The sequence below is a fragment of the Malus sylvestris genome, chromosome 9 (genome assembly GCF_916048215.2).
Source record: "Malus sylvestris chromosome 9, drMalSylv7.2, whole genome shotgun sequence".
NCBI lineage: Eukaryota > Viridiplantae > Streptophyta > Magnoliopsida > Rosales > Rosaceae > Malus > Malus sylvestris.
The window spans coordinates 40139-182424 of NC_062268.1; the positions used below are offsets into that span (position 1 = coordinate 40139).

General features: G+C 39.5%; 9 protein-coding genes and 2 long non-coding RNA genes across 33 annotated transcripts; 3 read left to right on the top strand and 8 right to left on the bottom strand.

Moving 5' to 3' along the window:
• Positions 1–5661: 5661 nt before the first annotated feature.
• Positions 5662–30784, bottom strand: LOC126582801 (uncharacterized). Of its 2 annotated transcripts, none has more exons than XM_050247000.1 (24): positions 29862–30784; positions 29612–29673; positions 28821–28955; positions 28417–28683; positions 28214–28300; positions 26209–26334; positions 26058–26135; positions 24778–24888; positions 24631–24692; positions 15674–15718; positions 14652–14725; positions 14327–14394; positions 13650–13718; positions 13460–13560; positions 13294–13375; positions 13132–13210; positions 12960–13047; positions 12717–12870; positions 11410–11598; positions 11265–11324; positions 10196–10503; positions 9742–9844; positions 9075–9157; positions 5662–5838 (listed from the first exon to the last, which is right to left on the bottom strand). In XM_050247000.1, exons 1-23 carry the CDS (start codon positions 30379–30381, stop codon positions 9104–9106), a joined length of 2922 nt encoding a protein of 973 aa, XP_050102957.1. In that variant the 5' UTR covers positions 30382–30784; the 3' UTR covers positions 5662–5838; positions 9075–9103. The 2 variants fall into 2 exon arrangements, with proteins under 2 accessions (XP_050102957.1, XP_050102958.1); XM_050247001.1 differs by having other exon boundaries at positions 26070–26135; positions 29862–30782.
• Positions 30785–31773: 989 nt separating this feature from the next.
• LOC126582804 (uncharacterized) lies at positions 31774–34738 on the top strand. 3 transcript variants are annotated; one of them, XR_007609597.1, is made up of 5 exons: positions 31774–32053; positions 32523–32964; positions 33047–33152; positions 33741–33804; positions 34571–34738. It is a non-coding gene; the product is annotated as an uncharacterized LOC126582804 (long non-coding RNA). The 3 variants fall into 3 exon arrangements; XR_007609596.1 differs by lacking the exon at positions 34571–34738 and having other exon boundaries at positions 33741–34558; XR_007609595.1 differs by lacking the exons at positions 32523–32964; positions 33047–33152; positions 33741–33804.
• Positions 34739–35384: 646 nt separating this feature from the next.
• Positions 35385–56210, bottom strand: LOC126582799 (transportin MOS14). Of its 5 annotated transcripts, XR_007609593.1 has the most exons (25): positions 55786–56209; positions 55055–55153; positions 54603–54827; positions 54364–54483; positions 54037–54120; positions 53889–53948; positions 52879–53007; positions 52649–52710; positions 46802–46858; positions 46206–46329; positions 45261–45395; positions 44827–44907; positions 42390–42503; positions 42188–42267; positions 41890–42025; positions 41412–41561; positions 41165–41250; positions 39735–39922; positions 39563–39655; positions 38731–38918; positions 38502–38613; positions 37267–37427; positions 36934–37050; positions 35708–36274; positions 35385–35613 (listed from the first exon to the last, which is right to left on the bottom strand). XR_007609593.1 is itself a non-coding variant. In XM_050246997.1 (24 exons), exons 1-24 carry the CDS (start codon positions 55999–56001, stop codon positions 36047–36049), a joined length of 3045 nt encoding a protein of 1014 aa, XP_050102954.1. In that variant the 5' UTR covers positions 56002–56209; the 3' UTR covers positions 35385–36046. The 5 variants fall into 5 exon arrangements, 3 of the variants coding, with proteins under 3 accessions (XP_050102954.1, XP_050102955.1, XP_050102956.1); XM_050246997.1 differs by having other exon boundaries at positions 35385–36274; XM_050246998.1 differs by having other exon boundaries at positions 35385–36271; positions 55786–56208.
• An 896-nt stretch (positions 56211–57106) lies between these two features.
• LOC126582802 (acetyl-coenzyme A synthetase, chloroplastic/glyoxysomal-like) lies at positions 57107–64665 on the bottom strand. 2 transcript variants are annotated; one of them, XM_050247002.1, is made up of 18 exons: positions 63777–64663; positions 63527–63670; positions 63291–63446; positions 63071–63193; positions 62819–62987; positions 62594–62676; positions 62284–62385; positions 62119–62207; positions 61912–62002; positions 61047–61160; positions 60375–60451; positions 60215–60293; positions 59926–59994; positions 59645–59820; positions 59410–59466; positions 59143–59233; positions 57826–57924; positions 57107–57647 (listed from the first exon to the last, which is right to left on the bottom strand). In XM_050247002.1, the coding sequence occupies exons 1-18, from the start codon at positions 64368–64370 to the stop codon at positions 57462–57464; spliced, it is 2499 nt and encodes an 832-aa protein (XP_050102959.1). In that variant the 5' UTR covers positions 64371–64663; the 3' UTR covers positions 57107–57461. The 2 variants fall into 2 exon arrangements, with proteins under 2 accessions (XP_050102959.1, XP_050102960.1); XM_050247003.1 differs by lacking the exons at positions 57107–57647; positions 57826–57924 and adding an exon at positions 58243–58394 and having other exon boundaries at positions 63777–64665.
• A 17060-nt stretch (positions 64666–81725) lies between these two features.
• Positions 81726–82938, bottom strand: LOC126634133 (heat shock protein 90-2-like). Its single transcript, XM_050304627.1, has one exon. The coding sequence runs from the start codon at positions 82405–82407 to the stop codon at positions 81970–81972; it is 438 nt and encodes a 145-aa protein (XP_050160584.1). The 5' UTR covers positions 82408–82938; the 3' UTR covers positions 81726–81969.
• Positions 82939–88058: 5120 nt separating this feature from the next.
• LOC126634130 (WD repeat-containing protein LWD1) lies at positions 88059–89851 on the top strand. Of its 2 annotated transcripts, none has more exons than XM_050304620.1 (2): positions 88059–88252; positions 88353–89851. In XM_050304620.1, exon 2 carries the CDS (start codon positions 88421–88423, stop codon positions 89483–89485), a length of 1065 nt encoding a protein of 354 aa, XP_050160577.1. In that variant the 5' UTR covers positions 88059–88252; positions 88353–88420; the 3' UTR covers positions 89486–89851. The 2 variants fall into 2 exon arrangements, with proteins under 2 accessions (XP_050160577.1, XP_050160578.1); XM_050304621.1 differs by having other exon boundaries at positions 88059–88247.
• Positions 89852–107467: 17616 nt separating this feature from the next.
• LOC126634134 (uncharacterized) lies at positions 107468–108905 on the bottom strand. The gene is made up of 2 exons (XR_007627211.1): positions 108758–108905; positions 107468–108612 (listed from the first exon to the last, which is right to left on the bottom strand). It is a non-coding gene; the product is annotated as an uncharacterized LOC126634134 (long non-coding RNA).
• A 1257-nt stretch (positions 108906–110162) lies between these two features.
• Positions 110163–113276, top strand: LOC126634129 (glyceraldehyde-3-phosphate dehydrogenase A, chloroplastic). The gene is made up of 5 exons (XM_050304619.1): positions 110163–110418; positions 110734–110850; positions 111642–111946; positions 112068–112312; positions 112467–113276. The coding sequence occupies exons 1-5, from the start codon at positions 110377–110379 to the stop codon at positions 112967–112969; spliced, it is 1212 nt and encodes a 403-aa protein (XP_050160576.1). The 5' UTR covers positions 110163–110376; the 3' UTR covers positions 112970–113276.
• A 582-nt stretch (positions 113277–113858) lies between these two features.
• LOC126634131 (OVARIAN TUMOR DOMAIN-containing deubiquitinating enzyme 12-like) lies at positions 113859–117980 on the bottom strand. 7 transcript variants are annotated; one of them, XR_007627209.1, is made up of 10 exons: positions 117694–117977; positions 116784–116975; positions 116613–116686; positions 116000–116054; positions 115844–115918; positions 115336–115409; positions 115149–115232; positions 114595–114676; positions 114369–114425; positions 113859–114239 (listed from the first exon to the last, which is right to left on the bottom strand). XR_007627209.1 is itself a non-coding variant. In XM_050304623.1 (10 exons), the coding sequence occupies exons 2-10, from the start codon at positions 116946–116948 to the stop codon at positions 114185–114187; spliced, it is 735 nt and encodes a 244-aa protein (XP_050160580.1). In that variant the 5' UTR covers positions 116949–116975; positions 117694–117980; the 3' UTR covers positions 113859–114184. The 7 variants fall into 7 exon arrangements, 5 of the variants coding, with proteins under 5 accessions (XP_050160580.1, XP_050160579.1, XP_050160582.1 ...); XR_007627208.1 differs by having other exon boundaries at positions 114592–114676; positions 117694–117975; XM_050304623.1 differs by having other exon boundaries at positions 113859–114288; positions 115149–115197; positions 117694–117980.
• A 508-nt stretch (positions 117981–118488) lies between these two features.
• Positions 118489–122939, bottom strand: LOC126634127 (probable magnesium transporter NIPA8). Of its 4 annotated transcripts, XM_050304615.1 has the most exons (15): positions 122554–122939; positions 122276–122382; positions 121915–122083; positions 121296–121383; positions 121123–121184; positions 120875–120960; positions 120686–120759; positions 120230–120332; positions 120021–120149; positions 119824–119923; positions 119586–119705; positions 119398–119488; positions 119261–119330; positions 118976–119072; positions 118489–118892 (listed from the first exon to the last, which is right to left on the bottom strand). In XM_050304615.1, the coding sequence occupies exons 3-15, from the start codon at positions 122005–122007 to the stop codon at positions 118671–118673; spliced, it is 1335 nt and encodes a 444-aa protein (XP_050160572.1). In that variant the 5' UTR covers positions 122008–122083; positions 122276–122382; positions 122554–122939; the 3' UTR covers positions 118489–118670. The 4 variants fall into 4 exon arrangements, with proteins under 4 accessions (XP_050160572.1, XP_050160574.1, XP_050160575.1 ...); XM_050304617.1 differs by lacking the exon at positions 122276–122382 and having other exon boundaries at positions 122556–122939; XM_050304618.1 differs by lacking the exon at positions 122276–122382 and having other exon boundaries at positions 121915–122034.
• A 15057-nt stretch (positions 122940–137996) lies between these two features.
• Positions 137997–141765, bottom strand: LOC126582770 (uncharacterized). Of its 5 annotated transcripts, none has more exons than XM_050246960.1 (2): positions 140395–141765; positions 137997–138518 (listed from the first exon to the last, which is right to left on the bottom strand). In XM_050246960.1, exon 1 carries the CDS (start codon positions 141386–141388, stop codon positions 140447–140449), a length of 942 nt encoding a protein of 313 aa, XP_050102917.1. In that variant the 5' UTR covers positions 141389–141765; the 3' UTR covers positions 137997–138518; positions 140395–140446. The 5 variants fall into 5 exon arrangements, with proteins under 5 accessions (XP_050102917.1, XP_050102914.1, XP_050102915.1 ...); XM_050246957.1 differs by lacking the exon at positions 137997–138518 and adding an exon at positions 138558–138960; XM_050246958.1 differs by lacking the exon at positions 137997–138518 and adding an exon at positions 138558–138970.
• Positions 141766–142286: the final 521 nt, after the last annotated feature.

The following is a 142286-nucleotide window of genomic DNA, read 5'->3' on the forward strand; positions in this document are numbered from 1 at the left end:
TCGAAGAGGTACCATTCTCTGCATCTCGAGAGCCAGAACCCCGATAAGATTGCTTGTTCGAAAACCGAAGAAGCACCACTTTCCGAACTTCGAGAGCCAGATTTCCTTGGATAAAACTTGTCTACAATCTTCACACGTAACATCAGCTTTCTAGATACCACAGACCACTTTTTCAAAGTGCTCTGACAAAGTTAAAACACGTGAATCTTACAACTCCCACTACATTGTTATGACCGAAAAGGGTAAAGGAACAGCGTTACCACTCGCTGTTGGGACAATTCATATATATGTCGACCTTCTTCCTCCACAGCCAGGCAGACCTGCAAATAAAAAAAATGCTCAACTTTTCTTCACATCCGAGAAGGCACTCTCAGCAGAGTCTCTCGAAATACTCAGCTTCTTTTCCCCCCGATAATACCTCTGCAAACAAGCCACACCATAGCAAGAGTATCTCATATCATCAGGGTTAAAAGCAAGAGTATCTCATATCATGTTTTTTCCCTGTCTTTTCCTTTGGCCTTGTTCCTACTTACAAGACAAGGAGAAAGAAAGCAATCAGTCAGCACTTGGAATCAAGCTTCCAGTCAGGAACTGACTGCCTGGAACCCCCCTTGCCTGATTACTTACCTGGCATTGCTCTCGAGTACTTATCTTCAACATCTTATGCTTCCAAAGAAGATACCACATTTGCCTGAGGAACATATAGGTCAAGTGAGAAGGATACAAGGAAGCATGTGGAGACAAGCGTAACAGAACACGTGTCGATACATCCATTACTTTGTCAACACCAAAAGTATCCCATATCATCAGGGTCGAACGTACTCTAGATTTGATGGACTTGTTTTGACCCTTAAATTCTTGAGTCGGCCTTATACTCTGTAGGAAACCAGAAAGCCCTCCAGCCCAGTTCAAGAATAAGCATGTGGATAGTTACTTCTTCAAAAGCAAAAGTATCTCATATCATCTCTTCTCCATTTGCTTCTCCTTATCCTTGTTGTTGTTTACGACATAAGGAGAAGGAGAACAATCAACCGGAAGCCAAAGTCGAACCTTCGATCCAGGTTGCTTGCTTGGAAGTCTGATTGCTTACCTTGTCTGTTACCTCCTTCGGCAAATCTCCTAGCTTGGCGACTTGGGAGACTCCTACTATAGGGTTTGTATCACACTTGACCAAGCCCGAAACTACAAGTAAGCTTCAAGTGAAATTGATACATTACCTTGTGCATCTTCATCAGTTAAAGATACCATCCCTGGATGAAGGAAAAGTACTTTCAGAGAAGATGCCATATCTATATATGAGACAGATAAGGCAAGTGAAAATGATACCATACTTCGGTACTTAGAAGTTTCGTGATTACTCAATGGCTTGGATCTTGCAAGTCCCCAACCGAGGAGCTTCCCTCACTCGGGAACTTAGGGGAGCAGTGTTTGTACCATACTTGACCAATCTCGAAACTATTGAGCACCGGTCAACGTTATACTGTCAAGGACCCAGAAGAGTTTCCTTCCAACCAAGAGGCCAATCACAGCGCGACACGTGTCGACATCATAATCTAATAATAGTGCGACACGTGTCAACATCAGAAACCAATCACAACATGACACGTGTCAATGTTAGAATGAAACTAGAAACTCTCTTCTATAAATAAAGATCATTCTCTCACAATATTTCCTAATGTCATTTGTACTAAATCATTCACTTGTAGTCACTAAATGAGAGATTGAACCTATGTACTTGTGTAAACCCTTCACAATTAATGAGAACTCATCTACTCCGTGGACGTAGCCAATTTGGGTGAACCACGTTCATCTTGTGTTTGCTTCCCTATCTCTATCCATTTACATATTTATCCACACTAGTGACCGAGCGAATGTCACAAACTTAACATTTTCTATTGTACCAAAGTTCTCACCGATTTTGTGCATCAACAAGTTCAAATGTCCACGTAGGATTTCACTTAGTCCAACAAGGGTACTTCGCACGTGAAAAAATCAAAGCACAAAGCTCCAAGACTCACAAACTTCCGCCCCTTCACCCGACAATTCATGGCTTCACCACTGGTGCCAAGGTAGGGGATTATAGGGTATAGGGTTTAAGGTTTAGTTTTAACCCAACAAGTCAACCATGGTTTGCCGTACGAACCATAGGTGATGCTGGTGGGGCATTTATCGAGGGTAGGGTTTAGTTTTAATCTCATAGATCGGCCATTATTGCCCGCACGAAGCATTGGTGCCTTAGGTAGGCATATATATGCTGTTGTCAATAAGGGGTAAGGTTTAATTTTAATCTCAATGGTCAACCATGGTTGGCCAGACGAAGCTTTGTTGCAAGAGGTGGACATTTACAAGCCGCTATCAACCATTATAAAATTCACACTAAAGTTATTTTTAACATAGTAACCCATTCTTAGAAACAATTTTCTCTACCGCGCCCTTCCTTGGCATGATGTGCCTTTGACTTATGTTACCTCAATCACTTCGTGGAAAACAACACTTTCAACAATCATTAATTATGTCAATTAGCACTACAATCTACTGGTATTTCTCTTCACTCGTAAGTGAGAGGTCTTGGAATCAATTATTGCCAAAGGCGCTACATTATTGTTAGCCCATTATTAGGCTAAAAAAAAAACCATTAATTATCAGAAATTGTTTTAAACTTTTAAGAAAATGTCTTCTCAGGAAAGAAAATGAAGACTTGTCTTAGTTTCTCCATATGGCTGAGTAAACATCTACAAGCTTTCCAAGTTCCACATCATCAAGGGTAGGCCTGTCATTTTTAACCCAACCCGTTAACCCGACCCGACCCAACCCGTTAAAATTAGTATTTGGGTGGGTGGTTAACGGGTCGGGTGGTTAACGGGTCAACCCGTTAATCACCCGTTAAATAACGGGTCAGTTTGGGTGAACCCGCGAAACCCATTAACCACCCGTTAACACCCGTTAGTAAGGATTTTTGTGTAATTTCAATAGATTTCAAAACCCTCAGGTTCCTACTAGGTCTCTCACTGGTAGCTTGTCGCTGCCTCCCTTGCACGCCGTTCGTTGCTCTCTGAGACTGAGAGTTGCTCGTCGCTACCTCGCTCGCGCGCCGTTCGTTGCTCTCTGAGATTGAGAGATCGCACGCCGTTCGCTGCCTCATCTTCTTCCCTCAAAAATCTTACTGAACTCCATCACTCTCTCTCTGGTAAGCTTCGATTCTGCATATTAGATTCATCTATTTTTTCTCAGATTAGATTCGATTTTAGGTGGACTCTGCAGATTAGATTCGACCCTTTTTCAGGGTTTTTTTTTTGTTGTGTTTTGGATATTGGGTTTTGCTTTTTGTTCATGGGTTTTGTGTAAAATTTGTTCATTTGTATATTCTCCAATTAAAATTTCCATTTTTGGGTAAATTGGAGCTGTTAATTCACCCCCATTAAGTTAAAAGTATTGAGTTTGGTTTGTTTTGGTTGGTTTTTGGATTGGAATTGGGTTGTTGGAACGTCATGCCCTGAGCAGAGATTATTTCCTCATCCAGTTCCCGTGAAAGGCATAAGGTTTAACAATTTAGAACCATTGCTACTAGCAATTTGCTAGATTGAAATGATTACATTCAATTATAATAGCATTAGACTTGAATGTTATATATGAAAGCAGAGGGAAACTACGTGAAAGCAGATTCTGAATCTAATAGCATTATGTTATTAATGAACCACAACAATCTCTGTAATTTTGATTGTGTAACGTCATTACATATGAAAGCAGAGGGAAACTACATTAGACTTGAATGTTCCAATGTAATCCCCTCACAAGTTCGCTAATTCTTGTTAACCCTTTTAGAGTTAAGTTTAGGTGTCTCGTTTCGTTTTTTTGTATGTATACTGTATAATGTGTAGGCATTTGTCAGGCATTTGTACTTGATACGTAGTTGAGCAGTAACGTCATTACATATGAAAGCAGAGGGAAACTACATTAGACTTGAATGTTCCAATGTAATCCCCTCACAAGTTCGCTAATTCTTGTTAACCCTTTTAGAGTTAAGTTTAGGTGTCTCGTTTCGTTTTTTTGTATGTATACTGTATAATGTGTAGGGATCTGTCCATAAGAGCTCTGTTGGTTTCTATAGGTTTCGTTTTTCTTCTGCATTGCGTCTTTGCTTCCTTAAGATTTAGAGTTAGTGTCCGTATAAATAGTCTAACATTGATTTAGAGTTAGTGTCCGTATAAATAGCTTCTTAGGTAATCTTCTTTCATTAAACTCTCTGCTTTTGCTGTTATAGCCTTGTTTGCCTTCTTTCATTAAATTTTGGTTCTAAATTTTGGTTTCAAGATGTTTTTAGTTCTAAATTTTGGGAGATTTTGGTTCAAACATGGTATTGGATTGCAGATATAGCAGTAACTTAGCAAGTATATGGATTATAGAGTGTAGTCCCCAGAAATAAATTACATGCTTCAACCAACGAATCGCAATGTGCAAATGGATTAAAAAACTGAATGTGCATGCATACACAAGACCGATAAGCAGTTTTTTCAGCAACTTTGGTCAAACAATCAAGCGATAGCTAATACTGACAATAACTGAACTACACTCAAGTCTGTGTAAAGCTTGGATACCCTTGAATAAGGCATGAAAGGTAGAATATCCAGCTTCTACTAGCATGAATGCATCCATATCATATCCAATAGTATTACTACACATTGAACATTTTTCCTGCAAGGAAGTTCAGTTGTAAAACAAGTCTATGACTCCAAGGTAGAGACCATTGTATCCTTGTATACTATGTATTTGTAATATCGATGATGTTCGGCTAAGAAAAGAGGTAAGTCTCTGTGTCGCTAGAGACTGTACAGAAATGATAGACGTGTTCCGACGAGCAGTTGGGATGGTTTAGAAGGAACTAAAGACTTAAGGGACAAAGATAGTTTAGACATATGGGTCAAGAGGTTCGAGCTAAAGAGATGGAACTTAGTCCAGTCTGCTTCAAAGTCATCATCTAGGAATTCTAGGGACTTCCCATTTGGTTTACTATTCATACTATTGTTGTGTTCTTTATTATTGCAGGTGGAAGCTAATTAGAATGCTGCTAACTTTGGCTTGGGAGGATCAACCAAGCAATTATATAGGTGATGAGTGAAGTGTAGTTGGAAAATGATTGCCACACGTACATTGTCTGGGTGAGGAAGGGCTACAAGAAGTTGAAGCATGTATCTGTTTTAATAGGGCATTAGACATTACCTATAGTAGAACTTGTACTTGTGCTCTTTTTACTGCACTAAAGAGCGCTGTTTTAAATTAATCGAGCAAAAGCACTTTCCCATTATAATAGCATTCTGTTATAATGGCTACATGAGCAACTTGAGGTGAGGGCATGAGCTTGGTACCACTTAGTCGAGCAAAAGCACTTTTAATTGTAATCTGCCATTTCATGTTGGCTCATGAATTGCATTGCATCCTCTGCCGCATTTTTGCATTGAATGAAATGTGTAAAAAAACCCAAAAAAAAAAAACAGTAACGGGTGAAACGGGTGAAATGGGTGACCCGTTAAGACCCGTTAACTTAACGGGTTGGGTTTGGGTGACCCGTTAGCTTAACGGGTTGGGTTTGGGTGACCCGTTAGCTTAACGGGTCGGGTTAAACCCGACCCAAACCCAATAAACCCGACCCGTTTACAGGCCTAATCAAGGGCCATCCTTAAGAGTGAATTACATTTGTAAAAGTTAGGACATGACCATCATTAAAATGGTAATATTCATTAGCGGGCACAATAGAATACAGTTAGTTGGGACGAGCCTCAATGTCTATGTAATGTAACTCTCAGAGAGACCTAAACGGCATGCAAGTCTTCCCTTCGAAAACTGAAAATTAAAAAAGAACAACAACAACAACAACAACAACAACAAAGCCTTTTCCCACTAAGTGGGGTCGGCTATATGAATCCTAGAACGCCATTGCGCTCAGTTTTGTGTCATGTCCTCCGTTAGATCCAAGTACTCTAAGTCTTTTCTTAGAGTCTCTTCCAAAGTTGTCCTAGGTCTTCCTCTACCCCTTCGGCCCTGAACCTCTGTCCCGTAGTCACATCTTCGAACCGGAGCGTCAGTCGGCCTTCTTTGCACATGTTCAAAATCACCGGAGCCGATTTTCTCTCATATTTCCTACAATTTCGGCTACTCCTACTTTACCTCGGATATCCTCATTCCCAATCTTATCCTTTCTCGTGTGCCCACACATCCCACGAAGCATCCTCATCTCCGCTACACCCATTTTGTGTACGTGTTGATGCTTCACCACCCAACATTCTGTGCCATACAACATCGCTAGCCTTATTGCCGTCCTATAAAATTTTCCCTTGAGCTTCAGTGGCCTAAGACGGTCACACAACACGCCGGATGCACTCTTTCCATCCAGCTCGTATTCTATGGTTGAGATCTCCATCTAATTCTCCGTTCTCTTGCAAGATAGATCCTAGGTAGCGAAAACAATCGCTTTTTGTGATCTTCGCTAGATTGCTCCGGTCATTAGTGTGGATAAGTATATAAATGGATAGAGATAGGAAAGCAAACACAAGATGTACGTGGTTCACCCAGATTGGCTACGTCCACGGAATAGAAGAGTTCTCATTAATTGTGAAGGGTTTACACAAGTACATAGGTTCAAGCTCTCATTTAGTGAGTACAAGTGAATGATTTAGTACAAATGACATTAGGAAATATTGTGGGAGAATGATCTCGTAATCACGAAACTTCTAAGTATCGGAGTGTGGTATAGTCTTGACTTGCCTTATCTGTCTCATAGGTAGATGTGGCATCTTCTCTGGAAGTACTCTTCCTCCATCCAGGGGTGATATCTTTAACTGGTGGAGATGCACAAGGTAATGTATCAATTTCACTTGAAGCTTACTTGTAGTTTCAGGCTTGGTCAAGCGCAATACAAACCATGTAGTAGGAGTCCCCCAAGTCGCCGAGCTAGGGGGTCTGCTGAAAGAGGTGACAGACAAGGTAAGCAATCAGAGCTCCGACTGATTGTTCACCTTCTCCCCATCTTGCAGCAGCATGAAGGATAAAGAGAAGAAAAATGAGAAGAGATGATATGAGATATTTTTGCTTTTGAAGAAGTAACTTTCCACAGGCTTATTCTTGAACTGAGCTGGAGGGTTTTCTGGTTTCCTCCAGAGTATAAGGCCGACTGAAGAATTTGAGGGTCAAAACAAGTCCATCAAATCTAGAGTACGTTCCACCCTGCTGATATGGGATACTTTTGCTTTTGACAGAGTAATGAATGTATCGGCACGTGTGCTGTTACGCTTGTCTCCACATGCTTCCTTGTATCCTTCGCACTTGCCCTATCTGTTCCTCAAGCAGATGCGGAATCTTCCCTGGAAACATAAGATGTTGAAGATGAGTACTCGAGAGCAATGCCAGGTAAGTAATCAGGTAAGGGGTTCCAGGCAGTCAGTTCCTGGCTGGAAGCTTGATTCCAAGTGCTGACTGATTGCTCTCTTTCTCCTTGTCTTGCAGGTAAAAACAAGGCCAAAAGAAAAGACAGGGAAAAAGCATGATATGGGATACTCTTGCTTTTAACCCTGATGATATGAGATATTCTTGCTCTAGTATAGCTTGTTTGCAGAGGTATTATCGGGGGGAAAGAAAGCTGAATATTTCGAAAGGCTTCGTTGGGAGTGCCCTCTCAGATATGATGAAGGGTTGAGCATTTTTGCAGATCTGCCTGTCCGTTGGGGATGGAGGTCGACATATATAGGAGTCTCCCTAACAACAAGTAGTAATGCTATTCCTTTACCCTGCTTGGTCATAGCACGGTAGTGGGAGCTGCCAGTTTCACATGTTTTAACTCTGTCAGAGCACTTTGAAAAAGTGGTATGTGGTATCTGGCTCTCGAGATTCGGAGAACGATGCCTCTTCGATTTTTGAGAAAGCAATCATGCTGGGGGTATGACTCTCGAGATTCGGAGAGCAGTGTCTCTTCGATTTTTGAGAAAGTAATCATGTTGGGAGTCTGGCTCTCGAGATTCGGAGGGCGGTGCCTCTTCGATTTTGGAGCAAGCAATCTTGTTGGGAGTGTTGTCTCGAATGTGAGTAAAGGTTGGGCATGTTTGCTAGTCTACCTTGCCACGAAGCACAAAGGTTGACACACAAGGACTTTCCAATTATCCAGCAATGGTACTGTTCCTTTACCCTCTCTTCGATTTTGAGAAAGTAGTCATGTTGGGAGTCTGGCTCTCGAGATTCGGAGGACGGTGCCTCTTCGATTTTGGAGCAAGCAATCTTATTGGGAGTGTTTTCTCGAATGTGAGTAAAGGTTGGGCATGTTTGCTAGTCTACCTTGCCACGAAGCACAGAGGTTGACACACAGGGACTTTCCAATTATCCAGCAGTGGTACTGTTCCTTTACAGTTGTGGTTAATAATATGGTAGCTAGACCTTCAAAATTTATGTGTCTAAACTTTTGTTAGTGCTGTTTCTTTGCTATTCTTTTACCTTTCTTGGTCAGAGCGATGTAGTGGGAGCTGCAAGCTTCACGTGCTCAACTTTGGCAGAGAACTTTGGCAAAGTTATTTGTGGTACCCATGAGCTATTGTTGCGTGTGGGAAGTGGGTGATTGAACAGTAAGATTCATGTGCTTTCAACTTCACCAGAAGTCTTCGACAGAATGCCCATAATTTCTGCAAAGCTGAGTGTGCGTGTGACAGGTGCTGACAAGGCTAGAAAAGTAGGTGCCTCTTCGATTTCTGAGATCGGCCCTCGTGGTCTCTGAGCAGCCCAGCTTTTGAGAAAGCGAGCGCCTCTTCGATTGATTCGGAGAACGATGCCTCATCGATTTTTGAGAAAGCAATCATGCTGGGGGTCTGGCTCTCGAAAATTAAAAAAGAACAATGAGAAAAAATCAAAGTAATAGCACCTTCAGGAATCACCCATAGAATGACTCTCTTAAAACCATGTTGCATATAAAGGTATTTAGAAATTTATCATAGAATGACTCTCTTAAAACCATGTTGCCATGTTGCATATAAAGGTATTTAAAAATTTATAAAGGATAAACTTTTACACATGAACAAGAAATTGCGGAAATATTGTACCATCATATTGCATACAAAAGTCAAGATCATCACAGCAGCAATTCACGAATGCGAACTGGCCTTTTAACTGCGTTTGTAAAGCCCTGCATACAGGAAAGGAAAAATTGCATTGTTAATATGTTCTATATTTCTCACACAAATTTAAAGTCACTGGTAGAGTAAATGGGGTTGTGAATTCCCCCTGCGTATACATTTTCTACTCTCTGGCAAATAATATTCTACTACTTTAGCACCCAGCGAATTAAGGATGATACCGTCGTGTAGAAAAAATGGTAAACCAGTTATATATCTTTTATTAAATCTGGGAAATAAGACTGGAAGTACATTCAGACTTAGTTTAATGATTGATTAGGTGGGGTAGGACATGCATATATAACTGTGGCAATGCTGCAGGTAATAAAGGTATAAATGGAGGTATCAGCTAGATCAGTTGGTAAACTCCATTCATATCGTACAAAAGACTGGAGAAAGGAGGGATGACAATAACATACATGCGATTGCATGTGGTACCTACACCCCCAGTTGGGATTTTCAGAGTCAGTTTAATGCATCACACGTGTGAAAGACATCAACCACTCAATATGTAGATGTAAGAACTAAGAACTGAATAACATGTAATTTTTGCATCCAAAAAATGAAGAAAAAGAAACGACGGATGATTTCACACCTCGTTATATTTAAAAACTAGTGGCCGTGAATCTCTCTCTGCCGTTGCTTCCTTCTGAACAGCATCATCAGTCTTCTGAGTACCTTTGTTCAGCTTTCTAAATCTGATTTTTAATTGTAAAAGAGAGATCAGAACAAAAAAGGGTCACTGACAGCATATATGACAACCATGCATTATAGCATTCTTAGAGACCATGATCCCTTTTCACCACTGAAGACCAAAATAAAATTTGTTCCATAAACAAGCCTTTGGTTATGAATCTGTGTTGTGACATTTATCACGCAATTTATCACAACTGTGATAGGCAGTCGATTTGTGGAGGGCAGATTTGGGGACTCGATTTGGGGGCATAAAACCACCGTATCAATCAGATCTCACTCAATACCTAAGTTTAGTGATTACTAAAGATATGAGAGAGACAAAGTCAAGTACAGAATGAAAAAATAGTTATTACCTGTCAAAAAAACCAGAAGAACCATTAGAAGACCTCATACTTCCAGGAGAATTTAATTTTGCCCTGGCTGTGGTAATTTTGGAGCTCAAGTTCAATGAAACACTTGAAGTACAGGGATTTGGCTGCCTTCCATTTGACATGTTTTCTGAGTTTCCAGCATTTACAGCACATTCACCTTCACAATAAGCTCTAGCAAATTGTAATCTACTAGTTTCTGCAACAAAAAGACCATGGTTTTCCTTGTTGCATCCAACTGTTGTATGCACAGATCTTCCAGCGCTTGCTTGCAAGATCCTTTGCTTTTCAACCTGACACAAATTGATTTTAAGTTAAAAGAAGGGGTTGGGCCAGGGGGTTGATTGTCTGCAATGAGTGTAGTAACTTTCAAGAAAAAAAATTTGCACACATAAGTACTTTTCTTTTAGATTTAACTATGCATTTTAGGACGACAGATTCCCTTAAATTGTCTGCTTAGGTAATAGGAAAATATGAGATGCATTAATCATAAACCATAGGAGTGTTTAGATAAAGTACAAGAATCCTAATAATAATAAAACAAATAACTTAATATAGGAAACCAGATCACACCCCTTCAATACTTAAGACCCAATATTCTAAATGTTTTAGAATGTCAATACCATACATTTTTGTCCTCCAACTTATAAATACGAGTAGTTCGTGAAAAAAGGAAGTGCATATTTTTTTCAGTGGCTTACTGGTTCGGAATATAAAGATTCTAAACTACGTCATGAACTGAAGGCCCACCTTTAGATGACACTCACAAGACTTATTCGCATCCTTAAAAGATGAATTTCATTTAGATTCAGTAATCCATTAGCTCTAGTTGAACGGAGTTTCTAAGAGAAGTCTGAGAGAGAGAGAGAGAGAGAGAGAGAGGTTTTGGAAATATATGCTAAGGTTTTATAAAACAGCCCCTTCACCTAAACAATGAATTCGCATGATAAGAGACACTAGCTGACTTAGTTCACCCTTTTCTGGCGATTAAGGATTTATAGTTTTACATATAGTCTAATGAGCAGGAAAAACTAATACAAATTGCATCACTCACCTCATGCGTCAACACCTGCTTCATGGTTGAGGCGAGTAGATGATGACCAGATCTATAGCCCTGCTTGATCACAAGAAACAGAAATACGAGGAGAATCATAATATGAAGCAAACTGCATAAAACAACCATAACCAACAACTCAAACCTTGAAGTTAATGAAGTCGTTAATGGGGGGATCGAAAGAGAGTGATGAGGCATCAGCTGCTTCATGTCTGGGATTGCTAGGCAGAAGATCGGCCTTCATGCTTCTATGTGCTATAGAATAGGAGACCATCGTGCTAACTAACTGAGCCAAATCATTCTTCTCCTTTTCTGATAGCAAGTGCAATGCCACCTGAGGAACATACCATACTATTTCATAAACAATCAAATGACTATAGCCACAGCTTGGTAAGCGCATGCAACGAGAGAGAGCAAAAGATAGCAACAAATAGATCTATGACAAAAGAATAATGGGTAGCTTTCTCGTAAGAGAGATGTGTGTTGTTTCTCACAGCTGTGATTCTCAGGAAGGAACAATTACACTTTAAGACAAATACAACTAAATTAGCATTTGAGAGAGAGAGAAAGAGATTAAAAAATGTAGTCTAAGTGAGTTCACATAAATTTCCTTTTCACAGTTCTTTTGCAGCGCAGATTAGCTTAACCCATAAAGGATGTATGCAACGTAGTCTATGTGAGTTCATATAGATTTCCTTTCACAGTTCTTTTGGAGCGCAGATTAATTTAACCCATAAAGAATGTAGTCAGAATATCTGTCTAAAAGTAAGCAAAAATATACAAGAAACAAAACGAAATGGACCAAGTTGAGAAAAATGTAAACAACAGTGTTTTATATGCTCCAAAAATATTCCCTTAAGAGCTAGAAAGGTTATCCAGAGGATTACATGTTACAGGTTAAAATTTCAGGAGAGAATATGACTAATAGATCAGGACAAAAACTGTGTAATTTTATAGTGCCAAGTTCACCAAACTAAGTAAAGCCTTCTTTTAGTCCAGTAAACTATTTTATTTAGGTTCAAAAGTCAAATTATTACCTGTACCTTTATTTTTCCATTACAACGACTAAAGAGTCTATGATATGTGATCGACATTTGCATTGAAATCTTGTAAAGACATGGTATTGGACCCATGCACCTTAAATGTCGATCGCATATCTTAATCATAAATATAACATAAGAAAACAAATAAAAAACTTAAGTATATTCTATTGGAATAAAATGATATCACACATTCTTTTCTTATAAAATAAATGACGAACACAACCAAAATATCTCAAAAGCATTGGCTGTCTGATAATCACTTGAACTAGTAGCATATGTAACTGCCACGTCTCTCACATATGAAACTGAAAATAAAGATCAACACACAAACACAACAAATGAAATATGGAACTGCCACCAAGAACCTCAAAGAAACAAGATAAGACATGGCTAAGATGAACATTATTACCGGCCGTAGAGTTGGGGGTGACAGGATGTGTAACAGTAATGAAATTGAGTCTTCTACTAAGGACTTAATTGACAAATGTCTTGAAATAGATGGGGGAATTGTGTTGTACCAAGACCTCAAAGTTTCCACCTTTTCCATCAACACTGTGCGGTATCTGAATATGTATGGGATTCAAATCAGTAAAAAAAAATTGAAAAATAACTTTCATGACTTACTTCAAGATCTAACAGGTTTGCAGGATACCTATGATATGATTTTGGCCACTCAATGTTAGGTCTCTGCACTTGGGCTACCAAACGATGTATAGTGATTGCAATAGCAGGCTGATAAACTCCATAATAGAAAAAAGAGGAAAGAGTCAAAGAAGAATGTAATTCAAACAAGTCGCTGCAAGTAGATATTCAAATATCCTTACCATAAAGAGGCATGTGTTGTGTACGCATAATATATTTATGCATAAGGTCAGAGGCACCAAGACTGTTTAAGCATTTGACCTTCAGATAAGAGAAAATTGTACAACATCAACTTTGTTTTAGCACATCACAGGTAATCAATATAGTCAAACCAGGCGGCTTACAGTCTTTTGTATCACTGGATCATGATAAGGGAGATGCAAAAAGTTTTCATGAAGACCATCCGCAATCAAATCATAGTCACCGCTGCAAATTTATTGAGTAGGTGAGGTAGACATTAGATATTTTAAACACTTGAACATATAATGTTTGCTGGAATTTACTACCTACCAGTTAGAAACGAGAGAATGCAAAAAGTCAAAATCATTTGACAGAACTCCACAGCTACTAGTGGTTGTTCTTTCCCTCTTCGTTTTTTTCTTTTGGAAGATCTAAAGAGAGTCGCATCTTCAAATATAAGGTTGTGAAAACTATGGATAAAGAATAAGACACACATCATCTAACTTACAGTTACACTTACCTCTTTCCAGACATCAATCACACTTCTTGACATATCCTTTCGACCAACCACTTGAGAACCAATCTCCCACTGGAAAAGTATGAGTACAACGTAATGTTAACCACTCGCTTTTAAAGAAAATACAGTTCTTCAAACAGAAACCAAACTGAGAACTCCACCATAAATAACTATCACCATTCAACAGGAACATAGGTAGTGGGAGGATGAGAAGAACCCCTAAAATATGGTGAGATGGTAGTAAGGGAAGCTCAACGTAATCATAGGAGACATCCATGATTGTGACAAACTTGTTTCATGAAGAGATCCACCTTTTTTACTCCATTTCTCCGAAAAGTTGTTAATGTGCTCAAACCTTAATAAATATTTTTAACTGGTCAATGCTCGGAAACTTCAAACGGAACTGTTTTACTTGTCTAAACAAAACCATCCCAGACAAAGCTAATCTGATATTGTGAAGGCTTTCTTAATTAAGGAATAGTCTGCAAAAGAGAGATAATTAGCCTTGCAGATTTCGGAGGAGCCTCCTGGATGTTCGCATTCGATTATTATGATGACTGAATGGGTCACTCACGGTACTATCTGATTGTCGTGTAGTTCCTCTGGGTTTTTGCTTATTATATAACAAGAAAAAAAAGGGGAAAAAACTCTGCAAAAGAAGGATCACATCAAACTCTTACCGCATTGAGTGTTTCCTTCTTCTTGTTGAGAAACTGAAGAGTGTTCAAGCATGAACGTATATCACATTCTGTAACATAAAGGTTGAAGTGAATGGAAAAGATCAAAGATTGAATAAATGAAGGGGAGTTTGAAATTAGTACAAACTGGTATAAACCAAATTTCAGTCATAACATTAAGGAATGACAAAATTCCATTTTAAACTTAAAAACACAATCGAACTAGTACACAACACATCTAGACTTGGTTATAGAATGGTTTGTACATTATGAATAACCAGATGAATTCAAATAAGGTAATTCTCAATAAAAGGGATGTACGACTCACCTGTATGCTCTGCAAGTGCAGTAAGTGCAATGGAACTTGTTTTCATTCCCTCCTTATTACATATATATTTAAGCCTGTAATGTAACAACAAAATTTGAGGACCGAACTAACATAGGAAAGTAGCCACATATAAAAGCCATTTCCTTTGAATGAGACAATGTACTGCAAGTAACAAATAATTTACCAATCCCAAATATGAGTATGAACATATGTGATGTGATATCTATGTATAGTATGTTAAATTGCTAATAAATAATTTCTAATTTCTATGTAGGTTGTACAGCTCCAACACATAATTACTATTTTATAGTAAACAGACCAATTAGATACCCTAGTTATTTCATTTAAAGAACTTAATTTTCCCTGAACAAATAAAGAATACTGAGAAGTGAGAACAAGATTCATTTCCACATAAAGTGACATGTCACAAAGTAACAAAATATACCAGTATTGGAATTAACTCAAGCATGCACAAGTTACTCATTAATTGCATGGGCTTATAAATCGCAATTTGCACGAAGTCGTTCACTCACCATGTTTCTAACTTTCGATAGTTTACTATGTTGTCATTACACAAATGCATATGCTTCCCCCATGATCCGTACATATAGATGTTTCAAAAAGTGATTTATTCACATTCTACAGATTTGAAGAACTTCCCTTTTCCAACAAATTTGATTGGCAGTTAAAATTTCGTTGTTATAAATTTGGTACCCCGCTGAAGGATAAACTCAATCCTCAATATGAGATTATTGATGAACAGATTTAATGCCACACAACTTTGGTTGGCACTTCCGTGATATGGCAATAGTGGTTTTTCTCCCTGAACGATTATCGTAGAAGTTTCAACTATAAAAGAAATGATGTATAACCTTGTGCAAAAAACATGAGCATATTCAGATTCCAAAACACATCAAATTATGTTAAACCTTATAGAACAATTGATCCAGCAAACAATCTTTCAACAACAATTGATCCAGCAAACAATCTTTAGACATCAATTTATATTTTTTAAACGTTACCTGCTCACCACTCGACTCACTGTTGGTAGTACAAAAACATGAACCCTGTAAAAGAATAAGTAGTGTTATCAAGCAAATAGTTCTCCAACAACTCCTCATAAATGTTTTCTTTTTATAAAATGTTATGGTATGAACTTATGGGACATTATTTAAAACTCTATTTGTTACAATTATCAGTTTATGATAAGCAACAAACTTTCATTGAAGAAAAGAAAAAGAAAATTTGTTCACATTATCATTGAAATGGATAGAAATAAAATGATACAGATTGATAAGAGACACGCTGCTTCATTTTGCGTACTAACCAATGCAAAACTAGGTTTAAAAGAATTCCCAAGATTACTACATTTGCAACTAGTAAAGACTTTGGAATGTATGTTTGTGGCACATTCTACTCCATAAACTTACATGAATCTATACTAAGATGGTGTTATTGTTAGAGCTATCAGCTATGTACATTGCGCTCTTTAGGTCCAGTTAACTTTTTTAAAATTTATATATAGAACCTTTTTTAGGTCCTATTACTTGATTAGGACTATATATTCTTCCTTATTCTAGGTGTAATCCCTTGTGGAGAAAATATCTGATTTCCAGATCTGAGAGAATGATGGAAAATGATGCACCCGTTTAGCTTCCACCTTCAATTATTCATTCTTGATTGAACCACGCGAGCCCTTCCAGTTTCTTGCAACCCAACTACCTCTACTATCATGGATTTGATTTTTCCCCATCTGTTTTGCAGTTTGAGTCTACTGAGTTCTGCGGATTCACTCAATTGCAACCATCTCTTCTGCAAGTAATCTCTACCTTCATTGTTAGTTGTATTAATACTTGGAATGTGGTTACTCAGTATCTTCAGAGGATGGTGTGGACATCACGTTGCTGGACAGTTACTTATCTGATGATGACAAGAAGCGTTTAGAAGACTGATACTCCCCATTGGGTTTGCAAAGAGGATGTCACCAGATACATCAACCAATTCGGAAGCTATTATCGCCAAAGTTTCAGAGAAAGAAGGAAGATGAACTACAGACACTTATCCAGGGATTTTAAAGTTGAGCACAAGGTTTTCATTTTAGAGATTGAAGAGAAATCTTTTGGCGAAAGGATTCGGGTAACAGAGAGAACGAGAACTAGAGGATATCAGATATCTTTTGATCTGGGTTGTGCAGCGTGGATCATTGAGCAGTTAAAGGCGGTCATCGACACAGGTGGTTTGAACTTCTTCAGAAAATACAAAGGTCACAACTATCAGTTTTGGGTTGAAGGATTTCAGAACAAAAATGGGGAGTTCCTTGTCCTTTCCAAAACCGAAAAGGATGGTTTTGTCAGAAATATCTTCGTTCCAAAAGGTTTTAAAGGTATAGGATGGAGAAATCTGGAGGAGCTGATGTACGAAATACTGCAAGGGGGAAAGAAAACGGGGACTACAATGAGGAAGATGAATCGGGGTGGAACTGAGCCTAGAAGGAATATGTCGGGATCCGGTACTCAAGGTTCTTATAGGGATGCAGTCACTGGAGGAAGGCAGACGACAAAGGAGGAATACAATCGGAGAGCCAGAGAGGAACTTTGGAAAGAATTCACTTGGAATCAGAGGAAAAGCTCTAAAGAATCTTACAGTTGGGGAAGTGTTGTAGTCTGTGAGAGAAAGGTGGTGCATCAATCATGGAGGGAGGTGGAGGCATCCCTTCGAAATCTTCTGGGAACGGAAATCAGACTCTCGCCATTTCAATGCAACAAAGCACTGTTTGTTTGCCAGAACGAGGAGGAAGCAAAAAAAATAGCACTACTTGGAGCAATAGGCATGAAGGAGTACCCCGAGGTGAAACTGGCGGGGTGGTGGGAGAGTTTGAACACAAATCAAAGACTGGCGGTCAGTTACGGAGGTTGGGTGGCACTGGAAGGTTTACCACCGCATCTTTGGACCAAAAAATTTTTCCAGGATATTGGCGAGGCTTGTGGCGGTCTGGCGGATATCGATCAAGCAACATCTGGATTCGGATTCTTGCTCGAAGCAAAGATAAAACTCAAAACCAACATAACTGGTTTCATTCCTGAGGTAGTAGAAGTGGCTGACGGAGACTTAGTCTTCAGGGTCAGGATCCGGCAACTTTCTCCAGCGATGAGACCCATGACTCCGGCTGAAGATCGGGGTAGACCGGAAGCTTTAGTTGGGTCTCTGAAAAAGGAACAACAATTACAACGGACTTCTGGAATATTTCATCCGGCGACGGCCGAGCTCGGGGAGGCAACCCACGCGACGGGGAAATGTGCCAGCTTTCGAATCGGCGCCATCGACTGCCCAGTCACTACCGGTGGTGACAGAATGTTTGGTCACGACGGGACTGAGACTGCGGACGCGAGTTACGAGATGCCGGCAAACCAACTCTCTGACATTATTGTCTCTGAAAAAGAGTATGGGACGCCACCTCAAACACAGGGCGGGAATGATGGCGGAAGTTCGAGTACAGAGGGGGCACAGATCTCATCAAGCAGGGAGTACTTTAATGGAACAAGCGTGGAGATATGCACTAGAAATGTTGCATATGTTTCTCTGGGTAAAAGCAAAAGGCTGGAATTAGATGGGAAAGAGAGCGCTGGCTCAAGGACAGAGGGGGCACAGATTTCATCAAGAAGGGAGTTTTTTAATGGAACAAGAGTGAAGATATGCATTACAAATGTTGTAGAGGTTTACGATGGGAGGGGGCCCAATAAAAACAATTTCATTCCAATTAAACTGGATGGAGTGGTGGGCTCTGATACTCAAAGCCCAAATATTGAAGATAACATGGCGGTCACCGGGCTTTTGGGTGCTAAAAATTTATTCTCAACTTTAAACGGTAAATCGATGGGCTGTAAATCTCATTGGGATGGGTCAGGTCGAGGTCCACTTATTCAAACAATTTACGGGATGAGACATCGGTTTCAATCCGAATTGGAATTTTTGTATAAGTCTCAAACGTCGTCGAATCCTTTGGAGGATCTAAGGTTGCTGACTCTAAGGCACCCCGTTGGAGGATATTTGGCTTTGGGCGATACCCAGCAACCACGGGCAACGGAGTATTATACAGCAGGCAGTCCAAGTAGATCTTCGTCGAGCACATGCTCGAGTTTCCTCGGGAGATTTGGTCAACCTGACGGGGGCAGATTGCGGTTAAAGAGTCTGTCACCACAAGATTTTGGCTCTGGTCAGAACCAACTAGAAGAGCCTATTTCGATGAAAGGCTGGCCTGCTAATCTCACATTCACTGATTCAGATAGTGAATTAGAGGAAGTTCTGGTGAGCGAGGCCGATGAGGACCGTGCTGAATCACCGAGCGGGTCGATTGAGAAGAATCCAGCAGATCAATGGTGGAGAAGGATGGAGGCTCTAGGCATGGATTCGGCTCAATTGTTTGGCAGCGACGACGAAGATTTCTCCGCCCAATCTTCTGTTGCTGACGGGGAGACGGAGGCTTACGCACAAGAGGAAAAAGAAACATCTGAAGATTTCGAATTATCCTGTGATGTCCTCCACAACCTATTCAAGGATTTAAATTTGGAAGAAGTGACAACGTTGAAGGAGGCATCTAATCACGAGGAGAAGTCTGTTACTAAGGCAACAGGAAGCAACAAGGAAATACTAAAGTACAGAAGAAGGAAAAAACTGGCAGGCCAATTAGCTAACAGTGAGCCACAACATCTAAATTCCAAATTTCTGTCTAAAATGAAGATTTCCTTGTTTCCGTTGAAGAGGTCTCTGTTAAAAGAAGCGAAGAAAGGGAAAGTCAGAAGAGGCAAGAAAGATGATGGTTTTAAGGGAGACAGTAAACTTCACAGGGGCAATACCAGTTTTAATGAAGATAATTAGCTGGAATGTTAGAGGACTGGGAAGTAGACGGAAGAGGCTAACTTTGAAAAAGCAATTCCAACGGCTACAGCCCGACATCATCATACTACAAGAAACTAAGAAAGCTATGATTGACAGAAGCCTTGTGGCTAGTGTGTGGGGAAGCAGATATAAAGACTGGATTTATGCCCCTGCACAAGGAAGTTCAGGGGGCATAGCTGTAATCTGGAATACAAAACACTTGTCAGTAACCGAATCTTTGATCGGTGTTTTCTCTGCATCAATAAAAATTATGGCTCCCAATGGGATGGAGTGGTGGCTTTCTGGAGTCTATGGTCCATGTAAAAATAGAGACCGAAGGGAGTTTTGGGAAGAATTGGCGGGACTTTATGGCATGTGCGGACCAAGATGGTGTGTAGGAGGAGATTTTAACGTGGTTAGATTCATAAATGAGAAGTCAAACGGAGGGAGGTTGACTAAAAGCATGAGGGATTTTAATGATTTCATTAGAGAGACTGAACTCAAGGATCTGGAGCTGCTCAATGCACAATTTACTTGGTCAAACCTCAGAGAAGAACCTGTGTGTCGGAGATTAGACAGATTCTTATGCTCTACAGGCTGCGAAGATATCTTCCCTGAGGCTAGACAAACGGCCTTGGCTAGGGTCATTTCTGATCATTGCCCAGTCCAGCTAGACACCAACAAAGTGAAATGGGGGCCATGCCCTTTCAGATTTGAAAACATGTGGCTTCAAGATCCAGAATTCAGGAATAAATTCAAGGAATGGTGGCAATCGGAACAAGTGGAGGGGTGGGAGGGTTATAAATTTATGATCAAGTTAAAAGCCATGAAAAGAAAGGTGCAAAGCTGGAGTAAGGAGAGCTTCGGCGAAATTGAAAAAGTCTTGAAAGAAGTGGAAGCAAACATAGAGGAGTTGGACAGGAGAGAGGGGTTGGAAGGCTTAGATTTTGAAGCTAGAAGTAAAAGGGAAGAACTCCAAACCATTGTAGGAGACTTGGCTTTTAAAGAAGAAGTGAAATGGAGGCAGAGAAGCAAAGTGGAATGGGCAAAGGAAGGGGATGGTAATACAAAATTCTTCCATCGAGTTGCAAATGGGAGAAGGAAGAGAAACTATATTGAGAGGTTAGAGTCGGTGGGAGGGGGAATAATAGAGGAAGCTAAAGAGATCGAAGAGCATATTGTCAACTTTTTCAAATCCTTATTCAGCAGTAACGACGAGGCATGTTGGGGATTGGAAGGGATAAATTGGGCTCCAATAAGCGCCCTTCAGGCAGTTTGGCTTGAGAGGCCTTTTGAGGAAATAGAAGTTCAAAGAGCAGTTTTCGATTGTGGAAAGGATAAATCACCAGGTCCAGATGGCTTCTCTATGCAAATGTTTCAACATTGCTGGGAGATTTTGAAGAAGGATATAATGAAGATCATGGAGGAATTCTTTGAGAAAGGGATAATAAATGCAGTGACGAACGAGACTTTTATTTGCCTTATCCCGAAGAAATCAGATTCTTTAAAAGTGACGGACTATAGGCCCATAAGTTTAGTAACTGGATTGTATAAAATTATAGCCAAAACATTGGCTTCAAGATTGAAGGAGGTTTTGGATACCACTGTCTCTCCGAATCAGGGGGCGTTCGTCAAAGATAGACAAATTTTGGATGCTGTCCTCATTGCAAATGAAGTGGTAGAAGAGGTGAGGCAGAAAAAAGAGAAGGGATTGGTGCTTAAGATCGACTTTGAAAAAGCGTATGATCATGTGGAATGGAGATTTCTGGAAGAAGTACTACAAAGAAAAGGTTTTGGCAATAGATGGAGGAAATGGATGCAAGGATGTTTAAGCTCTGCAAATTTCTCCGTTTTGATCAATGGAAGGCCTAGGGGAAAATTTCAAGCTTCAAGAGGTTTGAGACAAGGCGATCCACTGTCACCATTTCTTTTCACCTTAGTAGTCGATGTTCTGAGCAGGTTAATGGAGAAGGCACAAGAAACTGATCTCATCAAAGGCTTGTGTATCGGCCAAGAAAAGGTGGAGATATCTCATCTCCAATTTGCCGACGACACCATTTTCTTCTTGACAGAAGACGAGGAAGTTTGGAACAACCTAATCCAAGTGCTTAATTTATTTTGTTCGGTCTCAGGATTGAAAATCAACAAAGCTAAGTGCTTTTTGGCTGGGATAAATTCAGACAATGAGAAACTAAACAGGCTGGCAGTTTCTTGGGGGTGCGAGGTAGGGTGCTGGCCGATAAAGTATTTGGGGCTTCCCCTCGGAGGAAGGCCAAGAGCAATAAAATTTTGGGATCCAGTGGTAGAAACAATGGAAAGAAGACTTCAAAGTTGGAAGAAGGCTTTCCTATCCAGAGGGGGTAAATTAACTCTAATTCAATCAGTCCTGGGAAGCATGCCGATTTACTATATGTCCTTGTTCAAAATTCCATGCGGGGTAAGAGGACGTATAGAAAGATTAATGAAGGGGTTTCTATGGGAAGGCATGGAGGAAGGTAAGAAAACACACTTGGCCAAGTGGGAGTTAGTCACTAAAAACAAAGAGGAAGGAGGTCTAGGGGTGGGGAACTTGAGGAATCAGAACGAAGCATTATTGGCTAAGTGGTTGTGGAGATTCCCAAGGGAGTCACAGTCTCTGTGGCACAAGGTGATAAAAAGTAAGTATGGGCTACAAGCTAATGGATGGGAAGCACTTCCTCATGGGAGGGTTTCAAGTCGAAGCCCATGGAAAGACATTTCGAGTGGTTCTCAACAGTTTCTTAGATGCTGCACGTTTGAGGTGGGCAACGGTGAGAGGGTGAGGTTTTGGGAGGATGGATGGGTAACAGGGGGACCGTTGAAGGAGCAATTCCCCAGACTATTCCTTCTATCGAGGAAGCATAATCAAAACATCTCGAGCTTCGTGGAAGTTTCAGCAAATCCTTTGTGTTGGAACTTTGATTTTAGGAGAAACTTGAATGAAATGGAGATAGTAGAGGTGGCCACATTATTACAGAAATTGGAAGAGGTTCGATTGTCTCCATTAAAGAGGGATATCAGAAGGTGGAACCTGGAAGCTTCAGGTTTGTTCTCATGCAAATCCTATCGTTCATTACGGAGCAACGATGGGAGTGTGCACTATTTTCCACCCTACCCACAGATTTGGAAATCAAAGGTTCCTCCGAAGGTTAAAATACTTGTATGGCTTGTGGCCAATGGGAATCTAAACACATGTGACAGAATTCAAAGGAGAAACCCTCTTATGTGCTTATCACCACATTGGTGTAGCCTGTGCAAAGCCAAGGAGGAGAGTGTAAATCACATATTTCTTCATTGCTCCTACTCGATCCAACTGTGGTGGAAATTGTTTCAGGAGGTTAAAGCAAGTTGGGTCATTCCTAAAGGGTGTTTCGAGCTACTAAGCACAAATTTTAAGGCACTTGGAAAAAGGAAAAAATCCAAAGTTTTGTGGGGTTGCTTGGTATCGGCAATTTTCTGGAATATATGGTTGGAACGTAACAAGAGGATTTTTGAAGACTATACTGGAGTGGGGGCAAAAGAACTTTGGGGGAGAGTAAAATATTGGGCAGCTTTTTGGGCTTCGGTAACTAAAGAGTTTAAGAATGTTTCTCTATCTCAAATACTATGGGATGTGTTAGCTGCAGTTAAGTGAACGAGGTCTAGAAATGGCTGCTGTAGCCAAATCCTAATGGTTTTTTCCTTGTTGTCAGTTAGTGGACTCTTTTCCACTTCTGTGCTGTTCTTTATTCTTTTAATAAAATTGTTTCTTCTCAAAAAAAAAAAAAAAAAAAAAAAAAAAAACTACCTCTACTATCTATATAACCTTGGAAAAGCATCTGCCAACTTCTCCAAGGATGTCACCCCACTCCCAACTACCAACTTCGAGCAGTTCTGAAAAGCTTCATATATTTGAGCCCTTCCAAGGGTTGACAGCTCCCCTTAGTAACTATATTAGCATCCCAACCGTTTATGCTAGCCCATGGGCTCTTAGCAGTTGCCAGCAGAAGTTTGCATAAAGCAACATGCAGGATAGCTGACATGCACATGAACCTAAGCATGTCTTATGAAAGGAACCACATTTATGGTTAAGGTGTATATATGGTAGAGGTGGCTGGTTTGATAGTGAAGGTTTAGAGTTTAGGGTTTAGGGTTTAGGGTCTCGTCATTTGCCAAAGCATGAAAGGAACCACATTTAGGGTTAAGGTGTATGGAAGGTAAAGGTGGCTGGTTTGATAGTGAAGGTTTAGAGTTTAGGGTTTAAGGCCACGTCATTTGCCAAAGCATGCATCATGGGCATGCTTGAGAAACCTCAGGACATGCCATCTCATGTAAAGTTCGCTTGGATTTTCTTACCACTAGAATGGCTCATCGAGCATAGGTGATATTTCCTCCGTCGAAAGCCAAAAGACTCGTAATGCTCATTAGGGAGAGGCATGGTGTCAACCTTTTTACCGCCACCTATGGGCATATGGAACATTGAGTGAGTTTCATGTGGCTAACCTTGGAGCCTAGACAACAAGCATAGATTACAAGACGGTAGTCAAATGTCTCTACAAGACAACTCGTGGACTAGCAGGCAAAATTAGTGTTGCACACTGTTAACTGATGACATGTTTAACCGCTATGCAGCGTTTGAATACTCAATATGAGGAACATACCTAGACCTCCATGGCTTTGTGACGCACATCACACCAAAAGGTTCACAACACAAGCATTGGCTTGGTTTCAGCCATGACATAAGGGTGCCTAAATAAAAGGCATGCTTGCTTAAGCATAGAGGTGTACATATATTTTACCTCAGACAATATTTTATCTCATCGAGGGCTCTGCAGTCTACCCTATCATGTGTTCTGACTCGGTTGTCGAATGCATTTGATTCTTCCCATGATCTTAACATTTTATTTCAAGTCACAAGACAATTGATCTAAGTTACAAATATCAACAAAAACCAAATCTTAGAGGACTCAAATGACATCAGTATGCTCATAGATATTGTTAGCTTCGTCAAAGTTGGAAGGAAAAGAATTATGCTTTAATTATAGATGTATAGACAAATGTTGAATTGGGTTTATATGATTTGTAACCAATACTAAGAAAGACTTACTTTGCAACTTGACGCAATGGTCTCAAGGCAGGTGCATATAGGTCATTACATATGCAAATAACCTACAGAAGAAGAATCAATTAATTATAATATCCACGAGGCAAAAAACCAAAAACATTTAGTTCATTAAGTATCAATAAAACTCACAGGCCTCGACAACGATGCAGTTTTTCTCCCTCCTTTTGAAGAAACCCTTCCTGAGTTTTGTTCATTGTTGACATTCTCCTTCTCCATATAAGATTTCCTATCAGCACATACCTGCATGAAAATATAAAAAAAAAAAAAAGTTCAGCTATACAAAACAAACTAGTGAGCTGAAATTGGCTCTTTACATAACATTTTTAGTTCAACTAGTTCTTTATTATTTGCACCCCTTTATTTACTTAAGCTAACCACAAAACTTTTTATAGTTAAGAAAACTACGTTTTTATATAAACTAAAAAACAAAACAGCCCTTATGGTTAAAAAATTTCAAATCCCTTAGAATGCCCTTAATTGATTAATTAACTTGGGGAACCCTATTCAACAATGTCCCCCCCTGAGGTTTGGTCTCACTACAAGACCCCACAAAAATCTTTAGTTGACTGTTTATTGGCGAAATGTCAATTTACCCCCTCCTTTCCTTAAAAATGTTAGACCCTATATCGAAATAATATATTAAATCCTAAATAATGCTACAGTTAATAAGAAACACTAAAACTTTTTGTAGACAAACATTTGAAAATCAAAATTGATAAAAAAAATATATGAGTAATAAAGAAAAGTGAAAATCAAAAGCAAAATACAACCTAAACATGGAAAACCCAAACCATCCCCTCCCTTAGCTGCCACAAACAACCACTAGACCAGCAACACAACTACTGCATCACCCCAAATGACAAAGTCTCCACCAACTGTTTAGTTCTCTCTCCCCTCCCTGACCCTAAACCCAACCCCATCTCCCCTTCAGCACCCACACCCAACTTCGTCCATCCCAAACCCAATCACACCCACCCACAAAGATACTCAATTCTGATCCCATCCATCCCTAACCAATGTCGAACAACACCCACCATCGCTCCTTAGATCTCATCCCTCCCACCAACTTGACGATCTACTCTCACCACCCACCAACCCTAGCCACAACCAGCCCAACCAACCAACCCCATACAACACCTACCATCCCTAAGGTGGCAAATTTATAATGCATAAAACTAAAAGGATTTCACTTTTTTATTTTCAGATGCGAAGGTGTAATAACATGTTCTTTTCATGTTTTTATTTCGTAATGATCAATAAGTCATTGATATTTAGTTCTTTAATTTCGCAGCTGTCAAGATGATAAAAATAGAAGCAGCATTCAATAAAGGTGCCCATTAAGCCACCAAAACAGATCAATGAAATCCACATGTATATCTCATATAACACAGAATTTAAAAATTCAGAACCTTATCATTTACCATTTTTAGAATAACTTCCACGACACCTTTCCCATCTCCAAGAGCCCCATCTATTTCGTCAATCACCTAGAGGAAATGCAGTTGGATTTTGTCATGAGCACACACAATAAAAAGATTAAGCTTGAAAATTAGAACCAACCAAACACTTTGGCATCGAGTCCATTCTGAGGAACTTCTTCTCAATAACTTCGACGGACTCCATCTGAACAACATCAAGAATTTTAGCTGCAACAGTTGACGATGATCGGTCATCACTAGCATTAACCTACAAAACATGTAATAAATCCACCATTCCATTATACACAAACCTACAATTATTTTTCTTTCTAAACAAGTGACAGATGACAAATTAAACCGGGAAGAGCTCCCATAAAAAGTGAAAAGCAATGTTCCTCAATACATTTTTGGTGCTCAAATATAAAGCTCTAATATGCTTAGTGATGTAATATCTAAACTATAGATCAACTTATGAAATTTGTAAAATGCTAAACATGGTCCCTGAAATTCAACCCAAAATTAACTGTATTTTAATTGTTTTCCGTTTGTCATAATCAGGGCTGTCAGATAAGCTGCTAATTTGACAGTAATGTTATAAGTCACTAAACGTAATCTTGCATCCAAATTCCAAAGAATCCAATTAGGTTAGATGCAACTGATTTTGAAAGCCTATTATCTTAAGTTAGAATAAATTAACTGAACAAGTGATAGTTAAATTAAATATACATGTAGACTGTAGGTAACACGAACGTCATACTACATCTGCTATGAAACTGATTTCAACATCCCTGTAAATAGCAAAAAGCAAATTGTAAAATCAACTTGTGATACCCAAAATTGTGAATATGGCAGATTGAATTACTGCACCGGTCTTATTGAGAAAATAAAGAGACTTATTCAAACATTTGATATGGAAGCTAGGGTTCTCCTCTACAAGTGATTTAAGTACATCAGATGATTGCTATTTCTAATCCATGATTGATTGATATTGGGGTATTAGAGGATCTACACAATGATAGAACGGCCTGTGATAGATTGTTCCATAATGCTCAAACAACATTAGTGAGAAGGAAAAAGTGGGAGGTGCTCCTCTCTTGACATGTGTGACAATCAAGCAACCTCACTAATCAAGGCCTAAATCCTACGTATCTTCCGCAGCCACCATTAGTTATAATTACTTTGACATAGGGGACTGGTCAACTGCCTGACCACCTCCTTAGCTCATCTCTTCCCCAAATCACATTGTGCAAGTTAATTTGGAAATTCCAATCCAAACCGAAATTTCTGATTCCGAAAAATTTTGACAGACTTGGATGGCAACTGGAATACATCTATCTGACCCGAAATTTCTCAAATTTAGTACTATGAAAAAAGGGTAGTGCTATCTGTGAGAATGTGAAGGTAAAAGAGTCCCACATTGGTACTTCTCACACACCCTCTTAATTTTTGGTTGTTGGATCGAATGAATTGAAGAAGATCAATGGCCAAACAGTAACATGGGTGTGTGGGAGGTAAAAATGAGTGTGTGAATAGCACTATCCTAAAACAAACCATGCATATGCTTATTTTATCACGTTCATTGTTATATCTAAATATGCTTTATTTCTTATTTGTATATTTAATTATACTATTATATATAAAAAATGAAGAGTATAATCATACTTACTATTTTATCTTGTCTAATATGATTTTATGTTATACATACCAAAATGGCTACAAATATCGCAAAATTTCACAATAAATATTGAATGGTGGATGCACAAAAGTTTGAAAACTTTCATTTCGTAGTCTTGCAAAATGTAGGAGATCCGAAATATGTTCCGAAAATTCCGAGATAAAACCAATTCTGAAAACTCCAATAAATTCCAATAATCCAAAATTCCAAAATTCCAAAATTGGAGCTAATATTTGATTCCGAAACTTTTTTGGATTGGGAATGGATTTCATCTTTCCGATCCTATCTAACCGAAAAATGGGGAAAACTTTAAGGACCAAAATGATATCCTGACAAGTAACTCCAGCTAACACAGCAAATGATACTGAATGATTCATGCAAAGACAATTTCTTAAAAGAATTCTTTTTATTAATCACGATTATGTGTGCGCAGATAAGAGTAGTGTGCGCAGATATGAAGTGAACAAAATACCTCCACCACTCGGTACCCACAATGCTTTGCAGCTATATGTGCAAGTGTAGTCTTCCCAAGCCCTGGAGGGCCACAAAGTAAAAGGATCTGCAGTGACCATCAAATATGCAGGTCAGCCAATGCAAGGTAGTTCTATGTTACAAGGCACATAATTAAAAAACAGTAAGAATAAAAGCAAAATGCAGAAAGAGTTCATATTCTACCTTTTGTTCTGGGGGACTGGTAGACCTTGACTTATTCCACAACTCTGGAATGCTTTTTGAATTAGCACTTTCATCATTCATATCCTTAAAATGCATATTTTTTTCATTATTCCATCCTCTGCTATTCCTTGAAACCTTTGAATCAAAATGTTTGTGGTGTTGAGTGATAGAAGAATGCCGTCTCAACGCAGACAAAACCTCATCGGATGTGCTCCTAATTTCAGATCCAAAAACACAAGGATCCCATTGCTTTAACCATAGGAGGACCTGCAATGCAAATAAAAAAAGAACAGACAGTTGACAAAAGACCTTCTAGGGAAGAAAAACTACAAAAACATGTGCGCCTTTTGGAGCATTAACTCCCCTAAAAAGTTATGAAAAAACATGAAAACAAACATAGTTACCTCACGATTTGTTTGTTCGTCACTCAGAAGCTCAATAAATGAATTTGGAGCATATTTATCCACCCAAAGTTGTTCATGCAATAGTGGTGTTTCACTCTGAACTTCAGAGCGAGCTTGCAAGGTCTTCAAACAACTCTAATTATATTTAGCATATCAATACAGATTTCACTGATCAGGTAAAACATTTATGATTCGCCAAATATTTCAAGAGAGTATCTAGTGTCTCATGGCATAACACAGAAAAGTTAAACAATCCTCACTTAGAAAGTTTTCTAACTGTGAAACAAATAAGTCCCTAAATTCATTAAAAATTGCTAATTTCATCCCTACTCAGGTGATAATTCAAGGACTAAATTGGCAGTTCACCCTATATGATAATAAACGATAGGATTTATGTACTGTTTACGACATTGAAGCCAACTAAATATGGATTTCTTATAAAATGATGTGGATTAAAGTTGGATGACTCCAATGACTCTTATGGGCCCATTTGATAACCATTTTGTTAAAGATGATAGGGAAATGCATAGGAGAAATCAGAGATAGGGCGGAGGAAGGATATTGGGAAGAATGCAGAAGAAATGGGTATAAGGAGTGATACACAAAATGGAAACTAAAAACCTAAACTGAAGACAATTATAACTTGTTTGCACTTTTAAGTTTCCATTTCATACATTCTCCCTCCTCACCTCTATCTCTAGCACCAAAATTGAAAACTATAAAACAAAATGGTTATCAAACGGACCCTAAGTTCACAATGAACTAATTCATCTTCAAAATGAATACCATACCTTCCTAAATGCCTCTTTCTCCACTCTTTGCAATAGATCATTAATAGGTTCTGATATAAGACCTGCAAAAATTATACTTCCCAGTCAAGCTAATGTGTATAGAAAGCAATGTATGTGAACTGCAACTTATATACACCATTAACTGCTATGCGACGGAACGATTCTCTACTTTTCCAAGGTTTTCTCAGAAACCAAACATGCAGCTAGAGAAAAAAGCATCCAATTATTCAAGAAAATAATTTGGTTCTACCTCCCGATGTTCCTTTTATATGCAATTTCTTGGGACGCTCCTTCTCCACCAAGCATATCTTCGCGTAAACTCTATCCCCGGCACTCGGCGCCGTTACCGGAATGAAACTACCATCTATCTCCGACGCATACCTTGACACAACTTTCTCCTCCACAACATCAGTAACTCGTTGATCGACCACGGGATCTATCTCGTGTGGCGGCGAGTAAAGCCAGTCCTCATCATTCTCGAACCGGTCCACATCATCGACCCTGCTCCGTTTCTCATCCGACAATCCGGATTTTTCCGCAATCGACTCATCAGGACTGTCGGATGATCGCAAACGCTTATGGGCATTGTTTCGGACTTCGTATGATGGCGGGTGGTCTGTGGAGGGCGGCGATTTAGAACGGGTAGGTTGTTCTTTGCCGTATTCTTCTGGGTAAGGTTCCGCCGGTTCAAAGTCTAGGCAGTCATCGTGAAGGTGATAGTTAGCTTCAAGCAATTCAAGCTCTTCGGGAAACGGGATTCCCATGTCCATGCCCGATAACGACAGACGCTTGTGGCCGTTGATCTGCGTTCCGGAAGATTACGGCTGGTCTGTGGACGGTGGCGATCTAGAATGGATAGTCTGTTCTTTGTCGAATACTTCTGCTCATGGTTCTGGATCTTGGCAGTCTTCGGGGAAGCGACAGTTTGCTTCAAGCAATTCGAGACCCTGCGTATGGTTTCATGGCCATGGTTGGTCACCGCGCGTTTGGATGAGAAGTTTCACAAGTACATCCGTCCGGTATTGTTTTACAAACAAAAAATTTGAAGAAAAAGTTCGCAAATGTGTTTAGTATCAATAGCTAAAATGTCAAAAAACAATAATAAATTTGTGCGGATAAGTAATATTTTTTGTAACATAATTACGATGGTGGTGGTAGTTGTAGTTGTAGAAATGGTAACTGCAACGGGAGTGTTGTAGCAACGATAAATGGTGGTTGGGATGGTGGTATTAGACAAGTAGTGGTGTTAATAGTGGTGAGGTGACCTGATAGGACGTAGGTGGTAAAAATAGTGGTCTAGGGGGCAATGGTGGTGGTAGTGTGGCGGCAGCAACGACAACGGCGATGGTGGCAAATTTTGGTTGTGTTTACAATGATTGTGAGGGATGGTTAAGAAGTGGCAAGAATGGTGGTGATGGCGATGGCAAATATGGTGGTGGTAATGGTGGTATGTGGTGATGGCGATGGAAAATATGGTGCTGGTGGACGTGATTGTGAGACAATGAGATAGTGGAGGTGGTGGTGTGGTGGCCTTGGTGGACGTGCAAATGGTGGTGTTTTTGGTGAGACAATGGCAACGGCAGCAGCAATGGTGGAGTGGTGACAATGGTGAGACGATTGATTTGGTAGTGGTCATGGTGGCGGGCTAATGGCAGTCGAGGATAGCATGGTGGCGGCAGTGGTGGTGGGACGTGGTGGTTTCAAAGATGGTGGTTGTTACAACCACCCCTAATTATATGTGACAAATGTTATTTTCACCCCAAACTGTCATGTGGTAGCAATCTAACTAGGGGTGGGTTCAAAAAACCGAAAATAAAAAAAAAAAACCGAAAACCAAACTGGACCGAGGTCGAAAAAAATCGAACCGAAACTCTCAAACCGAACCGAATTGAATCTGGCCAGTTCGGTTTCGATTTTTGAGGTTTGAAAACTGAACCGAACCGATATATATATTTAATTATTTTTTTCAATGTTTATAAATAGTTTAGTTATACAATTATGACAAAACAGAACCTGTTGTGAAGTTGGTTTCAGTGAAACTTTCCAAGCTAGTGGAGCACATGGGTTCGAATCCACCTTATGCCTCCCGGATTTTGGAAATTTTTTTTCAATGTTTATGACCAAATCAACAAAACCCTAGCTCAACACACATTTCCCTAGCGTAGCCACACTTATTCTATTTTCATTCCCCTCATCTCTCTCTCGTTCCTTGCCTCCAGCTTCCTCCATGTCCATTTCTCCATTCTTCTCCATAACCCGCATCATTCTTTTCTATTCCAAGCTTCATATTTGTGAGACCCTCCATGTCCATGCCTCCAATTTCTCCCTCTTCTCTCTCTCATCCCCTCTTCTCTCTCAATCCTCCCTCTGGCTCAAACACCCATCCTTATGGCTATGAGCATGCTGACCCTGCGGCATCCTCTCTTCTCTCTCAATCAAAAGGTATTCAATTTTAGGGATTTAGGAAGAGAAACTTAGGGTTTTCTAGATTTTGGGATTTTGGGTTATTGATTTGTTGTTAGTGTATGAAGATAAAAACTTTGGGTTATTGCTTTGTGAGGGTCGTTGGGAAATTCTTTGGGATTTTCAGTTATGGAGATAAAAATGGGTGGAGATGCATAGAGGTGTGTGCTGCAGATTATGTATTGGTTTTAGATTCAATAGACGGACAGAGAGCAAAGAAAGTATGGGTTGCAGATCATGCGTGGGGATGCAGATTATGTATCTGTGTTTGTTTCTTTCCATCTGATTCAATCCAAGTTTTTTTATTTTATTTTTATTGTGTTGGATAAAAGATTCATGTTCTGACAAAAAAAAAATTAGCTTTTCCCTTTTCGTATTTTGCTACATCAATAACAGCCCACAAATCCTGCAAACTGTAAATGAATATAATTGTTGTTGTGATTTGTAGATGAAGATAATGGTTTGATCAGTACCAATATCCAGATTTACCGAAAAAAAAATCATGGTAAAAACAGAACCGGGCCGAAACCGAATCGAAAAAAACCGAAAAAAAATTGAACCGAATCGAAATTTCGGTTTGGTTTCAGTTTCTGCAAAAAACCGAACCGTTTCAAACCTAACCCAACCCTAAATCTAACTTCCCTCTTCTCTCTTTATGTCCCCCCCCCCCCAAACCCCGAGACCTCTATCTTCTTCATCTATCTCTATGTACTCTTTCTCAGCTCTCCCGTACCTCTCTCTCTCAACCTCTCACCTCATTCTCTTCTCCTGGTCACGCTTAAACCTTGTCACCATCAAGGGAGGCTCGCAACGAGCCTAGCACATCTTCCCTGGGAGTTCGACGGCACATGAGCAAAAAGCTTCGACGAACCCTTCCTTTTTTCAGTTAGGTAAGTCGCAGATCTCTCCCTCTCTCTATTAGTGTGATACTTGGTTGTAATTTCTGAGTTAAATCTTTCCCTCTTTACGTAGGTTTTGCCTCGGAATCAAGTTGGGTTGAGCACACCTATTTTCCGACGAACCCGTGAGCGTCGAGGGAATCTCCAGTCACCTCTGACCGTGTCACGGTTATTTGAGGGTAGCAATCTCTTCCCCTTACTTTGCTCGTCATTTTCGTACTTAGATCAGGGTCTAGAACCTTTGTTTTCAGGTGACCAGAGCTGTAGCAGCTCCGGCCTTCTCTTTCGGCAAACCCAGGCCATCCGGCCTTCTCTCACCCTCGGGCCTTAGCCGTTTTGGGCCAGCCCAGTACCCCAGCCCGCATCCTTTTTATTTTTATTTATTTGTTTTTAAAACCCAAAAGGCCACGAGCCTTATACTGAAGGGCCTTGGGCCGGTTTTTGTTAAAGGGCTTAAAGCCTTGCCCTTTCGTGAGGCCTTAAGGCCGGCTTATGTGTGGTGTGTGTGTTGTGCAGCCCGTGTGTGTGTGTATGTTTAGCATGCGTGTGTGCGCGTGCGTGTATATGCATGCCGTGCATGTGTATGTGTGTTTGGGCTTAAGCCCAAACCACCATTTTTCACCTTAAAACCCTTTTAACTCAAAAACCTTAGAATTCTAAAACCCATTAGACCCTAACACATCCAACCCCAAATCCCCTATTTTATTTAGTTCAAGCCTAATCTTTTAGAAAATCCTTTTATTTATTTATTACATTTTTGTGCTTAGGTAAAGTTGCTAGTGGAAAAATTCTTAATCCTTATCCGCATGACTCTTCTGCTAAGGAATATTTGTGAGTGGACCCCTTCTAAAATTACATGATTTTATAGTTTAATTGCATAAATGATTAGCATGCCTACGAGTTTATGATTTGATTTATGTGAAGCCTGTTTATTAAATACACTGATTTTCGTCTCATGTTTTTGGTGAGGAATCAATTGTTAATCTATATTGAGCTATATTTTAATATATCGTATTTTCTATAAAAACTATGATCTGGTAGACTATCTGATGGACGACGATAGGATGCTAGAACATGTTTTAGAAATCCCTCTTTATAATATAGACGATAGATGACTTTATACTATAAAGTGGTTATTTATGAGAGGCGTAACTATTTGTGCGTACCTAGAGGACACTATGCCGCCTGGGGCGAGGATCTGTTGTTAGCAGATAGGCCGGGAGAAATAATCCCTAGCTATGGGCTGAGGGACATGGAGTAGGCATTGGGCCGGGAGTTGGTAATCTCTGGCTACGGGCATAGAGACCACGAAGCAGGCATTGGGCCGAGAGTTATATTTATTCAGTGATCTTTCTAGCAGCACACCGCGCTTATGAGACGATCTACGATACGTTTATTGTTTTGATTTCCGCGATGTTATTCTGCGATATGACTTTGGAGATATTTTTGGCATGCTAGGATTTTGATTAAATCCATCACTTATTATGCTAGTAGTTTTCATTATATAAACTGTAAGGGTTAGTACATTAATAACTGTTTTATTATTATTGTATATATGAACTTGGTCTACTCACCTTTATTTTGCGCCCCCATTCAGGTCTTAGAAATGAAGACTACGAGACGACATACGAAGCATCCCCTACCAGTAGCAATCTATCACCCACTTGTGTGATATCTTGTAATGATCTTTCCTTTTTGTAAATCTTGAATTAAATTGTGTTATGTGCACTCTAGACGCTTCCTTAAACTTGTTTATTACTCTGGATTTCAAATGTTTATTCATAAATATTTTCTTATAATCATTGCTCTTGTAATCAATTAATGGCTTTTGTTACTCTCGGATGTCGGCCAACACATGTCTATCCTGATATTCGAGAAATATCAGGGTCAGGACGTGTCAATGGTGACACTGGTGAGACAGTCGAGGCGGTAGCGGTCATATTGGCGTGGGCGATAACGGTGGAATGTTGAGGTAGCAAAAGTGGTGGCACACATAATTTTATTTTTCTTAAAATTCTAACTTTGTTTTACAATATATATTTATTTTCTATTATTTTAAAAACTATTTTTTAAAAACAAAAGAAACATCAATTTATAAGGAGCGTAAAAATATTTGTCGCTCCATAACGACCCTCAAATACATTTTTATTTATTTAAAATTAGTTAATGAATACTTCAACATTTTTAAGCTTAAAATAATTATTTAGAACAAAGATATTCTAGTAATCACTTCAATTAATTTAGTAAAAAACTTGTATGATACAATCAATATCATACATACTCTGATTCAAGAAAGTTTTAATAAACAATTTCAACAAAAATCCCCATTCCAGCTCATCGAGACTCCTTTTTTCTGATCAGTTCGATCATACAGTTTTGAGATAGAATAAGCGAGGAGAAGAGAGGGCAGGTGAGTGCGATAATACATTTTGGGGGAAATGACATTATAGATTGGTGCTTCAAGCCATGCAAAGCGAAGATCAGTTTTTTGATAATCAAACTGGATGAAACTAACTAATCCAAGAGAAGATCATTTTCGAGTGTACAGCTAACCCAAGCTGCTATCGACCAGGAAAAAACAATTATACATACAGCTAATCCAATCTCTTAAATATCCAAGCCGCAACTTTAACCCAAAATCTGAAAAGAGATGTCGTACATGTCATAATCATCAATCTGTGAGCCTGTGAGCCATATAACACGCTATGAGGCATTCGGCTTAACGCATGATCACCTTATTTTCTTACAAAGCTCGTACCCACGACCTGCTCCTGAATCGAGTAACCTTCCCTGCAAAAAATTTGGCATACACATCCTGACTTGCATTCTTCCTGTCAAAATTGGGCAAGAGACTATACAGAAAATTAGATTGAAGAATATGTGTATTGGGAACATAGCTCAAATAACAGGCCCATATTTGGCAAGCCTGGACCCCAAAAAAAAAAAAAAAAAAAAACAGCAATCGCTTTACAACTGCAAAATGCGGTACCAACTCCGATTCACAAGGCCCCAATAGCTCTTAAAGCCGCCAGCTAAATCAGATGCAAATGGCATAAGTAAAATTCGGCAGTAATCAAGTCAAATTTGGAACATTGCGGTGGCTATCAGCAAACTCACGAACTAAACGCTTTAGAACCCTCCCCCCTTTTCCTTGCATGTGCCCGTAACTATTGTGTCCTCCATCACAGCTCCTGCTCTCTATATAATCTGAAGCTGCACCAGCAAGGGCCTTAGACCAAACTGGCACTAAGGTTTCAACTTCCCCTTGCTTTAGGTATTCAGCAGGAAGAGCCTGCACCTGCTGTAACTGAAATATTTAAACAGCGGAATCTGAAGAAATATGCAAGCTCTAACATCCGGTGCCCTATGTTTCTCATTGGTACAGATACATTCATAAGTTGATATAGAAAGATACAGAAACATTTGACAGACACAACATAATTTTGAGCGTATTCAACAATGTAGAGCATAGTGTGATTTAGAGCTTAGATTTTAGGTTTTATTATGGGGTTGGTTAATCACTTAGATTTTAAAATCTATGCTATCAAGGGAGATCCATATCCAAAATAATCAATTCTATAAAAAAATATTGGGATCCAAGATGAATAAAATTAAGCATGGTGTGATTTTCTCATGTGTCCGCCCTTTGAGAGAAATGACATCCTGCAGAGACAATCTATGGTATGTACACACATATGGTCAGGTTTAAGGAACACTAGCTTTTAGAGTAGTTCTATACCGTTCATTTAGCTCTTGGATCAAGTTGCATCTAAACTAACATACACATACACACCTCCGTGTGTGTGTTTGATATGGTCAGGTTTAAGGAACACTAGCTTTTAGAGTAGTTCTATACCGTTCATTTAGCTCTTGGATCAAGTTGCATCTAAACTAACATACACACACACCTCCGTGTGTGTGTTTGAGAGAGAGAGAGAGAGGAGGGAGAGAGAGAGAGACCGCTGTGCGTAACCATCCACGTAAAGATTCCCAACAAAGAATAGCCTTCAAGGTTGTTCTCTCGCTTAAACTGCATATTGCTGCCAACTGTTGCAAGATTGTTGCACATTTGTGAACCTGTGAGGAATCAGTAGCAAATAATTCCTTAGCTGCAAAGCTAATCAATATGTTTTAGGACAAAGTGCAGCTCATCCTAGGTGGTTTCTCAGTCAGTTTTACTGTTTGAACAGAGTAAAGATCATATCAATAATATATGCCTCCACTTTATTTTTATTTACATGAGTCTTTACTTGCAAAGGAAAAACCTGAAATCTGAGGATATTGTAAATTTACCCGTGACATTGCAGAAACACCAAGTAAAGCATAAATTAGGTTTGATACAAGTCCCTCGCCACTATGGGAGATGACTTGAATGGCCATTGCGCTGAATGATCCTTCAGAGATACAAGTCATAGAAGAATCTAACAAAGAGGCCAGGCCCACCTCCAAGAAACCTAGCAGGTCCATACAAGATAGATAATAAGCCTCAATCAGGTAGCACTTATACACAGGATAAATCAAGCTCAAGGAATAAAAGATCAAGCAACAGCACTTCCTGTGAAGGACCATAAAGAGAAACGACTTCAGTGAGAATACTGTCAGTTACCCACAACTATTGTTCTTGTTGTAGAGAGGAAGGTTCTTTTGGCTTATAATATGTGGAAATGGAACTGACTTCAATGATATGAGAAGTAAAAACTTACTTCAGATGCAACCAAAAACACAACGATGCCGGAGTAAAGTGACGAAAGAGTAAGCATTTGAAACATATAAAATTAAAAGAAAATTATATAAAAATTTATTGAAAAATGCATGTAGAAGGATAAGGTTTCCAATGCTAATAATGAAGTTGCCCTAGCAGTATGAATGTAGTAGAAAGACAAATGAAGCAACAGCTCGTAAATTTTGCTTGTTGGCCTTGGATCTGCTGTTAATGGAGTTAGAGTTGGAATGTGTCGTACTCATAGGTAGCATGAGACTCAACACCATATTAGGTAGAGACGAAAAACTAAAAGAGGAAAAAACAACATTCATTTGGTCGGAGTGTTGAAAGATGAAAAAAGAAGAGACCACCTCTAGGGCCCTCAGAAACCCGATCCCCCAAATTGGAGAGGTTGGCAAATGGAATCTTATGTCATTCATTTAAGGGTATAGTAAGAACATGATTTAATGCTCTCCTTCATCTTTGCAATCAAGAAATAAGGAATCCCTCCATCCCTGCCCTTATCCTCCCTACTTCTACTAGGCCTCTTCTATCTTCCTTGTTTCTTTCATAGTTCTTACCAAGCATAGTGATAAGAAAGACTGGGTTAGCTTAGTACAAAACCAAAAATGAGAAAAAGGTCATATATAACCAGTTTTTCACAAAATATGAACCTATTAGTGATTATTACTTGCAAATAAAACTTCTGTATCAACCCTTAACCGCATATTGGTCCCTAATAAAAAATCAATAGAAAAAACTACAGAAAAATCAAGAAATTATCTCTCTTTCCAGTAAGTAGAAAGAAAAGGCAATATCAGCTTACAAGATAAGTATGACATGGACGCAAGTGCTGCACCACGATGCATGGCTGTGCAGCATATAGCTGCCTTTTGAAAGGAAATTTCAAGAAGGGTACCAGATGCAGCCACTACTTCCTGAGATGTCACCAAACTAGAATCATCATTTAAGTATATAAGATAATTAAGCCCTGATTTAATCACTTCAATTATAAAAGCGGTGGAAGAAATTCTATAGTGATAAGTGTACAAAACCTTACGAGTTCCGCGCACATATGTGGATGCAAAATTTGTGTACGCCTCCACTAGATCAGGCTCTTGGTCACATATGTATGAAGAATTAAGAGCCATTACCGATGCTGCGTATGTAAATCTCTCCAAAGTGGTGACAAACAAGGGCCCATACTCCTCTTTATGGCCAAATTCTTCAATGACAACAGATGCTGAAATGGTATCATTCCAATATGAAGAAAGAGGAAATAAGTAACTACAAGAAACCCAAAAGAACATACTGAAAAAGTTAAAATAAATCCTAAAAGTTGAACCTCCTGTTCCCACTAACTCCCAACCATAGATATCACAATAAAAATCCAACAGTTGGAACTATGTGGGCCTTTTTACTGTCTTGATGAAACCAAATTAAGGCTAGGACAAACAAAATAATGTCTGACAGATAAAAGCTTTAACCAAAGTTTGTACCCCCTACGTTGTAAAATGGTTCCTTAAATAGTAATTATATTCACTTTCCTAGTGTTGTATAATGAAAACGCCACATGTTGTTAACCTTTGGGAGTTAGCTGTAACATCTTAGAACTTTCAAGCAAGTAAATGGGACATTTAAAGCCAGCATCATACATAAAAGTTTACAACATAATTGCAGTAGATCGTCTCGCTATCCTATTCTAGCAGAAAAATCATTTAATCATCCTGTCTCACTCCCTCCTCAATCACTATCTCAAAAATGTAAGCCACCTCACGTTAAATCGCCCTATGATCTGATTCTTGCAGAAAATGGTTCATCTAAAAACTAAGTAGGATAACAGTAAAACACAAGAAGTTTCCCACATAATGATATCAAGGATCCTACCAGTTCTTATGTAGCATTCATGACTTTGGAATGTGACATAATTTGTTGATAAGCAATCTAGTACTTTGGGCAGTAATCTTAAGAAATGTTGACCTGCGCAATAAAAAAGTTCAGTTATTGTGTGCACAAACAAATATATACACTTGCACAGATGTTCCAATGTGAGATATACCTGATGATTGAATTGCTTGTGTAAGAGCACGGCAAGCTGCTGCAGATAAATTACCATTCTCCATGTGCTCAGACCTGAAAAGTTTTTCAAGAATAGGCCAAAAAACTTGCAACAGTGCCAGCATACAATCATCTGCAGAAGGCCCACTCTGGACAGATGTTGCTAGATGACTGAATACAGTTCCCACCCTGAAATTAAAATTAATTTCAAAAATTTATGTATAACAGCATAATACATAGTTCTGGGAAAATACAGATTCCTAGAGCACCATAAAATCCAAGAAATGAAAAACCCAGCTTTTGACATGAAACCTATAAAATCTATTCTTATTCCACAACTTTATGATTGTGGAAATGACTATTGAGCTCAAGCACACACCAATTAAATTCAATGACATTGACTAGGTACAGTTGCCAAACAGAGATCACACAGAGCTAGAAGTGAAAGTAATGTGTTACATAGATTTGGAAAAGATGTCCATGTAACCTCTAAAGAAAAATATATCAAGCAACCAACATGAAAAAAAATGACCAAGAGAGCATTTGGCCAATATTAGCACCAAAATTGAACAAAACATTCTCCAACCAAAGGGCATTTTGCAAATGGGCGTGGTCTGGAGGCTCAAATCAGCCCCCATAAGGGCTAAAAAGTGCCAGCTTGGGCACATAGGCATTTCTTTCTCGGGAAGCTCACCACTTGATGGCATGGTAAAGAGGTACTTGGGCATACTAAAAAGTAACAAAAATATAGGGTCGAATCTTTAGCCCTTCTTGGTTGGAAACGGGAAAAATTAGCCGGCTACTATTCCTTGAAAAATTACATTTTTGAGGGCTAAAATTGTGCCTATGGCTTTTATTACTCCTTCATGTTTGGAGATGGCTTTAGGTGATTTTCAAAATGGGTTATGAGGTTCTACTTTTCTCAGATTCCACCATTAAGTTTTGAACTTGTATTTACACCTTCTGTTTCTTTAAACATCTAATCCTCCATTAAATTGATGAGTTTTTTTTTTTTGTCAATGTGGTTCAAACGTTACTTACATGTATGGTAGCCCATACAAGGTCTCAAGCTCACCATGTCATCAATTTAATGGACAACACAATCAATCCGACCAAAGACATAAATTAATACAATTTATGGTGCCAAATGGGAAAATTGAACTTCATGGCCCATTTTGAAAATCACCCCTAACATAAAGAGTGTGAGTAAGCCCCGCCAAAAAAAACATAAATAAAAAAGAATCAATCCCCAATACCTATAAGCATATGCAAAACATTTGCCAAATTTCAAGTATCATGTGAATTCTACAATTCTACAAGCCCGTGACCCAATATCTATTTAAATTTTTAATGACTAGGAATACCCACAATATTCCCTTCATAACAGAAGCAACATTTCACAGGCTCTAAACAAGTAATCTTTGAGCAAACCTGTAAAGCCCTCTTGCACCAGAGTTCAAAATTTGTGTATACGTAGCAGGATTCAGTCTAAGACGGTGGCTATTATCTGCATCTACCTAAAAGAACATTGAGACACTATTGCATATCAGAATCCACAGATGGTTATTGATCAGTAGTAGTACCAAAAAAATCCTGCAATGAACCATGGTACAAGGCCTCTGGCAACCATATGATTTCAATGTAACAAATTAACATAAGAAACAAAAGACAAACTTACAAGTTTCCCAATGGCTTCAAAGCTAGATGAAAGCAATCTAGCCAACAAGCTGCTCTTTATTTCTTTATTAGTAATAGAACCAAGGATCAGACTAACAGCACTGATAACTTCTTCCTCATCTTCCAAAGGTAAATATCTCTTCTCCAAACCCTACAAAGATGAGAACACCATTTATAAGGCAAAGACTGTGAGAGAATGCATGTAAATAATAAAAACAACTATACATTAGTTAGCAAAATTTGCAAGCAAAATTTTTATTTTAAAAAAAAAAAAGAACCATTAAAAATAAGAAACAAGAAATTCTCAGCGGTGTCATTGGGTGAAAGAATCCTTCATTAGATATGCTCTCAACAGTAACAGACATTGACATGCTAAAATGCATAAGCCACGAATTCACGTTAATCAAGAAGCAAGCACACAGATCAAATGTCAAGCACACATCTATGTTAGAATGTATTATAGTCAGATAATACTTCACCTCTCCTATCCACATCAGAATCTCCAAATTCAAAGGTTCATACATCACTGCAGAAGCATCTTCACAAACTTTGCGCAAAGCAGAAGCACATGAACTCGAGGACAGGGGTTCTGATATTCCAGCTGCTAGGAATAATCTATAGCACCAATCAGCAGAGAAAAGAAAATTGTGAGTGCTAATATATTTTAACAAATTAGGCACATGTTAAATTCTTTTACACAATGGTTTACCAAAAGACAGTAAAGAAGATGAAAAGCACTGACTGTAAATGCATCAATTGGAAGAAGAAAGTGCTTACAGTAAGGGTCTAGCATTTGTTTGAAAAGTAGATATCCACTTGGAATAGGAACCAACAACATCTGCAAGAGATCTATACACCTAAATAAAGAAAAAAATCCATCAGGTATACAAATCAATATACGCTAGCAATCTTCTGTGAACTAAACTGCTGAAACCAATTTTTCCCCGCAAATGAGGGGAAGGGGGAATCTTTGACATACAATGCACATGATGCCCTTCAGCTCATCTAAAGGCCTAGTGGCCAACGCTGTGACCAACTGCATGATGACCGAAAAATCAAAGTTTTGGACCTCCTGTAGGACTACCTCGGCAACCTGGAATATGGAACTTTGATATTTAAAAATACATTTACAAAGCAGAATAATCTCAAATACAATAACTTTCTGAATGGCTGCTGACAGTCCTAAGAGCAGTTGGGAAAGAGCACAATCAGGAGAACCAATTATATACAAGCACACACAAGATCTTTCTTTTAAATATATGCCTGCAATTTTAACAACTTGTGGATTCCTTTCTTTCAGTTACAACAGATTGAATCCTTAGCCCCATATCACACCAAAATAAATTCGAGTTAGACAAAAATGAGAAAATCAACAAACAACAGCCGAGGATTAATGGGATTCAGCCTAAACTGGGTTAAATCCACGTGTGATGACAACAATCATCTGTCAAAAGAAGAAGAGAATTACAAAAGAGGAGCCTCTTGAAATTATTCTTCGTACTCTCCCAGACTCTCAATCACATCGAAGGGTTCTCAATAGAGAATCCTCAATACATCCAAATCTCACAATCTCATTAGGCTTCCTCCAACCCGTAGCATCTTTTTTGCACATTAGTGTCAGATGCGTAAGTAATATTCTGAGCGCATGGATCACCAAAAATTTATATTGTCCATTAGCAATGACTCTGTGGTTAAGGTTACTAAGGGGAGGCTATTTTGAGCTGGATGATTCTCGCTACATATGTATCACCAAAAATTTATATTGTCCATTAGCATTGACTCTGTGGTTAAGGTTACTTAGGGGAGGCTAATTTGAGCTGGGTGATTCTAGCTACATATGTAGCACTACTCTGCACGAAGAAACTATTTTGGAGGAAGGAATAGGGGTTTGGTGTCGCAAAGACGTGCAGTCATGGCTACAATTAGGGCTGTTTGGATAGATAATAATAGACAGATATTTAAAGATATGAGAAGTGATGAAGTGAATTGTTTGTGGAAATGGATTCATTTTTCGGCATCAGTGTCTCCAGAATTTTAGAAGACCTCATTTTCTGTTTTCTCACATTGGAATGCTGTTGTTGCTTCATACCTATTTTCATTGTCTTGCATCTTGTTTTCTTTAAATAACTATTCAAAGTTCCTCTCAGTTGATCTAACAATTCAAAAACAAGCATCATCCTCTTTTGAGCAAAATCATCTTCCTCAGTTACTGACTCCAAATACCCACAGCTTTCCACCTCTTTCCATGGAGCATCTCCACTCTATCCACCATCCTTGGGTCAGCAAGAGTCACAGAATTGGGAAACAGAGCTTCAAATTCATTAACCTTCTCCTCGAATTGATCAGTCATCCAAAAGAGAGGAGCTCCCACAACCTGTTTGACATCTCATTCAAGAGAGAGTGAGTCATCCATCCAATTCCTATGGATAGGGATACAGGGCTTGACTTGAAAACAAACAACTGGCGCCGACCCATCAATTTCAGAGAGTGCTATCTCTTCTTCAATTTAGTCTCTCGGATTGGCTAAACTCCATTTTCTTTTTTGTCTGAGTTTAATTCTTCCTCTTGTACGTCGATCACAACTCAAAACACCTCCCAGATCCAAATCTCAACAGAAGCTCTTGAAATCAGCTCCCCCATAATCCTTTTTGCTTTCTTGGACCATGTAAAGTGAATAGAAATCTTTCCATTCTTCGCTTAATGACACTCTCCCTCATATTGAACCATGCAAATTCTGCATTGTGAAGGTCTCGATAATGTATTTCCTCAATTTTCAACCTTTCCAACCACCAAACTCCCAGCTCCAGCAGTTCATGTTCATCATTACTATTAACTCTGAAAGCTATCCTCCCTAATCCGCTCACTTACACATGTCTCTTCACTCCTCTCATCCTCTTCAGCTAGCTACCTCTCCTGACTCATCGCTGCCTACTTTCCAACCTCCCCCCTGCAACTTCAGGTCTCAATCCTTAAAACTTGTAAGGGGGATATAAAATTAGGAAAACTAATGAAAAGGGCTTGAAAACTTTGAGTTTTAATGATAAGGACAAAATAAAGGTTAAAGTGAATAGTACCAGGATTGACTTTTTAGTGTAAAAATGTGGTTTTTCGTTAAAGTGAACAGTACCGGGTGCTTTTCGTTAAAGTTCCCTATAAAATTTGGGGTTCTTATGTGTTTCTAGTATTTCCAATTCCCAACTCAACTAATCCAATGGCTGGGAAAGGAGGTCCCAAAGTTATAAAACTTGTGAGTTCTTGTTGAAGTGAAAGATTCTGCACGCGTAGACGCACATATACATACATACCAGAAGAAAATTAACATAGTCGTCCTCTTAGATATTCAAAAACATTAAAGGCAACAACATAAGGTAATTAGATAACAAATAATTGAGTGTAGGAGCATATGTTGTACTTGCCACATTAAGAGCAAATAACTTGGTTTCCACCTCCTTCCAGGGTATTGGTGTATTTGCAGATGCCCACCCACCAAAAAAAATCTACAATGGGATAAATAAAATAAAAAATGAGAAATACTAACTCAACAGTAAAGAACTATCCAAATAAATAAAGAAAAAACATGCAAATATTTCTTATGAGATTGAACATGATGGCAAGCTCTAGCAACATGTTGAACGCGTAATCTTACCGCAGACAATACCAACAATTAACAAGAATAAAGGTTGCATCTAACACCTATTGGAATAAACATTGACTGGTGAAACAGTGCTCTGAAATATTATTTTCGACCCAATGTGCAAGTTACTGAAGAACTATTACATGCAATGATTTACGCAGCAACACAAGTCGAGTCCATAATCAAATAAGCTTATTCAAAATACAAATCAACCACCTTCTGAATAAATGTAGCAGATCTTAAAAGATGACATATATCCACTAAAAGCTCAACAAGGTTCATCCTAAAGTGGAGAAGACCATCAGGCAGCTCAGGTGTTCCTTGTTCATCATCAAACATAGAACCATCTACCTGTCAAGTCAACAACAAAGATTCACTTTTTATATATCTATCATTATAGAAGTATTCTAATTACCAGAAACAATGAAAATGAAAGTATAGACCAGAGAGATCAAAATACAGAGTAGCTAACTCCTATTTCATCATGTCATCAAGAACAGCATCTGCAGCATATAAATATATCATATGTATATATGTGTGAGTAATGAAGATCATTGTCTAGTTTGTATAATCTCTTTCTTCATGGTAATCCTTACTAGCTCTGTTCCAACCAGGCTTTAACAGTTAAAACCTAAAAAGCATACACCTTCCCTCTAGGCTCTAACTAATACCTCACTAAAAATAAAATAACTAAATCTACCTTTAGGGGTTTAGACATGATAATAGCCAATGAGAAGTAGCAAGCCCATAACAACCTATCCCCTACCTATTACGTCTGATAATGGTCATTCTAAAACTCTTAATCATCTTTAGGGACGACCAGTTAGTAACTGCAAGCACAGCATAGAAGATCAATAGCCTCCATCAGCTTGGAATGACCAATAAAACATAAGCGCCAAATCTTGGCATTGCCTATTCCCTCCTCTCGAACAAAACATGGACCTGCTTGATGTGGATTTGAACAAAAGGCTTTAGCATCAGTAGTGTGTTTTTAAGTGCTTGAAGCTAGAACTGGATCAGACACAGAGGGTGGTAATACTGTACAGTCTAAAAATTTAACCTTCACACAACATACTGATAAAAAGCAACATGATTTACTCAGCTTAGAAAGGCATCATGCCACAATCCGTATATAAAAAGGCAGACAAGCAAAATAGAGACCTGAGCACGCAACAACAGCGCATCAAGTAATGCTGAAAATACAGGGAAAAACATGTCTTCCACTTGCTTCCTCTGTTTTGCACCATCCTCATCAAGGCCAAGAATATAGCTTGCAAAACCAGACCTAAGAATATGAAAAACTCGCAATGATGATCATTGAAATTTAATAGAGAACGCCAAAAGCCTGAAAAATCAGCAGATGCTAACATTTCTCACCATAACAGGAAGATCATAGCAAGTAAAATTTAGCAACTCATTTTCCACTGTCCGTGCATTATACCACCTAGTCTAGTCTCACAAGTTAAAAACGATCTATCTCTAATCTCTAATAAAAGATAAACATTAACATTTTTTGTTGGTGGATACAACACTTACCTAGAACAGGTTGTGAATGGAGTCTAACCTAAATAAGGAGAAATTCATAGAATCACTAAGGACCAATAAACATGGTACTCCATAATTCTTCAATCATCTTTAGGTTTTCTTTGGTCCCAGAATTGGAAACAGATCGTTCACAATTGCAACCATCCTTTCAGACTAAGTTAAATACAGACAAACAACAATTCACCTTCAAATTGATAAATAAATTTAAGTACCAAAATTGCACGGTTGAGTCTGCTATCTCCCAGTCTTCACTTGGAAACGTCACGCAGCTGCCAGAATTTTTAAAGGGTAAGATACAAAATTTGACACATGAAAAAGAATCCGACACCAGGCCATATCAAAGAAGACTTCAGGCAACCGAACTGTAATGAATTTTCTTTAGCATGCATGAGATAATTCTCCATATCTATTGTGATCATTTGAATCAAAAATAAGAATTTGGCCTTTCCTGGCCTGATCCTAACGCGTTGCTATTCAGTGTTGACTCATTAACATAAGATGGTATTCAATTTTAGTGCGGAAGGTGTCATGTTTGAACGTTTAACCACTCTAAGTTTCTACTAACTTAGTTACTAACTACCAATAATACCCGGGCTCAATCACATTGTTGCAAGCACGTCTGGACCTTTTTATCATCCTTAACACTATAAAAGATGGGTGACCTTACAACAAGAAAGAAAATAGAACAAAAACAATACCTTTTCAACTAATTCTTGTGTCTTTACCGATATATTTGTTGAAAAACCCGCACACTAGACCTTGTTCTTTAATGTAACCAACGGCAATAGACTAAACTAGCAAATATTAGAAAACTTAGAAACACACTGGTTCGGCAGAACTTATGCCTACGTCCAGTTGTGATTTCTCTAGGTAGAGAAATCACCGCTCCTTTGATTAATAATAGAGATTACAGAACTTTTGCAAACCCTATAACTAATCTCAAAACTCTTGGCTGTCTGGCTGTTTTCTTTTTTCTCTTAAAAAATCAGCCTTGCCGCACCCTATTTATAGACATAGGGTTGGCTTACATGTCCCAAAGCTGATTTCATTCCTATATCTAAGTGGATTAGGAAATTACACTTATCCAAATCCAAATAGACTTCTAGAAATCCAAACCTAAATTGAATAAGGAAACTGAAATTCTTTCCTAATCCCTCTAGGACAAGAATCGGTATGCCTCTAGGTTTCCTAAAACAATCCTAAACTAACTAGGACATATTTGACGAGCCAAAATCCTAACAATCTCCACCTTGGTGAGTCAAACCAAGTCTTGATCGTTGCACCCCAGAGTATCTTTGAACCTTCTTGAAGCAGCTCTGGAAATCTTCAAGAGTCTTCACCTTGGCAATCTTCTTCTTGCCTCATTGCACCTCAAGTGAGGAGGTGCTCCACTTTAATCAATCAACGAGATTGATCAAGTTCAAGCAATGCTTGAACTTCTTGGCCGGCACTATCTTTGTAAGGAAATCTGCGGCATTGTCATCCGTATGAACCTTTTCAATCCAAATTTCCTTAGATTCCACCCAATCTCTAATTCTGTGATACCTTGCTTCAATGTGCTTTGATCTTCCAGAAAAAACCTGATTCTTTGCCAAGTGAGTGGCACTTTGACTATCACACTTCAGCTTCACACAATCTTGAGTGATTCCCATTTGACTTACCAAGTCACTAAGCCAAATCGCTTCCTTTCCAGCTTCGGCCAATGCAATATACTCTGCCTCTGTGGTCGACAAAGCTGTAATTGGTTGCAATAGTGCCCTCCAACTGATTGGTCCTCCTGCACATGTAAACACATAACCAGAAGTTGACCTTCTCTTGTCCAAGTCCCCTGCATAATCGGCATCCACATATCCTAACACCCCTGCACTTTCCTTTTGCCTCTCAAACATAATCCTTTGTCGCCAAGAACCCTTCAAATAACGCAAAATCCATTTTACTGCATCCCAATGTTGCTTTCCTGGATTTGCCATGTATCTGGAAACGACACTGATTGCTTGAGCTATATCGAGACGTGTGCATACCATTGCATACATGAGGCAGCCCACTGCATTAGCATAAGGCACATTCTTCATTACTTGTTGCTCTTCCTCGGACGTAGGACACTGTTGCCCACTTAACCTGAAGTGAGCCGCCAAAGGAGTCAAAACTACCTTTGCTTCTTGCATGTTGAACTTCTCAAGAACCTTCTGAATATACTTGGCTTGTGATATCCAGATCCTTCCAGCGGTCCTATCTCTCTGAATTTCCATGCCAAGAATCTTTTGTGCAGCACCTAGATCCTTCATGTCAAACTCCTCGCTCAACATCTTCTTCAAGTCTTGAATTCTAGACTTGTCTTGACAAGCAATTAGCATGTCATCCACATATAGCAATAGCAATATGATCATCCCATCTTGGAACACATGATAGTACACACAACAGGTCATATAAACATCTTCTAAAATTGATTTTCAGTATGAATGAATCAAACCTCTTGTACCACTGTCTTGGAGACTATTTTAGGCCATACAGGGACTTCCTTAGCTAACATACTAGGTTCTCTTTCCCATATTCAACAAACCCTTCTAGTTGAGCCATGAAAATCGTCTCCTCTAGATCCCCATGAAGAAATGCTGTCTTCACATCCATCTGCTCAATCTCCATGTCATGCTGAGCTGCCAATGCTAAAAGCAATTTGATAGAAGTATGCTTGACTACAGGTGAAAAGATCTCATCATAATCCACACCTTCTTTCTGTGAGTACCCCTTAGCCACGAGCCCTGCTTTGAATCTCACGGCATCTTGTTCATGTAGTCCTTCCTTTTTCCTAAATACCCACTTGCATCCAACTAGCTTTCTATCTTTGGGCTTAGGAACCAACTCCTAAACAGAGTTCTTGTAAAGAGACTCCATTTCTTCTGTCATAGCACTTATCCAACTATCTCGCTCATCACTAGCTATAGCTTCTCGATAAGTAGTCGGATCTCCTTGACTAATGTTAAGAGCATAATTAACTTCGTCTTGGTCAAACCCAAATCTGTCAGGCTTCTTCTTGTTCCGATTAAGTTTGTCTAGTGCTATGCATCTCTGGAATGCAGGTGGATTGTTGGTTGGAGTTCGAACCCTTTGGGATGTCTGGCAGATTGGAATGCCTTCAATCTGCCCTGTTTCTTGCTCCACCTGATTCCTAACTGGTGAACGATGCTGATGCTCTTCTTCCTCAAAACCATCAGATTCGGCCTCTTGCTCGATTTGCTCCACCTGAGCTTTTTCTTCATCTGAACTGATTAATGGAATCTTTGTTGCTTCAATTTCAGCATCGTCCGTCTTCTCCCTACTACTCTCGACTTTATTAAGAGGCATGGTTGTCTCATCAAAGACAACATCTCAATTGACAACCTTTTTCCTGTTGTTGAAATCCCAAAGCTTGAAACCCTCAACTCCTTTCTCAAAACCTAAGAATATGCAATGTGTAGACTTCGGTTTGAGCTTGGACCTTTCATCACTTGGAATATGTGCATAAGCACTACAGCCGAACACCCTGAGCTTGGAATAGTCCACCGGCTTCTCAGACCATACCTCTTATGCACCCTTAAAACCGAGAACCGAGAACTGTAGATGGTGACCTGTTAATCAAATAACTTGCATGATTAACAGCTTCTGCCCAAAAACTATCAGGCAATCCTGCATGAAATCGCATGCTCCTCTCTCTCTCCATGAGAGTTCGGTTCATCCTCTCAGCAACTCCATTTTGTTGGGGATTCTTCTTTACTGTGAAGTGCCTTATGATGCCTTCTTGCTTGCAGTAATCGGTGAACTCATTACTTGTATATTCACCTCCATTGTCACTTCTCAGGTACTTGATCTTTCTTCCAATTTGATTCTCGGTTTCTGTTTTCCATTCCTTGAACTTTGCAAAAACCTCGGATTTCTGCTTCATGAAATAAACCCAAACCTTCCTAGAAAAATCATCCATGAAAGTAACAAAATACCTAGCTCCACCATTTGATTTAATTGGTGCAGGGCCCCAAACATCTGAGTGAATATAGCTGAGTTGCTCCTTGCTTCGGTTATCTACACTGCTACTTGCGAATGATACCTTTCTTTGCTTTCCGAGAACACAGTATTCACAAGAGTCCAGTTTGCAAGATGACACGCCTTCCAAGAGGCCTTGCTTGCGTAATTCTTGCAACCCTTTTTGGCTTATGTGCCCGAGCCTATGATGCCAGAGTTCAGTCTTGTCTTCTACACTCTGATTTATAGAAACAGCTGCTCCCCCGACTATAGTGGTCCCAATTAACTTATACAACTTATTAGGTTGTAGGTCACCCCGCATTACCACTAGCAATCCTTTGGTTACCCTGAGTCTTCCTTTTTTAGACTTGTACTCATAACCGGCCTCATCTAAAGTACCCAAGGAAATCAAATTCTTTCTTAGTCTAGGGACATACCTGACTTTCCCCAAAGCTCGTATCATCCCATCGAACATTCTGATTCGAACAGTGCCGATTCCTCTTACAGGACATGAAGAATCGTCCCCCGTTAAGACTTCCCCGCTGCTGACTTCTTTGTAAGTATCGAACCATTCCCTTACTGCACACATATGAAAAGTGCATCTGGTATCCAAAATCCAATTGGTGAAAGCCTTGGAGCCTGATGTTACTGAAAGAAGCTCGCCGTCACTCTCATGCTCGGTGACTGCACTAGCTGAACCTGAGCTTCCTTCCATCTTGGCTTTCTTCTCTTTCCAAATCTTGCAGTTCCTCTTCCAATGATCGGCTGAACCACATTCGAAGCAACCTTCCTTCTTTTCCTTTTTCTTCTTGGATTTTGACCTACCTCTATTGCCGATTTTCTCTTCCTTTGTCTTTTCCCGCCCCCTCTCCTTGCCTTTGGCATAAAGGCCTTGAGAGCTTTCAGTTATATCATCCAGTTTAGCATATGACTGAAGAGCTTGAATTACGTCTTCAAGCTTCAAGGACTCTTTTCCAAACATTAGAGCTGTTCGAAAGTGCTTGAAAGACGAAGGTAGAGACCTCAGCAAGATGATAGCCATATCATCATCTTTGTAAGTTTCTTCGACCTTCTGAAGATTAGCTATGCAATTCTGGAACCTGCATACATGATCTTCAATATCACCTCCTTCTAGTCGAAGCCCGAATAGTTCATCCTTTAGAAAAAGTTTATTGGACACGGTTTTGCCCATATAAACATTCTCCAACTTTTCCCATGCTTCCTGGGCAGTCATCTTTTCGGTGATGTGTGACCGAACTGATCTTGTGAGATGGATCTCGATGGAACTCTTGGCCTTCTTGAGAACCTTAGTCCATGCTGCCTCTGTCATGTTTTCCGGCTTCTTACCATCGAGTGCATCATCCAAATCCTGTGTATCAGTACGTTCTTCATCATCCTTTGCCAGTCCGTGAAGTCATCCTTGACGTCAAAGGGCTTTAACGCAGGTCCTTGATCCGCATTCATCTTCCCTTTTGACATCGTAGAACACCTTGATCCTAGCTCTTGATACTAATTGTTGAAAAACCCGCACACTAGACCTTGTTCTTTAATGTAACCAACGGCAATAGACTAAACTAGCAAATATTAGAAAACTTAGAAACACATTGGTTCGGCAGAACTTATGCCTACGTCCAGTTGTGATTTCTCTAGGTAGAGAAATCACTGCTCCTTTGATTAATAATAGAGATTACAGAACTTTTGCAAACCCTATAACTAATCTCAAAACTCTTGGCTGTCTGGCTGTTTTCTTTTTTCTCTTAAAAAATCAGCCTTGCCACACCCTATTTATAGACATAGGGTTACATGTCCCAAAGCTGATTTCATTCCTATATCTAAGTGGATTAGGAAATTACACTTATCCAAATCCAAATAGACTTCTAGAAATCCAAACCTAAATTGAATAAGGAAACTGAAATTCTTTCCTAATCCCTCTAGGACAAGAATCGGTATACCTCTAGGTTTCCTAAAACAATCCTAAACTAACTAGGACATATTTGACAAGCCAAAATCCTAACAATATTGCCTTGCCTAATGAAACATGAAAAAATGTTAATTAAGTAAATAACCTCAAAAGTGCATCAGCCAGTGCAACTGCCTCAGCACTTGCTTCCACGATAAGAGATGGTGCCTGGAATACAAAACAAATTTAAAAGTTAATGAGAAAGATAACTTGGAGTATGATTTTCTTATTTTTGAAAAGAAAAAATTTTATTGGGAACAGAACAGAGAGTGAACAGGACGTCCACCCACAGCAGTTACAGGAGGGAAATTAACAAAGAGCTATATCAATACTTACAGCCTGGCCAATCTCTGACAATAAGCAAGCAAGACCACCTACTACTTTCTCATCACCGTTACTAAGAGCTGGCAGAAGTAATACTTCTTTAAGAAAATGCACCCTGCATAACAAAACATGGGGCAGCCCCTACAGAAGAAAGAATCTGTTAATAAGATTATTTATTCAACAGCTTGCAGTATAAATGCAGAGAGTGCAAGGTGGTGGGTTTTGCGCTCAAAATTAGGATGATGCAGAAATTAGGTTTGTGTTACCTATTTTGTTTGGTGTCCTATTTGGGTTTGGATTTGACTTCTTGGTTAGATTCCTTGATTGGTGGAGAGATTTTGCTAATTACCTATTTGATTAGGATTTGTATTTGTGTTTACTTCCGATTAGGATTAAGATTCTCATTGTAACCTAAGTCCTATGCACTATAAATAGGACCTTAGGGTTAGTTTATTTGTGTGCCTCACCATTAGTTTAGAGAGTTTTCTCTAATTGGGTTTTGGGTGGAGGTCACAATTTGGAGACATGAACGTGCGGCAAATTCATGAGTCATTCGTTTGGAAATTTGGGGAGAGACAATTTGTGAGTTAGAGAACAATTGGGGAGAGACTACTCAGTTTGTTATGGGTTCTCCACTCGTTTGGTTTAGGGTTTGTTATTTGTGGGATCTGGGTTGTGAGAGTTTAAATACTCTTTTGTAATCTCTGTTTGTTTAGTGAAATCCATCGCCATGCTTCGCCGTGGACGTAGGTTTTATGCTGAACCACGTTCAATCTCTTGTGTACTTATTTTGAGATTGTTCGCTTTTCGCTTTCACCTATGCCATTGATATTTGGTACTCTATTAGAATTCGCTTCCGTTTGCGCATAAAAGTACAACACAAGGCATATGAACAGAAACACATACAAATAGGATCAAACAGTTGATGGCATCACATCGTCCAGATATTAAGCAAACATAATATATGCAAGAATGATTAATTAAAGTAATAGCATAAATGATTAATTAAAGTAATAGCATACCTCATGTCGACTCACAAGCTCAACAAGAACTTCAATTGCCAAATCAAATGAAGATGACATCTATGCCAACAATGCAGAAATAGATCAATTATGCAACTTAAACATATTTTAAGTATTAAATTTGGGTAAATAAAGTTATACAAATTACCTGCAAAGAATTAAAAACAAAGTTGAGGAGTGGATGCGCTGGTAGTAACCCATGGGGAATCTCCGAAAAACATCCAGCTCGAACCTGAACATAATAACAATTCTACTGTAAAAAGAAAACCAGAAATGCCTACCCTTTAATAAATAAAAGTTCAAACTTCTGCAAAGAAATTTATGTCACGGTATAAGGTGAGAGTACCACAACTGTATTCAGAGCTTCAACCAGAAACACAACTTGGACATCAACATTTGGTTATTTGATGGCAGCAAAACATGCAAATACTTTTTTATTGCATTGGACATTAGAACAATTGAATGATTATCATACCCAACTTAATAAGCAACGCAGAATCTTTCTGTTCCGTTCAGGTAGTTGTACACCACTATCAAACCCTTTCTCAGATTGCTGCAGTAGGAACTCAAGAACCATAGGTGTATGCGAAAGAAGCTGCATAGGCGAGAAGTGATACAACAGAAAGATAAATACAAAGAGAGCGAATAAAAGAGGAGAAGATGCGTGTGATGGAGAAATATAGGAGCATTGAAATGGAAAGAAATTTCATAAACCTCTTGGCCATACTGGCTTCTGTCAGCTGAACTTATTTTAGAGTCAGCATTTTGGTTGTCTAAAATTTCCTCTGGTAAAACAGTAAGCATCTCCAGCACAGCAACATTTCCATCAACCTGAGTCTGTAGATTCTGAAGACTATAAAATAGTTGCTCAACAGGTTTTCCATGCTCAACAGCTCGCAGTATAAGTGCAGACAGTGCAAGGCAAATTTGTGTCAAAAGCTGATACAAACAAACAAGGACCTTCATTAAATGTAGTAATAAGATAAAGGGGCAATAAGATAATATCTTTTGTTCCAGCCATGAAAAACATAGCCTGCTCTAGCAACAATTTAAGGTGATAAAGCAGTAAAAGACATAACTTTATCAAAATGGTCAAATGTTATAGCCTTCATATAGCAACCAACTAAAGCATCAGAAGGTTTTCTAGAGATGGGTAGTAAAAGAACCTGATGAGGGCCAGAACTAAATCTTTTAGCAGCAACAAGAAGGGCATTTAGCAAAGCATCTTTGGCTCTAGATTGCAGGTAACAGCCCTCGTTTTGGATCTGGAATGTAAAATGACGATAAGCAATATGTTATATCTTTAGAAAACTAGGCATGCAAGAAACCAAATATATGATTTACACACAAATATCTAGGTTTCACGCAGCTATCAAAAGCCCTGGCAAAGAAAGAGTGGCTTCAGCGGGTAGACAGAGCCTACACATACTGACATCTAACTAGCAAACAGTGTTCTTCTCATAGAAACTTCACTAGGAACACTTTGTGTAGCCATACAATACAACTGATATGCCAACGTTAGCAAGCAGTACAATGTTACATTCTAATTGATCATCATTGAAACGATTTTCCAAGTAAGGAGGCAGTCATCATTTTCCATTACAAGTTTCACACTTTGTGCCTCAGATCACATAACAATGTATTTCCATTAATTCCAGAAATATGCTATTTCCTGATTGCCTCTACAGAAAAATATACAAGATGAAAATAAACAAATTTAACGTTTAACAGTTGATTTGGCCATGAACTAAACACACAAAAAGTTGATTAGTCAGTCCAGTATTTACAACAGCCCAATGCACCAATCACCGGTCAATCAGTAAGCAAATGAAATGATAAACTGTTGTAAAGCAAAGCAAGTAAATAAGAATCATGATTGTATTTGTATGACAGCTACCTTCCGTTTGAGAATCTGGGCAGCGAAGAACTCGACCTCGTAATCAGAGACGACGGAGTGGTGAAAATCGGTGGTGAGTATTGAGGTGGCGACCTCCCAAGCGGCGTCGGTCTGCTGAAATTGAACCAGCCATTGATTTGCCGCCACGCGGTTGCACGACTCTGTATCGTGATTTAGTACGTGAACCGCCTGCGCCACCTTCATTTGCAATTCCATTTTCCCTCCTCTTTTAATCCTAACCTAATTACTCACTAATCCTCCAATAATAATAATAATAATAACTCTAAGATACGAACGTATGGCACTGAATCATCGAAATCGCATCACCAGCGTACGACGCCTGTAACTCATTCGGTCATTTACCCCGCTTCAGATTTCTTCCAACCATTCCGCTTCCATCTGACGGCTGCTAACAACCCATTTGCCCTCACTTGGCGCTGTGGCTTCTCTCCTACCGTGACAGGCAACAGAATTGGGCCCCGGCCCAAACACCAAATCCAAAATACCAAATCAGTTTTTTTTTTTTTTTTTTTTTTTGTGCCGGGTCAATAAATACCAAATCAGTCTACTCAACCCTCCACGAATGAATATGATATATATATATTATTCAAATTTTAGTAGAATGATATAGAGTGATAGGGGTGAGTTAAATTATAATAATATTATGAGTACTTCTTACTTTGTTATCCACAAGTATCGTGATATTCAAATTTTCATAAATCAATTTTTTTGGGTCTCGATTTCATACCTAAACTTCAATTTTTGTGACATTTTCATACTTCGGTTAACATTTCCGTCAAATACACCATTGATTAATGACCTGGCATACCTTTGGCCCACTAAGTTTGCCGCATGGCCGAATTGGGTTGGACCCCCCCCCCGGGGCGTTTGGGACAACCTGCACCCCCTCTTCCCCCCCTTTTCTCTTCCACTCCAGCCTTCTTCATCTCGACAAAGCCTCGTTCATGGAAAGTGACCCATTCGGGAATGAAATCTAAGTTCTCTCAGCAGCTTGACCTTTGGATGTTAGGAGTTTAAACAAATAGACCATTTAGGTCCAGCTAATGAAACAAACAGTGTGAGGAGAGATTCTCTCATGCAATGGTGTCATCATCAAATAAACGCTTGCAACACATTTGAAGAGTGCACTATGCATCTAAATTAGTGGTATGCGTGAATCTCTTATGAGTAATGATTTTTCTTTGTTTTTGTCCGCTTGGCCATTATTTAGAATTCATGCTAAAAACTATACTACACCGTACACAGAATAGAATCCAAATTTGCTCACCACCTTAACTAGGTGGTGACTGTTGCCACCATCTTAGAAAATTGACATGCGTCACATGTGTAATCAATAATTCAAATAGTTCCTGTCAGTCATTGTCATTCAATATAACATTCTCCATCCAGCGGCACCTTTATCCCCCCTTTCCTCCATATACTGTCATACGTATCTGGGACAAAAGATGAAAGCTCAAAACCAGACCGAATAGGTTACAAAATAGATCCATAATGTGTTCAGTTGTGCAAGTAGCTGCGGAGAATCTGAATCATTTGGATAAAAAGGAAGCAAAATGACACATGCAACAAAGGTCTTGAAGTATTTTAAGGTTTAATCTTGTGCAATTGATAACTTTTGGGAAATGAAGCGGCCAATAATAAAACCTCCGCACTTGCTAGACATCTGCGAGAGCAATTAGTTGATCGACCACATTTGGTTCCGCAAGGGTGCTGGTGTCTCCAAGCTCATCTAACTGTCTAGAAGCAATCTTCCTCAGAATCCTCCTCATGATCTTCCCACTCCTTGTTTTTGGAAGGCCAGGGGCCCAGTGGATTTTGTCCGGTGCTGCAAATGGTCCTATCTGAAAAATGTTTACATTCCAAATTTAATAATTGTAACCGGAAACCATCAGATCTGAAATATGACTCCTGGATTGTGAACAGCACAGGACTAGAGTGCCGTTGCACTTGCACTGCAATTACAAGATGCAATAGAAAAACAAAGCATATATACCTGAACAGCAAGGACTAGATATATACCTGCTTTCTCACAGCCAGTATAAGGCTTTTCCGGAGTTCCTCACTGTAAGGTACACCTTCCACAAGAGTAACAAAGGCATATATACCTTGTCCTTTAACCTATAGAAAGAAAGTAATTTTGTTCAGACATACTAGCCAGAAGCATCTACCCCTCCCTCCCGCTCTCCCACCCTCTCTTAAATATGTCATGCACAATTGATAAAACAATGCAAAGTATATGGAGACAAATTATCAGATTTTCAATGCAGATTATAGAAAGACAGGAGTTTATTATTCTCTAATGGGCTAAGTTTATTCTTCTCAAATGGGATATGATATTTTATTGGCTTATTTTTTGTTATACCCCATGGAACTCAAACTCAATCTCCCTTCCCCCCTGAAGCAAAAAATATCTCCACTTGGCACCTTGAAACACGACTTTTTTTTGCTCCACTTTAGCAGTATTCAGTCTATTCTGTCAAATAGGTGTTATGCGGCATGGTGGGACCCAATAAATTGCTTATGTGGCAGCCACAAGGTGTAATGTCCCGCCCTGCAACGTACTTGAGAACCCATAGCAGCGAAGGAATCTGTCATAGAGGAAGAGAAAATAAACGGAGGAGAGAGAGAAGAGGAGGGGGAGGGAGGGCCATAGCAGCAAAGATATTCGCTGATCTCCAAGCTCTGGGAAACTGCAAATTACCCAAGCCTTTAACCATTCCAAATCCTCGTTTAATTTCTAATTATTTAATTAATTTCCTCATTTATCGTAGCTCAAATCCAAAGAAATCATAATAAATTCAATCAATTGACTCCTAATTTGATTGTGTTGTATTTGTATGGGATTGAAGCCCAACCCAATTTGAGTTCAACAACATAATGTTCTGGCTGTGCCGTTCTTCATCATACTTTGCTGCTCTCCTTCAGTCATGATTTTATGGAAATTTTTCTTGCTAATCTTGTACAACCACTCTCCTACCCAACATCCAGACAGCCCAACCCAATTCCCAGCTGGAATTTCATCGCCAAACTATAAAACGGTGACTTAAAGTGAGAGAACGAGAAAGAGGGAAGGATCAGTTGAGGTGAGAGACGGTGGTGATAAGGACGTGGAAAATGAAACTACATGGCAACTTTTAATCGGCTGTTTTGACAGCTTTGTGCTCCAACAGTGCCAACTAGGACAAAATTACTGTATTGCCCTTATACGTCAGCAAACTTTAACACTTATTTGACAGAATAGATGGAATACCACCAAAGTAGAGCAAAAGTCGAGTTTCAGGGTGTAAAGTGGCAATACTAATCTATAAACTCAGTAAATGCGTCACATTCACATACCTCATGCTCAACGCCAACCACAGCAGCTTCAGCACACTGGGGATGTGAGACCAGAGCAGATTCCACTTCTGCTGTACCAATACGATGTCCACTGCACATATTATGATTTTATCATTGAACAAAGGGAATAAACAACAATCACAGAGTCGTCCACATTACATCCTAAGAAATCCACACGTTAATTATCCTATCACTACATTTAGCTCACTCATACAAAAATTAAGATCGAAAAATTATATGCACATAGTTTATGGAATCCCAAAATACCTAACGTTGATAACATCATCAACCCTTCCTGTAAGCCAGTGATATCCATCCTTGTCCCTGAGACATTGATGTGTAACGCTTAGTTTTATAATACATTAGAATAAGTGCTAATGAATCAATTATAAACTCTAAACTAAATAAAGGAATCAAATCTTGTCCTGGAAGCAAAAACCTCCGTGCATAACACTTGTTAGCACTCACGCTGATGTAACTGCAATTTGATGTTATTATTTACCTGCTGCATCCATCACCACTAAAATAATACCCAGGGAAAGGTTTAAAGTAAGTGGTTTCGTATCTTTCATGATCACCGTACAGAGTTCGGAAGGCTCCAGGCCATGAGCTTTTTACACACAGATAACCACTGCATTCCCCTTCAATCTCAACACCCTTTTCATCAACTATGACAGCCTGCAGTTACAAGCAAAATAATTACCAAGATATAGATCTTGCAGATTCAAAAGTATAAAAAGAGGACACTTAATGAGATCCATAAACTAGATTAGAATAAAATACCTGAACCCCAAAGAAAGGGAAAGTAGCAGAACCAGGCTTCTGTGGCCAGGCACCCGGTAATGGAGTTATCTGTCAGGTAAAGAAGGTCAAGCATTTCAAGTTAAAACGTCTCGCTGGTGGAAAGGTGAATGCACATGCATATTGGCACATAAGTGTGGTGAGGGGAGTGTTTAACAAAAGTAAAATCTTGAGGAATTTTCCCGGAATTTTCCCGTGCCAATAATATTTCTGCTTAACACCAGTCAATGGCGCACGGGTTAAAAACTATATAAGAACAGTACTACAATACCATGAAGCCACCAGTTTCAGTTTGCCACCAAGTGTCAGAAATAGGACATTTTGAATCTCCAACCACATTGAAAAACCACCTGTACCAAACAGCATTGGGTTAATAACTCTTTTTGGTGTGAAGTGAAGCTTTTGAATCAGACAACAAATGAGATGACAACCTCCATGCACTTGGATTAATAGGCTCGCCTACACTTCCAAGGACCCGTAAGGATTTTCGCGAGTATCGTGTAACATACTGCATAATACATAAATAAATAAAATTCAATGAACACACACATCCATAAATATTTAAGGCATTATGTAAGGGGTACTTGAATCTTAGCCTCATCCAGACAACAAGACCACCATGGATGCAGAAACAGAACGCTATGTAGAATGGAAAGTCTTGCAATGCTTGCAATGCAGATAGTAAATGATGGAGATTATAAAGAGGACTGATTTCTTGATCAGTAACTTAATAAGATACATCAAGAGGCGGGACACCCATGAAAACCAGATGTGTAACAGGGGAGCATCTTTGACAGAACAAAAGAACAAAATTTAAACAAGGACAAATGACAAGAGGATCTTATGGCTAAAAAACACAGACAAGCTTTATACTTCAAGAAAATCATGTTCAGTTAATGAAAAAAAATCCATTAGATTGAAGAAAAAAATTGTTTGGGAAATGATTAACCTAGAAAAAAGAAAATAGAGAAATGAATTTTTTTGGACTACATAGCTGGGAACAGCCATCACCAACTTATAAAATCATAATCATCCGGATCAATAACAAATACATTAAAATAATCACATCCATATATGATGAACGAATGGCTAAAATATCTTACCTCATCACTATCACGCATGAGGGACCGCACCAATGTAGGGGCAGTATAAAATATGCTCACTTTGTATTTATCAACAACATCCCAACAGCGTCCAGGGTCAGGATAATTTGGAGCCTGCAACATATACATGGATTGTAACTGCTAAATGAAATGTCAACATAGGAAATCCAATTAGAAAAAATTAGAGCAAGCATATGCACCAAAAATTACACCATAATCAATCTTACTGCAGCACTCTTTACACATGAGATCCTCTGGCATTATGCACATATTCAGATACAGCTAGTCAGTGTCCTAAATGTAATTATGTATTTAGCACTAGAAGAGTTCATTTCATTTATAGTATAATGTACAAAGAAATTAAAATTTTATATAGATCATAGACAGTGATACGTAATTCTTCTCACCAGAAGTAAACATGTACAAATTTTAATTAAATGTCATATTCATAACTAGTCAACTACTGTTTGTTATTTTGCTTTCTTGAGGAAATAAAGACACCTTTTATTAAGTTATTCTCAGTCCAATGGTTAGTCTGCAGCCTAGGGCTTACCCTTGTTACCATAAGAACCTATCCACCCTTTAAACAATACCATATGTCCAACTAGAGACCTTCCGCTTAAGGGGATAGTACTATACTGACAAAAAAAAAAGTTAAAAAGAAAAAAATAATCTTTAGACTAGCTGTCCAGCTTCTTCTTGGTATACTCTTTTTCTTCTTTCCCAAAAATTTCCAAGTGCCAGAGTAGAGATGTCGGCTGATCTATATGTACACAGATGAATGTTTTTTTCTTTGGACATATATATTAGGTTACTCTCATACATGTAAACGATAATATGTATACAAAATCTATCTATTAGTTACCCCTTCATATAAAACAGCAGTCGCTCCATTTAGCAGGGGTCCATAAGTGACATAGCTGTGCCCAGTGATCCAACCACAGTCAGCTGTACACCTAAATAAAGATAAAGCCATGTTCAGTCACGAAAAAATAGCAGAACAAAGCAAGCTTCTTTCACATAAAAAAAATCAAAATAACAATAATGATAAGCTTAGGGTTTTGAAGGATACCAGTAGATGTCAGATGACTTGTAATCAAATGCATATTTAAAAGTTGTTGCAGCGTACACCATATATCCTCCAGTTGTGTGGAGAACTCCCTATAAGAGCTTATTATTAGAAGAATCCAAAAGGAAAAGGAGAAAACAATTAATTGAAGCATGGAACATAAATTACCTTCGGTTTACCAGTGCTCCCACTGGTATAGAGCAGAAAAAGTGGATCTTCCGCATCAACCCACTCCACTGCACAAGTAGTTGGATATTTAGGTATGACATCCTGGAGATAATCATGAGTCATCAGTCACAACCGTCCGTAAGACAAACATTCAGGCCAATTATAAGCATATGATGAAACAATAATATAGGAAGAGCACACAATGCAGCATGCATGTTACAAATGAAAGAATCCTTTATGCATGTAACAAATAAAAGAATCCTTTCTTTCATGGAAGTCTATATAAAGAGGTGCTAGTACAAGTGCTAACCTGCCAGCATACATCCCTTCCTTCCAGCCATTTAGTACTTTCCCTCTTCATAGCCGATTGATTTTCGTAAGTTAAGCATATATCTGGTCAAACAGGGCATCAGATGTCATGATACAAAGAACTTTTACATAAAAAGTGTGCATTGCCTCGCCACGACACACGCATATAGGTTATTAAAAAGAAGCAGTTTATATAAATCACATATCAATTTGCTAATTTCCATACCTACAGAAACCCCGCTTTCGGATGATTTTATAAGGGCAGCATCAACTATATCTTTGAGGTGGATAACCTTAGAACCTCTTTTAACAGCATTGCAAGTGATTACGACTTTCGGTTTGCAATCTACAATCCTTTGAGCAAGAGATTCTGCAGAAAATCCGGCAAAGACAACCTGAAAGAGTGGAAAAGTCAATTAATTATGAAAAAAGAAAGCATTGGGGATGCTGGAAAGCAAAGAGAAAGATGGTGCAACACCGAGTGAACGGCACCAATTCGAGCACATGCAAGCATTGTGATTGGAAGTTCCATTAACATGGGCAGGTAAACCACAACAGCATCACCCTTTTTAACTCCAACATCTTTCAAATAGTTTGCAAGCTGCAAATGAATGGTACAGGTAAGAAAAGGTGAAATATTTATTGATTAGTTTTATGAAGCAACTCGGAGTCCCAGGCAGATTGATAGACGGACCGACCTGGCAAACGTTGTGGAGAAGCTGGGTGTAAGTTAAAGTGGCATCAACACCAAGATCATTGCCTTCCCAGTAGAAGGCAATTTTGTCGCCAAGTCCAGCTTCAACATTTGTGTCAAGGCAGTTGTAGCAGATATTGGTGAGACCGCCCTTGAACCACTGCTCGACTCAAATTAGAATTTTCTGAACTCAAAAAAATACAAGGCAAGCAAATAAAATCAAAGAATCAAAAGAAAGACCTCAATCCGGATATCGCCTTTCCTGATATCGAGATTCTCCGAGTAGACTGGTTTGCTCCATTTCTGTTTCCAAAAGAAGGTGGAAGCGATGTCGGACCAAAATCCGGCGGGGTCCTCGATGGACCGTTTATACATCTCCAGATACTGAGGGGGAGGAGGAGGAGGAGGGTAACAAGAAATTAGAGTATGTTGTTGGAACTTGGAAGCGGAAGTGCAAAGCGCAGAGAACTGAGAGAAGAAACTACCGTACCTGTTGGGGAGAGGAGACGTGAGCCTGAAGGGAGAAGTGGTCGCTGGGAAAGACGAGATCGTTCTCTTCAGAGGCGAGTGATTCTCCGAGAATGATGGCGTTCAGGTGGGAAATGTTTCCGGCGCCAGAAGGCATTGTGGCCATCGACTCCACATGCCGCAGGTGATCGCTTGTTGTAATCAAATTTGGATTATTACGAGGCTTCTTGTTGTTATTAGCAGCATGATCAGGCGATGATGATTCCATGTCCCAACCGCAGGATTTAAATTTGGGCGACGCCCACAAACAGCTCCTCCTTGTTCTTCCTCTTGGTATAAGAAGGCGACACAACGAATTGGAATTGGAATCTGGAATTGACTTTCTTCTTTCGTGGAGAGCGGAAACGGAATGTTTGGCTAACGGAGGAGTGTGATGATGAATCTGATGACATGCAAAACCCTGACCCGGATAAAGGATAACATTATGAAGATTACTATAACCTAATCCAAATCCTCCTCCTCTTCCTCCTCCCCAGGTACAGGTAGTCACAGTGTTATTAATATTAATATTAATATTATTATTGTAATATAACTGATGATGCTGAAGGGGGACCATCCTGTCTCTCTACTAATAATCTAGCCTAGACCTAGTTTGCTTCCTCTCTTGTCTTGCCTCTGGATTCATTCGTTTACTAGGGATGAATCCATTGAATTCTGACTTTTCTCCCTTTGAATAAATAATTAAAATAATATTAATCGATGGATCATAAACAAACGTGTCAAAGCTGGCAGGCAAGGAATTGGTACTGGAATTGCCAACTGCCAAATGGAATTGGAATTGGCGTTGGAGTTGGAACTGGAACTGGAACTGGCATTGGGCGGCGGGCGCAGTGATGTAGAGAATAGAATACCCTTTTCTCTCTCCACTCTCCACTTATGGTATGTTCACCTAAGGGTAATCGGAATAAAAAAAAGGAATTGAATTCCGATTACGGAGTATTTCGGTATTTACTAAATATTAAGGAATCAAAAAAGTGGTGGAGCTCACACGAAACAAGGAATCCAATTCCTGAAATTGGAGGAACCAGATTCCCTAGTTTTGTGAGGTATTTGAATTCCCTGAGGGCAAGGGAATCGGGAATGCATCTTTTATTCCAATTATGCCCTCATTTGTTTCTTATTATCCCAACATTGATCTTCATTTGACACTCATTCTGTCATTTTTATTAAATAAATAAAAGCTATTTATATATTTTTATATAGATAATTGTATTATATAAATTTAATTTAATTAATTAGTATGAAAATAATTTATTTATGTAAGGGCAATTTAGTCATCAATTTAGTTTTCATTCTGATTGAAGTGAATTAGTAAACAACTTATATGGACTCAACATCATTCTTGCCATCTTTTAATAAATAAATAAACCTATTTATACATGCTTATATAGATGAATTTTATTATATAAATTTAATTAAGAATTTAATTTAATTAATTAGTATGAAAATAATTTATTTATGTAAGGGCAATATAGTAATCAACCTAGTTTTCATTCCGATTGAAATGAATTAGTAAACAACTTATATGGACTCAACATTATTCCTACTCCAATTCCTATTAGTTTTAGTAAACAACTTCAACAGGAATCAGATTCTGATTCCACCTCATTTCAATTCCTCCTCAATCCAATCCCCCCTCAATCTAATTCCTCTCAATTTGATTACGGATTAATAAACGCGCCATTAATATTTTGTCTTTGCAAGAGCTTTTCCATTCCATTGTCAATCACTAAGGCTCGGTTCGATTGACAAATTTTTCGTGCAACTTACCAGCCATATATATATAATTATTGAAAATCAGTTACCGCTAGTTAACCGTTTTCTTGTAGTTGCCAAAAATTAGTTCAGCCAACATTATTGGCTGGTTCGATTGGTAAATGGCATAACTGATGGTTTCCACTTCTTCCTCGCTATCTTCCATTTCCAAGGGCTCAATTTGATTGTCATATTGGGGTGCTTGCATTGTGCGGTTCATTTTTGATTAATCCATGTTGTGCACTAGCGGTTGATTGGCTAGACTCCATCATCCTAAACATAAGCAACGCATATACATTCAAAATCATATATATGTACGTGTATATATAGTATCAATAATCATCAAGCTATCAATTTTGTTAACAATATTTTCTATATTTATCATGGCATGAAACATATGCATATACATATATTTTTTAAACCCTAAAACTAAAGAGTCATTTATTTTCTAAACCCTAAAACTGAGGAGTCAAGCATGTAAAAAAAAAACCTAAAATATTTAAATAGAAATATATATATATATATATATATATATATATATATATATATTAGTAGGTATAGCTTACCGCCGCCATACAAAATCAATTACCAAAGCCATGTCATTAATTGTCGGTTCGGTAAAATGCCAACCGATTATGAAAAAATGCCAAAACTATATCATACCATTATGAGTCAATCGGTATGATTCGGTCGATAAATCGGTTTATGGCAAAATTTCCCACCCCTATCGATCACTATGTGCACAAGTTTTTCTAACACATGAGTTGTTTTAGTGGACTATGACTCTATCTCGATTATCTATACTTAATTTAGTACATTTGTTTTTAAAAAACGCTATATGTGTAACATCTAAGTAATATTTTGATATTAATTTCTAATGATATTTGATGTATAAATAGATATTTTTGTGTATTTAGCGAACTTTTTTATATATATCAATGTACAAAGAGTTATGGGTTAGAGAACTTTAGGGCCTCACCTTGAAGGCTTGCCTAGGGCCCTCAAATTCTTAGGACCGGCCATATCGTTGAACATGTTTCATATAAGTCGCTCGCATCCTTACTTCACCAACTCAGAAGAAGGATGAGATTTTCTAGAGTGTCCAGACTTTCTAACTTTAGATATTTTACGAAATACAACAACTAATATTTAACAGTTACAAGAGTCCGAATTGTTAAGAATGAATCTCATATTAGTGGAAAGGAAGACATTGAATGGACTTATAAGTACGTTAGGCATTTTCCATATTGCTAATTGGTTTTACAGTAAAACTGCAACTTTCTTCATGCTATCATAGCAGGTTGTTCCACTTATTAGACTTGAAAATTTCTCACACGTGAGAAGACGTGTTGAGAATGAATCTCATATTTATGGGAGAAGGGACATTGCATTCATTTTTACTTCTCACACTCTTAATTAATTTCTGTCATTTGATTTTCTTTGATTTAGTCGATCTGACGGTTATAAATTAAGAGGGTGTGTAGGAAGTAAAATGGGATGTATGGATAACATACCCCTATAAATACGTTGGGCTACTTCCTACATTTCCAAATAATTTTACGGTGGAGTCTTAATTTTCTCACAAACCACCATAAAAGTATAGTAAATGGATTGATGGCTTTTTTTTTGGGGGGGGGGGGAATATTTTTTACATTTTCTATCGTTATGATATTATCAATGAATTTATGATTCTTCAATAGTACTTAGCATTGAGTGAAACAAAACTTGAATCGCTGAGATTGAAAATAAAAAATTAATTGCAAAAATTATATCTAAGATTAAAACAACCATAATACTGAGTGTCATATTTGCATTGAAGCCACGACCCAATGTATTATTCAACGCATAAAATAATAAACAACAAAAAATATCATACACTAAACATTTTAGTAAGATTTGGCTAGCTTTGACCAGAATAATAGGAAGAGAACTTTGGATCTGGTGCCAAGTTGACCAAAATCTTATATTAAAGCCTTATTAATTTGAATTTGATTGAAGGATAAAATGTTAAATTTCAGTATTAATTAATAAATTTAATAACAAAAATTAATAATTTCTCCCTAAAAGTATGTAAAGGTTAATAGCAGACATGAATTTTTTTATTTTTTTTCCTCAAATTTTTTTTACAATCGATATTTTTACATTAAAAAAAATGGGAGTTTAGCTAAGCCACACAATGGGCAGCCTAATTTGGTATCAAATTCGCCATCCACGAGATTCGAACTTAAGACCTTTCACTTTCAAGTGAAAAGGAATACCACCAAACTGTAGTATTGAGTGACATTTTTTTTTCTTCAAATTTGAATAGTAGGAAATATGATCTGAAATTTTTATATTTTTTTTGGTAAAATTAGGGGTCAAAAGACCCAAGAAAAACAACTAACTATTAACAAAACGGGTATGAGGAAACCCAACAGCATCATCAAAGATCAACCTATCCACAAGAGGAGGAGACTCATAAAAAACATGAAGACCAATGTCAAACTTATGGCCTAAATATGTCATACCATCAGCCATTTTATTCTTCTCACGATAAACATGTGAAATCAAGCAAATCCAATCCCTGCGCAATAACTCTGGGCAAGCAGTAATGAGATGAGCAAGAGGGTGCATAGAGGAATTAAAATCCATTATTAAGGTAACAGCCACATCGAAGTCCAATTCAACAAGCACTTTTCTATAACCCAATCTCCAAGCAAGAGTCAGGCCATGAAAAAAACCCCATAACTCAGCATTAAGCACACTCCCCACACCAATATTTATAGTGAAACCAGCAATCCACACACCTGTAGCAGCATGTAGAATCCCACCAGCACTAGAGCACCCCTTGCCACTCTTCCTACTGCCATCCACATTCAACTTGACATAATTAGGATGACACAACGCAACCAAGATCAAGGCATGCTGGCCGTCACGTGAGAGTGACGTAGCTATGTGCACAGTGCGGAAGCAATAAAGATAAGAATTATACGAATAATTAAAAACCGAATTACTAGAGTGCACTACTAAACATGGAGTGATAGGAGTTAGTTACAACAGTAAACACTCATATTCAGAGCATAAAAGTCTAGGTGCAGTCCAGTAGAACAAGTACTAGTTATACAGTACTAAGAATGTCCTACTATTATTTAGATAAGTCAGAATTGCCGACGTCCTCAAGCCACCAACAGCGAGCTTACTTAAAACCTGGAGAGGCGCAAAATAGAAAACGTGAGTGGGCAAAAACAAATGTTTTACAAAATCATTTTCTTTATCAACATATCTAACCCCTCGCTGTAAAACATGTATAATTTTTCCCAGAATCAGAATATAAGCATATACATAATATATATATATATATATATATATATATATATATATATATGAAATCATATCAATTCAATTCATGCTTCACATAATTATATTCAAATATATGTCATGCCAATATATAACAGAGTAAGCAATTCAGGTAAGAATAAATTCATAGAAATATGATATGTTAGCTGGAACCCCTATGAGAGTCTGTACGGCTGAATTCATAGCTCTAAGTCAATCTAGCCGGAGTCACTACAATGACCTATACGGCAATATACTACACATAAATCGGAACCACTAAAAAGGTATGTACGACAAGATTGGGTGTAATATAGTTATGCTCAATTTTACTTTCTCATAATAGCCGGGCGATAAATCGCTAGTCACCTATGAGTTAGAACCATAATTAAGGTCTGTACGACAAAACTGTGCACTTAAGTTGGATCCAATATGAGCATATAATGCGGGAGGTGACATAATTAAACAGGCATGTACTTCATATCTCTAGCGAAATCACAATCACCCTAGGTGCAGTTTTAAGAGCTCAACATCAATCCATCACATACCACATCATTGATGATTCACATAACCAAACATAACTTACCTGAACTTACATGTGCCTCCACAACACCACATTTATATATATATATATATATATATATATATATATATATATATATATGTAACCATGAAATGCGTATTCAGAATATAAAAGCATTTGGCATATTATTTCAAAGCATACTTTCCTTAAAAATGCATTTATGGGAAATATATCAAGTATATAAATATATATTGAAAACAAAAGCCTACTCACTGGTACGTCGACGGGTCGTAACCCCCGAGTCGCCCGTGGATACACTCGTCCTCGGGATAAGTCCCACATATATGTGAATTAACCATAAAAACGTTATTTTAAAGCACATAGACAAAACTAGTTAATAACTTCTCATACATTGCTCAAAATGGGTATATGAATATACCATAGTGACCTACACAACCTCAGGATCATCCCCAAATTTTTAGATTAATTTTTGGACCCCTCACGCGCCGGCGAGCTCACAGCAAAACGAGCAGCCACGCGCAGGGAATCCTGCGGATTCCTTAACTGCTGTTAGGAATATTCCCCAAAATATTCCGTTAAGTCCAACGGTAACCATCCAAACTAACTGACGGCGTCAACATATTCCGTCAAAACTGATGGAATATTCCCCTTTCTTCTCCGGTGAGTTGCCGGTTGTCAGAAAACTGGGTTAAACTTCAAAACCTTTGTTTTCACTCGATTCTTCACCAAAACTTATGAAATTTGAACCATTGGAAAACTAATAACATGCAGAATCACGTTATACCATTTTTAAGCCTTGAAATCCACTAGAATTTACCTGAGAAAGCTCGATAATCCGGTCAATTTCGAAACTAGCTATCTCGACGTCCAAATTTATCCAACGAACCACCCCGAGCCTCCTTAGGACCTCCTAAAGCTCTCTATGAGCTAGAAATTCCCTGAAATCAACATATTTACGTCCACATGACTAGTGACCAAAATCAGGGCTAGGGTTTCCACGTGAAATCAAAGGTTTCCTTACCAGAAATTGATACATTTGAACTCGTAGGGTCCTCATGAATACAATGGTACCATTTTCTTCCTCGATCTGTGAGGTTTGAGAGGTCCTTGATGTTCGTCCATACAAGAAGAAGGAGAAAGAGAGTCTGAGAGAGGAGAGAAAGAGAGAGCACGGGAATAAGAGATAATGAGTGAGTGTGGTATGTGTGTGATCCACGTGGTCACCAATTCAAGACCACATAACAATCTCTAAGTCTCAATATGTCCCACATACACACTACCATTTTCCCGTCCAAGGATAAAGCTGTCATTTTACATCACTGATAAATGAATTTTGGGACGGGCTGTGACATAGGAGGAGGAGGATCCTAGGCTAAAAAAATCATACTCTTCACAGGCTTAGCACTAAAATTTTGCACCTCAAACCACTATTTAGCAGCTTTAAAAATGAGAATATGAGTTGACTTGGGAAAATGAAATCAGACGTAAAAATGCTTAAATTCCTCCATTTCCATAACCACCAACAAGCAAAGGCAAAAACACCCCACCAAGGCAGATTATGGCAGAGTAATCTTCTCGAAAAAAGATTCACTCTCATCCAATCATGAAAGTCAATACCAACCGAAGATCGAACAATTGAATGCATACCCAATTGATTCCACATTAACTCTGCACGATCACACTGTCGAAGAATATGATCAATAGATTCAACACAACCATCACAAAAGTCATAATAGGAATTATCAGTCATACCTCTGAAAGTACTAGCCTAAAGACCATCATCTCGTTGTAATAAACGCCAACTGGACTTGGCCAAAAGAGTAGCATTCATGTACTTCATTCTCTTAAGACCTAAACCACCTTTGTTCTTAAGAAGACAAACAGAACTCCATCTAACCAAACAAGTTTTACTTTTGACTTCAGAAGAACCCCACAAAAATTTCCTATTCAAACCATCAATTAAATCACAAGTGCTAATTGGGAGCTTGGCTGTCTGCATCACATAAACTGGAATAGCTGAAGTAACCGCTTGAATAAGAGTAGTTCTTCCAGCAAGAGATAAAGTGTTGGCTTTCTAAGCAGAGAGTCTACTCTGAACCTTGTTAACAACCTCCATATAGGTGCTGTAATTAATTCTAGAATGAATTAAAGGCACACCTAGATACTTTCCCAAGTTCTGAACAATTGGAGAGCCATAAATTTCACTAATTAGATCAGCAACATTGCTGTCCACATTAGAAGAACAAAAAATTTGAGACTTCTCAAAGCTAATTTGTTGCCCAGACAAAAAAACATAAAGTGTCCGAACAATGTTTAACCACTTTAGCTTGAGAAATAGAAGCCTCGCTAAAGAAATATTATCATCTGCAAAAAAACAAATGCGAAATGGCAGGCCCTTTTTAGCCACTTTGACAGGCTTCCAACATTTATTAGAGACAACTTCACTGATAAGATGCCCCAACTTCTCAACACATAACACAAAAAGATATGGAGAGAGAGGATCACCCTGCCTAACACCTCTCTCTGCCCTAAAACTTGTTGAGCATTCCTCATTAACTATGTTGATGCACAAAATCCGGAGGATCTTGGACCAACGTAAATTCGGCAGTGAATCGCACAAACGCACAAGAACATAAAGATGTATCGTGGTTCACCCCCAATGTTTGGGTTATGTCCACACTGATGTTGATTCCATTTACTGTATAAATGTATGAATTACAATAGATCAGCAAGGGAGCTCTCTGTGGATGCAGCCCTTGCCATTTTGCTTTCTATTTGGCTGAGAGGGTATTGCCCTCTATATTATTGTGAGAGATGTATCTGAGACTCTCTGGATGTGAGGCCTTTTATGAAGGTGAGGGAGAGTCTCTTGTTTATACCATATTTAGGGCCTCGTATTTAAACCTCGTATAAATACTCGGGGGACTTAAATGTAATTATGTAATAAAGGAAGAGGCCAATTCCTGGGCCCTCTCACCCGCTCTCAAAGCTCTCACTCTCAGAGCTCTCTCTCTCTCAAATAAATACATAATCATTGTGGACGTAGGCCAAACCTTGGGGTGAACCACGATACATCTTGTGTTATTTACATTACTTGCAGATTCATGGTCGGATTTACGTTGTACCAAAACCTTTGGTTTTGTGCATCAACATTTGACGCCGTCTGTGGGAATCGATAGGAAAAGTTGTGTCGGTTCTCTCTCAGTTTTCCACTTCCACTGTGGATCTACAAAACCCAGGAACCAAAATAAAAAGAAATCCAAAAAATCCATCTTTTTCTGAACCAAGCAAACACTTCGTCCTCCTCTATGTGTATTATCTATAAAAAAACTATCAAACACTTTCCCAATCATTTTCTCCCAACATAAACCCCCTTTTTCTCCCAACACCAGGTCGATGGCAGGAAAATCAAACTCCGGAGACCCAATACGACGGAACCCACAACCCAAGCAGTGAACTGTCTGAGCCGTTCTCTTAGTATTCACAATATCGTTGTACGTCGCAGCGTTTGTGAACTCGCAGCTTTCGAAACCGACATCAATCTTTGGGCTTCGTCTCTGGGTCATCATTGAATCCTGTCGATTCTCTGATAGTCCTGATCTTCTTTCTCCTCTCCTTTTATCGCTCCCGGGTCCACAAGGCCAAGCCCAAGCCTGCCTACCGCCGCCGACTTACCCCCTACTCTGGTCAAATCGAAGGAAATCTAGGAAATCATCAACGACCTCCACGTCGAGATTGGGAAGCCGGAACACCGGGTGGTGGTGTATTCAGACCGGGCGATGAACGGGGGGAGCTGGGAGACATTAAATGGCAGGTACGAGATGACGTCGTTTGGGAGCAGGAATGGGGTTGGGCCGGAGGTGTCGCATCTAGGTTTGGAAGGTGAACAACAACATGGGCAGATCAGTAATAAGAAACGCAAAGAGATTTTCCCTTATGGAAACCACAAAAATTACTACGGCTATCAGATCGGCCAAGAAATGGAAGAAGATGCTAGGTTGAAAGGTTTTCAAGAAGGAATGGTTCGAAGGAAAAGATTGTCCTGACATTGGCTGCAATTCTGGAATCATGACCATTCAAATTGGTACTTTTCTCTCAGTTAAAATCGTAATTGAAATTTGTCGATTACAGCCCACAAAGCTCGAAGCTTTCTCCAATGGCGTCCTACAAAGATTATCTCCCACAAAGCTCAAAGCATTTCTGGTCTTCCCAGGTTACCAGTGAAGTTGGGATCGATGATGCCGTTGCACAGCGTGGTGGCTTCGGCATGGTTGATGTTGAGTTGGTCGAAGCACACGTACTTTACCAAAATTGTTGAGAGAGAGTGGGAGAGAGATGCAGTCACCTTGCTGGAAAGAGGTCACAGAAGTATGCCTCAGTGGCTGCTGCCCCCGCCCGTTACAGAAGCTGTCAGCGCATCACCACCATACTATGTCCAATTCCGGAAGCACTTCTGCAGCTTGTCGCCGCGACTTTGCAGCCACGACTTCATCATCCATATTCCCAAACACCGTGTTCACCAACCACAAGTCTCTCCCATCTTTGCACGAGTCATTCGCTGACTTCACCAACGTTTATCCCAAATACCATGAGATTGATGAAGCTGTAATCGGATCCGAACCGGAACTCGTCGTTGACCCGAACGATCTTGTCGAGGTCACTACGGACGGTGAAGTCGCGGAGGGAAAATGATGCAGTTTGCTTGCTGCTGTAGTGGGAAATGTAACAAAAAGCAAAGATGCCTCGTGTTCTTCTTAAACATCTCAGTCCCTTGAACTTAGTTGTTGCAGCAGCAGCAAAAAACCACCTATCCAGATCGTGCCACGTCTATCAATGGCAGACCAGGGTTACTTCAAACGAGAACAGGATTCTGATTCATGTGAAGCAAGGGGTTTATTATGAGAATGTGTTGATGGATAAGAGCAAGTAGAATGTAATGATGTTCGGAGATGGGATGACGAAGACGGTGGTTTCCAGCAACTTGAGCTTTGTGGACGGCACCCTCATCTTCTCCACCAGCACTTTTAAAAAAGAAAAAGGGAAAGTCAGATAAAGAAAGGAAGAAATCCAGCAGACAAAGGAAAGGCATGCCATGTGCTCACGGTTTCATACATGTGAAATAATGATTTCTGAGAAAGCAAAAGTAATGATCAGGCTGTCTAAGAAAAGCAATGGGGAACAAAGCAGAAAAGAGAAAGCAACAAAAACAAAAAAAAAACAAAAAAAACAAAGCAAAAGTGAGGAATAAACACCCCACCAGAATGATGTAATTTATTATCTTTCGGAGACATCTGTATAGACCTCATCAGAGTGTAATATGTATAAATCCCATCAAAGGGTAATATATATAAACCCCATCATAGGGTAATAGTAAAAAAAAAAAAAAAAGGCCGAAAGCCCAAAATAAATGGGCTGGCATGTTGTGGAGGGCGAAGGCCCATAAGCCCAAAATAGCACCAACCAGGTGATCAAAAGTACGCCGAGCACTACAAAAAATTATTCGGCACCCCGCCGCTATTACCACCAACCAGGTAACCAAAAGTACGCCCAGTACTCCAAAATTATTCGGCGACCTGCCACTATTACCATCAACTAGGTGATGAAATGTACAACTTGTACTCCAATATCATTTGGCTTTTCAACCCGTACTCTAAAATCATTTGGCAACTAGTCATTCATGCCACCAACCAGGTGATGAAATGTACAACCCGTACTTTCCTTTATGCCACCAACCAGGTGATCAAAAGTACGCCCAGTACTCTAAATTATACATGAGCATTACTCATGTCATTCATACATAAACATTCATGAGCATCACTCATAACAATCATACATAAAACATTCATGACTATCATTTATGTCAACATTTATGAGCATCACTCATGTTAACATTCATGAGCATCACTCATGACAACATCCATGAGGATCACTCATGTCAATCAGCTTCAAAAGCTTCATTTACAAAAGCTCTAGCTTCAAAAAGCTTCATTTACAGAGCTCCAGCTTCAAAAACTTTATTTACAAAAGCTCTAGCTTCAAAAGCTTCATTTACAGAGCTCTAGCTTCAAAGTTTCACTTGCAAAGCTTCACCTACAAAGCTTCAGTGCAGGGTATACAAATACCGCCTCCGAACAACCGCCACTTCGACCCATACATGGATTCAATTTAAAGTCTCCAGCCAATAGACTCTATTGACCGAAGACTTGGGGGACTACATTATGTACCATATATTGGGCCTCAACTGGGCCTCATGAAAAATACTTGGGGAACTTAGCCCATTACTTATGTATTGAGGAGCGAGCCTTTAATCTATAAAAGGGACTCCCTTACTTTCATTAGAGAGCACCCATTGTTCATGTATTGAGGAGCGAACTCTTCTTTTATAAAAGGGACTCCCTCACCATCATTAGAGAGCAACGCCGCCAGCTAAGCAACCACCTCGATGCGAGCATCACTCCTAACCCATCACTTATGTATTGAGGAGTGAACCCTTATTCTATAAAAGAGACTCCCTCACCACCATTAGAGAGTATCGCCGCCCACTGAGCAACCGCCTCGCCGCGAGCATCAACTTTAGCCCATCATTTATGTATTAAGGAACGAGCCCTTATTCTATAAAATTGACCCCCTCACCATCATTAGAAAGCATCAACTTTAGCCCATCATTCATGTATTGAGGAGCGAACCCTTATGCTATAAAAGAGACTTCTTCACCTTCAAACGCCGCAAGCCGAGCCAACCAAGGCAACATAAGTTACGAGCCGAGCAGTCTCGCAGCGTGTGCTACTTCTAGTTGAACGTCATTTTAGATTGAGCACATCCTCATATCGAGCATCAGTTCAAGACAGTATCTAGTTACTTCTGCCCACATATGGACTGAATTTCAATTCTCCAGCCAAAATACTTTCTTGACTGAAGACTTGGGCGACTACTGTTTATACCATATTTAGGGCCTCGTATTTAGACCTCGTATAAATACTCGGGGGGCTTAAATGTAATTATGTAATAAATGAAGAGGCCAATTCCTAGGCCCTCTCACCCCCTCTGAAAGCTCTCACTCTCAGAGCTCTCTCCCTCAAATAAATACATAATCAGTGTGGATGTAACCCAAACCTTGGGGTGAACCACGATACATCTTGTGTTATTTACATTACTTGCAGATTCACGATCGGATTTACGTTGTACCAAGACCTCCAGTTTTGTGCATCAACATCCCTTTTATAGAATAAGGGCTCCCTCCCTTTTTACATTTGTCATGGGCTTAGGGATGAGGTCCAAAGACGAGGCCCAATATATGGTAACAAAAGGAGTCCCCCAAGTCTTCACTCAAGAGAGTCTTTTGGCTAGAAACTTCAAATCCAATCCATGTACAGGCTGAAGTGGTTAGACGTCTTGAACCAGTACTTAACACAAGGCAATGCTCAACATAAAGTAATACTCGGCTAGAGGTATCACACGTTACGAGACTGTTTGGCTGGAGGCGATGCTCGTTGCTAGGCTGCTTGGCTAGATGCTATGCTCACGGCGAGGCGGTTGCTCGGCTGAAGGCGATGCTCGTTGCGAGGCTGCTCAGCTAGAGACTATGCTCGCTGCAAGGTGGCTCGGCTTGTGGTATTCCTCATTGCAAGTATCTACTTTATGTCGATATGCACTTTGTTTATACCATATTTAGGGCCTCGTATAAATACTCGGGGGACTTAAATGTAATTATGTAATAAAGGAATAGGCAAATATGTAATTAGGGAATGAGCCCTTATTCTATAAAAGGGCCTCCTCACCTTTACAAACCCTAAGTCTCTCTCATCTAGAGCAAAGCTCTCACTCTCTCCCCCTCACAAATACTCTTAGATAAATATAATCAGTGTAGACGTAGCCCAAACCTTGGGGTGAACCACGATACATCTTGTGTTATTTACATTACTTGCAGATTCACGGTCGGATTTACGTTGTTCCAAGACCTTCGGTTTTGTGCATCAACATTTGGCACCGTCTATGGGAAACGACACAAAAAGTTATGTCAGTTCTCTCTCAATTTTTCACCTCCGTCATGAATCTGCAAAAACTCACACAAAGACATAGACACAGAGCTTTCTCTCTCTCAAACTTTGAATTTACAAAGCTGTTGCCATCTTTTCAGTTTGTGATCTGAACCACTGCTATGCCCATAACAGAGGATACTACCATGACAGCCCACGAAGTTGAGGCCCATATCCATCTAGTCAGTCGCAGGCTCTCCCTCTGATGTCGTCAGGGTCAAAGTCGAAGGAAGGATAATCAAATCTATCATTCAATCCACCACCAGATGAGGAGAAACCACTACCACCTCTACATTAAGAAGAGCTAGGACGGCTGTTTGCCCCAAAGATCTCCCAACTGCAAGTGCCTCAGTATTTCGTTGAAGATGTTACAACTCATTTTCTTTCTTTTCCCCTTCTATGGCTGCTGCTCCTTCTCTGCCTCTACTCAGTCGTCATTCTCTTCGACGTAGTCTTCACCATCGCTTGCTTCCACAGCTACGTTGCTACTTCTTCCACTGCAGTCGCCATCAACGTCATCGTCGCAACCATCGCTCTCTCACATCCTTCCTCGATGCCATCCGCCCAGGTCCCGAGATCCTCAAACCCAGCCCGATCTCGAAACCAAAACCCCGACGTTGGTTTATGCTCCATCTGTGTCTCCAATGGGGAGTCAGGTTCGGCCCTGTTCAAGAAACCCTGGAGCTTCGTCGTGAGTTTAAAAGGAAACCCCAAATCGAGCCTCTTAATCATCGCCTCAATCTCCATCGCACTCGTCTTCACAGTATGCTACCTTCTCATTTCCGTGAGAATCTGGAGAAATTATGGTACGAAATGGTACGGGATTGTCATCGACGGTGAAAGTACGGAACGCTGGATCCATGTATTCGGGTACAGAGTCGACGGGGGTAATGATGCCGTGTTTGATTTTGAAAATGATGGGTTTGTGTCGATGCGGGTCAATCCTGGGCTATCGACGTATGCAAAGGATCCGAAATTGGCAGGTGTGTTGCTGCGGGAGCCTGTAGAGAGTGGGAAATGGAGGATTCCGAATAAGCACTTGGCGGATTCAGAAGCAGCATTGAGCAAAATTCCTTATGAGAAATTTGACACGTCAGAGGAAGTTTACGAACAGCCCAATAAGTCATCGCCGTCTTCCCATCACAAGAACAGCAATCGCGGTGGTAATATCAACGGCGTGACTAACGGCTGCAGCGATAATAACGACCCTCTCCTCGCTCGTCGCCGCGCTAACTGTGACACCATTTCCACCCCGCTCTGGAGAAACGGTCCGAGAAGCCCCAAGGAAATTATATTACTGACAATCTCAACGATGTCGCTCCACCTCCCCATTCTGACTTGGACCTCTGTCTCCATCAAACCGTAGAGGTTCGAACAAAACTTGTAGGTTCTTATTAATCCATCATAAGAACCTACAAGGTTTTTAGCAGATGCTATTTGTTGATGTTAGTAGTCGACGATGGGCGTTGCTTTGCTCCAAGCTCAACCTCGCTGAGATTAAAGAGGTGTTGGTACAATTCTGGGCCCTCAAAAGGTGCAAATTAGAGTGTCTGACAAAGTAGTAAAAGATAATGTGCACATGCAGGACAGCAAAGCAAAGACAGAGGTGCAAAGCAAAAGTGAAAAGGAAAAGGGAAAGAGAAAAGAAGAAAAGAAAAAATTTTCTTATGATTACGATTCATTTTGTCTGCCAGGTGAAAAGACAAGGAGAATGGTGGAAAAGCATCAAGAAAAGCAGAAAGCAAAATCAATGAATAAACACCCCACCAGAATGATGTAATTTATTTTATCTTTCAGAGACATATGTATAAACCCCATCATAGGGTAAAAAAAAAAAAACGACAAAGCCCAAAGTAAATGGGTTGGAATGTTGTGTAAAGGGCGAATGACCATAAGCCCAAAATAGCACCAACCAGATCATCAAAAGTACGCCCAGTACTCCACAATTATTCAGCAACCCGCCGCTATTACCACCAACCAGGTGACCAAAAGTACGCCCAGTATTCCAAAATTATTCGGCAACCCGCCGCTATTACAACCAACCAGATGATGAAATGTACAACCCGTACTCTAATATCATTTGGCAACTAGCCATTTATGCCACCAACCAAGTGATGAAATGTACAACCCGTACTCCAAAATTATTCGGCAACCTGCCGCTATTACCACCAACCAGGTGATGAAATGTACAACCCGTACTCTAATCATTTGGCAACTAGCCATTCATACCACCAACCAGGTGATGAAATGTACAACTCGTACTCTCCTTCATGCCACCAACCAGGTGATCAAAAGTACGCCCAGTACTCTAAATTATACATGAGCATTACTCATGTCATTCATACATAAACATTCATGAGCATCACTCATGACAATCATACATAAACATTCATGACCATCATTCATGTCAACGTTCATGAGCATCACTCATAACAACATCCATAAGCATCACTCATGTCAATCAACATAAACATTCATGAGCATCACTCATGTCAATCAGCTTCAAAAGCTTCATTTACAGAGCTCCAGCTTCAAAAACGTCATTTACAGAGCCCTAGCTTCAAAGCTTCATTTGCAAAGCTTCACCTACAAAGTTTCAGTGCAGGGTATACAAATACCGCTTTCTAACAATCGCCACTTCGGCCCATACATGGATTCAATTTGAAGTCTCCAGCCAACATACTCTATTGACCGAAGACTTGGGGGACTATATTATGTACCATATATTGGGCCTCAACTGGGCTTCACAAAAAATACTTGGGGGACTTATCCTATTACTTATGTATTGAGGAGCGATCCCTTATTCTATAAAAGAGACTCCCTCACTTTCATTAGAGAGCATCCATTGTTCATGTACTAAGAAGCGAGCCCTTATTTTATAAACGGGACTCCCTCACCATCATAGAAAACAACGCCGCCAGCTGAGCAACCGCCTTGCTGCGAACATCACTCATAACCCATCACTTAGTTATTGAGGAGCAAGCCCTTATTCTATAAAAGGAACTCCCTCACCACCATTAGAGAGCATCGCCGCCTACTGAGCAACCGCCTCGCCGTGAGCATCAACTCTAGCCCATCATTTATGTATTGAGGAACAAACCCTTATTCTATAAAAGGGACTCCCTCACCATCATTAGAGAGCGTTAACTCTAGCCCATCATTCATCTATTAAGGAGTGAGCCCTTATTCTATAAAAGGGACTCCCTCACCTTCAAACGACGCAAGCCGAGCTAACCAAGGCAACATAAGTCACAAGCCGAGCACCTCGCAGCGTGTGCTACTTCTAGTTGAACGTCATTTCAGATTGAGCACTGCCTCATATCGAGCATCAGTTCAAGATAACATTTAGTTACTTCGGCCCACACATGGACGGAATTTCAAGTCTCCAGCTAAAAGACTCTTTTGATTGAAGACTTGGGGGACTACTGTTAATACCATATTTAGGGCCTCGTATTTAGACCTCATATAAATACTCGGGGGACTTAAATGTAATTATGTAATAAAGGAAGGGGCAAATATGTAATTAAGGGAGGAGCCCTTATTCTATAAAAAGGCATCCTCACCCTCACAAACCCTAAGTCTCTCCCATCTAGAGCAAATCTCTTATTCTCTCTCCCTCACAAATACTCTCAGATAAATACAATCAGTGTGAACGTAGCCCAAACCTTGGGGTGAACCACGATGCATCTTGTGTTATTTACATTACTTGCAGATTCACGGTCGGATTTACGTTGTTCCAAGACCTCCGGTTTTGTGCATCAACACACTTAGTATAAGTTGATTCTCGACATGACTCAGGTCCGCTTGTCGGGTTAGACAAGAGATCATTGTTCGAACTAAATATTTGTCACCATAAGCATATGGCTCAGTGATCAATAGGCTAATCAATAGTGTCGGTAGGCTTCTTTAATCAACAATAATGTCGATCAGTGGATCTAGTTGCTCAATAATTTCTGACAATAAATGACAGTATAAGTATGACCGTATAATGAATAAATCAAATTGACAAAGTTTGTCAAGACAAAATATTGTACTATGTGCCTTCAATAAATAAATAATTTATTTAGTCGTGTGGTAAATCACATGTTGTATAAGTGACATAGTTTAATGGCAGTCACAATACTCTAGGCCAATAAATATTGTATAATAAAGTTTTACCCTACCACTTTAAATAATGAAGTCAGGAACGATTAAAGATGCAATAATAAAATATTAATTAATAAAATAATTGTAAGGAAGATTGCAAACAAACAAACGTTGTAAAGCGTATGCACACTGTAAAAGAATATGCTCATTGTAAAGCAAACGTTGTCCCTCGGTAATGATGTGAGGAAGTGGTTTCTTTTAGGCATGGCAGATAATATCAAAATAGAATAATAATATAATTAATAATAGAAAACTTATCATTACAGCCCAATCAGGTTGGGAAGAGGACCACTGCAGATCCAGGCATCATTGCCGTGGGCATCCCTACGCAACAATGTCGAATTGCAATCCACTAAGCACCCCTACTCATCGTCATTGTGCTTGGTGGTAACAATGACCTTATCGGCAACAAGGTATATGGAGTAGAACCCAACACCGAACTGACCGATCATGCTAACATCAGCACTAGCAGCCAAGGCTTCCATGAATTCCTTGGTGCCAGACCTAGCTATGGTACCAAGGTTGTTCACTAAATCAGCTTTGGTCGTCCCAATACCACTGTCGATTTTGGTCAATGTATTGTTGGCTTTGTCAGGGATGATATGGATGAAAAGCTTTGGCTGACCATCGAGTTTACTCTTGTCGGTCAAGCTTTCAAATCTGATCTTATTAAAAGCATCAGAGGCATCGCTGATGAGTTTACGAAGAAAGATCTCCTTGTTGCTGTAGAAGGTGTTGATGATCAAACTCAGAAGTTGGTTGACCTCGACCTGGAAGGCAAACGTCTCAGCCTCCGCCATTGATCTCGTGTACAAGGATTTTCTGAAGATCTAGGATTTTGGATCTGTACTGCTTGACAAGCACCACGTGCTCCTCATTGCAGTGGCCTTCCTCCTTCTACTCGATCGATGAGATTTTACGCCAGGCGACTCGGAATGAGACGATGACGTTTTTGTAGGCGATAATGAGCAGGTTGTGCTCATCCACCGTCAGCTAGGTCCCAATTGAGAGAGATGGTGAGAGAGAGGCTTACAAGATGCACAGGGGCTTTGATATGCCTAACCAGAGCCGATGTACACTAGTTTTCTCTAGGCTCATGCATGTGATGTCTCCGTATGTACTCTGTCTCCATCGAATCACCACTGGCGTTGCTCATTTTTTTATAAAGTATTGTTTCCCTTCAATCTCTCAATCCCTCAATCCCTCGAACCGTTTCTTTCTCTCTTTTTTCTCTACAAATAAACGAGAACAACGGGAGAAGAAAGCAATACAGGAACAGACGCTTCCAGAGAGATAGAGAAAATGCTTTTCTTTATTTCCTGAGAGAGAGAGAGAGAGAGAGAGAGAGAGAGAGACTTTTGGGTTCTTGGGTTTTGTAGATCCACGATAAACAATGGTGAGGTTTCACGGTGGTGAGATAAAAAAATGAAAGAGAACCGACATATCTTTCGTGTCGTTTCCCACAGACGGCGCCAAATGTTGATGCACAAAATTCGGAGGATCTTGGACCAACGTAAATCCGACCGTGAATCACACAAATGCACAAGAACATAAAGATGTATCATGGTTCACCCTAATGTTTGGGCTACGTCCACACTGATGTTGATTCCATTTATTGTATGAATGTATGAATGTATGGATTACAATGTTTGGCTGAGAGGGTATTGCCCTCTATATTGTTGTGAGGCATGTATTTGAGACTCTCTGGATGTGAGGCCTTTTATGAGGGTGAAGGGAAGTCCCTTTTATAGAATAAGGGCTCCCTCCCCTTTTACATTTGTTATAGGCTTAAGCATGAGGCCCAAAGATGAGGTCCAATATATGGTACCAATAAACTACAATCTTATAATCCACTTTACTTACACAATCCATAATAAGCTTGACAGTCAAATCATCAATACCCACTTCAACAAGCACTAATCCCATCTAAGTCTGTCATAGGTTTTAGACAAATCAATTTTCCAAGCCATATAGCCTCTGGCCCCTCCAGTGATGGAGAAAGTATGCAAAACTTCCTGAGCAATTATAATGTTATCAGTAATATGTCTTCCAGGGATGAAACTAGCCTGATTAAGACTGATAACAGATTTCATAATAGGTCTCAATCTGTTAACAAGAATTTTGGTCACCACCTTATACAAAGTAGAACACAAACTTATAGGACGAAATTGGGAAATATCTTGAAGGCCATCAACCTATAGGAACAAAAGTGATTAAAGTACTACCAAGACCATTTGGAATAAAGCCCTTCTTAAAACACTCAGTAATAAGACAAAAGATGTCAGAGCTACATAACTTCTGAAAATTCTAAAAAATGCAGCAGGGTAACCATCTGGCCCAGGAGCCTTAAAAGCACCAATAGAAAAACAAACTATCTTTAACTTTTTGAAGAAACACATATTCTTTTAAAGCACCAAGCAAAGACTGATCAACATGGGAAAAGATTAGGCATCACACCGTTAGAAGTCCCATCAAAAGAATCAGTAAATAAAGAACAAAAGTGATGCACCTCAATCAGCTTAAGATCCTTCTTATCCTCCACCCACACGTCATCATTATTCAACAAACCTTCAATTTTGTTCCTTCTCATTCTAATGATGGTAGAAAGATGAAAGAACCTTGTATTCCTATCTCCCTCTTGAAGCCATTTAATTCTTGATTTTTGCTTCCTAAAATGTCCTCCTGCTCAAGAAGATTATTATATTCCTTAGATAGAAATTTATATTTTTTCAAAATGCAATGTTTTTACAGTTGAATTGGATGGGCAGCCCAACGAGGTTGGTGAAGCCCAGCAATCACCCTCACTTTTTGGGCCGATGGTCGTTGGTTTTTAAGGTTTTGGGTAATTGTGCAACCCTTGTCCTGCCTTTTGCAAAATAGTGGAGTTCTCTAAAGAACAAAAAAATTCCAATTGACTCTACTAATGTGGCGTTCTCCATTTACCCAATGTTCTAGAAGACATTCGGTGCTAGTTGGTGACGAGCTAAAGCCTAGTGCCTAGGCAGCTAGGCGGAGTCTAGGCGGGTTAGGCGGATTTGTATTTTTAAAATAAATTTATTATATAATATATGAATAAGTATTACAAAAAAAAAAACATACTTGTATAGAAAATTTGAGAAAGATAAAATGAAAAATAAAAGAATACATAAATAAATATTTATGATCAAATATGTGTATTGTGTAAAATTTTAGAAATTTTCTAAGATCATAAGTTTTAAATTATTATTGGGCCTCACAAAACTTTTAATAAAAGAAACTCTAACCACAAACCAATAGTTGTCACCCACCCACCCCACTTTTCTCTTAAACGGCTAAATTTTCTAGATAATTGGGCCAAAGAAATTGTTAATTAATAAGTTTTTTAATATTTTTGCTTTTATCCGGCATGGGAGATTGGGATTCACTCACCTACTCCTTAATCCTTGTCTATCTAATAACTTTAATATAATAGATATTTTCTATAGATCACGAAGTCTTTCCCCTCTCTCACTCTCTGTAATTTACTCTCATCCTCATTCTCTCTCTTTCTATCTCTACAGAACCCACATCCACTCTCATCCTCATCTTCTGGGGTCTGTGCAGAACTTACCTTCAGAACCACATTTTGCAGAACCTATCCTCACTTAGTAAAGCGTGAAAGATAAGTTTGAGGCTGTCGAAAATTGCAAATAGTGAATCGGATGCAGATGCTGACGAATTAAAAGTTGCAGAACTAGCCTAGACTACCGCCTAGGTGGCCGCCTAATCTTCTCCGCTTTTTGTAAACATCCTGGCCAAAATAGCAGTGGGGCACCGCCACCGAGAGCCTAGACGGCCGCCTAGGCTAATTTTTAGAACACTGATTTTACCATAGGAAAAGCAAAGGTGAATGAGTTTTCTGATAAGTAATTGTCACGCCTTAACCTGCAAATATAGACTATTCACGAGTTAGAATGTGAGTCATATCTTAGTTATAGAAATAAATTCTAAAACCAAGATATGGTAGAAAATAAAATTAAATACCATACATCATTTAAAAAAAAATTATATAAAATTTATCGAAGACACATCAGAATAACAATAGTGCACAAATTAGTTCATAACAAAAAATTACCAACTGAAATAATAGTTAGAATGTAACAATTCTTTCAATGCATAAAATATGTGCAAACAAGATGTATGAATGTACTTACTCCCTTCTAATCCCGCTAACACATGCCTAAGGCATCCAAGCCAACACGTCCCATACTATACTTATACCACTTGGCTCCGAATACTTTAGAATATGAGTTAACTCCCGTTCATCCCTTAACCCCAATTTTCATAATTAAATTCTCAATTTCCACTTTATTTATATAGGCACTTTCCCCGACACCCAATTGTATATTCAAGCCCTTCCCTAGACGTTTGACATATACAAGATTTCATTATTATATATTAAAAGCATTCTCCAGCCCTTAAATATCTTCACATGTCAAACACTTGACACAAGTGAGCATTATCCATGTTCTGTGGAAAGTATAAATTGACATGTTAGACATCATGAAGTAAACGTTTGAAGACATGACGTCTCATCTGGAAGCGACATCTGAAATCCTCTTTTGTGTACGCGGAGTTAGAGTTGAAGTAGTTGTTCATTAAAGTCTCATGTGCTATCTCTCTATTTCGTGGTTTGTAAAAATGACCAGCAACAGAGCCACCCTATTGAGGTTGTTCTTCAATCTCCTTACACGCCATAGCCCCAACCATTGATGCCATATATGTTAAGTTGTGACATGCTTCATCTTCTTCATTGGACTCCTCATCTTCTTGTCTCATCTGCATTTATCTTCCAATTTGGAATTGGATGAGGACCCCAAGTTGAAATGCGAAGATGATCCAAAGTTGGAATTCATTGCAAATTTGAATTGAAAGAGATATTAGAGAGGGCAAAGATGAATGTGTGTGAATTCTACCCTAATATCTAACCTATTTATTAACATTGAAAGTTGAAGATAAGAAGTGTCACGTAAATAAGAATCATATTTAAAATTTGCACAACCAATTACATCTCGACACATGGCATTCAAAATCCTATCCAAAAAAATTATTAAGATTACATAAATATAAGAAATCTGGAGAGCTACTCATTTTAGCGACACTTGTCACTTGAAATCCTATCCGAAAAATTATTGAGATTACATAAAGATAAGAAATCTAAAGAGCTACTCACGTTATTGACACGTGTCACTCGAAATCGTATACGAAAAATTATTAAGATTACATCTTGACAAAAAATCTGGAGAGCTACTTACGTTAACGACACGTGTCACTCGAAATCTTATCCAAAAAATGATTGTGATTACACAAAGATAAAAAAATTTGAAAGCTTATTTATTTGGCGACAAGTGGCACTCAAAATATGTCCAAAAACCTTATTTTAATATGATATTTTAATTTAAGTAACCATATTAATTCAATTAAAATAATAAATTATGTTTGGCCTATGACCCTTTGGCCCATTCAGTTGGAGATAGTTTTTTGGCAAATGGCTATGTTTGGCCTATAACCCTTTGGCCCCCTCGATTGGAGATGGTATAAAACATGGTCTAACACTGTTCATTAAAATATTAATTTCTTGTAGCGTTATAGAGCTAAATGACTTAGAAGAGCTGGAGGAGATTTTGGTGTGGAGAGGGTATTTAATCCACTATCCTCAGGAGATAGTATCATGCTGGAAGTGCTCAAATGAAAGGTACAAAATATGGTTAAGCCTGACAATTTCTCGTACGACGCATTAACGCAACACAAAACAACATAAATTAACAAATTTCATGTTATTCCTTTAACGAGTTGCGTCGTTACTGGTCACTTGTTAAGAACCAGTTAATGAGTCGTGCCATTATCAGGTCACCTGTTAAAATAAACAAGTATGATACAGAAACAACCTAGTTGTCACGTCTAGACGTTAGGCATGACAATTTTTGCACGACTTCTTCACCTGACATGAAACGACAAAAAAAATAATAGATTCCAGGTAAACCTGTTAACAAGTCGGGTCGTTATCATGTCACCTGTTAAATTCATATAATAAATTTGACGTGACACGATTTGTTAGAATAGTGGATATGACACGAAAAAACGACACAAGAAGGCAAATTTAATTAGACTTTTTAGCCAAAATGATCACTAAGATTGGCATAACATTTCACTTTGATCCCTGAGATTTGAAATCGATAGAAGTTATCCCTGAATTTGTCTGTTATCAATTATTTTGGTATTTCTGTGAAAAAAAAATCTTCATAAATAAGAATAAAATGACAAAAATACCTTTGATTCTAATCAAATTATTTTGGTTTATTGTTTATTAAATTGAAGATATTTTTATCACTTTAATTCTTATTTAATAGAATTACGAAATGACCAAAATGGTTGATCGTAAATAAAATTAGAGATCACTAGTATTGATTTAAAGTCTCGTGAACAAATGGAAAGTTAAAAAACAAGCCTAATGACTGTAGGGGGATGACAAAAAAGAGCAGAACTGCAGGAGCCGGGCCTAAATTCGCGATGCCTCTCAGAGCACAATCAGACGAGTTCACCCACAAATGAAACTTTGGTTCTCTCTGAATCTGGGAAGCTTAAGGTTAAGCTGCAACTTGCAACCTGCAGGAGGTGTTCAGTTCGGTTAGCCTTCCTTCTGTTCACTTACTTATTTGTAGTTGCTTCATTTCATTGGATTGGATTGAATTGGGTTGCATAATTTAATTTTGGTGTTTGGAGACAGTGGGGGCGGCAGATTGGTAATCGTAGTAAGTTGGAAAATAGTGTTATTAGGGGGAGAGAGAAAGAAGGATGGGAGCGAGTAGAAATAGCGACCCGAATCAGGACGGGTCAGATGAGCAGCAGAAACGATCGGAGATCTACACCTACGATGCGCCGTGGCACATCTACGCCATGAACTGGAGCGTCCGTCGGGACAAGAAGTACCGGCTGGCCATCGCCAGCCTCCTCGAGCAGTACCCAAACCGAGTGGAGATCGTGCAGCTGGACGACTCAAACGGGGAGATCCGGTCGGACCCCAACCTGTCCTTCGAGCACCCGTACCCGCCAACCAAGACCATCTTCATCCCGGACAAGGAGTGCCAGAAGCCAGACCTGCTGGCCACCTCCAGCGATTTCCTCCGGGTGTGGCGCATCTCGGGGGATGAGGACGACTCGGACTCCTCGTCGTCTGTGGAGCTCAAGTCCCTCCTCAACGGCAACAAGAATTCCGAGTTCTGCGGGCCCATCACCTCCTTCGACTGGAACGAGGCGGAACCCAAGCGCATCGGCACCTCCTCCATCGACACCACGTGCACCATCTGGGACATCGAGCGCGAGGCCGTGGACACCCAGCTCATCGCCCACGACAAGGAGGTGTACGACATCGCTTGGGGCGGCGTCGGTGTATTCGCCTCCGTCTCAGCGGACGGCTCCGTGAGAGTGTTTGACCTGCGCGACAAGGAGCACTCCACCATCATTTACGAGAGCTCGGAGCCGGACACCCCCTTGGTCCGCCTGGGATGGAACAAGCAGGACCCCAGGTACATGGCTACCATCATCATGGACAGCGCCAAGGTGGTCGTCCTCGACATCCGCTTCCCGACCCTCCCCGTGGTCGAGTTGCAGAGGCACCAGTCCAGCGTCAACGCCGTTGCCTGGGCCCCACACAGCTCTTGCCACATCTGCACCGCCGGTGATGACTCCCAGGCCCTTATCTGGGACCTCTCCTCCATGGGCCAGCCAGTGGAGGGCGGCCTTGATCCCATTCTGGCCTACACAGCTGGGGCTGAAATCGAGCAGCTGCAGTGGTCCTCTTCCCAACCTGATTGGGTTGCAATTGCCTTCTCTACCAAGCTTCAGATACTCAGGGTATGAATAAGTATGGCCACTGACCAAGCATTTCACGAACTCCGCCAGACTCCAGTTGCCATCGCTCAGCTGCTCTTTAGTCAGTCCTCCTTCCTAGTTCCCAGTTTCTAGTCGTAATTAAGATAATACTACCTCACTCTGTTACTTTATTGACAATTGATGTCAACATTAGCTGAAGCCATATATGATTTGGTTATCAACTATTGCATATCATGCTCCTTGCCTTCTATATTTCTTACGAAAATGCATCTTTGTCGATGATAGTCCTAGATTTCTGCTAATGAAGTTAAGATAATTCAATTGTATCTGATTTCTTTCCGTTTATTAGCTAGACTCAATCTTTATTAACTATACTATCATTTGATTTGCCCATGTTGATATTGCTATTCGTTTTGTTTTTTTTCTCCTTGCGATTTTCATACGAGAGGAGATTGTCACCTACCTGACCATCCCAGTCTGCTTCTTAGCTTAAAATTATGTCGCATGTACCTCTGCCACAACTTATTTTATGCTTTAGCCGATTTGACCAAACAGTATGATTTAGTGAGTTATGAAGCATGACATGACAATTTGTTAGTGAGTTTGTTTCCTCATTACTAGTGGGTCGCATGTGTGGAAGGAATGCCCCAAATTTTTCACCTCTCCCAGACCCTGCGTAAAGCGGGAGCCTTGTGCACTGGGTACGACCTTTTGTAGTATAGAATTGCATTCCTACCTTCCTTTATAGCAAACACTGAGTAGTTGATAAAAGGAATACGACCTTGTAGAAGATCTAGCATTGAAAATTTTCAACAGAATATGTTGAGAATCTACAAAGTTTAGACTAACATTGCCTGTGGTCAAGGATTCACGATTTCTGAGAGTTCGATTAGTAGTTTGAGTTTGAGTTGGATTAGTCTTAGGCTTAGCTTAGTTGAATTAAATAATTTGCATCAAGGATTCACAATTCTTCGAAGGTTTTTCTGAGTTAATTGCACTTATATCCTAGACCTACCTTCCAGCTAATTGCGGTTAAAACGGGTTTTCAATATATATATATATACACTGTTGGTCAAGTTGTTAGCATCTGCCTTGGATCATTCTAAATACTTTTGAGTCTGAGTACTCTGCTTCTTTGCATCGAGAACTTGCAGGCTTGTTAATGTTACATCGAGAACTAGCTGGATTTTCATCTTCTGCTGCCCCTCGTATTACACCCCCTTTTCCGCCTCCCTTTTCGCTTGAATCAAATCCACAAACTGCAATCTTTCTTTTCCACCAAAACATAAAATTCCCTCTATGTAACATTCCACATCGACCAATGGAGAGGGGGTGATGTGTTTTATATGTAGATGCCCACTTCCATATAGCACGATGTCTTTTGGGAGCTCACTGACTTCGGGTTCCATCGGAACTCCGAAGATAAGCTAGTTCGGGAGAGAGCAATCCCAAGATGGGTGACCTACTGGGTAGTTCTCTTGTGAGTTTCGACAAACAAAAATGTGAGGGCGTGGTCGGGGCCCAAAGCAGACAATATCATGCTACGATAAAGTCGAGTCCGGGATGTGGTGGAGCCGATCTATATAGCACGAGACATTTTGGGAGGTCACTAGGTTCGGGTTCCATCGAAACTTCGAAGTTCAGCGAGTTCACGCGAGAACAATCCCAGGATAGGTGACCCACTGGATAGTTCTCGTGTGAGTTTCCAGAAACAAAACCGTGAGGGCGTGGTCGGGGCCCAAAGCGGACAATATCGTGCTACGGTAGAGTTGAGCCCGAGATGTGGTGGAGCCCAGGTTGGAATGTGACACTCTGCTTCCCTTTTTGCTTGAATCTCATCATTTTTTGCTTGAATTTCGCTTGAAAACAAATCCATAAACTATAAGAATAAAAAATCTCAGCCTACATGTACTGTAATTTTTTGCTTGAATTTTTTTTAATCCTATTTGGATTCTAGCTTGCGTGAATTTTGGGGTCTGATTTAAGCAAGCTTGAATCTGACTGCAATTTCTTGCTTTAATTTTGTTTTACCCTTTTGGATTCCAGCTTGTGTAAATTATGGGGTTCTAGGTCATCTTAGATTGTTTTTATTTTTCTTATTTGGAGCATTTTCTTTTTATAATTGCTACATGTTGACTGATTGCTCTGTTTATTCAATTAATTGGGGCACCAACTCTGTCTCTGTTCTTGTTTTCTTCTTAAACCTGAAATTTGTATATTATAAAGGTTAGGGCAATACCGGTTTTCTATTTAACAAAGAGAGTTAGAGAGAAAGTAAAAGGTAGAGGTACTGGAAAGAATTACAAACGTGACACGAAAGACTTGAATGCTTTGTTTTATGGTTTGTGTCTTTTCTATTTTTTATCGATTCGTAAGACTTTGGCAATTTATGAGTTTAGTTAAATAAATTGGATCTTAAAGTGTCTTTGTTTTTACTAATTCATTGTATTTGATTAAGTGAGATTTTGGTATGTATCAGGAACTAAAAGAATGTCTATCAAGGTTTGATGAAACTCCAAGAAGTGCCCTATGTCATTTGGGTATAATGTCCATGGATTGAAAGAGAGCTTCTATGATATTTTTTTTTTCATTTGATTAAACTTTTATCTCTAATGTTTTTAGGGGGTGTCAGATTGCAGGAATGAAAGATAGCTTGAATTGAATTTTGGTTTGCTTCATATTACTACTTTTAGCTATAGCTACCGTTCATTTTAGGTTAGATGTATAGAATTGGATTTGTTGTATCAAATACTACAATTTTGTAGTGACATACAAAGTGTTAATAGCCTTTTGATATTGTAAGTACAAGTGAGCATGTGGTTGTAAATTGTAATGAGACAAAATGGTTTCTTATACAACTCATCGTATGGTTGCTAATGCCTTGGCCCCTTTGCTCGTTATATGTTTTGTTGATGCATAAAATCGGAGGTCTCAGAACAACGTAAATTCGACCGTGAATCTGCAAGAAATGTAAATAACACAAGATGTATCGTGGTTCGTCCTAATGTTTGGATTACGTCTACACTAATATAGTATTTCTCTGAGAGGGAAAGAGAGCATTTGTAATGAGAGTGAGGCTATTCTCTAAATATGAGAGGCTTAAAGGGGATGAGAAGGCTTAAGAATTGGCCTCCCCTATTGAGGAGAGTGAGAAGTCCTTTTATAGAATAAGGGCCCCTCACTTATTACATATTTGCCCCTTCTTTTATTACATAATTACATTAAGTCCCCCGAGTATTTATACGAGATATAATTACGGATGCCCTAAGTATGGTATAAACAGTAGTCCCCCAAGTCTTCAGTCAAGAGAGTATTTTGGCCAGAGACTTGAAATTCAGTCCATGTGTGGGCTGAAGTAACTAGATGTCGTATGGGACTGATACTCGATATGAGGCAGTGCTCAATCTGAAATGATGTTCAACTAGAAATAGCACATGTTGCGAGGCTGCTCGGTTTGTGGCTTATGTTGCCTTGGTTGGCTCGGCTTGTGACTTTGAAGGTGAAGGAGTCCCTTTTATAGAATAAGGGCTCGCTCCTCAATACATAAATGATGGGCTAAAGTTGATGCTCGTGGCGTGGCGCTTGCTCAGTAGACGACGATGCTCTCTAATGATGGTGAAGGAGTCCCTTTTATAAAATAAAGGCTCGCTCCTCAGTACATAAATGATGGGCTAGGAGTGATGCTCGCGGCGAGGCGGTTGCTTAGCAGGCGGCGATGCTCTCTAATGAAAGTGAGGGAGTCCATTTTATAAAATAAGGGCTCGTTCCTCAGTACATGAGTAATAGGTTAGGAGTGATGCTTGCGACGAGGCTCTCTAATGAAGGTGAGGGAGTCCCTTTTATAGAATAAGGGCTTGCTCCTCAATACATAAGTGATGGGTTAGGAGTGATGTTCGCGGCGAGACGGTTGCTTAGCTGGCGGCGATGTTTTCTAATGAAGGTGAGGGAGTCCCTTTTATAAAATAAAGGCTCGCTCATCAGTACATGAATAATGGGTGCTCTCTAATGAAAGTGAGGGAGTCCCTTTTATAGAATAAGGGTTCGCTCCTCAATACATAAATAATGGGCTAAATCCCTCGAGTATTTTTCATGAGGCCCAATATATGTTACATAATGTAGTCCCCCAAGTTTTCAGTTAATAGAGTCTGTTGGCTGGAGACTTCAAATTGAATTCATGTATGGGCCGAAGTGGCGGTTGTTTGGAAGCGGTATTTGTATACACTGCACTGAAGTTTTGTAGGTGAAGTTTTGCAAGTGAAGCTTTTGAAGCTAGAGCTCTGTGAATAAAACTTTCGAAGCTGGAGCTCTTGTAAATGAAGCTTTTGAAGCTAGAGCTCAGTAAATGAAGCTTTCGAAGCTAGAGCTTTGTAAATGAGGCTTTCGAAGCTAGATTGACATGTGTTTATACCATATTTAGGGCCTCGTATTTAGACCTCGTATAAATACTCGAGGGACTTAAATGTAATTATGTAATAAAGGAAGGGGCAAATATGTAATTAGGGGAGAAGCTTTTATTCTATAAAAGGGCATCCTCACCCTCACAAACCCTGAGCTTCCTCACACCCCCTAAGCTCTAAGCTTTCTCTCTCCCTCTTTAACAGAGAAATACAATACAGTCAGTGTGGACGTAGCCCAAACCTTAGGGTGAACCACGATACATCTTGTGTTATTTACATTTCATGCAGATTCACGGTCGGATTTACGTTGTTCCAAGACCATCCGGTTTTGTGCATCAACAAATGACATTAGAAAATATTGTGAGAGAATGATCTCTATTTATAGAAGAGAGGTTCTAGTTTCATTTTGACATTGACACATGTCGTGTTGTAATTGACTTCTGATGTTGACACGTGTCGCGCTGTGATTGGCCTCCTGGTTGGAGGGAAACTCTTCTGGGTCCTTGACGGTATAACGTTGACCGGTGCTCAGTAGTTTCGGGATTGGTCAAGTATGGTACAAACAACGCTCCCCTAAGTTCCCGAGTGAGGGAAGCTCCTTGGTTGGGGACTTGCAAGATCCAAGTCATTGAGTAATCACGAAACTTCTAAGTACCGAAGTGTGGTATCATTTTCACTTGCCTTATCTGTCTCATATGTAGATGTGGCATCTTCTCTGGAAGTACTTTTCCTCCATCCAAGGGTGGTATCTTTAACCGATGAAGATGCATAAGGTAATGTATCAATTTCACTTGAAGCTTGTTGATGCACAAAACCGGAGGGGTCTTGGAACAACGTAAATCCAACCGTGAATTTGTAAGAAGTGTAAATAACACAAGATGTATCGTGGGTCACCCTAAGGTTTGGGCTACGTCCACACTGATTATGTATTTATCTGAGGGAGAGAGAGCTCTGAGAGTGAGAGCTTTGAGAGAGGGTGAGACGGCCTAGGAATTGGCCTCCTCTATTGTGAGGGTAATGGGTCATTTTATAGAATAATGACTCATCACTTATTAGATATTTGCCCATTCCTTTATCACATAATTACATTTAAGCCTCCCAAGTATTTGTACGAGATCTAAATACGAGGCCCTAAATATGGTATAAACAGTAGTCCCCTAAGTCTTCAGTCAAGAGAGTCTTTTGGCTGGAGACTTGAAATTCAGTCCATGTGTGGGCCGAAGTAACTAGATGTTATCTTGAACTAATGTTCGATATGGGACGGTGCTCAATCTGAAATGATGCTCAACTATAAGTAGCACATGCTGCGAGGCTGCTTGGCTCGTGGCTTATGTTGCCTTGGTTGGCTCGACTTGTGGCGTTGAAGGTGAGGGAGTCCCTTTTATAGAATAAGGGTTCACTCCTTAATACATAAATATGGGCTAGAGTTGATGCTCGCAGCGAGGCGGTTGCTCAGTAGGCGGCGACGCTCTCTAATGATGGTGAAGGAGTCCCTTTTATAGAATAAGGCTCCTCAATACATAAATGATGGGTTAGGAGTGATGCTCGTGGCGAAGCGGTTGCTCAGCTGGCGGCGTTGCTCTCTAATGAAGGTGAGGGAGTCCCTTTTATAAAATAAAGGTTCGCTCCTCAGTACATGAATAATGGGTGCTCTCTAATGAAAGTGAGGGAGTCCCTTTTATAGAATAAGGGCTCGCTCCTTAATACATAAATAATGGGCTATGTCCCATAAGTATTTTTCATAGGGCCCAGTTGAAGCCCAATATATGGTACATAATGTAGTCCCCCAACTCTTCGGTTAATAGAGTCTGTTGGCTGGAGACTTCAAATTGAATCCATGTATAGGCTGAAGTGGCGGTTGTTCGGAGGTGGTATTTGTATACCCTATACTGAAGCTTTGTAGGTGAAGCTTTGCAAGTTAAGCTTTGAAGCTGGAGCTTTGTAAATAAAGCTTTTAAAGCTGGAGCTTTTGTAAATGAAGCTTTTGAAGCTAGAGCTCTGTAAATGAAGCTTTTGAAGCTAGAACTCTGTAAATGAAGCTTTTTAAAGCTAGAGCTTTGTAAATGAAGCTTTTGAAGCTAGATTGACATGAGTGATACTCATGAATGTTTATGTTGTTTGACATGAGTGATACTCATGGATGTTTGACATAAGTGATGCTCATGAATGTTGACATGAGTGATGCTCATGAATGTTTATGTATGCTTGACATGAGTAGGGCTCATGTATGTTTATGTATGATTGACATGAGTAATGCTCGTGTATAATTTTGAAGTATTGGGCGTACTTTTGATCACCTGATTAGTGGCATGAAGGATAGTACAGGTTGTACATTTCATCACCTGGTTGGTGGCATGAATGGCTAGTTGCCAAATGATATTAGAGTACGGGTTGTACATTTCATCACCTGGTTGGTGGTAATAGCAGCGGGTTTCCGAATAATTTTGGAGTATTGGGTGTACTTTTGATCACCTGGTTGGTGGTAATAGAGGCAGGTTGCTGAATAATTTTTTGTAGTACTGGACGTATTTTTGGTCGCCTGGTTGGTGATAATAGAAAGCCTGACTCTTTTGGGCATATGGGCATTCGCTCTCCACACAACATTTCAACCTATTTATTTTGGACTTTGCCGTTTTTTTTTAATTTTTTTTTTACCCTCTGATGGGATTTATACAGATGTTTCCGAAAGATAAGAAAAATAATTTACATAATTCAGAAATAAGAAAAGTAAATCACATCATTCTGGTAAGGTGTTTATTCCTCACTTTTGCTTTCTTTTTTGCTTTCTGCTTTTGTTTTCTGCTTTTGCTTTTCTTTTTTCAGAAAAGAGGAACATGCATGATTCAAAAGGTGGTCGACAGTTGGTTTTCAGAAAATGGGCAGGTTCATGATGAAGAATCTTACCTTGTCCCTTTGCCCATGCTGTCCATGACCCAATCATTGCTGGCCTTGACCCCAGCCCTGGCCGACTCAGAGAGCATCCATTGCACTTGCAGATAGAGGGAACCTTGTGCCTGGAAAGCAAATTGTACTCAGGCTGCTCAACAAAAGGCCCCACCAAAGGTCTTATTGTTAACAAATGTAATTATTGGTCTACCCCAGCAAAAGGTGTTAACGTGACTCTGCAGCTCAACATGCAGATCAAAGCAATGGCCTTGACAATGAAAGAAATCCCATTTCTAGAGCGTAGAAACTTCGTGCTAAAGGGCTTGGCAGAGATGGTGAAGAAGCCAAAGTGAATCGGTGGTGGTAGCATTCGACATTGTGTGTCGCTGTGCTTTAAAATTGTTCGAGACAAGACGGACGCAGCAGATCTGGAACTCGGGACTTCCCTTGCAATCGTGTGCAGCAGATCCTAGGTGGCTTTAAGCTTGAGCCCAGCCCGGCCAACCATGTCACCAATAGTCACTCTCCCTCCACAAGCGTCCACAACTTTTATGGCGGTGAGTAAGTTGCAGCGAGGAATGTGCGAGGCGGTGGGTGAGTCCGGCGAGGAAGTCCTCATCGTCACTGTTGGTGCTGCTTCCCTCGGTCTTGGTGGAGCTCGCCACGAACTCGACACAGGAGTTCTGCGAGAGAGTGTGCCGTGAATGAATAGCACAAACAATCCCATCATCAGCATCATTTTCTTCTTCTTCATTACACTACCCATCGGATCATGAAGCTTTTGGAATAGCTCCACGCCTCTGTGTGTGTGTGCCGTGAATGTATATAGCAGCTGCTATTAACTCCACAATTTCAGTAAGAACACGAATGGGTTGTATAGCCCCATCATATACAAGCGTCGTCTCATTTTTTTCATTCCATATTGATACTTCTCTGGCAAACTCCCTTCGTTAGACGTAGTTGACGCCGATGAAGGATTGTGAGTCTGCTCGCAGTAATTCCTGGAATTGGCATCAGCTTCATTCTCTAGCAGCAAAGAAACAATCTCGTTGTGGCCTTTAGCGGCGGCGAAATGAAGATGAGAGTTGAGACTGCCGAAGGTGGAGTATTTGGCAAGGCAAGGATTGCAATCCAATATCATCTTGGCTTCGACTACATCGCCGTCTCTCGCCGCCGAAACCAACCGTTCGCCAGAGGCAGAGCACCCGAATGAATTGCCGATTTCTTTCCTCTTAACCTCTGCCTCTATCTCTCTCTACCTATAAATACGAAAGCGTGTGGAATTTGGAAAATAAATTGAAAAAGAAAAGGATAATTTAGGTCAACCGTCGTGGAAGAACGACAAATGGGACGGGAAAATGGAGGATTTTGGAGTTGGGGGTTTTCTCAGATTCACGGTGGAAGTGAAAAAATGAAAGATAACTGACACAGCTTTTCGTGTCGTTTCCCACAGACGGCGCCAAATGTTGATGCACAAAACCGGAGGGATCTTGGAACAACGTAAATCCGACCGTGAATCTGTAAGAAATGTAAATAACAAAAGATGTATCGTGGTTCATCCCAAGGTTTAGGCTACGTCCACACTGATTATGTATTTATCTGAGGAAGAGAGAGCTCTGAGAGTGAGAGCTTTGAGAGGGGGTGAGAGGGCCTAGGAATTGGCCTCCTCTATTGTGAGGGTGAGGGGTCATTTTATAGAATACAGACTCATCACTTATTACATATTTGCCCATTCTTTTATCACATAATTACATTTAAGTCCCCCGAGTATTTGTACGAGATCTAAATATGAGACTCTAAATATGGTATAAACAAAGCTTACTTGTAGTTTCAAGCTTGGTCAAGTGCGATACAAACCCTATAATATGAGTCATCCAAGTCACCGAGCTAGGAGATTTGCCGAATGAGGTAACAGACAAGGTAAGCAATCAACCTGGATCGAAGGTTCGACTTCGGCTTCCAGTTGATTGTTCTCATTCTCCTTGTGTCGTAAACAATAATAAGGATAAGGAGAAGCAAATGGAGAAGAGATGATATGAGATACTTTTGCCTTTGAAGAAGTAATTTTCCATAGGCTTATTCTTAAACTGGGCTGGAGGGTTTTCTGGTTTCCTCCAAAGTATAAGGCCGACTCAAGAATTTGAGGGTCAAAACAAGTCCATCAAATCTAGAGTACGTTCAACCCTGATGATATGGGATACTTTTGCTATTGACGAAGTAGTGGATGTATCGACACGTGTTCTGTTATGCTTGTCTCCACATGCTTCCTTGTATCCTTCTCACTTGCCCTATCTATTCCTCAGGCAGATGTGGTATCTTCTCTAGAAGCATAAGATGTTGAAGATGAGTACTCGAGAGCAATCCCAGGTAAGTAATCAGGCAAGGGGTTCCAAGCAGTCAGTTCTTGACTAGAAGCTTGATTCCAAGTGCTGACTGATTGCTCTATTTCTCCTTGTCTTGCAAGTAAAAACAAGGCCAAAGGAAAAGATAAGGAAAAAGCATGATATGAGATACTCTTGCTTTTAACCCTGATGATATGAGATACTCTTGCTCTGGTGTGGCTTGTTTGCAGAGGTGTTATCGGGAGGGGGGAAAGAAGCTGAGTATTTCGAGAGACTCTGCTGAGAGTGCCCTCTCGGATATGAAGAAAAGTTGAGAATTTTTTTTATTTGCAGGTCTGCCTGGCTGTGAAGGATGGAGGTCGACATATATAGAAGTCTCCCTAATAACAAGTAGTAGTGCTATTCCTTTACCCTTCTTGGTCATAACAATGTAGTGGGAGCTGCAAGTTTCACGTGTTTTAACTTTGTCAGAGCACTTTGAAAAAGTGGTATGTGGTATCTGGAAAGCTGATGTTGCGTATGAAGATTGCAGACAAGCTTTATCCAAGGAAATATGGCTCTTGAAGTTCGGAGAGCAATGCCTCTTCGGTTTTCGAACAAGCAATCATGTCGGGGATCTAGCTCTCGAGATTTAGATAATAGTGCCTCTTCGATTTTTGAGAAAGCAATCTTGTTGGGAGTCTGACTCTTGAGATTCAGAGAGCAGTGTCTCTTCGATTTTTGAGAAAGTAATCTTGTTGGGAGTCTGGCTCTCGAGATTCGGAGGGCGGTGCCTCTTCAATTTTTGAGCAAGTAATCCTGTTGGGAGTCTGGCTCTCGAAAATCGGAGAGCGGTGCCTCTTCGATTTTTGAGCAAGCAATCTTGTTGGGAGTGTTTTCTCGAATGTGAGTAAAGGTTGGGTATTTTTGTCAGTCTGCCTTGCCACGGAGTACGGAGGTTGACACACATTGAGACTTTCTAGTTATCAAGCAGTGGTGCTGTTCCTTTACCTTTGTGGGTAATAGTAGGGTAGCTGGACCTTCAAAATTTATGTGTCTAAATTTTGTCAGAGATCTTTGGCAAAGTTATATGCGGTACCTAAGGAGTTGATGTTGCATGTGGAAAATGGTGCCTTTTCGAAATCCGGAGAGTGGTGCCTTTTCGATTTTTGAATCAACGGCCCTGTTGCCATTTCTTTTATAAGGGCACCAGTTGTGTGCAAGAAGTACATTCAGAGAGTTATTGCTTGTAGGAATTTTCCCCTTACTTCAGAGATTTATTGCACCTCATTTCTCCTTCATCATTTTTTAGAATGTCTGGCCAATCCGACCGTCGTTTTGACTTGAACTTTGGTGAAGAGGCAGCCATGCATTCTCAAGACAACATATGGCGCTCATCCTTCTTATCTCCTACTGGTCCTCTTACCGTTGGGGACTCTGTGATGAAGAATGATATGACCGCTGTGGTGGTGGCCAAGAACCTTCTCACTCCCAAAGATAACAGATTACTTTCCAAACAATCTGATGAGTTGGCTGTTAAGGATTCTCTGGCTCTCAGTGTTCAGTGTGCAGGTTCTGTGTCTAATATGACCCAACGCCTATTTGCTCGAACCCGCCAAGTTGAATCATTGGCGGCTGAAGTGACAAGTCTCAAACAGGAGATCAGAGGGCTCAAGCATGAGAATAAATGGTTGCACATCCTCGCACATGACTATGCTATAAAGATGAAGAGGAAGCTCGACCAGCTCCAAGAATCTGATGGTCAGATTTTACTTGATCATTAGAGGTTTGTGGGTTTGTTCCAAAGGCATTTATTGCCTTCGTCTTTTGGGGCTGTACCGCGTAATGAAGCTCCAAATGATCAACCTTCGGTGCCTCCTCCTTCTGAGGTTCTGCCTAGTACTGAGGCTCCGAATAATCACACTCTGATGCCTCCTCTTTCTGGGGCTCTGCCGACTGCTGAGACTTCTCCTGAACAACCTTTGTGAAGGCTCCCTCTTGTTTGTTTATTTTGATTCATGTATATGTACATATTTGTAACTTATCGGCGATATCAATAAACAAGCTTTGCTTCATTTCAACGTATTGTGTTAAATACACCAAGGCATTCTTCACTAAGTTCTTTGAAGTTTTCCTTTTGTTGAAGCTTTGTGAGTAAAGCATGTAGGTTGAGATAGTGCTCCCTTAATTTCCCGAGTGAGGAAAACTTCTCGGTTGGAGACTTGAAAAAATCCAAGTCACTAAGTGGTCGTGAGATTTTCGAGTATCAAGGTGCAGTAGCATATGGTAGGAGTCCCCCAAGTCTCTGGTCGAGGGAGTTAACGAATGAGGTGTCTTACTTGTAGCTAAGTTTCCAAAGTAACAAAACTTTACCATTTTCCTTTCTAAGTGGTAGCCCAAAACTCATCATTCATATATATTTGTTATGAAAGTTGTTTGGGGTGAACCTCCGGTTTTATGCATCAACATTTGGCGCCGTCTGTGGGAATCGACACGAAAAGTTATTTCGGTTCTCTTTCATTTTTTCATCTCACCACCGTGAAACCTTACCACAACCTTCACCGGAAATCTGCAGAAACCCAAGTACCAAATAACCCAACACCCACAAGCAGAGACACACACGTTTTGCACTACTCCCAATAACATCCAACATTGGACTCTATAAATCTTTATCCCTCTCTGCAACTTTTCTCTGCTGCTGGAGTAAATAATACTTTCAGAAGGAAATTCGATCGAGCTGAGTTCTTGGAGCCGAGCTCGTGAGCGTGAAAAACAAGAGGAGGAATGAGGACCGCATAAATCCAAATCGAAAGGCCCGCCAGTGCAAAGTAAGTCATTAAAGGCAAAGAGTTGGGTTGACCGCATTTCTCCAGTAGCTCCATCTTCCTTCCACCGCCAAATCTAACTGAGACCGAGATCAATATAGACGCAAGGAGCTGAAACTGGAAGTCCCAGCAGTCCCATGTGAAGATCCTCTACGCCGCCACAACTCTCAAGCTCCTGTGGCATCAATTATGCTCCCAAGCTCCTGTAGATCTCGACGTGGAGTCGATGAAGTCACTGAGATCATATCTGAAGAAGCAGAGTGGGGTGGCGCTGAACCTGCAGATGGACACCAAATTGACAACTGGAAATCCTCCATAGGCGGTGAAGTCATCTTTTGTTTTTCTCCTTCACCCAGCTTCCATAATCTGATTTCGATCAGGACCAGGAAAGAAAGATCATTTCCACTGTGTTCTCCCCATATCCCTTATATCCAAGCTAAGCCCATCTTAGGGGTCCCGTCTGCCTTGCGGTGACCGCTCTTTCCTCCCCACTGCAATGCGACCCGTCGCTCCCTCCTCCAGTCCAAACCTTCTGGCAGTGGTTCCGAGACGAAGGCGTGGTTTCCAGCAAATACCCTGTCGCAAAGCCTGCTGTGGTCCCCAAAGGCATGGGGCTCGTCGCCGACCAAGACATTTCCAAAAAGTAGAGACGACTCCAAGTGTCTGCAGCGGGTTGAAGCCGTGGGTGTCTGTTGTTCTGTTTCTTATCAGAGAGAAAAGTAGAGACGACTCCAAGTGGCGGATTTACCTTGATATCCTTCCCGAGTCGACCAACTCGATTGTATTCTGTGCAGGTCAGAAGATAAGCTTGATGAGCTTTAAGGAACTCAACCTTTGAGCACAACAATAAGTGTAAAGGAGTACGTGCGGACTGAGTTTCTAAAATTGGAACAAGAAACCATCCTCTCTAACAAGCAGCTTTTTCCTTCTTCCGTCACACTGGACGACTTCTTCTGGGCGTTTGAAAAACTCAGATCGAGGGTATTCTCCCGTCTCCGCGGTCAGAATCTTGTTTTGATCCCTCTTGCAGACTTTATCAACCACAGTTCCAGCATAACCACAGAAGAGCATGCATATGAGGTCAAGGGAGCAGCAGGTCTCGAATGGCATGAACTGCAATTCGACCTGGATCACCGAGTCAGGTTTCGGGGGCTTCACGGAAGGTCCGATAATCGGGAACCACCCGGAGATGGGCTCTCCGGTGGTGATTTTCTCGACTGGGATTTTGGTGGTTCTGATGATCTCGGCGCCGAAGATATCTTTATCTTTAACCTGAAACTCGAGGTTAGTCACAGAGTGAGCCATCGGGATAAAGAAGTGCTCTTTCCACTACGGGTTCTGGGAGTTTCTTCATGACACGTGTCCGGGCGACGTGCCCCTTAATTTTTCACCTCAATAAAGGCAAGCGCACCAGAAGATGCTCCTTCATTTTGTCGGCACCAAACGTCTCCACTTTCCAAATAATTGATTATTTTCTCGGCACCAACTGTCCATCTTGTCCACCAACAATTTAAGGCTATTAAAGAAAGCACAAATTGTAGGGTGGGAGAATATTATGGAGCCTTGGCGGTGGACTCGTGGATCATGCAGCAAAAAAAAGAGAAAGCAAAAGCAAAAACAAAGCAAAGGCGGAGATAAGATTCTTTTCTTATTATTAAATCTATTATCATTCCTTGTCTGTCATATTTATCAGGATCAAGAAACATAAAGAAAATCAGAAAGAAAAGCAGAAAGCAAAAGAAGATAAAAAGAAGCAGACATAATTGTGGTGGTGATGACATGCAAAAAAGAGAATTATGGGCGTGACCCATTAAGCAGAGGGTCGAATTTATTTTTCTTATCTTTCAGAGACATCTGTAGAACCCCATCAGAGGGTAATCCAAAAAAAAAACAAAAAACTGCAAGCCCAAAATAATGGGCTGGAGTGTTATGTGAAAGGCGAAGGCCCATTTGCCCAAAAGAGCCAGGCCCGCTATTACCACCAACCAGGTGATCAAAAATACGTCAAGTACTTCAAAATTATTCGGCACCCTGTCGCTATTATCACCAACCAGGTGATCAAAAGTACGCCCAATACTCCAAAATTATTCGGCAATCTACCGTCATTATCACCTATTAGGTGATCAAAAGTACGCCCAGTACTCCAAAATTATTCAGCAGCCTGCCGCTAATATCACCCATTAGGTGATCAAAAGTACGTCCAGTACTCCAAAATTATTCAGCAGCCTGCCGCTATTATCACCTATTAGGTGATCAAAAGTACGTCCAGTACTCCAAAATTATTCGGCAGCCTGCCGCTATTATCACCCATTAGGTGATCAAAAGTACGTCCAGTACTCCAAAATTATACATGAGCATCACTCATGTCATTCATACATAAACATTCATGAGCATCACTCATGTCATTCATACATAAACATTCATGAGCATCACTCATGACAATCATACATAAACATTCATGACCACCATTCGTGTCAACATTCATGAGCATCACTCATGTCAATCCACAAAAACATTCATGAGCATCACTCATGTTGTTGATGCACAAAACCGGATGGTCTTGGAACAACGTAAATCCGACCGTGAATCTGCATGAAATGTAAATAACACAAGATGTATCGTGGTTCACCCCAAGGTTTGGGCTACGTCCACACTGATTGTATTGTATTTCTCTGTTAAAGAGGGAGAGAGAGAGCTTAGAGCTTAGGGGGTGTGAGGAAGCTCAGGGTTTGTGAGGGTGAGGATGCCCTTTTATAGAATAAGGGCTTCTCCCCTAATTACATATTTGCCCCTTCCTTTATTACATAATTACATATTTGCCCCTTCCTTTTATAGAATAAGGGCTTCTCTCCTAATTACAACACGACAAGTGTCAATGTCAAAATGAAACTAGAACCTCTCTTCTATAAATAGAGATCATTCTCTCACAATATTTCCTAATGTCATTTGTACTAAATCATTCACTAGTACTCACAAAATGAGAGCTTGAACCTATGTACTTGTGTAAACCCTTCACAATTAATGAGAACTCCTCTACTCCATGGACGTGGCCAATATGGGTGAACCATGTACATCTTGTGTTTGCTTCCTTGTCTCTATCCATTTACATACTTATCCACACTAGTGACCGGAGCAATCTAGTGAAGGTCACAAACTTAACACTTTCTATTGTACCAAAGTCCTCATTGATTTTGTGCATCAACATGCTTTATTCACTATGATATATAGCATGACAATACATTACTCAAATGATAGGCGCACTCAATCTTAAAACGAGAAAGATATGGAAAAATAATTAAGAACAAAGTTATTGTTTCCAGTGACTGTAATCTCAATGCTTCCTACTCTCCAAAATAACAAAGTTGTTGAACAAATATTCACCACAGTATAAATCCGGTTCAAAATCAAAATAAGTAAAGGCTTCTAATAAATAAAAAAAGATTTAAAGGTTTCCAACTCAAAACATATCATCTTCCACCTGCACCCAAAAATTATAAATCAAGTTCAGTAGTGAAAAACAAGAAAAACATTTGGGTAACTTCAAAGCATTTAAAAGTAATTTACTCTAATTGTATTGTAGAAACTACTCCTCTGGATTATGTTGTTGCCCATAAACATATGGATGTGAATCCTGCATTACATATAGCTTCACATTAACTAAATGCTAAAAAAACAAATATGCCTTGTGTGATAAACAAATCAAACCTGGCTGAGTTGAGGATTTAGTCCAAAGGGTTCGTGTATGATAAAACTTGTGGATGAATTATGCCACATGTATATAACAAATAAGAATTACTATGTGTATTCATAAATTCCGCATTCCCAAAGTAAATCGATCAATACCTGACTCACCATAAATTGACTATCTTGTAGCATACTTGCAAATGAAAAACCAGGCTGGATTACTTGGTTAGATGGAGGCAATGCATGATTGTTTGTTGTTAACAAGCTTACAGTTGGGAAGACCTGCGTAACATTTATAGGATGATATGCAATTAGTCTTATTTAGAGAAGATAAGAGCATTCAAGGTCTTAAAACATACATCACTGTAAACTAACAAATTAGATTACTTGGTTTCATGGAGGCAATGCATGACTATTTGTTGTTAACAAGCTCATAGCTGGGTAAACCTGCGTAACATTTGTACTAATGGGTACACTGAGTTGTTGAAGAAAATTTGAATCATATGGTGCTGAACTATGTGAAGGGCCTATATCGCTTGGCTTCTTGGTTTTCCCTACAAAACAAATTTAAATTTTTTAAGTAAAAAAGAATATTGGAATTACATCTAATAGTTAATAAAAATATAAAATTTCACTTACCAGATGAGACAGTATCTTTTGATGCCTTCTTTTTTCGTTTCTCCATAGCACTTTTTAATCTGGCATTGCTTACTCTTTTCGGCCTTACCAACGGAGAATTCAATATTGGTGGCTCATCAACTGAGCAACCATTCAAAAGTATGTCATTGCTCTCTTTATTAACTTTACCCTTTGACTTAATCATATCCTTTTCAAACAATTCCTCCCATCTCTCCCAATTTTTTCATGGCAACTCTAGTAGCATTTTCTGACTACGCTCCCTTACTCAATATATTATAAGTCATTCGCATCAAAGTGTTTCGACGCAATGTAACAGATGATTTACCTTTTACCTACAATAATTAACTATGCTCATTTGCATCCAATCCTTTCTTTGCATCTTTTGTCCGGTACTTCAATATATGTTGTGAATGTATTTTAGTCCAAGATTTGACGTTTAGTACCCTTAGAGCGTGACGACACAACCAACATATGGACTCGAACATTTTGCAACTACAAGAAACCGTGTCATCTGACGCGTTAAGTTGGATAAGTTAAACTCTTGTTTGACACAAGTTAAACTCTTGTGTGACCCTTCTCATTAAGTTCGAAAGAGTAAACTGTACCACAACTCTCATATTCATGCATTGTCACTGCTAAGCTATTTAAAAACTCTCTTTTTTCAAATATTTTAAACATTTTCCTAGTGTAGACAGTAGTAGCATGCTTCAAAATTCCACTCATTTGGGCAACTCTAGAAGGGAGACTTTGATTGCAACGATAGGACTCTTCTGATTCACTTATACACATTTTTGCTGCTTGTTTATCATAATGATGCACAAATTCAATAAGTCTCATTGTCTTGGTAGAAATTTGGTGGAAAACGTTATTCGTACTCTCACTTCTTTGTGAAGATTGTATCCGACATGTGAAGGTATCATGTTTAAATGCCTGACACCATTCGGCACGAAGCGCATACAATATATTCATTCGTGAGCACCATGTAAGGTTGACTTCTGCAACTAGCTCATCCCAAGTCGATTGGAATTCCAATTATGTCTCATAATATTTAAGACATTTATTGAACAAACGTCTAAAATCAGGGTTCGCATAGAGACTTGACATATTTTTTGCACAATTCTGAGATATGTGCCACGAGCATAAACAATGACATACCCTAGAAAAAACTTTTTCAATGTCATTTGTCATAGCTTTACACTAATCAATAAAAATTGTCTTTGACTTTTGACATCCCATTGATTCTAAAAAAGTTTCAAATAACCAAGTAAATGTTTCTATTTTCTCATCCAGTAAATGCACAACCGAACAATACGTTTTTCCAATGGTGATTAACGCTGACAAAAGGAGCACAAATCATGTTATACCTATTGGTACGATAAGTAGTATCAAATGCTACAACATCCCCAAAGCACTCATAGTCAAGTCACGACATTCCATCTCTCCAAAAAAAGTTTTGTCTTCAATTTTCTTGATCCACTTGCACAGTGTAGAAGAACATAGGATCCTTTGCTTGCTTGTGCTTGAAAAGGTTGATCAAACTTTGAGCATCCCCTGCTTTAAACATGACCATTTTTTCCTTATTCACAATATTGTAGCAATCTCTTTGTGTAAAACCTACATTCTGAGACCCACCAGCTTCTTCTGCTAAATAAGAATATGTATTTGTAGTCCTTATTCCTGCATCTGCCATGGTTTTAATCACACCCAAATGAGCTTTAGAAACTTTTCTATTTGATCTCAAAAATTGCCTCTCTTCTGGTTTAGCAAGCTCGTGATTGTGTTGAGAAAAAAATTGAGCAACTTTTAACGTACCATCTGTTTGTACTACAAATCGAATTCCAGCTTTGCAACCTGTTCTTGTCTCCAGTTTATAAAAATTGCTTGCTTCTGATGGGTCACCATCTACCTTAAAACCTTCTTTTGAACAAAGATAACAAACTTATCTTAGTTGATTCTTTCTATTATATATCTTTTGTCCCTTACGAACACTAAATCCAATTGTCGTAGCATAGTTGTTGTAGAGATCATAAGCTTAGTTTTCATTTAGTACAACTTTTCCCAAGAAAAAGTCATGGGAATTCTTCGTTCGATTCACAATGACTGGATCTTCTTCTCTATTATTTTCTTCATCACTTTCTATATCAATGACTGGATCTTCTTCCTGATTATTTTCTTCATCACTATCGGTATCAATGAATATTGTACAAGAAAAATTTGTACGTAATTGAACGGTTAAATAATGGATGCAAAATAGCAGACATACAGCAGCCAAATAACAAGTTAAAAATGAAAAGAGAGAATGCAAAAAAGACAAACCAAATAGGCTGATAGGTTAAATATTTTACTAGTATCCATATTCTTCCACTTGGTGAAGCTTAGCTTTTTTGAGAATGGTGCAGAGCCTAATTTTAGGGTTTCAATTAAAAAAGAATATGAGTTAGTTCATGAAAACCGAAACCCAAGAACTTACGCAAGCTGGAAACCAAAAGATAAAACAAAACTCAAGAAAAAAAATTGCGGTCAGATTCAAACTAAAAATTCTAGTACCTGTAGCCTGAGATTTATGGGTTTTGTAGTTTGTGGGTTTTAATTGTAGGGGATGCGACTCAAGCGAGAAGGAAGCAGCAAAATTTTTTGCTTTTGGCGGAAAAAAAAGAGGGTGGAATACGAGGGGCAGCAATTATTGGTTTTGACAGAGAACTTATTGGTTTTGACAGAGAACTCTAATAGCGTTAAGGAATATGAAAATCCAGTTATTGTTTTTCATTTAATAATTATTATGACATGTGTCATTTATTTATTGGTGGGTACTACAAGTTGTCAATGCCACTTGGTGGTATGATACCATCTAATAATTTCTTAGAGGGCTGAGGGAAGATGAGCAAGAAAGCAAAAGAGCCAGTTCTCCTAAATCCAAAAAATTATAAATTTTCACATTTTTGTTTTTTGAAAGTAGGTTATGATTTTGAGTTGTGTTCTTGAGAATGAATCAACCAAACAAGTAGTATTGGCCTGACACTCAAAAGTGTCTATGAGTTTAAAAATCTGGATTTGAGTTGAATACCAAACGGAAGCTTGGTTTCCCCTCGTATTCATATTCCTTGTATTGCGCTCCATTTTATTCCTATATATATTTCCCCTAAGATGAGAATGATGCATAACAAAATTTCCGAATTATTAAGGTTCTATTTCTCTTGTTGTATGGGATTTGTTATTTTTATTTTATTGCCTTTGCAATTATTGAAGGAAGAAGGAAACTCTCAAATTTAAAATATAAAAAATTGAAAATACTTGTTTCTTTTGACATGAAACCAATAATTTAGGCCACTATAAATTTCAGTATCAAGAACTGCATTGTCACGATATCAATTGTGAATAATAAATGGATGAACTTTTAGTATTATAATTTGAAGTCTCAACCCTTATATGCATTACGTGTTTTAATAGGAATGATAGAAAATTTTATCATTTTTAGTTGTGACGCGAACACAAATGCCATTAAACAACCCTTTTTAGTTGTGACGGGAACACAAATGGTACACTACGTGTTTTAATAGGAATGATAAAAAATTTTATTTTTTAAGTTATTAACTTTTTAGCACACATATCCTCATATTTGTTTAATGGCATGTGGTGTACCACTCCGTGTATCGGTCACACTAAAAAATCTCTCTAGCAAGATGTGAATGTGATCGGGCAGGGGGAGATGTGAATGTGATGATGGTAGGAGAATTGGTATATGCATTTTTCTTTTTTGGTCGAAAAGAGAATTGGTATGTGTATAGATTGAGGAAATGCAGGAATAGGAACAGGAGTGGAGTAGGGGAGAGAGAGAGAGAGTAGAGAGAGGGGGACACAAAACACAGCTTTAAACGAGAGCCATTCGTTGAATGATAGGCTCTATCCATAATCTCATCCTCTCCTCTCCTCTCCTCTAGTCCTCTTGGTTTTATTTCAGTCACTCCCTTCCAACGACACACTACACTAGTACCTCATCTCATCAACTTGGTTTTATCTCAATCATTCATAATGAATATATAACGACCTTGTGATTTTTGTGACTGTCTTCCTTCCTTCCCTCCTTACCACTGCTTAGCTATATCCTCCCTCCCACCCACCCTGCCCTGAGCTAGTTAGTGCCTAGCTAGCTCCACTCCGCTCCGAGAATGGCTTCGGCTATTCTTTCCGTGGCCAAACCATCTCTTCAGGTTCATATATGCAGCTACCTTCTCGTTTTCTTGCTTCAATTACCTTATGCTTCTTAATTTGCTCGCTCAGACCTGTATGGATATTGTGTTGCATGCTAGATATACACTTCTAATATATATACATATGCATACAAGCACATATACAGGAGTACTAGGCTTGCTGATTAATCAAACTAGTTAAGCGCGCATGCAGAGTACCGTACGTTAATTAGTTAAACTGATCACTAAAAATTATAGCTAGCTAGTGTTTGTTTAACTTGTGTTATCTATACACATACACACGATGCTCAAAATAATTAAAATTAAAATTTGCAGGCCAATGGAAAGGGATTTGCAGAATTCTCAGGTCTCCGTACCTCATCAGCTTGCCTTCCTTTCGGAAGGAAGACCTCAGACGATTTATTCTCAGTCATTGCCTTCCAGACCTCTTCTGTGAGTACCACTACTACTACTACTACTATGATTTCTTTGTCTTTAATTTCCTACCGTCCGTGTCTTTTCCTACGTACATACGTAATCGTATCAGTAAATAACGTTTCCTTGATCATCGATCGATCATAACAATTAAGGAAATACCAGTTGTGGTTATCAAATCTCATAACTAAACAACCAGGGAGTAGCCACTTCCTACTAGCTACGGTATAATGATATTTCTCTTCACTTGTAAGTCAAAGGTTTTAGGTTTGATTTTCGTGAAATGCGAGTTTGAACCACATTACTGCTAGTCTATTGTGAGGTTCAAAAACATTTTCACCATAAATGCTTCGTTCAATTCTTGTGCTTATGCTTCTTGTATGAAACATTTAAGTGCTTTTCCAGGATTACTTGTATTTTTATTAAGAATTTGTTCTAAAAACATTTTCACCATAAATGCTTTTGACCATTTTAAAAGTATTTTCAAACGAGCTCTTAGTAACCAGCTCTCCAAAATCCAAATGCAACTTGCAAATGTGAGTTTGTGGTTTTTTTTTTTTTTTTTCTGTTTCTCTATTGTGTGTATATGTTGTCTCGTATTACTTTAATTTCTTTTAATTCTTAATTTTATATATAAAAACAAAAATTTATTCTATAACTTACACAATTAGACTACTTTAATAATAACTGATTTCATTTCAAGTGAGGGCATAATTGCTCACTTTGAAAAATGTATATTATCTCGTATTTAAATGTATGATTGTAAATGTGACGGTGTAATGTGGATTTGTAAATTTTAAATTGGGAAGGTGGGAAGCAACGGAGGATACAAAAAAGGAGTAACGGAGGCGAAGCTAAAGGTGGCTATAAATGGATTTGGAAGAATTGGAAGGAACTTCTTGAGGTGCTGGCATGGACGCAAGGACTCCCCTCTTGATGTCATTGCCATCAACGACACTGGAGGCGTCAAGCAGGCATCGCACCTCCTCAAGTACGACTCTACCCTCGGTATCTTTGATGCTGATGTCAAGCCCGTTGGCGATAATGGCCTCTCCGTTGATGGCAAGATCATCAAGGTCGTGTCTAGCCGCAACCCCATAGACCTGCCCTGGAAGTAAGCTGGCTTAATGCGTTATAGCTTTATTAATACACACACACACCCCTACATGTACATGTACATGCATATACTTATGATCGATTGATTATGTTTTAATTTGTCCACGGTTGCATGGCAGGGATTTGGAGATCGATCTGGTGATTGAAGGGACTGGTGTGTTTGTCGATAGGGAGGGCGCAGGCAAGCACCTCCTGGCAGGGGCCAAGAAGGTGCTTATCACTGCCCCTGGAAAGGGTGACATCCCCACCTATGTGGTCGGAGTCAATGCTGATGCATACAGCCCCGATGAAACCATCATTAGCAATGCTTCTTGCACCACCAACTGCCTTGCCCCCTTCGTCAAGGTCCTTGACCAGAAGTTTGGTAATGACATTTTTCTCATCTTTTACTTGTACATTTTCTTTCTTTCACCAGATTCCTTCATTACCAAATTTGTTCAAGTGTTGTGCGTGTACCTAGTACGTAGTTCGTACGCATACATGTCAGTTTCTTACAAGGATGTTATTTTATACTGCAGGCATCATCAAGGGCACCATGACTACCACGCATTCCTACACTGGTGACCAGAGGCTACTTGATGCCAGCCATCGCGACCTAAGGCGTGCACGGGCTGCTGCTCTCAACATCGTTCCCACCTCCACTGGTGCAGCAAAGGCCGTGGCCCTAGTCCTTCCAAGTCTGAAGGGCAAGCTAAATGGCATTGCCCTGCGTGTGCCCACCCCAAACGTGTCGGTGGTGGACCTTGTTGTCCAAGTAACTAAGAAGACCTTTGCAGAAGAGGTGAACGCTGCTTTCAGAGACAGCGCCGAGAAGGAGCTCGCAGGTATCCTTTCTGTTTGTGACGAGCCCCTTGTCTCAGTCGACTTTAGGTGCACAGATGTCTCCTCCACAGTCGACTCTTCATTGACAATGGTAATGGGCGATGACATGGTCAAGGTCATTGCTTGGTACGACAACGAGTGGGGTTACTCCCAAAGGGTTGTTGATTTGGCTGACATTGTCGCCAACAACTGGAAGTGATCATCATTTCAAAATTCAAATTAGCTCCTCCTCCTCCTCCAACTTGTCATTCCCGGCGGCCAGATCCATGTTTTTTGGTTTTCTTTTACCGTTCTGCGTTTATAATTTCTACTTTTCTTTCTTTTTCTTTTATTCTTCTTTTCTGATTAATAATGAGAATCTTGTTGAAACCATTTTCATCTTCTTTTCATTTTGCAAGATGAGTCTTGATGTATGTAGATCAAGGTGAACAAGTCATTTAAACTTGAAAGCAAGTGCTGTCGATCCCTTGATTATTATTTTTTGGTTATATACATTACATTACATATATGTATATCTGTTGCGATGGGGACTATACATATAACAATTGCTATAGCATAACTCGCACTAATATTTGAAACTAAATGATCAACCTTGTACTTCTACCAACTCCCTTTCAGAGTTCATACTTCATACCTAACGTGGTCTCATATGGTTCGCGTGATGAATTGCTTGGATATGCAACTCCAATTAATCTCCATTCCCAAGGAGTGGTAACGAAACCCTCATTCCCATATTTAGAAATGCTAGGAAATGAGAATTAGGATATTTATGAGCCTGTTTACTTACAAGGAAAGAATAACTATCATTCACATTCATGTCATATCATGCATTAACAACCAATAAACAAAAAAAACCACATCATGTCATATCATGCGCTAACAACCAATAAACGAAAAATCCAGGTATACGAATAATTTAGCTAGGAAATTATTCATCTCATATCCATTCCTTCACGTACCAGTTTCTTGTTTGGTTTATGCAAAAGTGTGGTGTTATCCACACCCCTCATTTTACCTCTCACACACCCTTGTTAATATCTACACAACTTATTACACACTAACGAAGCCAAGGGGATCTAACAAAACAATTGGCGAAAAAATATATAATAGATTCATCTTAGTAATTTCACATCGATAATCCATAAATACCAGAAAACTAAAGAGGAAGGAACAATCCGTCCGTCTTTGGTCTTGCAAAAGAATTGAGCAATTCAAATAATAAAATCTTGAAACACTACAAGTACAAACCATCAGACAGCACAGCAGTAATCGTCAAAACTCTAGTGTTGTATATATAATAATATATAAGCATGTAACTGTGTAACTGAATTAAATTGTAAAATCGAAAAACAATGAAAAAGGCAACATCTAGAGAACATATGCACAGTACTAAAATCTTTGAACATCCCGAGTGCTAGAAGCCTAGAACAACCAGTGTTTCCTCCTTGACTTCTGTTGAATTGGCATGTCTGCAAACAAGGCACGCAACTAAGATATTAACCAAACTCTCTCCTTGTACTGCATTTGACACCTATAAAATAAGTCTCTTGCTGATTTAAATCAAACAAAAACACAAAAAATAAACAAAAGAAAAACACCTCGGATTTCATATAATGAATTGTAATGAACCTCCGACCAAAAACTCAGCCACAACTCTGCATTATTTAGAAGGAAAAATAAGAACGTTAAAATCTGAAATTGTCCTATAGCATTTTGCAAGACAATTTTTCATCTAAACCTACAACTACGAGACTAAAGAATCTCTTCAGATTTTTTTTTTCATTTGGATGAGCGTAAAAGAGCAAAGATAGTTCCATCTACCACGTTTTGGTGGCTCGTACTGGGGCATAATTTCAATAAAGCAAGTATCTCTGAATGATGTCAAAAGGCAAATCTTTGCTGCAAACTGCATTCAAACAAGATTACAAAACATCATAAACTACGAGAGAAGAATTGCACACAACACTATGCCAACAAGACACTTTCCAAGCTGTGAGCACTGGTCTATATTTATTTATTTCTACAAAAAAATTATCTACTAAAATTTGTACTATTGCATTATTTTTCAATAATTTTTTTTATTTGCCACTAAATATTCAATATCAAGTTCCATTTCAAGTTCATGGAGAAATATTTCCAGTTAAAGTGAAAAAGTCTTGATGCCGTCATCAATAAATATATTAAATAAAGCTAAGATAAATCGCCGATATTATATTATTTTGGTAAGATATGATATACACACACACACACACACACACATAAACATATATATATATATATATATATATATATATATTATATTATATCCCATTAACCTAGAACAAGTATCTATAATCTACAGAAAGAAATTCAGATCCATTGGGACAAATGTAAAAGACCTTGTCAGCTGCTGCTTGTAAAGTAACATGATCTCCCCATTCACCGGATCTGCATCATGTGGAAAACTAAAAGTGAATACAAACCTGCTGCACCAAAAAATAGATGAAACCAGGCCAGATACATATAAACAGAAGCTTGTTGATCAAATAACCGAACTAACTAATGATCCTAAACAATTTGACATACTTTGCCATTTTCTTGTGATAGCGCTTGTACTTCATAGGGACATAGCCTTCATACAAAGAACGATGGTCTTTGAGCTGGAAACAGGAAAAGTAGTGCACGATAAGCATACTCAAAAAAGGCATTCGCTTTTTTGTTCCCCTTTAAACTAATCAAAGAGCTGGTAAAAAAAATGTTGAAAATGAGACAATATGGAACTGAAAGGTCACTATAGATTCTGGTCATGATAATTTTTCTTTGTAGAGAGCACAGGAAGCAGTAGTTCTGAGAACAAAGACAAGTAGCTATTGGCATTATACCATCCAATGGTTACATGAGTGGTAAGGGTAGTGACTGCGGAGGTAGCAAATGGTGGATGGAGGTTTACTTTAATCAAAATATTGCAGTGGTAATAGTTTTCATTATCTCCTTAATTGATCCTTCATTCCATTTCAAATGATCTCCAGTCCAATTTCTAGCCATCTAAATTTTGTTCCTCCTATAGCAATTGGTTACTTCATGTACACTCTACCTGCTTCACAATCTCTTTCCGAACATGTTTGTGATACTCTGGAGACTTGTACATCTGTTCTGAAAGTGCACGAAACTGCAAAACAATGAGAAAAGGAATCAATATAAATCAAAAGATGGCATACCTAGGACTTTGGATTCTCAGTATTGCAGATACCTGACAATTCCCATCACCAGAAACCTTTACTTCATATAAACCATAGACATGTAACCTGCAAGGAAGTAAAAAGGAAATTCACTAAACTATCACCCAAGAAGAAGTTAAACAGAAGTACGAGAATACAAAACCGATATCTACTTATAGTCCATCAAGAATTCATCCACATGCTAAACATGTTGTTATAGTTCTGAGTATTGTCATACAAGCGTAATTTGTGTACAACCATCAACCCACACCCAAGGAAAACTACCTCTCCTCGTATAATACCAACAGGTCCAACACCCCAACAAACATGGCAATGAAATATTAGCCTCAATGCATCATATGTGCTACTATCATTTTCAGGATTCATGTGGTTTTCCATGCGTTGCAACTTGCAAAGCATGCATATCCAGAGTGAGGTTTGCCAATACCTCCAGCCATTTCCAAGTGTGTGCTTGCATTTTTTTTGTTCCCTTTGAAATATGCATTTTGTTTTACCTGTATTATTCCCATCATCAACCAAAAAGAAAGGGGGCAAATGATAAAAAGGGCTACCTTAATACCTTTTAGGAAAGTTGTCAACCACAAAATAACCAATGCATATTTTTATTCTGAAGCATAAACATACCTCTGGAGAAGGCGTTGGTGATCCAAACCAGCATCACTTATGTTGGGGATGTAGGAATTTATCCGTGGAACATGCTGGAATTTTGAAAAGATAATAATACTATCAGATATAAAGCTATGAACAAAAAGAGTGAACTGGGGGGAGGGGGGGGGGGGAGGAAATTTCCATTACAGGAACAGGTGCCAGGTTGGAAAGGCGTCTAGCAACTGCACCATCTAACTTAGCATATTCTTCTGATAGTACAGCAGCAATCATGCGGTCATCCTCAACATCCTGTTGGCTGCTCAAGGAAGTTGAGCTAGAACATTCGCCCACACTGTGAGTCCCGTTCATCATAAACTAGTCTATTTCAATTTCTTCACACTGAAAACAAGTACCAGAATGAGCTTATAAGCTGAGTAGCCTAGTTTGAAAAGCCAACAAGAATTTACAACCCTTCAACAAAAGTGAATTCACAACCAATAATCAAAGATATGGCATATTTCTTAATTGAGGGTAAGAAGATTGGTCTTAAACAATTGCAATATATAAATGTAAAGCTATGCTATTGCTAGGCTTGCCGGAATGTGCCCTGTCAATTACGGTCGGGGTAAGATTGTTCTTGGAACTTTGTTGGAGTGATGGTAATTAAGAGTAGTAAGAAATGGCTGAATGTGGGTCTTTTCTTTTGGATTCGGATTAATACTTATCCACATAATAATGTCCAAATGTAATAAAAGAAGGAAAAGAAAAAGGAAGGAACTGAATAAAGTACACGATACATACTCAAACATGGCAGATTCAGATTGGATCAAAACTCAAAATCAATCAATCCGACAAACAAACAAACACGATAGATAATTGGAAACTGATTACGAACATGGAATTGGAATTGGAATTGGAAGGCGAACAGCGAAAAAACGAGTTTTTTAGTGCTCAATCGAAATATCAAATCAATTGGGGTAATAAATTCAAGGGCAATCAGAAAGAACGTCGAACAAGTTTGAATCTTGAATGATTCGTCCATCTTGAAATTCCGCGTACAGAATTTGTAAGGCGTGCGTAAGCATAAAGTGATGAGCTACAGCTCTTAGGCCTTTACCTGATGATGTTCTTCGTTTCGTTCGATAATTAAGAGGGATGATATCGTTGTCGCCGCCGTGGTCGTCCTCCTTGGCTCGGTTGTTGGATCTGGTATTTGGGTGCCCAGTGCCCTGCCTGCCGCTGTATTTTCTTCTTTTTATTTAATTAATAAAAAAAAAATTATATCGTACGCGCGGGTAGTTGTAAGTCAGTTAGATTTTCAAGCACCGGGTGCCCGGTACGGGGTATCCCCCGATTCGCGATATTTTATATTTTCCACTTGGTCCCTTAGAATCTCAAGCCGTTCCATTTTCGGTTGCTTATTTCTGCAAGTATTCATTCACAGCCAATTTGCCAAATCCACCTATCACCGTCTAGTAGCGAAAGTGTGACCCAGTCTCCAGTTAGGTAGTGTTGTTTGATGTTAAGGATTGAATTGGCATTCTAATTTCTCAAAGAAAAATTGAATGCCAACCTACAGATATCAATATTGTCTAAATTGAAGAGAAGAAGAGTTGGTCAACGTTTCAAAGTTCTATCTATTTCAATCCAATCTTAGACACCAAACAAAATCCTTGAATCGAGCTTGAACGAGATCATATTTAATTTGTTTTAGTTTCATTTGAAGGCATGAGGTGACTATAGTTGGTTGAATAAAATAACAAACGAGCAGAGGAAGAAAGAGTTGTTGTAAACAGCCTATCCATAAACTCCTATCCTACGAATCACACCCAAATAGAGTTGTTGTAAACAGCCTATCCACATACTCTTACGAATCACACCCAAATTTCACATGCGCACAAACACATCTCAATCGGTTAAGCTTTCTTTCAAATATATTAGCAAACAATATACAATAACGTGACAAATTACACCTTGTTAAGAGAACATCAATGCACAATACAATGAGTCCTAAACATTTTTATTTCTACAAAAGACAATTAAATGAATACAATTCCGTCCTACGAAGCAATTTAATGCAATTTACTACTCCTATCACGGGCTCTCGGGAAGCACCGGGCTTGTCTCCAGCATTTTTGTAGCATCTTCATCCATAGAGATCTTAGTCCAACCAGAATTTCTCATGGAGAAAATCTTGGCACGGTCAAACCCATTTCCTCTAAAGCCCGTTATCTTTGATGACACCATAGGCATCACAAGGACCGCAGATGCATTAATAGAATCCTCTCCAAATCCCAGTGCCAATGCACAAGCAGTCTGCAAAAGGATCCAAGTTCAGAGAATTAAAAGTCAATACCAGGATTCTATCTCAGTAAGTTCAACAAGCCAGTTTAGATCACCTTTGCCTTCACTATTGCATCTGAAATCTTCACCAGGATTCCTTGCACAAATGATTTCGCATCTCTAGTTTGTACGTCTTCAGATGAAACAGCTAACCTGGAAAACTTACACAGGTGTCAAACAGTGGTGAAATTGACAAACAAACAGAATACTCATCCAGCTCAAATGTGAAAGCATATGCTACAACATTTTTCTTAATTAAAACAATGTCATTCCACTCCAGCATTGCTATCAATATGCTACAACATTGAAATCATAAAGTTGCATAAAAGAATGTATTGTACCTGCCCACGTCTTTTGAAATGCTTGAAGACACCACAGAAACTAAAGATGGATTATCTTTGACTTCAGCACCTGAAATTTAAAAAGTTCACGTCTTGATATTCTGCCTACTTAAAATTTTAAAATATCAATCAAATACCTTTGGAATCATCAGGTGCCAGCAAAGTAATGCCTACGAACACGGAAATCATTCCCAGTATGAACATTGTTGTCCTTAGTGCATCCAATACCTGTTTTGAGCACAACAAATAAGCTTTCCACATGACCTCAGATTTTTTTTTTTTAGGGGGGGGGGGAGGGGAGGGGTTTGGTGGGGAGAGAGAGAACCTGGTATTCTTGAAAATATACAAATCCTGTACAAATGGAAAAGAATGTCCAAGCAATTTGAAACATAGGAACAATAAGAATTGCATCGAAAAAGGATAATCCTTCATTCAACCGAGCCATCTGCAGAAGTAGACGCAGAAAGGTATTAATATATAAAAGCTAAATAAAGCACCATAGCATGCCATTGCAGAAATTTGTAAACCAAGTAATCTAAATTTAATTCTGCAATAACTGATACCCAAAATCCAGCTGTACTTAGAAATAAAAGGAGCATGGAGTATGTGAACCAGCTATGTAACTGATAACTACTAGACAAGGCCAAACGTAGCAGGTTAGATCTGCCAAGAAAAAACAGAGGAATTAGAAACAGAAGGGAATTGCATGATTGCACCACTTGCGTTACACAAAGAAAACTCTCTTGGAAAGCTAACTTACAGAGATTTTGCAAACAGCACTGAGAATGATCCAACAGCACCTGAAACTATAGCATAGGAAAAAGGAAGCAGCATATGCCAGTAGGGTCTCAGATCCTGGCCAGAAACAGCATGCAGAAGTTCTCCTCTCCTGTATATCCAGAAACTGATGTAAAAGAAATTTGTTGGAGCCAACCAATAAGACGGAAGAATTCATCATTTAATTCTCACCTGTAAATGGAGTGATGCAAGGCAACAACTAAAACCAAAATCATACAGTAAAAAAGGAATGCAATATTGCTGTATTTCTCGGCCAGCTGCTCAGGTGTGTATACTGTAACAAAAAAAATTAAACCATAGATGAAGTCCATTACTTTTGCTTTTGTGGAGAAGGTCTTTTGCGCAACCGTTGTATACTATGGCCCTCTCACAATAACCAGTCATGTGACCAGCACACATGGGGTTCGATGTGATAAGGCTGTTGTATACAATGTTTGCAGGGAAGAGTGTTGAACTTGTGTATGTGTGTTTTTAGGGGGTGGGGGGAAGAGATGCGTTTGGGATGGTTACTTCTTGCCACAGGTAAGAGTAATACAGGAGAACAATTGATCATCTATTCAGGGATTGGCACAAAACAAACACTAAATGAAACTGCAAGACATAATGACTTGAAAATGAATCATGTACCAGGTGACTGGTGGTTGCCAAAAGCAACGAGAAAAATATTCCCAAGAACGATAAAGGCTGTGGCAACCATTACCCTGCAAAAGACAGCAGTTTTAATACATAGAGATGTACTTAGAAATATGTGTAAAATGGATGTCCAGACAGCATTACGGTTATGAAAATTTATTCTCACTTCAGATTATAACGTACTTAACAGTCACCATTTTGTTTAACACAAAGTAAGCAAAGGCAATGTTGGATACAAACTGAACAGAACCCAGTGCCGCAAGAAGTGACTGCACAGAAGGATACAAGAAAACAAAACTAATTAGAAATAACAAACTCATACAGATATGTGTTGAAGCATGTTGCAGATGTTGAAATCTGAGTATTTATAAGTACTAATCCTACTTTGTGGATTCAAATAACAAGGCTAACAAAATATAGTTTATACTGACCTGAGCAGCATATCCGAAGGATACGAAATTTAGGCAATTACCAAGAGCGAAAAATAAAAAGCCTGTATATGAGGAAAGCTATATTATTTTAAGTCCTGTGTCGTAATCCACCGTACAAACTAGAATGTCCAAAACCGTTAGAACAGATGAAGCACTGAGAGAGAGAACTGTACCAATTCTCCATGTCTGATATTGTATAATAGGCTTCAAAGGAAGCTTTCCATTTCCTCCATCACTTTCTAGTATTGAATGTCTCTCTCTCTGCCAAAACAGAAATAAACATTCTGACACTTGCATCATGGTATAAATACATTTACCAGCATTGAATTGCTGCAGAAGGAACACAGGTGGCTGAAATTTGCATTTTCAGACTAGACAGCATACAAGAATTGGAAACGCATGAACTGTAGAAGTTTTCGCATACATCAAATGAAAACTTTGAAACGTAAAGATCTAACTAATGAGGATTTAGCGTGCATCGAAGAAGGAAAGGTGTGGTTTGTATTGTTGCTTTGCAAGCCGCATGTTGATGTTCAAGCAATAATGTGCGGTAACAATTAGAGTAGAAGTGCTAAAAAGAGGAGAAAGCATACACACCCTACTAAATGTACAAAAACTAGTGGAACAGATAGAAAACTAACGGGAAAGTCATCACAATAACAAGTGGAAGGTTATAAATTTGCCTAAAGATTGTTATACACAATCACAATTCATAATGGTTCGACAAGAAGAAGCCAATGAGCAAATACACACAAGACAGCCACCCAAAGTAATAGAGTACGAAGAATAAACCTCGTTATGCCCCAATTTGAGAACGTTAGTTCCAAAGTTGATGGCAATGCTGCCAAAAAGGTTAATGAAAGCTCCAACGACCCACTCCCCCATGGATTAGAAAGAGATTTGAAGCCGTGGCTGCATGCAGTTGAGATGTCAAGTTGCGAACCAATATTACTTACTGAACCTGGCACAAGTAGAATACAATCACATATAGAGCGCGATTAGCAAGAGAAACGCTTGAGGAATTCCCAATGTCTCGCAGCTGGGTGTTTGAAATATGAATACAATCAATCAATTAATCAATCGTATTTCACAATTACAGACAATCTGACAGATGTAATTCTATATGATATGATACAAAAGTGAAAAAAATAACTTGTATCATGTAAGGAGGTAGGGAGCCGTGGCGGAATGTTGATTACAACGTCAAACAAAGCACAATCACATCTCATCAATAATCAATCAATCCCGGTTTGGCGGTTTCTGGTTTCGGATGAAATAAAAATAATTAATAATGATTATCATTTCGATTCGATAGATCAGGAATCACAATATGAAATCATAAATACATTTAACAAACAAATAAATAAACAAACAAATAAGAAGAAAGTTATAGAAAGAAACTAACATTTGGAGCTACGGAGCTTAATTTACCTCTCTCTCTCTCGGACAAGTTGGAATTTCGATCGAGGCGGATCCAAATTGTGAAGGTAAGGGTTTTCTTTTCTTCCTAGTGTCTGTTTAATCTGAGTGTTGTTTCCGTTTGGGTGGGTGGGGAATAATTCCGATTCCCGAAGAGAGAAGGAGAAAATAACTGTAATCCAGAACAGAATCCCAGATACGATGCGATGCGAGATCAATCGATCGATGTGAGAAATTTGAGACTGAGGAGGAAGGATTAGGGAAGAATGAATGCCAGAAACAAGAACAAAGAAAGAAGAGTTCGGGCAAAGGCAAAGAAGAGTTTTCCTCGTCTCTTTTTCTTTTAATAAAAGAAAGAAAAGAACTTACTTCCTGCGCTTATTTATGTTTATGTAAATGTAAATGTTATGTATGCAACACGAGGGAGAAGAAGACAGAAAAGAAAGAGTTGTCCGGTCAATGGCCTAAGGCGTGATGCTTCAACGCACGAAATGGCGGCCGTACTCTTCAACTGTAGGCAAACAGTCACCTACGCTAACCCGCATGACAAAACAACTATAACTGCTATCATCTGACCGTCCATCTCTGGTTTTCTTGTTTTATTTTATTTTTGCTTGGGAAGGAGTGGGCTCCACTAAACTGTCATTGAAGTGGTTAATCTTGGGCTCTAAACTGCCAGCAACTTTTTAAACAAACAGGGGGGTTGGAGTGTTTGTTTGATATCATTTGGTTGGACTTTTCAACTACATATTAGGCTATTACTACTACTTGCGCTAAATTTAAGGGGAACTTTAGGGTGCGTCTGGTACGCAGACGGGACGGGACGAAGGTGTAATTTTTGAAAAAGACATGGGGTATATTTGTCTTAAAATGGTAAAACATTATGTTCCACATACGTGGAACAAACCCGTTCCAAGGGGGGGAGGTGGAACGCAAAAACACCCAAAATCTCTACCGTGGAACAGCTCGTTCCACCCATTTTTGGCGCACCAAACGCGGGATGGAACGCCTCGTCCCGTTCCGTCCCGTCCCGTCCCACGTACCAAACGCACCCTTAATGAAAAGCATCCGGTACTGTTCACTTTAACGAAAAATCACATTTTTACACTAAAAAGTCAATCTTGGTACTATTCACTTTACCCTTTATTTTGTCCTTATCATTAAAACTCAAAGTTTTCAAGCCCTTTTCATTAGTTTTCCTAAATTTTTTAAACCCAGAAAAATAAGTATTCAAATTAATTCAACTAAATTCCAACTAAATAGTATCATCCATCCAGCCCTCATCACACATGTAGAATTATAACCAACATTTTAATGTTATAATAATTATAATCAAAAGTTTATGTAAAAGTACTAATATATTCTTAATGCTAGGGTTTCTCATAACAACCAAAACCCAAATTATAATATTGCATATTTGAATATAGATGGAGATTTAAACTCCTTCAAATGTCTACGATCTTTAACCATACATTTAAATATCTGCAACTTTTAAACCAGAATGAAAGCATGAATTAAAACAGCTTCCGTGGAAAACGTAAAAAAAAAATCAAAGACCTTGGAAGATTAAAATATAGAGAGAAGGGAGAGTAAGGTACCACTGATTTTGTGAAAATGGGAGCTTTGAAAGCGTAGCCTTTCCGGAAAATGAGTGAAACATAAATTAAGACCAAATAAATATACCACGGAAAATCCTTCAGGGCCAGTGTTAAGTGAAACATTTTTTTTCGAGCATAACTCTCAATGTGATGAGGAGGGAAATCGTCCTCCACCCGTGGTCCTTGCCTCCCCGCTGCTTATGGTGTCACATCCCGGCCCGGGGTGGATCACTTCCCGGGCCTGCTCCACCACCGTAGCAAGATATTGTCCGCTTTGGGCCTTGATCACGCCCTCACGATTTTGTTTATGGGAACTCACGAGCAACTTCCTAGTGGGTCACCCATCTTGGAAGTGTTATGGCCCCCTTTCAACACTTGTTCCTTTAATTCGTCGCATTCTGGATCATGTCTACAAAGATAGGTCTAACCTGAAAATGTGCTAGCCAAGCTCCGTGCTCACCTGGTTCCAAATTAACACCAATTTCCCGAAGAAAAAATAGTAACGAAACGTGTACAGTTTGAAGTGATGCAAGTTGCTCGTGATGTTTCCGACTAAGAGTATCAGCCACGGCATTAGCATGCCCAGGATGGTACTCGATCGAACAGTCATAATCACTAATAAGCTCCATCCACCTTCTCTGTCTCAAATTCAGCTCCTTCTTGGTGAACACATACTTAAAACTCTTATGATCCGTAAAAACATGACATTTCTCCATACAAGTAGTGCCTCCAATTCTTCAAAGCGAAAATCACTGCTCCTAACTCCATATCATGAGTGGGATAATTTCTTTCATGGGTTTTGAGTTGTCTGGAAGCGTAGGCAATAACTTTTCCATGCTGCATCAGTACACACCCAAAACCTGATAGAGAAGCATCAGTATACAGCTCAAATTCACCATTGTCATATGGAAGAGCGAAAACAGGGGCCTAAGTGAGGCGTCGCTTAAGCTCCTGAAAACTTTGTTCACAATTTTCATCCCACACGAATTGAACACCTTTACGAGTCAATTTAGTAAGAGGCAGAGCAATTGCAGAAAAATTATGAATAAACCTTCGATAATACCCTGCCAAAACCAGAAAACTTCTCACTTCGGTGACACTCTTCGGTTGTTCCCAGTTAGACACTGCTGACACCTTTTGGGGATCCACACTGATTCCTTCAGCATAAACTATGTACCCAAGAAAACCAACCTGAGTTAACCAAAACTGGCACTTACTAAACTTGACATAAAGCTGGTTATCCCTCAATCGTTCCAGCACTAATCTCAAATGCTTCTTGTGCTCATTAACACTTCTAGAATAAATTAGAATGTCATCAATGAACACAATCACAAACTGATCCAGATACGGTCTAAAGACTATGTTCATCAAATCCATGGATGTTGCAGGTGCATTTGTCAATCCGAAAGGCATGACACGAAATTCATAATGCCCATACCTCGTACAAAAAGCAGTTTTCGGGACATCATCCTCGCGAATCCTCAACTGACGGTAACCCGATAGAAGATCAATTTTGGAAAATACCTGAGCACCTTTCAATTGATCAAACAAATCATCGATCTAAGGCAAAGGGTAACGATTCTTCACCGTCACCTGATTCAGTTGCCTATAATCGATACAGAGTCTCATTGATCCATCATTCTTTCTAACAGAAAGAACAGAAGCTCCTCACGGGGATGTACTCGGTTGGATGTAACCTTTGTCTACCAATTATTGGAGTTGGATCTTCAATTCTCTCAACTCTGCTGGTGTCATTCGATAAGGTGCCAAGGAAATAGGATTGGTACCTGGGAGTAAATCGATAGTGAACTCAAATTCCCTCGCAGGTGGCAACCCCGGTAAATCATCAGGAAACACATCGATGAAGTCCTTACAACTGGCACCTCTTCCCGTAGCCAGAGATTACCAACTTCTGGCCCAATGCATGCTCTGTGTCCCTCAGCCCGTAGCTAGGGATTATTTCTCCCGGCCTATCTGCCAACACCAGATCCTCTCCCCAGGCGGCATAGTGTCCACTAGGTACGTATAAATCGTTACGTCTCTCATAAATAACCAATTCATAGTATAAAGTCATACATCTTATATACTATAAAAAGGGGTTTCTAAAACATGTTCTAGCATCTTATCGTCATCCATCAGATAGTCTACCAGTTCATGGTTTTTATAAAAAATATGATATTTTAAAATATAGATCAACATAGGCCAACAATTAATTCCACACCAAAAACGAGACAAAAATCAACATATTCAATAAACATGCTTAATATAAAATCAAATCATAAACTCGTAAGACATGCTATTCATTTATGAAATTGAACTATAAAAATCATGTAATTTTTAGAAAGGGTCCACTCACCTTTGTTTTGCGCCCCCATTCAAGTCTTAGAAACGAGGACTATGACACAACGTACGAGGCATTCCCCTACCAGTAGCAATCTATCACTCACTTGTGTGATATTCTGTAATGATCTTTCCTTTGTGAATTTTGTTTTAGAAAGTATTTTGTGCACTCTAAACACTTCTTAAAATTTTGTTTATTACTTCTAGATTCTAATGTGTATTCATGAATATTTCCTCCTAATCATTACTCTTGTAATCAATAAATGGCTTTCGTCACCCTCAGGTGTCGGCCAGCACGTGCCTATCCGGGTATTCAAAGAATATCAGGGTCGGGACGTGTCATATGGAGTCAAATTTTGTTTGCCCACCAAAATCTCTAATTCTCGCAAAGGCATAGAAAGGATATGGCAAAAATGTTGCTAGTTTTGCTTTTTGATTCATGCTTTCATTGTGTAGAAATTTGGAAGGTTGCAATTCAAAAGTCGTAGAGAATAATGAAAACAAAAAAGCGATAGAGATTAATTCCTCATTATAAGGTTATTTAAAGGTTTTGTTTTGGTTGTTGTGAGATACCCTAATATTTAAGGAATATTAGTACTTTTACGTCAAATTTTGGTTATAATTATCATAAAATTAAAACAGTGATTATAACTCTATACTGGGTCTAAAATTTGGTTATATGTCCAAATTTCCCATCGGGATGTTTGGCCACAATGACCGGACTCCGCCCTCTCTTCCTTGAATGGCGTCGACTCCACCCCTGTAATTGGCTTGGGTCACATGCGACAACGTCTCCTCCTCCTCCTTCCTGGTCGTCCGCTCCCTCGACTTCCCCAACGCCAACCTCGCACCAACCTTTTCCCAACAGCGCGAGAGTTTGAGAGGGAGGTGAGGATTCTTGTTGGAGCTCCACCATGGACAGACAGGTTGAAAGGGAAGAAAGGGAAAACTTCGAGAATGAGGTGAGGACTCTATGTGTTTATATCATACTTAGGGCCTTCGTATTTAGACCTCGTATAAATACTCGGAGGACTTCAATGTAATTATGTGATAAAGGAATTGGCAAATATGTAATAAGTGATGAGTCCTTATTCTATAAATGACCTATCACCCTCACAATTGGGGAGGCCTCATTCTCACCCTCAGAGGCCAATACCTAGGCCCTCTTACCCCCTCTCAAAGCTCTCACTCTCAGAGCTCTCACTCTCAGAGCTCTCTCTCCCTCAGATAAATACATAATCAGTGTAGACGTAGCCCAAACCTTGGGGTGAACCACGATACATCTTGTGTTATTTACATTTCTTACAGATTCACGATCGGATCTACGTTATTCCAAGACCTCCGGTTTTGTGCATCAACATTTGGCGCCGTCTGTGGGAATCGATACGAAAAATCATGTCGGTTCTCTTTCATTTTTCCATCTCACCACCATGAATCTGCAAAAACCCAGAACCTCTTTAGGCTTTTCCAGAAAACCCCCACAAACACAAAGCCACCATGTTGATAGGAGCATATTTATGCAACTGAGTTAGCTTGTTCTCATGCATTTATGTTGTTATTTCTTAGTTAATTATGTATTTTAAGCTATTTTAGTGTGTTTGTAGGTCCATAGGCCTTATGAAGCAATAAGATGCATTTTGGTGCATTTCGGAGCAGTTTTGGGCTTGGAATGAATAGCACATGCATGGAGCAAGGTGGATGGATGAAATTGAAGACTAAAGGGGCTAGGAATGTGTTAAAGAGAAAGAAGAATTAATGTAAAAAGGACAAAGAGCTCAGCCACAAAGGGGTGTCGCTTCACCATTCACCTTTCCATCATTGCCGTGCACCACCATTACGCTCCCTTTGGATTCCTATGCCGTGCATCATCATCCATGTTCCCTCCATTGACTCATTTGTTGCATCATTCCACCTCCATTTCCTTTCTCTACCATGTGCACAATCATTCATGTTCCCTAGCTGCAACATCACTCCATTTTACCCCCATGCTTTGCATCATCACTTCACTTTCACCTTTGAATCATTTCAAACACTACTCATTGCACTCAATTGCTACACCATTCTTTGTTCCCTCCATCATTTCAGATTTCATGCATCATTGCACTCAATTGCTACACCACTCCATGTTCCCCTCCATTGCCATACACTTCCTCTATAAAAGGAAGTGTATGTAATATAAATTTAGTTCATACTTTGCTTGATCATTCATCCCCATTTCAATACAACCTTCATCTAAACACATCTATTCATCTTTACATCCATTCCTCCATATAAACAAACCTTCAAACACTCACCAACACCTTGTGTCGTAGCAAATGAAGGGAAGGAAAGTGCTTGGACGTGCTTGCTGTCCAACTCTGATCGTTGGAGCGTTTAGGTGTTTTCTTTCTTTTATTTCTAATGTTTAAATTCATTTCTTTTCGTTTTGTTGTAAATATGAGTGGCTAAACCCCTCTTGGCTAGGGGTGATTTCAAATCCATGATTATGTGTGCAATATAATTTGATAAATTCCAGTTATGAACTATTGAATCGTGAATGCAATTGGCTTAACTATTTGATTGATAACTTATTTGTATTTGTTAATTAAGGGTCGACACTTAATTGGCATGCATAAATCCGTTGCTAGAATATAAGGAAGTTTCGGTGGGGAGACCGTAGACTGCACTGAAAGCATAACTGCGGGAAGAAGGAAACAAAGCTCCTAGCTATAGAGTTATGCTCCTAGCATTACATAGACTTAATCGTTACAAACTTATATTCACATGTAGTGAAGGTCGCTTATAAACGATCGCGTTAAGTTCAATTCCTAGCATGAGTGACATGATGTCATAGTTGCAAATGTTTTGTCAATGCTTATAATTGTCATTAAACGTAATGATCTTTGATTGTGTCTCTATTATGATGTCATGTAGGGAACTTTAGAAGAATGTTTTGGGTTGTCGAATGATGTCATCCAATCCACTAAAACAAGGAAAATCTGAGAGTTAACTAGTAATGTCACAGTTAATTTGGAGCATTGTCGTTCATAATTCAATGAAGTAGTAACTGGAAATCAAGTAATTTGCATACATGTCATGTGTGGAGAAAAAGCTTTTAGCTATCCCATCCGTCATCTTATTTCTCACATTCGTTTTACAATCCGTCTAGTTTTTCATACTTGTTTGTTTGTTTCAACTTCATCCAAATCAAAACCCCCCTTTAGTTTCTTATTTCAAAGTGTTTCAAACCTGTTTTAGTTTGTATTTTTAAGTGTTTTGATTCAAGTAAAAGTCAATTTTCATCCAAAGTCATTCCTAGTGTCTAGTTTAAGTTTATTTAGTTGTTTTAAGCTGTTTTGAGTATTTTAAGTTGGCTTTGAGTCTTGCGAGTCTTGTTAAGTGTTTTTAAGTTTAGTCTTATGTTTTTAAGTTAGTTTAGAGGTTATTAGCAAGCCCTCCTAATCCCCGGTCCAGAACGATCCCTACTTATACTTGTACTACAATTGTCAAAAGAGGGTTAAATTTGTGTGTTAAGAAAATTTTCGCATCACATGTCCATATCCTCTCTATTTCTCTACGGCTTTCTCTATCTTTGGCTAGGCCATGAAAGCGCTCTCCCTTTCTCTCCATTGGTGCCAAAAAGAAAGAGTTATTCTCCTCCTTCTTCTCTGCTTCACTCTCATAACATGAGCAGCAGCAGCAAAGTGGGCAACAATGCAGAGCACCGCCACCGGTTATGAATCCTAGCGGAGAAACAGCAGCATTGCCGCCTCCAACGTTACAACTGCCGCAGCCGTCTCAGGCCCAACGACCCTCTACATCCTGCGCCCAACACCAGGAAGAGCATTTCACGAGCCTTTTCCCTTCATGCCTCTGTGAACGCCTTGCTGTGTTGGAACCTTCAACAACCTCTTCTTCCTCTTCAACTTCTCGAAAGCCCCTTACTTCCTCTACCGCCGCAGCCGCGCTTAAGGCCATTTTCAAGCCCCCCATTGACTGTGGTAGGGCCTCCTTTTCCAATAAAAATCGACCCACCTCATTTTTCCCGGAGCTCCGACGAACCAAGTCTTTCTCTGCCTCTAAAAACGAGGGCTTCTCCAGCATGTTTTAGTCGCAGAGGAAATCCTGCGACGTTCGGAACACTCTGTGGACACTCTTTCACCAAGATGACGACCGAAATCCTAACGAGAATGAAGCACCGCCCACTGACATCGAGGTCGATACCCGAAATTTGGGTGGCTCTTCTTCCAACTTCCAGGGTCCGGTCTTCGAGGCCAAAGAGGAAGAGGAAGATAAAGCCGAAGAGGACGAGAACCAGTTTAGTGGCGGCGTAGACTTCAGAATTGAAATTTGTGAGGATGCAATTGTCCCAAATGTAACAGAAGACAGAGTTCCTGAAATCTTAGAGGAGAATGAAGACTTTCAACCACCGTAGCCAGTGCCGGAGCAATTCGAAGAAGAGGAAGACTCTGGTCTTCATACTTGCTAAAGACGCCCTTCAAGGTATGTTTTTTGATTCGGAATCGAATGCAGTGCTGCACACGGAGATGGCAAAGAAGAATCTTTTTTAAAAGAGGAATTATTGCCAAAGCAAGTGGAACAGCTAAGAGCAGTGAAAATAGAATATTCCTAGAAATTAGCTCTGCTTTTGATTCTGGCATTTACTAGTGCGGCTCAGTATGATGAAGAAGGGAATAAGCTTTTTTATCCAAGACCTCACACTGTGTCACTCTTGGAGTTGGGAGCAGTTGGAGATGGGACCCAAGGTGGTGAAGGGGGACCCTGCCGACAGAAAAATTAGATAAGAGAGCACATGGGTCATGCGCTTTCTTACCCACCATGTGGAGGCAAAATCTAGTCTGGTTGGCAATGAGCCTTGAAAAGAGGGAAAGTCTTGCTAACAAAAAAATCAGAGAATGAGCGGGGAGAGCACATGGGAAACAAAAACAAAAGCAACAAAAGTGCAGAGGAAAGGCAAAAGCAATCAAGTGCGCTGCGGGAAACAAAAGCAAAAGCAAGGAATAAACACCCCACCAGAATGATGTGGTTTACTTTCCTTATTTTTGTATGATGTAATTTATTTTTCTTATCTTTCGGAGACATATGTATAAACCCCATCAGAGGGTAAAAAAAAAAAAGGCAAAGCCCAAAATAAATGGGCTAGAATGTTGTGTATAGGGCAAAGGCCCATAAGCCCAAAATAGCTCTAACCAGAGGATCAAAAGTACGTCCAGTACTCCAAAATTATTCGTCAACCCGCCGCTATTATCACCAACCAGGTAACCAAAAGTACGCCCAGTACTCCAAAATTATTCGGCAACCTGCCGCTATTACCACCAACCAGGTGATGAAATGTACAACCCGTACTCTAATATCATTTGGCAACTAGCCATTCATGCCACCAACCAGGTGATGAAATTTACAACCCGTACTCTCCTTCATGTCACCAACCAAGTGATCAAAAGTATGCCCAGTACTTCAAATCATACATGAGCACTACTCATGTCAATCATACATAAACATTCATAAGCATCATTCATATCAATCAAACATAAACATTCATGAGCATCACTCATGTCAACATTCATGAGCATCACTCATGACAACATCCATGAGCATCACTAATGACAACATCCATGAGCATCACTAATGACAACATCCATGAGCATCACTCATGTCAATCAACATAAACATTCATGAGCATCACCTATGTCAATCAGCTTCAAAAGCTTCGTTTACAAAGCTCTAGCTTCAAAAGCTTCATTTACAAAAAGCTTCAGCTTCGAAATCTTCATTTACAAAGCTCTAGCTTCAAAGCTTCAGTGCAGGGTATACAAATACCGCCTCCGAACAACCGCCACTTCGGCCTATACATGGATTCAATTTGAAGTCTCTAGCCAACAGACTCTATTGACCGAAGACTTGGGGGACTACATTATATACCATATATTGGGCCTCAACTGGGCCTCATGAAAAATACTTGGGGGACTTAGCCCATTATTTATGTATTAAGGAGCGAGCCCTTAAAAGGGACTCCCTCACTTTCATTAGAGAGCACCCATTATTCATGTACTGAGGAGCGAGCCCTTATTTTATAAAAGGGACTCCCTCACATTCATTAGAGAGCTACGCTGCCAGCTGAGCAACCACCTCGCCGCAAGCATCACTCCTAGCCCATCACTTATGTACTGAAGAGCGAGCCCTTATTTTATAAAAGGGACTCTCTCACCTTCATTAGAGAGTTACGTCGCCAGCTGAGCAACCGCCTCGCTGCAAGCATCATTCCTAGCCCATCACTTATGTACTGAGGAGCGAGCCCTTATTTTATTAAAGGGACTCCCTCACCTTCATTAGAGAGTAACGCCGCCAGCTGAGCAACCGCATCGCCGTGAGCATCATTCCTAGCCCATCACTTATGTACTGAAGAGCGAGCCCTTATTTTATAAAAGGGACTCCCTCACCTTCATTAGAGAGCAACGTCGCCAGCTGAGCAACCGCCTCGCCGCGAGCATCACTCCTAACCCATCACTTATGTATTGAGAAGCGAGCCCTTATTCTATAAAAGGGACTCCCTCACCACTATTAGAGAGCATCACTGCCTACTGAGCAACCGCCTCGCCGCGAGCATCAACTCTAGCCCATCTTTCATGTATTGAGGAGCAATCCCTTATTCTATAAAATGGACTCCCTCACCTTCAACGCCACAAGCCGAGCCAACCAAGGCAACATAAGCCACGAGCCTCGCAGCATGTGCTACTTATAGTTTAGCATCATTTCAGATTGGGCACCGCCTCATGTCGAGTATCAATGCCAGATGCCATCTAGTTACTTCGGCCCACACATGGACTGAATTTCAAGTCTCCAGCCAAAAGACTCTCTTGACTGAAGACTTGAGGGACTACTGTTTATACCATACTTAGGGCATTCGTATTTAGACCTCGTATAAATACTCGGAGGACTTAAATGTAATTATGTGATAAAGGAATGGGCAAATATGTAATAAGTGAGGAGTCATTATTCTATAAAAGGACCTCTCACCCTCACAATTGAGGAGGCTTCATTCTCACCCTCAGAGGCCAATTCCTAGGCCCTCTTACCCCCTCTCAAAGCTCTCACTCTCAGAGCTTCTCTCCCTCAGATAAATACATAATCAGTGTAGACGTAGCCCAAACCTTAGGGTGAACCACGATACATCTTGTGTTATTTACATTTTTTGCAGATTCACGATTGGATTTACGTTGTTCCAAGACCTCCGGTTTGCATCAACACTATGCAAAAACAAAACCCAAAATTTTCCAAAATATCAAATTAATCATTCTTCTCGGGCTTACGTAAGCCCGGTCGAATTTCCCCTTTCCAAGGCGTTTTTAATTTCAATAGTCGGGCAGCAAGCGATGGTCCTAGCCCAACAGCAACCCTTTTCTCATCCTTTCTAGGACCATTCCGCAGTGCCTGAGAAGGTCGAGAAACTTTAATTGCGAAGTTTGTTCTTGATTAGTCATACACGGAGGGAGAGAACAGTCCAATTGCCCTAGATTAAGTCTCATCTCCTATCCCAAGGGGCTTCACACTCTGGAAGTTCCTTCTACTTGACCAGCTTATTCTTATTTGATGGACGTGTGCCCTATTGGAGCTGTCTTACTTCTTTAGTCATATTTTGATAAAATTTGAGACTCTATGTGTATTTAATACCCTTTTTGAATTTTCTTATCATATATAGTTCATAGATTTCATGTGTAGAAGATCATGTGGCATTAATGGAACTAACAATATGCAAATTTGAAGTGATGCACCTTTGTAATTGAAATGCGTCCAAGACATATATACCAATATGAAGGTCAACCTAATTCAATGATGCACGTGAACAAAAGGTTTGTAAAAAGAAATTAACCTACTCCTTGAGTAGAGATGTACGCTTTATACAGGTAGTGGGGTCATGTATACTCATGGGATGGCTTTTTTTGGAGTAATGAAAAAATTCCATTGCATCCAAATCAATCAAGATCTAAGTAGTTGTTCAGTAAACTATTATGCTTCTCGCATGCAGTATCCGAGTCTTGCCTATTTAATGAATATGGATGAGGTATGTGTCTTCTCGATCCCCTTGACCAATCACAGATCCGCTCAAAAGCATCCCCTTTTATTATGATGATAGGGGCAGATGATAAGGCTACAACAGGCATAATCGATGGAACGCCTAGAAGTGGGCTGACTATCTTCCATAATATATATATATATATATATATATATATATATATATATATATATTTGTCATTTAATGAGATAGTAAAGTTCTAGACTCAAGCTAGCAAAAAGCAAGACTAAGGACGGGCATTACTGGTAATAAAAAATGAAATAGCACACTTCAAAGCTGGGAAAGGATTTCACCCTCCAATTTTTTGGGTATTACAGGAAGTTTGTAAGGAACTTTGGAATTATTGCTAAGCGAAATGTGTCTCCCTTTTCTCTTGATTTGCTTGCTTGAGGAAATGTATTATGATTCCCCTTTCTTTTTATTAGTTTTAGGGTTGGGTCTGGCAGAGAGGAAGTACAATCAGCTACACCCGCCCTTGTGCCTCGTCAACTGGTTATCTTTTTTCCATTCACTTAGCCAGTGCTTCAGGTGGAACTGCTCATGTTGGGCATCCAATTAGCGCAGCATTGGGTATTGGTTCATTAGCTACATCTACATATAGACCGAAAAAATGCAATCACTTTATATTAGATATTAGGAAGGGAGATTTCTATTCAAATAGAAAAATAAAAAAAATTGAAATAGCGTATGAGAACTTTGAAATATTATTACTTTTAAAGAAAAAAAATGATGGTTAATGGAAAAGAAAATTTGGGGGGGGGGGAGAACAAATTTTTTACCGGTATTAGCAAACTTTTCTTCTAATTTCCCAAAATTCTTTCACCCAAAAGTAATTTCAACAACAAAGCTAGAACCAAACAGGCTTACAAGCACACAAAATAAGAATAACCCATGTCAGATTCTACCATTTTACAAACAACTCATATCAGAACCTACCATTTTACAAACAACCCAGATCACCAAAAGGATTAAAATTCCCATATTGAACTTCGAAACATGTTGAGGACTATGAAAAATGAAAGTAATTGTAAAACCAAACAAAAATCAGGTAAATAAGAACAGGGGACGAAGAAGAAAGAGACTCTAAACTTCTCAAATCGAACTTTGAAACATGTTGAGGACGATGAAAATGAAAATAAATTGTAAAACTAAACAAAAAAACAGGTAAATAAGAACAAAGGTTGATGAAGGAGGAGAATCTATCTGCCTGCAAGAGGTTGGGGGTTCTTGTCGAAATCTTTGAGCTCCTTCAAGATTTGTTTGGAAGCCATGGGTTGACCTCACAGATCGTAGCGGATCTAAGGATGGATGGATGGGGCGTTGCTTTGATAGAGAGGAGAAGAGAAAGAAAAGGTAGGAACTTGACGAAGTGGTTGGATTAATAATACGCCATTTTGGGGAGGATAATTAGCCAGGTGTGAGGAGTATTAAAGTGTTGGGGCTGGATATTTAGTCCGGATACTATTTAGTTCGTTAGAGAACCAAACATCCGCAACTCTGTATTATTAGTCCTATCTAGTACTATATATAGCGTACCGAGGCCTTATAAGTTCACGTGAGTTATAGCTCATTTCTAAGTTAACTTGCTATCCAAATTTTGATGAACTCACTGGAATTCAAATGTGCTGAAATCACATGAATTCCAACACCAATTATTATTCTGGGTTTCTTATGCTTTCGGGGTTTTTGATTTTGATTCAATTGCCCTCTGATTTTTTTGGAATGAATTTTCTGGAATTGAAAGCGATAGAGAGAAGAGATGATGTGGAGCTTAAATGGGTTTTTTTTATGTTTCTGTGTTGGGCTATATTTGCAGGCAGAGAAAACAAACATGAGTCGCGCCGATTGATGGGTGGGGGCTGGGTTATCGCGAAGAAGATGAAGATCTAGTTTAAGGTTTTCTTTAGGGTAAATTACATAATAACTCCTCAGGTTTGAGGTCTATTACAACCCCATACAACATCTTTAAAACATTTCATTTTCATACCTCACGTACTATTTTATTTCAATATAATACATCCGTTAGAAAATCCATTAAGTAAACCGTTAAGTGATGATGTGGCAAATATGGGATCCACATTTGTGCTGACATGGCTACCAAATTTATGCCATGTGGCAAAAAATAAATTTTTTATCCATTTAAAAATAATTAATTAAAAAAAAAAAAACACAAACAAACCCAAAAACCCATCCCATCCCCTTCCCAGCAACCCCCATCCAATCTCTTCACCTCCCCTCCCTTTAACCTCCTCCTTCCTCTCACCTGCAACCCAACCCCCGAACCCCCCTTCAACCTCCTCCTTCCCCTCACCTGCAACCCAACCCCTGAACCCCCCAAACCACCCCACCCCAAAACAAAAAAAGAAGAAGGCAAAGATAGAACCTATTGCCCATCCCCTACACACCATTGCTGTTGTCCCACCTAATCCCAGCGACCTCCTTCTCTCACTCTTTCTCTTCTTCATTCTCTCACTCTAAGCTCGGAAGCTCGCCATGAAGTGGCACCCAGATAAAAACCCTAACAACAAGAAGGTCGTTGAGGCCAAATTCAAGCAAATCTCAGAAGTCTATGATGTACGTTAATGTTAATCTCTCTCGATTTGAATTCCATTTTTGAAAATTCCAAAAATTCTCAAATTTTTTGGCTAAGATTTGTCGCAAGTTGGGTGGAAGATGAAAATCGACTTTGGGTGGGAGATGAAGACGATGACTAACCAGGTGGGGACGGAATAACATGAAGAGAAAGGAAGTTCTGGGGATGGGGAAGACATGGGTTCGAGTGAATGGGCTGGGATGGGGAAGACAACTGTTTTAGTTTTAGGGTTTTTTTTTGGGGGGGGGGGGGGGGGTGGGGTGGTTTGGGGGGTTCAAGGGTTGGGTTACAGGTAAGGGGAAGGGGGAGGTTGAATGAGGGTTTGGGGGTTGGGTTGCAGGTGAGATGAAGGAAGAGGTTGAAGGGAGGGGAGGTGAAGAGAGTGGAGGGGGTTGCGGGAAAGGCGAAGGGATGGGTTTCTAAGTTTGTTTGTCTTTTTTTTTAATTAATTATTTTTAAATGTATAAAAAATTTTATTTTTTTCCACATGACACAAATTTGATAGTCATGTCAATACAAATGTGAATCCTATTTTTGACGTGTCGTCACTTAACTGTTTACTTAACAGATGTATTATATTGAAATAAAATAGTACGTGAAGCATAAAAGTAAAATGTTTTAAAGATATTGTATGAGATTGTAATAGACCTCAAACCTAATGGGGTATTATGTAATTTACCCTTTTCTTTATTATTTGAGTTTTTTTTTCTCCCGTTTTTAGTTTTTTTAAATAAAATAATTAAATGAATTAACACATGGCACAAATTTAAGTTTCAAATCTGAAAAATGAGGGCTCCGCGCATGACACAATCAACGTCAATTTAACGAATTAACTAACAATTTTATGAAATTGAATAAAATAATAAGTAAATGTATAAGATTGAAATGTTTTAAACCTATTATATGAGATTACAATTGCACCCAATTCTGAAGTGATAAAATGTAATAAATAAGTTCCTGTCCTCCTTCAGTTACAAATGTATCTTCCCTCTCGTACATAAATTAATGTCTTGGAAAAGTAAGTAGAGAAATCAGTTCAAGTGGCTAGCTAACTAGTTAATTTCTCTCAACTTTCTTCTTGCGTTCAGGAGGTTTCAAGAATATCGGAATATAACGCGGACTACCGTTCGTTTGGTGTGACCAAAAAATCATTTCTGAATAAACGCGTATGTTCTTACCGTGTTGTATCCTCTGATAACATCTTTGTATATTCTTGTGGTGGATAATTGATATATAATGAAGGACTTTGCTTAAGCCTGCTTGCTAAGAGAATTAACCATGGCTTCTGGTTGTTTGAATTCAATGTCCTAGTCAGCCAACAGCTGTAATGTTGTTCTTGTCCTCGTTCCATCGTCCGGCACATAAACTTGAGCTAACAATCACGATTTTAATCGGTTTTTGACCAAAACAATAGTAAAATCTATTTTTGTGTCATTCTCGTCGTATTGTAAGCTTCTCAAAATTCATGCAAGACATTCGCAATATTTTGCACAGCAGGAAAATGACTTCCGGGCACCACTAGTAACTTTTATCGCCTTTTCTATTTTCCAGCTTCAAATCCATAAAATAAAATAAACACTTATGAGACTCAATAAATAGTATATATGCATCGATCACCAAGATACCAATTCAATAGGGACCCATTGTCGATCAAATCACCTATATTCCACGAAACCCCTTCTTACCTACCCGGTTTTTGGTCGTGACAGACCCCAAAACCTGGCACGTAACATAACATCTCATATGAAAAGCAGCTCCGGAGGTTCCATTGTCATGTTGACCGAACATGTGACTTTGAGAACGGAAATGGCTACCTGCAGTTTCCTATCAGTAGGGAGGCCCTCAGTGCAGACACATTCCTTGTCGATTAACTCTGATCAAATGCCATTTTTGCCCTCCCAGTAAGGGAAGGTTATCGTAAATACTAAGCTTACACAAAACACAAAAATGAATGAAAGTTGTGGTTCTACATGTTAGTAGTACTACAACTTTCTCATACTATTCAAATATAATTGTTCTATCCAGACTATCCAATTTCAGCCTTCCACTTCATCAACTTCATCCATTCACGTAACAAATTTTCTACATACGAACAGTAATCTAATCCAACCCCACTCTCATTATACAAACAAATATAACTACACAGTGTAAGTTGGTATCAAACATACTGTTTCATAATCATCTTCTCATATATACTATAGAATGACAATAATGGTAATGCTTTAGTTTTATCTATGCAACACCATGCACAACAAAGTCATTCAGTGTTGTCGATTAAAATCCTGAGATAGCACTTCCCCTGCTTAAATTAACACATGAGCAGACACACAAAGCACTACCAAAATATATAGAAAGATGTACAAAAACATGAAACCAAATGGAACAACCACTTAAATCTATTCCCAAGGTGAAGGGTATCTAAAGTTCCAAACGCATGTTGAAACTCCTCACTTACAAGGCACCTAAAGATTATACCATATGAAAAAGAACTAAACAGTTTCCAATTCAAAATATCTACCAACAAGAGATTGCTTTGCAGTGAAATGCAGGTGTTTGGGTACCTTCACTAACCACCAAATCTACCCCGCACATGGTAACAGACCTTACATGTCAGTTACTCCAGTTAAGAAGGAAACTAATAAACCCATTGCATACCGGTTTTCTGTCTTTCATGAAGATGTTAGTGAAGAGCTTTCGAATCTTGCATGGCCACATTGCCACCCCCACCCACACTCTGAGTCTCTTTTCATAAGCTCAGACTTAGGCACTTTGTCTCTAAAGATCTAAACATGCAACCCTAAGAAGACGTTGAAGAAGTCTCAAACGAAACGAATGGTTAACCCCACATTGCAACCTAAATGGTTTTTGCTTTTACAAGCTCATTAGAACGTGGTAGGTAGTGAAGGCCCTTAAAGCAAGTACGCCAACAAAACAAGTAATCTAATCTAATTAACGAGAACAAAGAATAAAGCACACAACAAACAAGCAGGAGATACGAAGGGAGCCGTATTCATTAACGTAACAATGGAGGAGTAAAAGAGGGGGCAACATAGGGCAGAAGTAGTAAACAAATACCGGAGCCAAAAGAAAGAGCAGAGCAGAGCAGTTTGCAGTTTGTAATTGTGAAGGTAACATAATGCAACTAAATATAATGGTATACACAGAATCAAAATCTTCCGGATGTCATCACAGTAGTACTACAGTGATTTAAAGAACAATAAAAATCTAATAAAAGGAAAGAAAAGTACCGGTGATTCTCCTGGACGACAATGAGGGTGTGGGTGTGGGTGTGGATGCTAACTAAGCCTGAGTGCCGCTCAAGGCTTTCATCTGAATGTGGTTGTTGTGGTCGGAGGAGGGAGCAGCGTTGGGCAATACCTCATATGAACCCAATCTTCGGATTCCAACAAACTTGGCAACGACGGCGTAGGTGACCATGACAATGAGCAGGACGAACATGACGTGCACCAAGAACACCAAATCCAGAATGGCCACCGCCCTGAACCGGGACTCGTCCAGGTCGCACTTGGTGGAACCCTCCACCCCGATCACCACGTCCAAGAGCTTGTGGCACCCCTCCGGGATGAACGCCTCCACGTACAGCGACAGCCCCGTCTGCAATACCCACAGCCCCTGCAGGCACATGGCCGCCCCTAACCCCACATCCGCTACGAACACCCTCGGCTGGCACGCCAGAACCACGCACAGCCCCGACGCCATCGCCGTGATCCGACCGGAAACCGAGTCGCACTTGGCCTGCAGATCCGACATCTGCACCGACGCCGCACCCCACGACACCAGCGACTGCAGGTAGAAGAGGGCCGCGGCCAGCCCGAACACCAGATCCGAGGGCAGCGGAAGAACCGATGGGGCCCACTCGGAAAGCAGGAGAGCCAGCGTGAGCAGCAGAAAGAGGAAGAGGGAGGCCGCGGACTGCAGGGACGTGAATCGGTGTACGGGTGTTCGGCCCTTGAGGAGTGGGTCGGCGTCGAAGGAGGTGAGGGTCTGGTGGACGACGGCGACCAATAGGCAGGCGATGATGGCATAGAGCTGGAGATACCTGAGACGATGATGAGGAGGATTAAGGTTGGAAGAGGAAGAGGAGAGGGGGAAGGGGTGGTAGGGCTTGGCGGCGTAGGACTGTGGAGATTTGAGGTGGTTGCGGGTGGTGGCCACCATGTGGTAGAGTCCCAGTGATACCAGTGCGGAGGAAGACAATATCTGGTACACTAGGGCTGCCATATCTCTGTCTCTCTCTCGTTCCTCTGCTGCTGCTTCAATCTCTCTCTCTCTCTCTCTCTGAGTTTTGAGTTTCGGAATTTTGAGTCCCGAATCGATTACTTGTTTTCGAATAAATAAAAAAACACTCGCAATGAAATTAATAAATAAAAACCGAGGAGGAGGCAGGCCAGAGGCTAAACACAAGCGGTCATCGTTCTACCTCCGCTCCGATCCCAATCAGATCGTAATCAGATGATCCTCCTAATTACTCAGATCCTGAGAATACTATAGAAATAGAAGCCGTTGACCGCTGCAGATGACTCACATAACCTCTGCAAACTCTCCGTCCCAATTCACACTACCATCTCAATTCTCAAGACACCATCTCAATTCTCAAGACGGTTGCGCTAGAAGTTGTTCTGTTTGGGGGCCGGGCCACTTTACTTTTACATGGGCATTTCCATTTGGTGGGCTCAAAACTTGTTGTTTGCTCAGCCAAGAATTGCTTCTCTGATTTCTTGTTATCTATGCTTCTTCTCATGGCCGCCCAAGCCCATCCATACGACCAAGTTAATAAGCTTTAGGAAACGGTATCGTATAAGTGTTGCGGACGCACGCTAGTTGTTGGGCCCACCAAACGATCACTAGAAACAAAAGAACTACTCCACACCTGATCCGTCTCTGTTTTTTTTTTTTTTTTTTGGAAAACTGGATACTATTCGATGGCAAAGCCCAAACTACAAGGCCAACAAACTTACACAAACTTACAAACTTACAAACTAAACAAAAAAATGAAAACTAATGAAAAGGGTTTGAAAATTTTGAATTTTAACCATAATGACAAAATAAAGGGTAAAGTGAATAGTATCAGGTTTAACTTTTTAGTATAAAAATATGATTTTTCGTTAAAATAAACAGT

What these genes read in the sequence shown, in the direction of transcription:
- LOC126582801 (XM_050247000.1), bottom strand. Translation starts at nt 30,381, where the DNA reads ATGGACATGGGAATCCCGTTTCCCGAAGAGCTTGAATTGCTTGAAGCT. An exon ending in TATAAAAGGAACATCGGGAG is followed by an intron (nt 29,674 to 29,861) that starts GTAGAACCAAAT and finishes TAATTTTTGCAG; the next exon opens with GTCTTATATCAGAACCTATT. An exon ending in ACGAACAAACAAATCGTGAG is followed by an intron (nt 28,684 to 28,820) that starts GTAACTATGTTT and finishes TTTGCATTGCAG; the next exon opens with GTCCTCCTATGGTTAAAGCA.
- LOC126634129 (XM_050304619.1), top strand. Translation starts at nt 110,377, where the DNA reads ATGGCTTCGGCTATTCTTTCCGTGGCCAAACCATCTCTTCAG. An exon ending in TGGCCAAACCATCTCTTCAG is followed by an intron (nt 110,419 to 110,733) that starts GTTCATATATGC and finishes TAAAATTTGCAG; the next exon opens with GCCAATGGAAAGGGATTTGC. An exon ending in CCCATAGACCTGCCCTGGAA is followed by an intron (nt 111,947 to 112,067) that starts GTAAGCTGGCTT and finishes GTTGCATGGCAG; the next exon opens with GGATTTGGAGATCGATCTGG.
- LOC126582802 (XM_050247002.1), bottom strand. Translation starts at nt 64,370, where the DNA reads ATGGTCCCCCTTCAGCATCATCAGTTATATTACAATAATAATATTAAT. An exon ending in CTGAAACTGGTGGCTTCATG is followed by an intron (nt 59,995 to 60,214) that starts GTATTGTAGTAC and finishes TTTACCTGACAG; the next exon opens with ATAACTCCATTACCGGGTGC. An exon ending in TACTGGCTGTGAGAAAGCAG is followed by an intron (nt 57,648 to 57,825) that starts GTATATATCTAG and finishes AACATTTTTCAG; the next exon opens with ATAGGACCATTTGCAGCACC.
- LOC126634133 (XM_050304627.1), bottom strand. Translation starts at nt 82,407, where the DNA reads ATGGCGGAGGCTGAGACGTTTGCCTTCCAGGTCGAGGTCAACCAACTT.
- LOC126634131 (XM_050304622.1), bottom strand. Translation starts at nt 116,948, where the DNA reads ATGATGAACGGGACTCACAGTGTGGGCGAATGTTCTAGCTCAACTTCC. An exon ending in CACCAACGCCTTCTCCAGAG is followed by an intron (nt 116,055 to 116,612) that starts GTATGTTTATGC and finishes ACTTCCTTGCAG; the next exon opens with GTTACATGTCTATGGTTTAT. An exon ending in TACAAGCAGCAGCTGACAAG is followed by an intron (nt 114,677 to 115,148) that starts GTCTTTTACATT and finishes GTTTGAATGCAG; the next exon opens with TTTGCAGCAAAGATTTGCCT.
- LOC126634130 (XM_050304620.1), top strand. Translation starts at nt 88,421, where the DNA reads ATGGGAGCGAGTAGAAATAGCGACCCGAATCAGGACGGGTCAGATGAG.
- LOC126634127 (XM_050304617.1), bottom strand. Translation starts at nt 122,007, where the DNA reads ATGGGGGAGTGGGTCGTTGGAGCTTTCATTAACCTTTTTGGCAGCATT. An exon ending in GTGCTGTTTGCAAAATCTCT is followed by an intron (nt 119,924 to 120,020) that starts GTAAGTTAGCTT and finishes TTTTCTTGGCAG; the next exon opens with ATCTAACCTGCTACGTTTGG. An exon ending in TAAGTACAGCTGGATTTTGG is followed by an intron (nt 119,706 to 119,823) that starts GTATCAGTTATT and finishes CTACTTCTGCAG; the next exon opens with ATGGCTCGGTTGAATGAAGG.
- LOC126582799 (XM_050246997.1), bottom strand. Translation starts at nt 56,001, where the DNA reads ATGGAATTGCAAATGAAGGTGGCGCAGGCGGTTCACGTACTAAATCAC. An exon ending in TTGTTTTTAATTCTTTGCAG is followed by an intron (nt 53,949 to 54,036) that starts GTAATTTGTATA and finishes TTGTTGGCATAG; the next exon opens with ATGTCATCTTCATTTGATTT. An exon ending in GTGGATGGTTACGCACAGCG is followed by an intron (nt 36,275 to 36,933) that starts GTCTCTCTCTCT and finishes TTTCAGTTACAG; the next exon opens with CAGGTGCAGGCTCTTCCTGC.
- LOC126582770 (XM_050246960.1), bottom strand. Translation starts at nt 141,388, where the DNA reads ATGGCAGCCCTAGTGTACCAGATATTGTCTTCCTCCGCACTGGTATCA.